General features: G+C 44.8%; 6 protein-coding genes across 22 annotated transcripts in view; 2 read left to right on the forward strand and 4 right to left on the reverse strand.

Moving 5' to 3' along the window:
- Positions 1–3,330: 3,330 nt before the first annotated feature.
- LOC125699834 (testis-specific serine/threonine-protein kinase 6-like) lies at positions 3,331–4,270 on the reverse strand. Its single transcript, XM_048959803.1, has one exon. It carries the CDS (start codon positions 4,268–4,270, stop codon positions 3,449–3,451), a length of 822 nt encoding a protein of 273 aa, XP_048815760.1. The 3' UTR covers positions 3,331–3,448.
- A 3,353-nt stretch (positions 4,271–7,623) lies between these two features.
- On the forward strand, positions 7,624–22,025 carry LOC125699827 (A-kinase anchor protein 17B-like). Of its 10 annotated transcripts, XM_048959786.1 has the most exons (5): positions 7,677–7,749; positions 8,771–8,856; positions 11,370–13,333; positions 15,072–16,581; positions 17,179–22,025. In XM_048959786.1, the coding sequence occupies exons 3-5, from the start codon at positions 12,977–12,979 to the stop codon at positions 17,313–17,315; spliced, it is 2,004 nt and encodes a 667-aa protein (XP_048815743.1). In that variant the 5' UTR covers positions 7,677–7,749; positions 8,771–8,856; positions 11,370–12,976; the 3' UTR covers positions 17,316–22,025. The 10 variants fall into 10 exon arrangements, with proteins under 10 accessions (XP_048815749.1, XP_048815743.1, XP_048815752.1 ...); XM_048959795.1 differs by lacking the exon at positions 11,370–13,333; XM_048959785.1 differs by having other exon boundaries at positions 7,681–7,749; positions 8,767–13,333.
- A 100-nt stretch (positions 22,026–22,125) lies between these two features.
- On the reverse strand, positions 22,126–27,475 carry PGRMC1 (progesterone receptor membrane component 1). The gene is made up of 3 exons (XM_048959806.1): positions 27,104–27,475; positions 25,843–25,998; positions 22,126–24,050 (listed from the first exon to the last, which is right to left on the reverse strand). The coding sequence occupies exons 1-3, from the start codon at positions 27,423–27,425 to the stop codon at positions 23,950–23,952; spliced, it is 579 nt and encodes a 192-aa protein (XP_048815763.1). The 5' UTR covers positions 27,426–27,475; the 3' UTR covers positions 22,126–23,949.
- Positions 27,476–31,865: 4,390 nt separating this feature from the next.
- On the forward strand, positions 31,866–87,307 carry KIAA1210 (KIAA1210 ortholog). Of its 5 annotated transcripts, XM_048959783.1 has the most exons (13): positions 45,035–45,216; positions 57,931–58,007; positions 62,706–62,874; positions 65,595–65,724; positions 68,198–68,356; positions 69,956–70,021; positions 73,303–73,512; positions 74,634–74,736; positions 76,219–76,476; positions 76,582–77,796; positions 78,549–78,700; positions 79,133–79,235; positions 82,857–87,307. In XM_048959783.1, exons 1-13 carry the CDS (start codon positions 45,182–45,184, stop codon positions 83,027–83,029), a joined length of 2,850 nt encoding a protein of 949 aa, XP_048815740.1. In that variant the 5' UTR covers positions 45,035–45,181; the 3' UTR covers positions 83,030–87,307. The 5 variants fall into 5 exon arrangements, with proteins under 5 accessions (XP_048815738.1, XP_048815740.1, XP_048815736.1 ...); XM_048959781.1 differs by lacking the exon at positions 45,035–45,216 and adding an exon at positions 31,866–31,999 and having other exon boundaries at positions 76,219–77,796; positions 82,857–87,306; XM_048959779.1 differs by having other exon boundaries at positions 76,219–77,796.
- Positions 87,308–100,510: 13,203 nt separating this feature from the next.
- Positions 100,511–118,725, reverse strand: LONRF3 (LON peptidase N-terminal domain and ring finger 3). Of its 3 annotated transcripts, none has more exons than XM_048959517.1 (12): positions 118,137–118,725; positions 117,290–117,408; positions 116,602–116,724; positions 114,414–114,569; positions 112,905–113,148; positions 112,169–112,253; positions 109,152–109,266; positions 108,619–108,740; positions 107,938–108,096; positions 106,754–106,916; positions 106,114–106,263; positions 100,511–105,439 (listed from the first exon to the last, which is right to left on the reverse strand). In XM_048959517.1, the coding sequence occupies exons 1-12, from the start codon at positions 118,708–118,710 to the stop codon at positions 105,281–105,283; spliced, it is 2,169 nt and encodes a 722-aa protein (XP_048815474.1). In that variant the 5' UTR covers positions 118,711–118,725; the 3' UTR covers positions 100,511–105,280. The 3 variants fall into 3 exon arrangements, with proteins under 3 accessions (XP_048815474.1, XP_048815473.1, XP_048815475.1); XM_048959516.1 differs by having other exon boundaries at positions 112,169–112,259; XM_048959518.1 differs by lacking the exon at positions 114,414–114,569 and having other exon boundaries at positions 112,169–112,259.
- Positions 118,726–121,479: 2,754 nt separating this feature from the next.
- COMMD5 (COMM domain containing 5) overlaps positions 121,480–141,216 on the reverse strand; it is a 19,993-nt gene continuing 256 nt past the window's right edge. Inside the window, exons 2-7 of one of the 2 annotated variants that reach the window (XM_048959249.1) lie at positions 138,089–138,249; positions 136,971–136,999; positions 133,190–133,240; positions 129,065–129,160; positions 128,117–128,192; positions 121,480–123,916 (exon numbers count right to left, since the gene is read on the reverse strand). In XM_048959249.1, the coding sequence (XP_048815206.1) occupies positions 123,815–123,916; positions 128,117–128,192; positions 129,065–129,160; positions 133,190–133,240; positions 136,971–136,999; positions 138,089–138,249 (515 nt within the window). In that variant the 3' untranslated portion in view covers positions 121,480–123,814. Of the gene's footprint in view, positions 123,917–128,116; positions 128,193–129,064; positions 129,161–133,189; positions 133,241–136,961; positions 137,000–138,088; positions 138,250–141,216 lie in introns of both variants that reach the window. The other variant, XM_048959248.1, reaches the window with a different exon arrangement.

Consider the following 141,216-nt stretch of genomic DNA (forward strand, 5'->3'; position numbering starts at 1 on the left):
TGGAAGGCAACACACGGAAGAGCCCAAAGTAACTCGGCCTTTCTCCTTGCCTTCTCTTGCAGGCAAACGATGCGGAAGGCAATGAGACGCTGTCCTGCGGAAGCGTCTTGCAGGGAGACACGGCCAGCGTGCCCACCTTGCCACCTCCGCCAGAGCAGGCAGTGGCTCAGGCAGCCGCAGCACAGCACGTGCCCGCAGCTGAGGCACCAACATCTGCCAGCGGCACCCGTGAGCTGCCTGATCTGCCAGCAGCAGCCTCTGTCTCTAGCTGCAGCGGAAGGGAAAAGGCCTTTGTACCTGAAGCCCCTGGCCATCAGGAGCTTTGCGCAACTGCTCTGGACAGCCTCGGCAAAGAGGATGAAGCAGCAGGATCGGGCAAACAGAAGAGTGCTCCACCGAGCCCAGCCGTCCCTGACGCAGCAGTGGAGAACACTGTGCAATCCCCTGTGCCACAAGTCCCAACAGAAACTGTGGCTGTATGCATCACACAGCAGGACCTGACACAAGCTCAGCAAGCAGAGGGAGCAGCAAAAGCAGACGAGGCCCAGAAGGCCGCACACAGATTTGGGCCTGATCCCCAAGAGCTTACAGCAGCAATAGCTGCCCACAGAGAAGCTGCGCGTGCTTTCTCACGCTGGGGCTACAAGTCAGGGCACCATGGAGGGCCACGGGCCTATCGGTACCCAGCCGCCATGAAGCCGTGCATCCGGTGCCAAGAGATGGGCGCTAGGCTGTGGCTGCACCATGAGACTCGAAAGCCATGTCGAAAGATCCTGTCAGAGAACACAAAGCTTCTGACAAAGATGGCTAAAAGTTGTGCGGCCTGTACCGGGCACAGCCTAGACGAATACTGGGAAATAAAAAGGCAGGTGAGGAACACCAGGAAGCAGAGAGCAGGGCAGAAACTCCCGTGTGTTCCAGAGCACGTGCCACGGGGCACGGCAAAGGAGGATGAGCTGGAAGAAGCTGATGATGAAGAGCCAAAGATCATAAGCCACTGGGTCAACCCCAGGATCGCAGCCTTCATCCGGGACCCGCAGGCTTCTCCTCAGCAAACGCCCGGCTCTTCCAGCATCACGGACACAGAGGTTTCCGGAGAGTCAGATGGCCAGGCACAGAGCACGGCTCTTCCTGCCTCAAGGCACGCAGATGCCAAGGCTGGAGGTGATACGCACGATGGCCATGGGATGCCAGCATCCACACCAACAGCAGAAGAGGAGGATGCTCCAGCTTCATCTCTCCTGAGCGAACAGAGCCCAGCGGCGACAGATGAGAGCCAGAGGCCTTGTCTGCATGAGCCAACAGCCTGTGCCATTCCTCTGCAGGACACAGCCCAGGCCATGGTGAGTCCAGGCGTCGGGAAGTGCTGGAGGAGACAGGTGGGCCGACCCCGTCAGACTGAGCCGCACCGAGCGTGGTCAGCTGTCGGGGCATGGCGGGGGCTGCTGCAGGGAGCCCCTAGGCCCAGCAGGTGCCACATGAGGAGCTGCTCTCTTCCCAGCCAGCTCTGTGGAGCAGGGTGGCAGCGGCCCATGCGGCTGCGCCACCAGGACAGGTTGCAGGAGCATTTGCAGCAGAGCCATGGAGGACAACACAGGGAAATGTCCCAACTCACTTCTTTCTTCTTGCCTTCTCTTGCAGGAGAACAAGCTGGAAGAGAATGAGACACTGCCCGGCAATGGGGTCCCGCAGGGAGACACGGCCAGCGTGCCCACCTTGCCACCAGAGCAGGCAGTGGCTCAGGCAGCCGCAGCACAGCACGTGCCCGCAGCTGAGGCACCAACATCTGCCAGCGGCACCTGCGAGCTGCCTGATCTGCCAGCAGCAGCCTCTGTCTCTAGCGGCAGAGGAACGGAAGAGGTCTTGGTGCCTGAAGCCCCTGGCCAACAAGAAACTCTCCCGTCTTCTGGTGCGAGTCGCGGTGAGCGCCGGCCACGGCGCAATCTGCTCAGGAGGGCGCTTGGGCGTCTGTTCAGGGTTTGCTGCTGCTGCTGCATCACAAGGCAGGAAGAGTAGCGGTGTCGGGCCACCAGTACCAGGCGACTTCTCAGAGCTGATCTCGCCCAGGCATGCCGAGACTGCGACGCTGGCTCCAAGATGAGACCAAGACCTTGGCCTGAGACAACAGCCCATCTTGCTAGAGGACACAATCCTCTCCATCGATGGCAGGTCGATTTAATTGGGCCCCTCCCTCCACCTGAGGGGGTGAGATATGCCCTCATCTGCGTCAGTCAGGTCCCTTCCAACCCAAGCCATTCTGTAATCCTACCTGATTCTACAACTGTGCTTTACAACTTCTCTGGTTTTCAGACCTTCAATCAGATTGTAGCTCTTGCTTGATAATAAATCCACCAACATTTAACACCCCAGAAAGACGTTTGAATTCTCTCGCCAACTCCTTATCTCACGAATTCACAAGACCTGGGCATAAGAACTCATAGGAACATAAAAAAGCAGAAGGCTCTCTCCCAGCTCTGAATAAGGGATCCAAATTGCCTAACTACATTCAACACAGACCAGAGGGCACTCACACCCCATGTCGTGGTTGCCCCCATCAGCTGTGCTAGCTCCACTCCTGGAGATTTCCAGCTTTCCTCCAGCCAAAATCCCAAGCAAGCCCCAAGTGCCACGGCTGCTCCCACAGCTGGCTCTGCCTGGACAAGGAACCTTGGGCTCCCAAGACGACAGCCGTTTTTACTCTTGCAGACACACAGACTTTGCAGTGAGTTAGAATTTGCAAGGGTAAGCATAGACCCGTGAAAACATGGGACAGCAAGCAATGCATACATCTGGCAATTACATTTTGGCTACTGCTGACTTCTGTTCTTCACAACAGAAGCACCTGAAAAGACAGAGCCGTGGGGGTGACTGTGATTGCTAGGCTGATTGCCTCTGTGGCCAGGATGTTTCTTTCTCATCCGGTACCTCTGGGCAGAGACTTTGAATGCTGTCATTATTCCATGCCTGCAAGACGTGGTTGAAGTTAAGGCATGGATCTGAAAGCTACCCCAGAACTTCTGGGTCGGTAATGCTGTTGGATTGCTTGTAAACATTCTGCTGTGAGGGTTTTTGTTTGTTTGTTTGTTTTTGAGTATTGCGGTGTGATCTAAAGCTCAATACAGGCCGGTGGCTACCAAAGCTGGATCAGTGGGAGAGCTTGGGCCTGGCCCCCCTATTTGCTCAGACAGCCACTGCTATGCAAGCAGCTCCATGGTGTGCTCTAACCCCTCACTCAATACAGCGACCAGAGCCTGAAGCCTAACCGATGGCAGGTTTATTCATTTGCTTTGTGAAGGGGTTTGACCAAGTTCTTGACCAAGTCTTGCCAGCACTTGAAGTTTAATCCCACCCACATCCTGCTAGTCAAACTACTCAAGAGCTTTTCTTCAACAGCGTTTATTGCACCAAAAGCTGGCTGTCCTGACACATTCTCTGGGGAGGATTCCCCTTAGTTGTCCCCCTTCAGCCAGCTGTTGCTGGCCACCTGCTCCACGCTGGGCCGGGAGGATGGTAAGAACTGCAGCAGCTGGACAAGGAGGGCCTGGCAGGGCTCCGGCAGCGCGGACACCCCCCTCAGGTGCTGGACCCCATCCTTCTGATGCTGGATCGTGTTGCAGAGGCAGCCGTGGAAGGGCAAGCTGCCAGTCACCATGGCAAGAAGGACCACCCTCAGGCTCCAGATGTCCAACTTCTTGGCACCGTGGGGGTAATGCAGCCACATCTCCGGGGCCATGTAGGCTTCTGTTCCGCAGAAGGTGCTGCTCACTTCTGGGTAGCTGCTCATTTCCTTGCTGAGGCTAAAGTCAATCTTGGCCTGGCGGCCATCAGCACTGAGCAGTATGTTCTCACACTTGAGGTCACGATGCACGATGTTGTGGTTGTGGAGGCAGTGCACGGCCCCCACCACCTGCACAAAGATGTCCCGGGCGTCGGGGACGCAGGGCAGCTTGCCCAGCTGCTGCAGCCGCTGCTGCAGGTCGAAGGCTGCCGACTCCATCACGATGTAGACCATACCGTCGGTCAGCTCAAAGATCTCAAAGATGAGCACGATGTTGGGATGATCCAGCTCACCGAGCATGGGCGGCCTTGAGAGAGCTGTGCCCAGTCTCGGGTGCCCAGCACATGGGGGTGTCGGAGGTACGGGAGAGCCCACAGAGGAGCACGGGGCTGAGCAAAGGGAGGCATGGCAGAAGAACACAGGGGACCCTGCTGACCCGGTCATAGGCTCCTTCCTCTGTTGGCATCTTTCGTAATACTCAAGAACAGCCATGCCTGCTTTATGCTGCTTGACGAGCTTCGCCTCCCTGTGAAGCACACATTTCCTTTCTAACTAAAAAGGAGCTTAGGGCCACAAAATAGCCATGAAAAGCCAAAATCCCTTTTTGGATGGACCTTCAAGATCATTTAGCTCCAAAGGTCCTGCTATAGGCAAGGACTCCTCCCACTAAAGCAGGCTGCTCACAGTCCTCCAGCCTGACCTTAAATGCTTCTGGGGAGGGGGCATCCACAGCAATTCTGGGCAACTTGTTCCAGTGTTTCACCACCCTCACAGTAAAGAATTTCTTCCTAATATCTATTCTGAATATACCAGTTTAAAACCATTTCCTCTTGTCCTGTCGCTGCATACCTGTATGAAAGTCCATCGCCAGCTTTCCTGCAGGTCCCCTTCAAGTATGGACAAGCTGCCTAAGATCCCCCTGAAACTTTCCTTCAGTTGAGGGGCACCAAGTCTTGCAGCCTGTCCTCATACAAAAGGTGCTCCTGAGAGCCTTCTCATTAGTTCAGCTCATGAAGTGCTTTGAAAGTCTCCTGAAAGAAGGAAATTAACTGAATCGTGCATCCATAGCTACGCACGTGCAATGGGGGGTCTTCGCTCTGCTCTGGCTCCTACGGGCAAGTAATCACTGCATTGAGTCTCATGTGCTGTCCAAGCTGGGTTCAGAAGCACACAGTTTTCTCCCTGCGGATGCCATTTGTACAGGCAAGCTGCGAGGGCCTGAATGCTGATGGCGTTCCTCTGCAGGACCTGCCCTGAGAGTCACCAAAGAGGACCCTCGGTCCCTGCTTATTGCCCATCTGATAGCAGGGAAGGAGGCTGTGGGAAGGACACCCTGCATGCACACCAAGGTGTTCCGAGTGCTGGCAAAAGGCGGGCGCTCCTCGGGGACCAGACAGCTATTTATTTTTATCATGCACATAACACTGCCCCAGGCACTGTGCCGCAAGAAACCAATGTCAGCTTCCCAAACCGATGTCAGCTTCCCAAACCGATGTCAGCTTCCCAAACCGATGACAGCTTTCTAAACTATCGCTTGTTTCGGAGCTGCCTCGCTCTCAGCTGCCGGCAGCCCGAGGCAGGTGCCGCTGGGAGGCGAGCAGCCGGCCGCAAGGAGCACTTCCACGCTCCGCGCCCCGCGGCGCTACAGGAAACACCCGCCCGGCCCCGCCTCTTCCGGTTTCGCTTGGTTCTGTTTCCGGGTCCTTTTCCAGTTTTCTTTCAGGTCTCCTTCCGGTTGCGTGCCGGAAGCTCTGCGCGGCCGTGTTGGTTTTTGGTGCGGGGTCCGTTTCGGAGCGGTGCGCAGACTGTGCGGTCAGGCGCACCCCCAGCAGGATCGCTGATGACACTGAGTGGTGCAGGTGGGACAACACAAGGAAGGGATGCCATCCAGATGGACCTGGACAAGCTTGAATGTGGTGCCATGCAAATCTAACCATGTTCGACAGGGCTCAGTGCATTGTGTTGAACTTGCAGTGGGGCAATCCCCGATATGTGCACAGATGGGTGAAGAACCAGAGAGCAGCACTGTGGAGAAGGACCTGGGGGTCCTGGTGTGTGTAAAGCTAAACGTGAGCCAGCAGCATGTGCTCAAAGCCTAGAAGGCCAGCAGTGACCTGGGCTGCATCAGCAGAGGGCGGGCAGCAGGGGGGGGACTGTCTGCATCTGCTCTGCCCTCATGAGGCCCCATCTGCAGTACTGTGAGCAGGCCTGGTGCCCCCAGCACAAGGAGGATGTGGGGCTGTTGGAGCAAGTCCAAGAGGAGGCCATGAAGATGTTCAGAGAGCTGGAGCACCTCTCCTCTAAAGAAGGGCTGAGAGAGCTGGGCTTGTTCAGCCTGGAGAAGAAGAGGCTCCTGGGAGACCACACTGGCATTCCAGAACTTGAGGGGAGTTTATAAGCAGAAGGGGGACTGTTTACGTTGTCTGATAGTGATAGGACAAGGGGAAAAGTTTAAAAGAGGGGAAATACAGGTAAGGAGGAAATTCTTTATTCAGATGGCAATGAGGCCCTGGCAGAGGGTGTGTGCACCCATCCCTGGAGGTGCCCAAGGCTGGGCTGGGTGGACCCTGGGCAGTCTGAGCTGGTGGGGGTGACCTGCTCATGGCAGGAAACTGTCAATGAGTGATCTTTAGCATCCCCTCCAGCCCAAGTTGTTCTGCGATGCTATGATCCCTCAGGTGACCTATGCAGCCACAGCTTTCAGGGCCCACTACAGCCCCAAATTTTGCGAGTCGCTCCCCAGCATCACACAGGAAATCATAGTCGTAGAATCACAGAATCTCCAAGGTTGGAAAAGACCCACAGGATCACCCAGTCCAACCACCCACCCATCACCAATAGTTCTCACCACACCACGTCCCTCAACACAAAATCCAAACATACCTTGAACACCTCCAAGGTCGGTGACTCCACCACCTCCCTGGGCAGCCCATTCCAGTGCCTGATCTCTCTTTCAGAGAAGTAGTATTTTCTGACATCCAGCCTGAATCTCCCCTGATGCAGCTTGAAGCCATTCCCTCTAGTTCTATCACCAGTTACACGAGGGAAGAGGCCCACCCCCAGCTCACTGCAACCTCCCTTCAGGTAGTTACAGAGGGCAGAAAGGTCTCTCCTGAGCCTCCTCTTCTCCAAACTGAACAATCCCAGCTCCTTCAGCCGCTCCTCATCAGCCCTGTGCTCCAGACCCCTCACTAGCTTTGTCATCCTTCTTTGAACTCGTGACAGGGCCTCAATGTCTTGCTTGCAGTGAGGGGCCCAAAACTGGACACTATTCGAGGTGCGGCCTCACCAGAGCTGAGTACAGCGGGACAATCACTGCCCTGTTCCTGCTGGTAACACTGTTCCTGATACAAGCTAGGATGCCATTGGCCTTCTTGGCCACCCAGGCACACTGTTTCAGCCGAGCATCAATCAACGCCTGCAGGTCCATTTCCTCTATGCAGTCTTCCAGCCACTCCTCCCCAAGCCTGTAGCATTGCTGGGGTTGTTGTGGCCAAAGTGCAGGACCCGGCATCTGGCCTTGTTGAAGCTCATCCCATTGGCCTCAGCCCAGCTCTCCAGCCTGTCCAGATCACTCTGTAGGGCCTTGCTGTCCCCAGGCAGATCCACACTTCCAACCAACTTGGTATCATCTGCAAACTTACTGAGGGTGCACTCAACGCCCTCATCCAGGTCATCAATAAAGATACTGAAGAGGACAGGCCCCAAAAATCCCGGACGACCGCTCAGCACCGCCGCCCCAGTCCCCTGCTATAAGACCGCACACGGCGCCCACCGGCGGGGAGAGCGGCGGGGTGCGCTCCGCGCCTCCTGTCTGCTCAGGGCGGCGGCCACGGGGCGAACGGATGGCTGGGACCGGGTCCGGTCCCCCCTCCCAGCCGCGTCGCTGCCCGGTGTGCGCCGCGCTCCGCCCCGGGGGTGGTGGCGGCAAGGGCGCCGGGAAGCGCGCGGAGCCGGCGGCGGCCGGAGCGGTAAGGGGAGCCCGCCCGGCACGGCCCGCTCGGCGCGGGGCGCTGCGGGAGCGCACCGGGGCGGGGCAGCGCCGGGAGGGGCCGTGCTCGGCGGCTCCGCTCCCTCGGGGGCGCCGGCGGCGCCGGGGAGTCCCGTGGGGCGGCCGCGGCGCGGTTCGCGCGGAGGGACTCGGCGGCCGCGGGGCCGCGGCTCCCCTCCGGGCCCGATCTCGGCCGGGGCCGGCGCGGTGCGGGGGGCCGGGCGGGGCGCAGCGGATCGCCGCGCTGCCTCCCGGGCTCGGCGGGGCCGCGGGGCCGGGCGCGTTCCCCGAGCTCGCCGTCGGGGCGCCCCGCCGGCCGGGCCGAGCGTGCCTCGGTGCGACGGGGTGGCCGCTCCGCGCTAAGGGGCGACGCCGCCGGGCCGCGGCACGGGCCGGGCTCGCCCCGCTCCGGCCCCGCGGAACGGCGGAGCGGGCGGAGAGGTGGGTGCGGAGCGGGCGGCCTCGGCGCTGGGGCCGGCGCTGCCTGCCGGCCCGCTGGGACGTACAGCGCGTCCTGCCGGGCGGGGCTGCGGCCTTACCGCCGTTCGTGGCGGGGGCGGTTCGGGTTCGTCTCGTCCCGGCCTTACAGCTCCCGGCATCGAGCGCGCCAGGCGCGTTTAAAGCGCTCCTTCTGCAGGGAGTGCGTGCGGTACCGCAGCGGCAAGCGGTGCTTCTGGTCAGCCCTGCGCCTCGCTTGGTCTTGTGCGGGGCGAGCGGGTAAACCGGCTGTGCCTATTGAAAAGCCGTCTGCGTTTCAGTCTCTTGTTGAAACTTCACCAAGTGACCGGTAAATGCGTTTCCGTGCTGCTGCTACAGATCAGCACGTCCTCTTGCCACGTTGCTGGTAGGATTTGTTTTTATCTGCCTTTGCAGAATTAAGGTATTTCCCCTGCCTCACGCTCTCCTTCAGCTGGACTGCTCATGAAGTGGTGCTGTAACAAGAGCAGGAGCTGTCTGAAAAGCGACCTGCCAAACACCCTTTTCTCTTTCCCCCAAGCTAGATCCCTTGCCCAGCTGATGGCGTTGTCGCAAAAACAGTTGTGATGGCCCAGGGCCCGGAGCAAGCAGCCGGCTGGGAGACGGGCTGGTAAGAGCTGCTGAGGATAGCAGTCCTCTGAGCACATCTCAGGGCTGTCTTCAACTGAAATCATTCTTATGATTTGTACTTCACTCATACCGACTAAGAGTGTTTCAAATTAAATATTGCCAGGCTGTTAATGTTTCCCTAAAGGCTGATTCTGTTTGGAGGATGAACTGACGTGACACATTTTAGGGTGTTCAAAGGTAGTTAAGTTAATGTGAAAAGAACAGTGTAGATACCTAATCAGTTTTAGTGTTGCTGATGTATCCTTGTGGTTTTCTTTGAGGGTGCGAAAGGGTTATTATAATACATCAGCAATACCTGGGGTCTCCATTGCAGTATCGTGGGGAGTGAATTAGAGTGGTGATAGCAGGTATGCGTAAAGGACTGGCATTGTTCTGGGTGTATGGCACTGACCAAATCAATATTGTGTGCAGGCTGGGAAGTCATAAAGTTTAAGTTGGAGACTGGTGGAACAGTACAGTGAGTTGCTCAGAGGCTGGAAAAATTGCCCCATGGTGAGAGGTGTGAGATCTTAGAGAGCTCTAAGTATTTTTTATAGAAGATTATTGACAGACCCCTGAATTATACCATGTAAGGGGAAAAGAAAACAAAAAATGAAAAAGACCCTGATGCTGATACTTTGGAGAGAAAGGCTTACAAAAACTCAGTAGCTGCAAATGGCTTCCATCTCTGTGGTGGATGAGTAAGAAATGGAACAAATGTCCCTTGGAAAGTGGCAGATTTTTGTAGCTGGTGTTTTCAAATCAAGACTAAGTCTCTTCCTGGAAGAGTCCACAATGATGGCCAGGTTTTGTGCTTGTCAACTAAAATGGAATGCAGTGAACTGGTGGTCTATTACAATCCCAGTTGGAATTTGTACTACAATGTTGTATTATTTTAAGGTCCTGAGTGATAGGAATGTATTGGGTTTCACAGGAATTTGTCAGCAGAGTTGGCCACAGACCCTCAGAGTCCCAGGTCATTATCTCTGTTGCTTTTAATACATTTAAGTAACATTTTTTTTTTTTCCAAGTATTACATTATCAGAACATATGATCACAGAAGAAAGGCATGCAGGTAGCAAGGGGCACTTGAGTTTGCAGTTATCGTAATAAACAACAGTGCAAGAGCAAAGGTGTTCCTGATGTTACGAGCATAGCAGAGTTGTTAAAAGGAAATACTGATTTGGTAATGACATTGAATGTCAGATTCCTTGTGAACCTGGAAGAATCAAAGCCTAAAGATAGCAGCATGTTGGTGTGTTAGGGCTGATTCCAAAAGGCCGCACTGCAGAGCAGCAAAACCTCGGTAGCTAACAGTGTGCTTCACACACAATTACACGATGGGAAATACATTTCTGGGGCTTAACTCAATTTTGGTTTGCTAACTTTTGTGCTTTTGCTTTAAGGCTAGGACTGAGAGATCTTTGCAAACCGGTTGAAAACTCTTTATAAACTTTGGGGGCACTTAAGCGTGTGAAGGGAAAAACTTGGAATTGGTCTATTTGCAGCAGATATATGAACTTAACACATCTGAACTGAAGTCCTTTAAAATTGGTACCTCAATTCTCTGAAAAATAGTTGTGGGCAGGCTAAAGGTTGTAAATAGTGACGGTGTGGGTGTCACTAAAACTGGGAGATGAGCTCAGGAGCTGGAGAGATGCTCTGAAAGATGCTTGGGGTCTCAGTGTTTAGCACGAAGCAACAGCTGCCTTAGCCTGGGTGCTTGGATCAAGACTAGTAAAGGCTGCCAGCCTTTCTCTTCTTAGTACCTTTTTGCTTAAGTGTTTTGAGGGATAAATCTACTTAAGTGCTATGCTTAGGGTGACATTATAGGAGAGTTTGCAGTCTGCAGGCTTCATTTCAGCAGCCCAGTAACTTATGTCCATCATGACTAATCACAGTTAGGCCTGTTTTGGTGTTTTTTCCAGCAGAAAATTTAAACTTGAACCCCAAACTTTGTCCCTATGCTGGAAATAATACCTCACATCACTTACTTTGCTAGAATAGGTACACCTTGATGCAGCATGCTTGAATATTTTCTTTTAAAGTGCTCACATTTGGGCATTTGAAGCTGATAAAATGCAGTGCACATTAGTAGGATTCATACTTTCTTACTGGGTAAACAAGCATTTGATCCCAGAGATGTTGCTCAGAGTGTAAGTGAAGTGATTCTGTCAGAACTGCATGAACTGTACAGTTTGGAGCTTCTCACTGAACATGCTGAACTTTGAGTCTCCAGAACAGCTTGCAAAAACAGGTTTGGCCAGAGCTTGTCAGCTTGTGAACTCCTGGTGTCACAGCAGGGGACATTTAGGATTAGATGTTTGAGCTTGGCTGACATCTTATGGTGTTGACTTCAGAAGGCATTCCAGTATTTCCAGAGTAGAGGAAGTAATTCTCAAGTGCAGCAGCATTTAGTATTACCTAGGATGTATCCCTTACATAGTAGGTTGTCAGTGTTTGTACCGATGGCAAACTGGACTGGTAAGTCTGCTTCTGTTTCTTCTGTGACAGGTGACTTCTGATACAACCAGACACTTAAGGGAAGGATTCATAAAGAGAAGCCTGGAAAGACTAAAGCTGCAAGAACAGGAGTTGAAAAAAAGGAAAGAGAAAAAAAAAAAGGGGGAGGGAAAAAGAGAAGAGGGTTGAAAGGTGAGGCTGTACTTTAGAGAATGTCCATCAGCTGTCTCTTCAGATTTGTTACACTATTGCATACCAAGTGGCATCCAAGAAGGGAGTTGTCAACTGTAAAAACCCAGGCTTTGAGGAAACAGGAATCCAAGAACTCGAACCAATGCCTTATAGTTTTTAATTTGTGTTACTGTGGGAAAGAGAAGCAACCTATCTCAGTGTGTAGGGCATCAGATGGAGTCTGTTACGATTGGACTAGAGACATTCTGAGGTCCTTTCAGACTTGACCATTCTATGCTTCTGTGGACCTGCGGTGAAATCTGAGAGCTGTTGCCCTCAGATTGCACCAAAGCTTAAGATTCTGCATGAGGTTGTTTTCTTGTATTGTTTATATATTTACTTCTATTATTCTATGCTGCAGCATCACAAATCAATGTCTTTGTGGTTTGAAGTAGAGTTAATGTGACAGACACTTCTAGGTGCCTCCCACTTGACTGTAAGGTTCAAAGCTAGGAATGAGCCTTGTTTTTCTGCCTTTCCTTCCACCCTTTTTTACTTGTTGGTTTTTTTTTCATTGTTATCTTTAGGGCAGTGGTTTTGAATTTTGTATATGAGTAACAGTAGTATATAAAAGCTTAGATGCTATGGCTAGTCTGCTTGTATTACATCCTACATTGTCACTGGTAATTAACCATGTTACACACCTCCATGTCTAAAGAAAAGCAAAGAAAAGAAAACCAACAAAAACAAAAGGACACCCTGAATGTTAGAATGCTGTGGCAGTTCTGTGGCACAAATAGAACTTGGTCAGGTTGGATGGGGCTCTGAGCACCTGGTGAAGCTGTAGGTGTCCCCGTTCACTGCAGAGGGGTTGGACCAGATGCCTTTGAAGGTCCCTTCTAACTGACATGATTCTGTGATTCTAACATAGTGTATAAAATGTTGGATCTCTGAAAATGTTGCTACGCTTCTATTTTTAATTGAATATCTTCTTACTCAAATGCTTTAAAGATAGGAATTTTAAATACTTGTGTGAGCACTTTGTTCCTTGAGTTTTCTGGAGTTTTCTTATCATATCGTGTTGGTTGTTTAGTAGATCTGCTTTCTACAGGACAAGGTTTCAAAAAAGCAGTGGCAGCTTCATCTTGAGTTTTGATTGATCATTGAATCATTGCATTTTTGTAACAATGGAAGTGGTCTTGTAACTCTTAATGTCACCCTCATGCTAATCTGTAGGGGAGCTTTGTTAAGGTAAGAATTAGATCCATATGCTCTGTCTCTGATTGTGTCCTTGGAGACAAAAGATAATGTGAGTCTGTCTTCATGGCAGTGTGCATAAAGAAAACCCTAGAATACAAACGATCAGAAGATGTAAATGCAGAACCACTGTGTTCTAAATGTGTGCATCGGTTGGACGCATGTCATCAACATGTGTTGTTTCTTTAAACATGTTATTATTGTAACAACCATCATTTCTTATTAGTCAAATGTGGGTTCTTGGTGACAGGTTGCTTATTATTAGCAGTTCAAAGTCTGACATCCAATTTCCCAGGACTCCAAGTGTAAAACAAGCGTCATCTAAATTGTCCCATATTGATAATTACCTAGAAAAAAACGTGATGATGAACAAAAAGTTCAAGAGAGAAAAAAGAAAGCTAAGCTCAAGAAGAGAGGAGAGGCAGATAGATGGAGATGAAAAGCATCCCCAAAAGCAGCACAAAGTACCAGCTGAAGAACAGCAGTGGCCAGAGAATGTGCCTGAATGGGAAGAAAGGAAATCCCTGCTAGCTCAGAGAAGAGCGGAGTCTGTCAGACTGCTTACAGTGCTGTTAAACCATGTGAAAGTAAGAATACTTTAAAACGTATTTTACAATTTGAAGGATGTTTGTTAGAGCTTGAATAATTTGGTAGACGTTTGGTGTCTTATTGCTGTTTGAAAGAATGTCTTAGAAGTGACTGAACACTGAGAAGGCCTGAGGTCTAAATCTTGTGACAGTTTGTCCTTGGAGCAAAGGTGGTGTGATTCTACTCAGAAACTTGGATACTTGTTTGAAGCCTTGTCATTATTCTATCAAGATAGGGCTGGAAAGACTGCATCAACTCTTATTAGACTTGATACAACACCGCAAACAGGGAAATTAAGGGTGGGAATGTAAAATTGATGTTTGGTCTCATGTCTGCAAGTGAAAGAATTAAGTCCATATGGATTACGCTGATTTCATTTCCAATAGCTTCTGTGTTGTGGCCAACACTAAGCTGTAAGTTTTATTTGATTGACTTAGATAATATCTTGAGAAAGTCAGCAGAGGAGTGGTACAAATTGCAGTGTTATAGACAGAAATTCATGTTTGGAGGCTTATTTTAGTGCTTTGGGGTGAAAAAGTTTGAAATCTTCGGGGTGCAAACGTGACATTTTCTTCATCATTTGCTACATAAAAATTAGCTCGCAGCTTTGAACAAGTTGATTTTTCAACATTTAAGATTGTTAAAGGTCCACCATTCACTAAGAGTTAATTGCCATTCTGTGTGAATTTTAGGGCTCCACAACACCTGATGTTGGCATTAATTACATAGGTTGCTCAGAAAGTAATGCCTCCCGTTTATTTCCATGAAAGCTATGACAGACAGAAAGAGCACAATGACACTATTTTATGGAGCAGATTTTCAGCTGTATCACTGATTTTCAACATGAACTGATTCATGCAGATGAGCTGATCAAGATGTTCTTTATTTCGTGGTGTGACAGCTGTGCATGGCCATCCAGAACATGGTTTGTCTTTCATTTCGCTGTCACCACTGCTGAAATGCACCACCCAGCCCTCACTGCACTGACATCCACTGTTTGGTCTCCACCAGTGTTCACCAAGCCTTGATGAATGTCAGTGGGTCCCATTTTTTTCTGCGTGGAGGAATTCAGTTCCACCCCATTGCTTTATCCACACTGCCGTGTCAGAAACTATTCTGTCTCTGCTGCCATCTGTCACACGGCCACACACTGTAACAGAACATTGGTGGGAAGGTTCAGCCTCTACTGCCATACCACCAGAATCCTCCTCTGATGTTGTGGGCCAACAGGATAACATAGGAGGCATTACTTTTGGAGCAGCCCTTACGTGAATTTGATGAGTTACATGTTTATTTTCTTGGTTTCAACACATGGGAAGCATTAGGTTGGTTGTATTTGGACCCATTCAAACTGTGTACAGCAAAATAATTAGTCTAAATATAATATTCTTACCTACAAAAATCTAGCAATTTTTCTATTGTAAACAACACTGGTTGTGATGCAGTAATCAAACAATAAATGTTGTCTGAAGCAATTGTAGGGAGGTAGAGGAATTAGTTGGAAGGACAACTGTCTTAGTTACTTGAGAATGCCCTGTTCTGAGACAAAGAAGCAGCTTTAGTTCTGGGCTAGGAGTAGTGAGACTGTGTGATCAAGCTCTGAATTAAGCTAAATTTATCTCCTTTGTAATTCTTCTGAATGTAGAACTGCATATTGATGAGTTTGCAACTTGCAGTCTTTATAGTTCTCTGTGCTCAATAAACGTACATAATCGTTTTCCCAATTTTCATTTGAAGGATGTTGTGCAGTTGGCAAGTCAGAAAGTGGATCCTTCACCAGGCGTAAGGAAGAATGATTCCTTTTCTGAAGCAGCATTAAAAGCCATACATCAGAAACAGATTAACTCCTGTTATCTTATGCACAAAGATTTGGAACACAAGGAAGAGCTTAAGTGTCAGTTAACCCAAAAAAGTAGCAGCTTATGTTGTGAGGAAGGAGATTTGACTGCCTTCTGTGCATCTACTTCTCATATAGTCAAGACAATTTTAAATGACCCCGCTGCAGCTCTGAGTTCTGGCAGATGGACTGGCAGAGATGCATACAGCTCCTTTGGCTGTGGATCTTTACTGATCACAGTGACTCAAGACTGCAAGGTCATTGAATCTCTAGATGGAAGGGACTGCCAAACACTGAACGTGGTTCACCCACAGACGGGGTCTGAAGATGGTTACAGAAAGCAAAAGGTTTACGAGACCGATGAATTCATTCATTATTTACTAAACTACTATCAGACACCAAGCTATGAACGTGTTTCCCTAGGGACAAAAAACTCTGCAAACAAGTCCTGGTGGAAGAGGGTGGTGTGTGATGATGACAGTGGTTTTCACATCAGCTTGTGTAACAGGCAGGGTCGGCACTTCAGAGAAGTGAGTCTTGTACAAAATCTCAACAGCAGAAATTGCGTTGGTGATGATAACTGTAGACTAGTGATCACTGCTGGGGAATTGGAATCAACAGGCGCAGTGTTGAAAAATAAGACCTGTGCAGATAGGCTTGCAAGGAAGCTGCAAATACAGAGGAATGACACACTCACTGTTGATTACTTATCACATGCTGAACCAAATCATTCTTTGGATTGCACTGCTGCCGCTCGTGATGAGGAATTTGAACAAGAAGATGGTAGAAATGAAGTTACCAAACAGTACAAATCTTGTAGATCTTACCAGTTACAGGACTTGTTGGAAGAGATCAGTGATTCTGAGTACTTCAGTGAGGCATGCAGTGGTGCAATGAAGAGTGCAGAAAGGAGTGAACAAATTGACAGCAATTGTAACAGAGGGTGCTTGCCTGCAAGAGAGAAAGAGAGAAAATTACTGGTTTATTTCAAGAATGTTACTCTGGAAGGTCAAACAAAGGAAAGCAGCAAATGCAACTTCTGTTCTAGTTCTGCCCATGAGGGCTTGGCTAGGCAGTGTGATCATAACCTTGAAAAGTCATGCAAGAGGTCTAGCAGTGAATTAAGACATAAAGGACAGAAAAGTGAGAGACATTTCAGGGAAGAGGAGAGAAACACTTACAAAATGAAGAAAAAGAGGAAAAAGCTTTCTTCTGATGTTTTACCTGATGAATGTGGCTTTTCAGAGACCGAGAGTTGCATACAGCTGGAGTCACTCAGAAAGATAGAAAGAAGATATAATAAAGCATTCCACAACAAAGTGAAATTCAAGACACTTCACGCAGGCACAGCAGCACCAGGCATTACTGCTTCTGACTGCTTTCCACTTCAGGAGACACTCCGGCGCACAGGTGAGAGAGAGGTACATCAGAGCTGAGGTGAATGCAGTTGATAGTCATAGTTCTCTGGCAGGTGAGATTAATTGCCACAGTTGTCACAGTGACGGACGGTAAGTGTTTGTAAAAGCTTAACAGAGTGTGCAAAGGGTACAAAAAGACTGCGATTGCACTGCTGCTAAAGGTTTTGTCAGTTCAGCTCAGAAACACTTTGAGCAGCTGCAGTTGGAGTCTCTTAACTGGGTTAAATGTTGGTAGGTAGGTGGTTATTCTGTTAATAAATGTTGGTAGATAGGTGGTTATTCTGTTGATAACAACATGCATGCTGATGACTCCACGTGCTCTCGAACAGTACAGAGTTGTGAGGTGGCTCAGTATGCAGTGCATCTGTGTGGGAGGTGCTGCCTCAAGTCAGTGGATTTCAGTTCAGGTGGCCATCTGATTTCCATACGCAGTTGCTGCATCTCTGAATATTGTTATTCACAGCCTTTTCTCAATGTACGATGCTTACAGGTTGGCTGGCAGCTACCTAACAGCCACCTCCTCATATCTTCCCCTCCTTCCCCCTTCACAAACTAATTTCAAGTAACTTTCTCATATACTTATCTACAGGAGATGAGAGGAAATTAATATTGAGAAGAGAGATGGATGCAGATGAAAGAGGATGCCCTCTCTTTCCTCTTGAGATAATTCAGACAAACCCCTGCTCAGATACTTTCTGTGGAGCAGAGCCCAGAAGAGGATGCTGAACAGCTACTATATAATAGCTCTTAAGCTCCTTTTAGAAGTGGAAGAAGAAAGCCCTTTAGCCGTTAAAAGGTATTGGAAGTACTTGGGCTTTTTTTCCTTAGGTAATTCCTTCAGTTAGAATGGTCTAACTGATGTAGCAAGCCACAGAAACAGAATCTCTATTTACCTTTTGGATGCAAGGACCAAAATTTTCTCCAGGGCCAGACAAGCTTTTGTGGACCAGTTGCTCAGAATTTGAAGATTTATGGATTCAGATCTCAGAGATAAACTCTGATTGATATTTACACAATTCCCTACGTTTACAGATACAGTATTTAGTAATATCAAGTCCCTAGAAAAACAAAAACAACAACAACAACCACATAAATATATAAATCATAGAGCAAGGATATGAAGTGCCTTCTCGATCAGATTGTTAAAATGATGGAATTGGAAGCTGTGGGGGACATTTATATGTAATGGTGGAGAATAATAGATTTCTAAATAAGAAAAAAATATATACTGTAATGTTCACAGTGGAAAAATACTTGTTTATTATTCACAGTTCTGAAAGTGTTTCTGAAAACCTGCTGGTCTTTGGAAGGAAGGATTTCACAATAACTGCTAGATGTAGCGCTTCTGAGAAACTGATTTTCTAAGCACAGCTCTGAATGTTGGACAGTGAAAGAGCAACGTCTGTCAGCATGTTGACAGCTCATACTTAGCAGGTTGAAAATACCATAGAATCATAAAGTCGAAGCGTGGCTTGGGTTGGAAGAGGCCTTAAAGCCCCCCCCAGCCCCAGCCATGTGGTGGGCTGCCTGCCCACCCAGCTCAGCCTGCCTAGGGCCACCCAGCCCAGCCTTGGGCACCTCCAGGGTTGGGTGCACACAGCTCTGGGCAGCGCCAGGGCCTCACCGCCTACTGCATAAAGAATTTCAGCCTAACATCTAATCTAAGTCCCCCTTGTTTTAGTTTAAAAACATTCTCCCTTGCCTCCTTACACAGTCGCTATCAGACCATGTAAAAAGCTGGTCCCACTCCTGCTTATAAACTCCCCTCAAGTTCTGGGAGGCCGCAGTGCAATCTCCCTGGAGATCTCTCCAGGCTGAACAAGCCCAGCTCCCTCAGCCCTTCTTACAGGAGAGGTGCTGCAGCCCTGTGAGCATCTTCACAGCCTCCTCTGGACCCACTCCAACAGCCCCACATCCTGCTTGTGCTGGGGGCACCAGGCCTGCTCACAGTACTGCAGATGGGGCCTCATGAGGGCAGAGCAGATGCAGACAGTCCCCCCCCTGCTGCCTGCCCTCTGCTGATGCAGCCCAGGTCACTGCTGGCCTTCTAGGCTGCGAGCACACACTGCTGGCTCATGCCTAGTTTTTCAGCCTCCAGGACCCCAAGGTCCTTCTCTGCAGGGCTGTTCTCAAGGAGTTTTTCTCCCACTCTGTGCACATATCTGGGATTGCCCCACTGCAAGTTCAACACCTTGCACTTGGCCTTGTTGAACATGGTTAGGTTTCCATGGATCCACTTTTCAAGCCTGTCCAGGTCTGTCTGGATGGCATCCCTTCCCTCCAGTATGTCACCCTGCTCTGCTCAGCTTGGTGTCATCACCAAACTTGCTGAGGGTGCATTGATCTGTCTGTGCCACTGATAGAAATGTTGAAGAGCACGGGTTCCAAGATGGACTGCTGTGGAGCACCACTTGTCACTGGCCCGCGCCTGGACCTGGGAGCCATTAACCACAACCCTCTGGCTGTGGCCATCCAACAAATTCCTTATTCTTAGTAATCCACCCTTCAAATCCATTTCCCTCCAACTTAGAGGCAAGAATGCGATAAGTTCACGAGATTTCAAGAAGCTGTCCTTTGGAAGGCACATGCAGTGAGATAGCTATTTAGTACAATTAAGCTTACTTAAAATTTCTAGAAGAATTGTCAAATGCTGTTCAATTCCTGCTGCATGGAAGTAAAAATGTGAAAACTCAGTCTGGGAGCTTGAGTTATATCCGCATTTACTCAGATGACTGTATTTAGCAGACAGTCACAGTTGCTCTGGGCCAAAGTCCCACAGAGAGACAGAGAGGACCAGTTCTACTCACAACACACTAATTATTTCAACTTTCATTTTAGTATGCTTAATTTATTACGTGTCAGTATGTAAATGTGATGATGTTGCCTTCCTTATATAACATATTACCCACATTTGTAACTTCTGCTCTAATAAATCATCATTTTGTAAAAAATTGTAGTTGTTTGTGGTAGATTGGTTTTCTCCCATTGCTCAGTATTGGTGATTCATGCAGGCATCTGAGCCACACTGCCAGGTTCTGCCTGTTGCCTCTGTTCACACGTTCAGATGCTGAGTGCCTTCTGAGGATCACAAATGACTGCTCAGAGTTGTGTTACCCAATTGCTTTTACCTAAAAAGCAACCACCCCCTCCCCCAAACACCTTATTTTCTTGACAAAAGTATTTTCTATTGTGGAAAACATTCATGCCTCTTTTAAGTTTCCTTTTTACTGTTTTATGCAGTTACAATGAAGACCAGCTCATATATTTGTGAAATGTTTCAGTTGCACCAACAGGACCAAGGCTGTGTTTTCTTCTCTATGCACTAGTTGCATATAAAGGAAAAGATGACAGAATTTCCCCTTGTCAGTCAGTTCTGCACTGTAAGTGCCCTTTTCCCATACGTCAGACCCTTCAATTAGGGATGAGAAGGTATTTGGGTTTGTTAATCTATGGGAGGAACTATGGATTTCCTTCAGTGTAAATGCCTAGGATGTTATCAATGTGTTTTCCCACTAGTCAGTATAAACAAATAAATGCACCAGTTCTGTAGTTGCTTCTGGTGTTCACCTGTATTGATTGGAATTGATAAAGCAGATCTTTGTCTCCAAGTCCTCATTCAGTGTAAAACACTGTTAGTGAATAAAACATGCTTACTTAAAACAGACACCATTGTATCATCTGTAGCAAAATGTAATTTGTGTTTCTTTTTTCTTTGTCAGTTGGGATTACTTAGAACCTGTTCCTAGGACATTTAGTACCAATCCCTCACTTTTCCTTCCTGTGCACTTAACTCAGGCCCCATCTTCCCACACACTGAACTGTTCTGTAGAATTGTGTTGGTTATCTTGAAGGCTAATCTTTAAGCATACATAAAACTCCTTCAAATTCTAGCTTAGTAAATTAAATTTCAGTTGCTTTCAGGAATAAATGTTTTACCTAGCAGGAAAGTTAAGGGATGTGTATATAATTTGAGCATTTAATAGGCAAAAAGCATTCAAATAGTTGAGCATGTAACATTCCTAGTATAATTTCGTATCTTGGAGCTTGGTTTATGCTGTTACAGTGAGGTGGTGTTTCAAGAGGTGATGGGGTTTAACTTGTGCGGGTTATTGCTTTTCTGGTATGTATATATTTTGTGGAAGAGCTGCTTACTGTTCTTATGACACCTGTAAGCCCTGTGAAATAGGGCCCTGTGACTGCAGGCCTTGCCATCAGCTCTAACTTCACGTACAGAACTAAGGTGCCCCCAGCAGAGCTAGCGCCATCAGCCATGGGGAGCTGCCTGGTCTGGAGCTTTGTTATCTGAGCTGTGTGGGCAGTTGTACTTCATGCTGAATTCCAAAGTCAAAATCCCAGTCGCGGTCCTACAGACGGTTTCTGAAGCAGAAATACATTACTCCTATTATTGTACCAGTCCACCTGCTGGATGTGTAATAAGAATACATTTATAGTATATGGCCTTTTCCATATGCTGGGCATAGAACACTGTGTAGGAATGCCTCCCCATTTATTTCACCTTCTGTAAAACCATGTAACTCCCAGCAAAAGCATTCGTTACTAACCTGTGTGTACATACAACTTGAAGTAAGAGCTAGCAGAGGGCATTCAGAGTAAGCAGCATCCAGGTGAAGGAAATTCTGAATTTTACAATGCAGGTGACAGTTTGCCACCACTGGTTGGATATGAGATGCTGCTCGATTGCTCTGATTTGTGCCAGGGCTCAAGTATGCTGTCATGACATCTGAATAACTGGTATTTCAACACTTCACAAGGCAGATTCATGACAGTCTCTGCACTTAGCTTTTCATTGTGCTCTCCTTGGTTAATATACAAACTGTTCAGCTACTGGCACGGTTCTTTTTGCTTAGTCACTGCAGCCAGTCATTGCTGAAGGGATCAAGTTGCAACAAACAGTAGAAAACATGAGCAGATACCCATTTTCTCCAGCACTTCAGCAGAAAAGATGTGCCTGCCTGTTTGTGGAATCTCTGCTCTTATGACACATGCCTTCCCTTTCACAATGAGTATTCTGGTTTTCTCTGAAAAGGTCTTACCCTGAAGGGTGCAACTTCACGCACCTGTGTTTAACATTAAGCTTTGTCCTGTGTTACTGCCAGTTTTGTTTGTTCTTTAGGATGCATCAAATTGTACTGTACAGATATGCTCTCAAAATGGTGTTCAGTTCCTCGGGGTATGTTGTTGACTAACATAAGAGCTGGTGTTGGACCCTCTGAAGGGTAGGCTGTAGCCCTGCCTCACTCCACTACAGGTGGTCTTCCAGAGCAGCTTTTGCCCAGTGTCAGCAGTTACTCAGGCTTTTTTCATGCTTAACTCTGTTTTTGCAACAGTAAAATATATGTGAATGTGTTCTGTTAGAAAAATAATATGCCATAGAGCTGCATTTAGAGGCATTCAGCTTGAACAGTCCAGTCATGGAATAATAGAAGAAAGACACTGGAGAAAGACTATAAAACTTGTAACGCTGGGGGCGATTAACCATCAATTTCAATTGCAGTAAATAAAAAGAAACACCACCCTTAAGCAAGACTTTTATTTTCTGCCTTAAACAGATAAAAGCACATTTCTGATTTGAGGTAAACCATTAGAAGTAGTTTGCAGAGAGTATAAATGTTTCTAAAAATAAAACAGCAACACAAAGGTCATGACAAGACTTTCATTTGTCTCTAGACCTTCATTAGGTAGTTCACACAGTAACTCTATACAAGCAATCTGGCTCAAACAACTGCACTGCTCGTTTGAAAGCCCAGTGTAAGTGACAGGGAAAAAGCCCATGGCTGTGTTAGGACTGATGGAGAGTCATTGGTTGTCACTGCAGTTGGTGTCAGGCACTTGAACATGTAGTGTCACCTTGTTTATGAAAGCTCCTGCTGCACAATACACTCCACTTCTGAACAATGTTGCCTACTTTGTAGCGTCCCACTCAGGACTGTGCTCACCATTTTGGTCAGGTTCCCAATTGGAAACAACTCAGCAGAAGAGTGAAACCAGAACAACCAAATAATGGGAACTGCAGCCCTCGGCACCCACGCAGAACCACCTGGACAAGGCAGCACATTTCTAAGAGATCAGCAAATCATCAGTTACCTCCTTAAAATTTCTATTAAATTTTGAAGATATATTTTGGATGATGAAGGAGCACATTCCCATTTTTCCTTAGTCAAATCCACGCATCCAGCCCATTTTGGTAGGAGACTGGATGACATGGATGGAGCAAACCCAGTAATTGTGGACAGATTAAGAGAGCGAACAAGATAAAAGCCATCAATGGTCAGGTCTATTGCTGGTTGTGCATGAGATTCTGCCATTTCTTTTAGCAGCAACATTCCAAAGCAAAGCCTTGACATGGAAATGGCTTACACCACATTATTTATTTTGTACAGGGAACTTGCATGAGTTACCTTGACCACAATCGTTTTTCTGCTAGTTAAATTGCTTGTACAGAGCACTTGTTAATCATGACACACCAGCAAGTCTTCCTTTAGGCCTAAAAATCATCACTAGCTGCTTTTCCTGGTTTAATTTCATTTTATTACAATTCTTTGAAGAGCTTTTCTAAGAAGAGAAGTGAACAAATGATAGTCCTGCCAAGTCATGCTTCACAGTGAACCTAGTTTTTAAGGATGTTCAGTTACAGTCAGTATCTAAGTAACACTTAAGAGGTGCTTCAGAAGTAAACAAAGAATATTAATGCTTCTGTGTGACTGAATACATCAAGTATTCTTCAGTCCTTATTTATTTTCTAAGTATCTAAAAGTGATTTAACTTCTCAAAAACTCTTGGCTTTTTTAAAGCAGTTGTTTCATCTGTAAGGCCCCGTTTAGCTCCTAAAAAGCCAAATTATTTGACATAATGCTGAATTATATTGCACCACAAATGAGTATGTGGACAAAGAGTCCCTTTTCTAAAGGGATTGCAGTGCAAGGCCCAGATCCTGCAGAAGCCAACACTAATCAAATTCAGTGGAATCTGTTACACACAGATTCTGTGACTTAACTCTCATGCTTGTGCCTACAGTGTTAGGTTGTTAGTGAAAAGGTCTGGATTTCAACCCTAATAGTGAAAGAATAAAAAGAGTAATAGTCCTTTATTGCCAAAGTTGCAGTCTACTTTTGCACAGACATTTTTGGTGCATACTTCCTATTATGCACTTTCAGAGGAAGACAGATATTAGACCTGTACTAGTTTACTGCTGAATTTGAAGAGGAAGCTTAGGAGAAACATAATTCATTGTAATTCTGGACCTTTTGTATGCATTGTTGCTGCTGCAACTTGTGAAACAGAAGTGGAATGTTACAAATGATCCTTTAAGATACAAAAATAGACTGTTCCTCACTGCATTCTACTTTTTCTTTGCATCTTGGGTATCTTTTTCTTCTTCATCAGAGTATACAGTGGGTTCCTCCCCGTCCTTCAGCAGCTTACCAACGTGGTGATACTTAACTGAAAATTGGAAACAAATGAAAGTAAAAATCGAGTCATTATTCTGCCATGAAAATGTACTTTTTGTAACTCATATTGGTTTCCTAATTTAACAAAATGTGCCTAATTGTAAAGAAACACATCTGAACTCTGTGTTGCAAACAGGGGAGAGAAGAAAAAGAAAAAAGCCTAAATAAAGTACCTGAACTGCTGTTAATGTTCTAACAAGTGAAAGAAACGCCAAAGTTTATGAGATACAGCTGTCCTGTTGGCTGAGCCAGAAGATGGTGAATGTAGATGTGTAAAAGGAGGGAACTCATCCAGGTAAAGAAGCAGAATCGTGGATTGCATTATTTCTCTCGCCATGCCAAAGCTAGTTTTTGAACTAATGGTGTTGGTGGAATATTTTAGTTACACAAATACAGGTAACTTAAACTTCTTGTGATGTATGCTGCCTGTACCCAACAGGGCTGCAAAGAGATCCTTTCTCCTGAGATAAAGACAGACCTACTGACTGGTTACGCAGCTAATAAGCTTCTGCTTTGTGCCCTTTTTTGAACAGGTAAAAAAATATCTAAGAACTGAGAACAATATGTTGCCCACCTGTCAATTTCAAAGCAGAAGATACCTCTTATAGTCGGCATTTCGTACTGGCATTGTTATTATAATAGGAATTTAAAGCAACTAATTGTCACATTTACTAGAAGCACAGCAAACAGGGCACAGTTTACTGACGGTCCTACTGTTTGACTCTTGGAATGGTAGATTTGAACACTGGGTTAGGTTAGAAATTTGGTGGCATAGTTCTATTTTCTGGAACACAGCTGTTGGCATCGTAAAACAACCTTTAACAGACTTGATTAAGACAGAGTCAAAATAGTAGGGGGTGTGCCAGGTCAAGACTGAGACTAATGGCATTACGTGAAGGGAAGTCCCTGCCAGCACAGTACGAGGTCAGCACAGCAATCTCCTTAAAACTCTGGCTGGAAGTTCTTTTTGAGTAACAAGTTGGAACACGTTGGAATTGCACCTTAAGAACCAACACTACCAAAGCACAGAGAACACAGGGCAACTACGATAATGACTTCCTTCTGTTAATTTTACAACAAATACACCAAGAGTGCAAGTTGCCTTTTCCTTTGCTGCTCTGACTATCGCTGGCAAGGTAATGGCCAGAGATAGCATTTGTCTGATCATCAGAAGTTAGCTGGACAGTTCTGCACAGATCTGAGAAAGTCACCATCAAGGCAATGCAGAATAATTTACTTAGCGTTCAGAGCTGTACCAAGAGCTCAGAAGGGCGAAGGCTTGGTTCAAACAGCCTTCAAAACTCAAAACTCAAAATAAAAAATGCCAAGAAGCAATAATTCAAATGTTACTTCTGAGAAGCTGAATGGGACTTCATTTTTCAAAGCTTCAAAGCTAATTAATTGCCTTTATAGATGGTATCTTTATTGTATCAGAGGCATGTTCCTTACTCCTAATTCCTGATAACTTTTTAGATGGTCTTACACATTTGTCCTATGACATGAGTGTTTCCATCCAGTTCACTGTTCTGTAAGACGGAGGGAGGGAGGGAAAGAGGGAGAACACAGGGAAAACCTGACATCTCTCATCGTTTTTTGAATAACAGAAATTCTAATTGATAAACTTAAGTTTATCAGTTAGAATTATAAACTTAAACTATAAACTCAAGCTAACTCAAAGTAAGCTTCCGGACTGGTGCTTCAAATTGGCAACAGCCCTTTCACTGCTGCTTCCCTGATTACACGCTGGTTAGCCACTTATTTGTCAATAGTTTACAATTACTTACAAGTGAATTGTGACTCCCAGTCCCTCAAGGTCTCTTGCTGTGTAGCGTTGAGATCAGAGAGGTCGTCATAGTCATCCTTCAGAGCCTCCTTATCCAGGCAGAAAGTGGCAAGACCTCGGGATGCATCTCTCCCAGCAAAAATCCCATACGGGCCATCTTCAAAATAAAAACGTAAGCACTGTTACTACAGCAGTAACTGATGCTGTGGGATCTTCGAAGATTACAGCCCCCAATTGAAATAGATTACGAGTTCCTGCCCTGTTCTGAGGAACTCAAATTCCTGGAATGTTTTCAGACTTTATTCTGCTTGCCAATAAAGAAAAACGGAGGAAGAGAACAAGAAATAAGACAATAAGACGTGGAGAAATACTGAGTCTGTTGGAACTTCAGTCAACCAGGCAACAGTGTGTGGAGCACAGCAAGAGGGAGGGAATCAGCACACAAAGTGCCCTCAGAAAGTGGAACAAAGGGCAGGTTTGCAAGTCTGAGGCGAAACAGAGTGTTTGTAAGAGATGCTCTGGACTTCAAGGGCTGGAAGGATAAAAACTTGACTGAAAATGTGCAGCAAATGCTGGACATTACTAATGTGGAAGAGATACCTGTTAAAATACAAGATGACCAAAGCGTGCAGTTCGCAGCAGATCGGGGATTCCTTATCAAACAGGCTCTTGCTACACGCCCTTACTGATTAACTCGCATGACAAACATGTTGCAACTGGACACTGCGAGTTCGTAGTGCAGATTGCAGGAGCGCTGTGAACTCTAACCTGCCTGCCGCCTTGCACGCCTGTTTGCTGCGCTCCTCAAGAAGGATCTCACCTTTCCTCACAAAAGAAAACCAGCTGGCCGCACCCTGCGACGAGCCGCTCACATTTCACACTGTCCAGAAAGGGCACATCTAAGGCACGGCCATGAACCTCGCGGCGTTCAGCTCGCGCAGACACAGAAGTGCAGGTTGAACCCCGCTAGCTAGGCGGAACAGCGCGGTTTCTCCCTCGGAGCCCTCTGCTAGAAGCCCGGCGCGATCAATCTCTGCCCCCTGACAGAGATAGCTCAACCCGTCTCGCTACGTATTTCTTTAAGACAAACATTATGCAACAGAGCAGCGCACAACCAGCTCCGAGGATGCCACGTCCGCCCCGGGAGCGCGGGGCCGGCAGTGCGGCTCGGCGCAACGCGGGGTGCGGAGGAGCTCCCAGGGGCAGCGCGTTGCGACATCTCCGACTCAGCCCCGAGCCCAGCCCCGCCGCCCGCCCCTTACCCGGCCCGTAGAACTTGCTGGCGCGGGTCACGTCGAACACCTTCCCGTTGACGGCCATGAGGATGCGCGGGTCGCGCACACCGTCGTAGGGCCGCAGCTGCTCCAGCGTGAAGTCGCGGCGCTTCATCTTGGGCAGCGGAGCCGGACCCGCCTCGCCCGGCTGCGCCTCGGGCCGCTCGCCCCGCAGGATCTGGTAGAGCAGGAAGAGGCAGAGGCCCAGCAGACTCAGGTTGAGCGGCGAGCCCACGATCTCCAGCAGCAGGCCGCCCCCCTCGCTCGCCGCCGCCTCTTCGCCCGCCATCGCCGGCTCCTCGGCGGCCATCGGTTCGGCTGCGCTCCGGCACGGCGAGCTGCGGGGCGGGGCGGGCCGGGGCGGGGCGGGGCGGGAGGCGGCCGAGGGGCGGGAGGCGGGAGGAGGCGGCGCTCCGGCCGGCAGGGGGCGCTGTGAGCGCGGCGATGGCACGAGGGGAGCGCCGCCATGCTGCGCCCCGCGCGGCGGGCTGAGGGGGGGGGCAGGTTCGGGCTCCTCCGCAACAAAACCGCAGAGCAGCGGCTGCGATGTTATGATGTTATAATTTTATAACGTGCCATTTGTCGGCTGCTCTGTTCAGTCTTTTTGTCACTGGAGATAATAGCCGAATAAAGTGAAAGATAAGTACTGATAAGTACTGACGTCTTCATCTGATTAATTCTGGGCTCACGCACGGCAGAGCTATCACCTGCCCCTCCGTGGGCTGTTTTGGGTCTGAGCATTTGTGTAAACGGTGTCCTCACCACCAGTCCAGAAGAACATAAATTCCTGCCCGGTCAGTGTCCTTTTGCCCTCAGCGCAGGTGGGAGCCGGTCCGTGGGGCACTGGGTGCAGAGCCAGTCAACGCACTGCCTATTTCTCACTGTCAGAAGCAACTGCAGCTCTGTGACCCACCGGGGCTGTTCTTTACACAGAATGGCCGGGGTCGGAAGGGACCTCTGGAGATCATCGAGTCCAAGCCCCCGCTAAAGCAGCAGGTAGCACAGGTGGGCATCCGGATGGGTCTGGAATATCTCTATAGAAGGAGGCTGCACCACCTTTCCAGCAGATCACGCCCTGCCTTATGCTGATGTGTGCAGCGATTCCTCCCCAAGTACAAGACTCTACACTTGCTCCTGTTGAACCTCGTCAGGTTCCTCTCTGCCCAGCTCTCCAGCCTGTCCAGGTCTCGCTGAATGGCAGCACAGCCCTCAGGTGTGTCAGCCACTCCTCCCAGCTTTGTATCATCAGCAAAACTGCTGAGGGGGGACTCTATCCCTTCCTCCAGGTCACTGATGGAGATGCTGAACAAGACTGGACCCCACACCAACCCCTGCAGAACACCACTAAAAACAGGCCTCCAACCAGACTTTGTGCTGCTGATCACAACTCTCTGAGCTCTGCCAGTCAGCAAGTTCTCAACCCATCTCACTGTCTGCTCCTCTATCCCGCACTTCATGAGCTTCGTTACAAGGTTGCTGTGGGAGACAGTGTCAAATACCTTGCTGAAGTCAAGGTATGCAGCATCCACTGCTCTGCCTCCATCTTCCCAGCCAGTGATGACATCATAGAAGGCTACCAGGGTGTTCAAATATGATTCCCCCTAGGTCAATCCATGTTGACTACTCCTGATAACCTGCTCTTCCAGCTGCTTGGAGATGTTTGGGAGTTCTGTCTCTGAGCTCTGAGGTGTTCAGCACTTGGCTCTGCCCCTCAAGGTGTGGGGTTTGGTTCCACCTGCTGCCTGGCTTGGGAAATTCCATGCTCTATCGATCAGCACATGGAGTTGATCTTCATCGGTGGGTGCTGGCTTTTGTTCCCATCTGCTGTGGAGCTGGGAGAAGAAAATGTGTTGTTTCATCGATCCAATACTGAGATCTGTGGTTGGTAATGAGGCAGGTTTGGGTTTCGATCCTGTTTGGGACACTGGATAAATCTTCTGAGCTTTGGAATTATTGAAATGAGGGGCTGTATTGCCTTGATGGTGCTCAGTTCTGCTCAATGCAGGTATTGAGATGCTATTAGATTTTGTTGTGCTGATATTACATGTTAGAGAACTAGATGGAAGAAGAGAAAACTATTGGGATATCTTTCTTTCCTTGCTTCCATTTTGTTCAAGAGAAACCCAAACACCAAAATAACCCAGCCTGGAATTTGACCATGAGCTAAGACACTGGAGGGAGGAAAAATAAGCTCTGTTTGTGCCCAGTATCCCAGAGAAACCATGCAAGGGCAGTTCATTCTTAGATAAAGGAGGGCCAAGATTGATAAAATCTCAAGTTATCTCCCACATAAACACTGGCACCACAAGTTAAGTGACTTAACTTTACGCTCCTCTTTTTTTCTTAACTTTCTGTCATATCCAAATGTATTGAGATGTGTCTTCTCTGGGGAAAAATGAGAACAGATACTTAGAAATAAATGCACATTTAAAAAGATGATGATACATCACTTGGAATTACCTACATTCATGAGTCCCTTGTTACACATTTGCCAGTAGCACCCTTGTTTGGCAGTGCATTTAAATGGAACTGAGGTTCTGGGCAGAACTGAGTCGGCACCAGCTAATTTAGCTGTGCTCCCACAGTCACTTCTTGCCATTCTATAGACAACAATCTTTTCCTCCTCGAAGCCATGCTTAACAGCAGAATCCACGAGAAGGGCTGATGAAGGAGTTCTCCTTGTTGAAGAAGAGAATGAATTGAAGAAAATGGCATTGGAACTCAGATAGATTTCATATCCTTACAAATCAAAGCGGGTCAAACTGTTTCTAAGTATTCCTGCTTTCTTCTTTTTTTTTTAAATACCCAGTATAAATCTTTATAAAACTTTCTGACGAGGAAAAAGAAAAGAATGTCAAGGAGCTGTAATCTCACTCTTCTCTTACTGACTGGTACCAACCTGTGCCAAGGAAACAGAATCCCTCCCTCATCTCAGAGCTCCAGTTGGCCAAACATGCCCTCCGTGTTGGCTGCAGACTTTAGATTAAGCTGTCTCTAGAGCAGGTCTGTTCCAGGTGCAGAGAGCTGGCACCTGGCCTAGGAATGCCCCGAGTTGTGTCTAGCCCTCAGATCAGAAGCACACACCATCTTTCTGATGGACATTTTAAAAAGCTCCATCACGTTACAGTTTATTTTTCTAACTGTCATCCAGCTCCGTGCTGCAAGGAAGAACTCTGCTCCGTGAACTTGGCAGCAGGCTGAAAGCTCTCAAGGTCCCATCATTCCTGGACATACATGCCTAAATACCTGCAGCACAAAACAGCTCCAGATGGGATTTATTTATTCACTTATTGTAACCAAATTTTAGAAAACGTGTCAGGAAGGGGCATTGGACAGACAGACCGCTCAGAAGGAAAAGCCTGCTGGAGCTTGCCACTCCAACCTCCCCCTGGTAGCATCGCCTCTGCGTTTGCTGCCAGGATGCTGGCTTTCCATTCCTTTGTGCCAAACAGGGCTGGTGGTGACTGGGAGGGGAGGAAGGGCGTCTGCGGTGACTGTGCGAGGGTTTGGAGACGTCTCGTTGTCTTTGAACCATAGGAAAAGTTCTAGGTGTGAATTCTCAATCTGGGCTCCTCGTTTTGAAAGGCAGCCAGTGTCAAAAACAAGCTGGGCAGCCTGACAAGCTGTGTGCGCTTTGGAAGAGGGAGGAGAAAGGAAAATGCGGGACGGTGCGATTCTTGCAACGTAACAGTCTTGGTATCCCTAGAAAGCACAGTGCAGGACAGTGACGGAGTAAATACAATCCCTGACTTCCTGAAAGTAACTCCTTGGATTTGCTTAGAGCTCAGATGAGCCAGGAAGAATTTCTGTATAGAAAACAGCTGGATGACACGAAAGAAACAGCCCATTCACAGACTGAGGCAAATCAATCTTGCTGTTATTTCTCAGGGGGAGCAGGAAATACTCCCTCTGCTGGTTAGAGAAGTGCTGTGTGCACACGGCCTTTACGAGGACCAACTTTCACTCCCTCTGGAGATGGTCGCTTGGCCCTTCTGGGGCATGAGCTGCCTGTTCCCAGCACTGTATCACTGACATCAGACCAGTTCTCTCAGCTCTGCTGGAGTGCCAAGTTTACCACACAGCAGGGCAGACTCCATCACTGTACACTGACAATCAGCTCCAGCATTAGTAGGGTCAACTTCAGAAGAAGGGATGCAGCAGTGAAGCAGGATGGCAGAGCTTTGATGTAGTGTGTTACTTACAGGAACACAAGATAGGAACAGATTCTCATCTCAGCATGAGTGACATTTCTGCTTCAAACAGTGCTCATTGCTTTCATATAACAGAGCTTTCATTGCCTTTCGTTCAGTGGCACAGGTGAGGGGAGGGTGGCTGAAAAAGAAAGCAGCAGTAGGAAGACGGACCTGTGGAAGCAGTCCCACTTGCTTGTTCCCCAAATCACCTAGGTGCTCAGTTTCATTCGGTACCCTTCCAAACACGAGCCACATTTCTACCTGTTGCAGAGCTTACTTACATCTTCGCTCGCTTTGACCGCAGCTCGGGCAGCCGAGCAGCACCCGGCGGCACCCGAACCCGGCACACGTGCGGGAAGCGTTGCGGGAGGAGCGGGGGCCGCGGGGCATCCAGAAGCACGACGCCGCACCGCACCGGGGGCGTCACCCCGTCCCGTCCCCGAGGAGCGCACTCGGAGCCCGGCGCCGCGGGGAGGGGCCGCCGCGGGGCTGCGGAGCGGCGGGTGAGTGCGGCGGCGGGGCGGCGGGGCGGGTGCTCGTGGCGGGGCCGGGCGCGTTCCCGAGGAGGGCTGTGTACGCGTCGCTGCCGCCGCGCCGCCTTTGGAGCGCGGGGTCCGGCGTCCGCGTGAACCCGCAGCCCTTCGGGATCGGACCTCTGTTCCCGATGCCTCCGAGCAGCCGTCTGACTTAGGTGGGTTCGCCGGACTCGTCGCACTGATCGGTGCGAACGGGGCTTGGTTTTTGCCCCCTGCGTCGCTCCGGCACTGCCGGCCGTGTCCCGCACGAGTGCCGCCCCGGGACCGGGGGAGCGGGAGCCGCGAGGTGCGGGAGCCGGGCCGCGGCGGGGACGCGGTGAGAGCGGCGAAGGGAGCAGCCGAAAGATGCGCGGGCAGCCGCCGGGTCCCTGATGGTCCTTTTGCTGTTAGGAGCACGAACTCACAGACAGCCGCGTGTCGGGAGCAAAAGCGCAATCGCGCGTCTTTAGCGAATTGTGTGTGATACAGCTCTTGTGCCGGTAGGAGGGGCTCGAGTCGGGGCTCCGGTCGAGCTACCGAGCCGCGGGCGGTGCGAGCGGAGCGTCGCCGACCCCATCGAACCGCTTGCGGGCTCTCCGCTCTGCTCCAGCTCCTGCCTGGGCAGCGCCTCCCAGAGCCTTGCCTGCCCGCGTCCTCCGGCCACGTCCTGCGGGATGCCGAGCCTGGGCAGCCCTCCCGCAAACCCCGGCACCCGTCAGAGCCCTCCGGTGCAGGCCGAGAGACTTCAGCCCTGCAGTCGGGGTTTGGAAAGGGCGCGCGTGTTCCCATTCCTTGCGGTTACTGTTTCTGCCGCTCTTTTCTGCTTTGCCTCGTCCTTTTGATACTTTGGAGGATTTGATGGAGGTGGCTTAAAGAATACTGCTGGGAGCACTTAAAACAGCCCTCGAAAGCCAAGTATAAGAGCACTCTGTTCTTAACAGCTTCACGAATGTGAGTTTTCTATTTGTTTTGCTCTCACACAACATATTTAATGACAATTAGGATTCCAGCACCTTTGTGGATTTGTGATGAGAAATACAAATACGTGTCTTGCTGCTATAAAACATTCAGCTATGTACCTGTACTGTGTGCTTTCACTACTATGCAAAGCCAACTTATGTGAGCCAAAATCAAATTTCTGAGTTTCCTAAAAAGCACTGGAATTAGAATACTTGTTTCACTTACGTTCCTTGCTTGCGATTTGATGGGAGCTTTCTGAAACCAGAATGTCTCGGATTGCTGTGACCAACAGCATGGAGATATGCCCAGTGCAGATCTGATGACTCGAAACTGTCCCTCGGAACCCACAGCACAGGTTTTGGCTGTATCTGGACATTTGGGAAGCAGTTACTTCTGTAGACTTTTCTTCAGTCTTTCCTGCTGCCGCTAAGCACAAACTCAACCAAAAAGTTAAGTTTGATGTCTTACGAAGTGTCCTGTTTCAGAATTAATGTTTGCCTCCGCTGGCAGTGTGGTTTAATTTACCAGTCCCAGTGCTGCAGGCAGCAGCGCAGCTACATTTTATTTTCACAGGAGAAGCTGGATGGTGGTCAGAGAAGAAGTGAGAAGTTCAGCTCGGTCCAAGCACCGCTTCGTACAGGGCTATTTAGTTAAAATCCAAATAAATGTGTGTAGAGTCCACTGGTTATTTAGAATGTTTCACAAGGAAGCCCTATCTGTGCATGCAGGTACTGGGATCGTGTGTAAGTGCTGAGGAAGGGTTGAGGTGTCCCTTGTTTTTTAACAGCTGGGAAAATGAGCACTCGGCGAACAACACTTTGTGTACATGGGAGAGAGTCTAAAACATTTAATGCCAGCAAACATGTCTTTAATCCGTACTGCCTGATCTCTGCTAAAATCCACTACGACTTTGACCAGAAAGCTTATTGCATTCGATACTGCTGAAGAGATCTGTTCCTATGTATGTATTTATTTCTATGAAAACTGTATAAATGAAAAGAAAGCACACGTTGGTGTGGCCAACTAGGGAGTTGAATTATTTTTCCCCCCTGAGGATTTGCAGTAATCCTCATGTTTGTACTGCGGACAGTGGATGTGGTGTGGTTGTTCTCAATATCTTTAGTTACGTAACGTAAGCACCCAGCTGTGTCATAAGTCAGGCAGAGGACAGAGCCCTGTGACTGCCGTCCCTGCTGCAGTCTGCAACGACAGGTGATGATTTGGGGAGCTGCTCTCGGTGCAGGGACTCTCACTGTTTTTAGTGAGCTCTGGATGTGGCCCGGTCTCGAGCTGCAGTGGCTTGACTTTATTGGAATGCCACCAGAATCATGTTGAGTCATGCGTACGCAGATGCACACACATCCTATGAAAGTCTAAAATAGCTTTCAAAAGCCATGCCAACGCCATAGATGCCATCTGAATTTCATCAGTTTCTTCTAAATTAATTCAGTAACATCATGAGACTTTGTTACTTTGATGTTGGTTTTAGTGGAAATGCAGTCCTGTCCCTGTCATTCCCTCAGATAAGTTTCAAGAGGGCTGCCTATTCTTCAGCCCATTTAAGCTCAGTCTGTTGCTTAAGCATAAAGCTGTGTGCATTTCTCTCCATCTGGAGGGCCTTATCTCCATATCTTCGGTTGACATCTTGTATGTGCAATGGAAGGAGTACTGCAGGTCAGAACTTGAAACCACCTCTTTGGCAAGCAGCAAATGCTAAGATTTGCAGCTGATGGTGTTAACAAGGATCATTTCAACTTATATTCCTCCATCATTGTTGCCAACTACTGCGGTTTCCCCATAATCTCATGCGATCTCTTCATCATAGCTCACACAGAGAAATGGTCATGCAAGATGCTAAATCTTCTGACCAACTAACAAAGCAAAGCCAGGCAAAAAAGCCCAAATACACAGCTCCAAATCTTGAAACAGGACCTGCAGTGGTTCAGAAACTGAACACGAAGGGAGTGCCAAATGTTATTTCCAAAATACCCACTTGTTGCATAGTTTTGCTGACTCAGGGGGGTTGAATTTGGGGTGACTGCACTCCTCAAAGCACTTAAGACTGTAGGAAGTAATGAGGATCTGATTTCACAGCTCCTCTGTAAATTGTTCCTTAAACATCTGTAAGGTGAAACAGAGGTTAGAGCTCATGATTTTACTTTGCTTTGCTTAGAAGTCGAGCTAACCTCAGCCAAATGGTAGGCCAGGAGTTGCACAGCTTCTCGCGCTTTCGCTGCTGTGCGTTGGATTGTCACCTGCTGTTCCAGCCCCTTCCCCTTCCTGCCCAACAAGCAGCTTTTAATTCCACTGACATGAAGAAGCTGTCACCATTAAATATGAAAATTTGTTAAATAGAATTGCTATGATTTGTCAGAAAACTTCACAGCAGTTTGCAGTTGACCTTGTCATAGGCTTTCTCCCAGTCTACGCTTGGTAAGACCATTTTTGTATTCCATGGGGTGGCATGGGAGGGATTGCACACATGGGTCAGGCTGCTGCGCATTGAATCTTTGCTGAATCTTTGCTCTTTTGAGAGCCAATGCTCTTTTTAAAAATAATCATTCATAATCATTTCTAGCTTAAGAGACTTGGAGTTGCAGCCCGTCCCACGCCATCTGCGGACATTTCCTCACCCTGGCCTGCAGTACAAGGCAAAGCAGCACTGTTCTCAGGTTCCTTGCTGACTTGCTGCACATGACTGCAGCCAGGTAACAGGGACCTGAGGCTCTTCTTCACATCTCAGGATAAATCTTGTCTCTGTGACTCAAAAAGCCATTCATATCTTCTGGTGTACTGGAAGTGCTGGGCAGGGGAAGGCTTAGAAAAGATGCATTCTCTCAACCTGTTTTCTGTCAAAGTGGTGCCAGGATTTCTGAGCTCTGAATTTACCTTCTGTTTTCTGTGATAGATTTCACTGCTCAGCTGGGAGAAGCAAAAGGGTGAGGGAGAGAAAGAGAGGCAGCCCGGCTGTGTGGTTTATGTGGTATTTGAGAAATGGGCCAAGAGCTTCTATGTAAATTTAAACTGCAGTCCCATATATACAGTATATTTATCCAGGAATATGCTAAAGCTGGGAATATGTATTAGCATGCTTTCTTGACTTTGTTGCTGTTTCAAGCAATGCGTTTCATTTAAGTCTGCCAGGAAATGATTTAGCACCTCAGAGGCAGCTCGTGGGTTTATATAACTGACTCTTTAAATCTTGATTAAAAAAAAGGGAGATGGGAAGATGATGTTATTGAGAATGGGGCATAGAAAACCTCCCGTGCACTGGGAAAGTAAAGTCACCTGCAGCTGCTATTTCAGAACAGCTGTGTGGAAGTTCCTTTCAGAATTCTTTGTTCTTTCTTTGCAGATACACGAGGGAAGATGGTATTTCCAGGTGTGTAGAGCTGTACAGTTTCAAAGTTGTCAGTCCTTTGGAAGAGGCATAGCTTGCAGCCGTTCCCCTTCAGAGTGTGTTTCAAAACCACAGGGTGGTGGATTTGCTTACTCTTAAGAGTTCAGGAGCAGTAATGATAGAGTGAGCAGAAGCACAGTGAACAGCCTACACGTATAATGTTAACTACCAACATGGACTTCTTTAAGCACTGATTTTTTAAAGTCCTTTCCTTTTGGGGGGATGCAGCCTTTGCGCATTATCGCTTTGTTGCCACAGTGATGTCTGAAGATTTGATGAATGTTAAACTCCTAATGCTGTGATATTTTATTGTGGAAGAAAATATATTAAAATGTTAAGGTTCTTAAAATAAATCAGCTTAAAGCAAGAAATCAGAGTCAAGGAAAGGCTATCATTTATCACTGAAGTTCTTACTTTAGTTGATTTGTTGAGCTCACAGACTATGCTAAGGGTTATGTGCTGTGGTTTTAATGAGAAGCAGTGTGAAATTGTGTTAAGAGGAAAGAGAAAAAGGGGAGCAAAGCAGCACCCAAAGAGTGGTGAAAGTCCCTTTCCCTGTGCAGGGGATTTTGCATGCGAAACGTATGTGGGACTCTCCAGAGATGACGTACCTGCTGGTTTTGTAGCAGCCTCTGAGCAGAGGAAAAGCTTCATCATGTCAACAGCTTTACTGATGACTAGTAGTCACTCTGCAGTGCTCAGTGATATTCCCTTGGGATTTGTTATGGTTATTTTACTCATATCTCATTATTTTTAGCAATTACATATGAATTTATGGTGGAAAAACTTTATGTAACCTAGGGGAAATATCCAGAATCTCAGCAGTATTTGTACTTGGTTACAGTTGCCTTAGTGAAAGAGTAAAACTCATCCACTGTGAGAAAATAATGCAGTCTTGGTGTTCTGCAATCAAGAAAGCAACTCAAATCCATCCTGTAACTTCTCTTAGCAACCTTTCATTGCTTTTAAAGGCAATCTAGTCTGTAATTCACATCATATATAAATATTCCTTAATAAATGGAGATCTTGCTTAGCATTTGTGTCCAAAGGTAGCTGAGCGCAGAGCAAGCATGCCTTGTCCTTAGGCTGCACACTGGCTTATGTCCAGGCAGTGCCTCAGTTTGTCCCCTTGCAGGCAGTATTGGTGCATTAGCCTCTGTGCTGTACTCACAGGAGCTGTTTCATGGCCTGATCTGTGTTTGCCTTCTCACGTAGGTGCTGCTAAAACCAGCAGAAGAAATGGGTGACTTTTCAGCTCATGGCACAGGGTGACAAGTGCTCCTTGTCCCAGTGGGATTTGTGTTCGCTGGTATTTCACTGGATGGAAGCTGCCAAAATGGAAGCAAGAAGTCGGTACCCAAAGCCAACACTGTTGGATCTCAAGTGTGTTGTGTCTGGGCCAGTGAGGTGAACCAGAGTGGTGGGGCTGGATAGTGGCATTTGTCCTGGGAGAGCTGTACATATCTCCTAAACCACTTCGTAGAGCAGAAGGAGGATGATGGACTTCAATTTGTCATGACTCAAGTAGCTTTTTCAGATACTGCTCTTCCCGTGGCAGTAGGTGGACCCGTCAGCTCAGCACTTGCTTAAGCTCTGTAGTTGTACCCTTTGAAATGGGATGGACCAAGCTGAGATCCAGTTCAAGCATGTGTTTAAGTGACTTGGTGACTCAGAACTGTAATTCATTCAACAGTTTTAGGTAAAATTCTTCTGCAATTAGCATATTTCCTGCTTGTAGATATCTAATCATTTGGTATTTTTCCCTTCCCATTACGATGGGAACAGTTCCAGCATATGTAAGAGACAGTTGGGAACAAACTGGATATTTAAAGATTCCCAGAACTTGAATCTGAGAAATATGTGAGGCTGCTGTGTCAGGACTCTGCTGGGGTATGGAACTGTTCTGGCAACATTGTCTCAATATGGGATATGTTTTATTATGTGATGATTTTCAAACTCTGGGCAGGCTGGGCCAAGTTGTGAGGTGGAGCAATTGATTTCTAGTTTAACTCAGCCTTTTGATGCCAGTGATTCTGTAGGAGTTCCCACAGCTGAAGCCTAGCTAGTGAACTTAAAGTTATCTTAGATATTTATAGGGTGCCTATTCTTGTAGGGTCTTTCTAACCATCGTTACAGAGAGAGGGAGGATGGGAAAAGGCTCCAAAACACAGTTCCAGGCACCAGGAGCTTTGGGTTCAGTCTCGGTTTGTGGTTTCTGGAAGAGTCACTGGATTGCTCTGCCTCAGTTCCCCATCTGTATCCGCAGTAAGACTGCATTCTGTGCAGAGGGACACAGGTCTGGCGCTTGTGATTAATCTTGCAGATACCAAGTGGTGGGAGTAAATTTATTATTACTCAGTGCCTTCGACTTGTTTTGCAGTTTGTGAAATGAAACAGATACTGTATGCCTGCCTTTAAGCAGAGGAAAGCTAACAAAGGAAAAGAGACGTTACCATTGCCTACTGAGTTAAATGTCAGCAGTATGCAGTTCTAACTCGTATTTTTCTGTTCATTTCCCTTTGGAGCAATAAAGCCTGCAGGCAGGACGTTCAGGGACCTCACTGCCCTTCTCTGAACGTTAACGGTCACTTTATCTTTAGCCTTGTGTTTGCAGGCACTGGAGTCAGACAGCCTTTTCCTCAGAGCTGTGCTTCTGTCATTTCCCGTATTGTTACTTCAGCCCGTGAGATGGCATCTGAGATGACCTTCTCTTTTGAATCTTTATTTCAGTGGCGGTAGAAATTCAGGATGCTGATGGCCTTCAGAACATTCTTCCAGATGTGCGAGTCCCTAATTATACCTGTGCAAACAAATGAGGAGTAATTCCGTCAAAGAGGTGGGCCTACATCAGCGCGAAGCCAATATCCAGGGAAGTCATTAAACTTGATTGCTTATTCACAGCACAGGCGTTGCTGGCAGCGTAGGTCTGATCCGTCTCCAAGGGTGCACGGTGTGTTGCAAGAACACTGACTGCATCTCTCCCTAGAGGGGAATTTGGGAAGGATGGGGTGTAGAGAACTCCAATCATTATTCAAGGCGTCTCGGGATATTTGTTTAGACTCGGTAGCTGTTACCTCTGATGTTCGACACGCAGACTAGGCAGTGATCCATGCGCCTGAAGCTACGTACCGTGTTCTCACATTTCTTTCCAGATGGTCGTGCATATTGGTGCCTGCCTGGACTCCAAGGAGGAAAAGCCGTGTTGTTGGAACGTCGTGTTTTTTAACAGAGTATTTTCCTAAGTCAGAACGTGTAGAAATAGAGCTCCTTTGTTCAGCTTCCACACTACCCAAACTTAGACAAAAGAACCACAGTTTTCCAGTATAGAAAATGTTGACCATGCTGGTATTTTCGCAGGAAATACCAAGATCTTCCTCTGTGTCAAAAAATAAAAGTAACAAAAATCTGCTTTTCATTCAAACTCATTATAATGTTAAATTTTAGATTTATGGTCTTGGATGGAAAAAAAGCAGAGACATGAGAGGCAGCACTTCCTGCTATATTGTCTATGTACACAGGGGCCTCCTTAATTTCTCTATAAATAATGCATTTTTACATGCAAATCAATTGCAAATTAGTAAAATGTCCCTCAAACACCCCTCCCTCCATCTGTAATTGTTTGTTTGGCAATTGATATTTTCTGACACTGAAGTGTGAGCACACGTCTGTGATACTGCTGCAAATCTGGGGGAAATTACCTTTTAAAGGACACGTGGTCCGACCTTCATCTCCAGATAATCCAGGAAGGGACTGTTTGACTGTGCAGACACAAAAGAGGCACAGACTAGGCAAGAGAGGTGCAGTGTACTGGTATCTTTTTTGCCATATTTTAAATTCAGTAATACACTGGATATACCATACTGAGGTTAATCTTTGCTCCTTGCTCAGAATTGAAGATGTTGGTGAGAAACTGTGAAGCAATTCATAATTGGAACTGCCAAACACTAGAACCAGAGACTAAATGTATTGCTGCAGTCTTTGCAATATTCTTTTTATTGAAGGATCTTGCAGCAAGTCCTCCAGCAGGAAATAACAACCACTAAAATCCCCCAAATCCCAGACACTGCACACAAAATGTAAAAACAGACACAATTAGATCCACATACAGTAATCAGACTCCAAAGCAAGTATCGTGGCAAATTCTTCAGGCTCAGATGCGTTAATAAGAAGCTGGTATAATGCACAGTTAGAGGCTCCTGGCTGCACTCTACTTTCGGAGATAGGCTTTGACCCTCATTTTCCTTCTAATATTAATCACAGATGAATGTCTGAACTCTGAAAGGCAGAAATCCTCTTATCTTCACTTCTTTGTTTTCTGCAGAATGCTGTGGGTGATTCCAACCCAGTTGCTTAAAGCTCTGATAGTGCAGCTTTTAACAGTGATGTGTGGACAGTTGTTTCTTGAGTATTGCAGCATTTTCACTGAAAATTCCCAAGCCAGGCCCATTTGCCAGCCCAATAATCTCACTTGTAAGAAAAATGAACATGTTTCTATGTTGGAAAAGTGCTCCTGAGGGTCACATTTATGCTAGCACGTGGTTAAATGATCCATGTGCCAAATGCAAAGAGCACTGTGGTGTGGGGAGAGCAACCTGCAGTATTGCAGTTAGATTTCGGATTTGTTGCAGGTTATTGTGGATGGAAGGGCTCAACATGTTTGGTTCAGTTGGAATGGCACAGATTTCTAAGTACTGAGGCAAGATCAAATGCAGCATAAAAACTAGTCTGAAAGCTCTCAATCTCCAGTTGGATGTTGGGAAAAAATTCTTCTCTGAAAGAATGGGCTTCCTGGGAGGTGGTGGGGTCACCATCTCTGGAGGTGTTGAAGAAATGTGTAAATGTGGTACTAAGGGACATGGTTTAGTAGGGAAATAGTGGTGGTAGGTGGGTGGTTGGACTGGATGATCTTGGAGGTCTTTTCCAACCTTTATGGTTGTATGGCTCTATGATTCTTTTCTATGAACCTATGTTCCAGCGCTTGATGATAGCAGCTGGAGAGCTGGGAGCTAGACTCTGGCCTGTGGATTTGCCCCACACACCTTGTTTCATGTCCAGACATTGACTGTGTTACTTTTTCACTGAATTCTCACTTGACAGGTGCTGTGCTTTTCACAGCAGCAAAGCCTACCAGAGCAGCACAGCCAAAGCATGACCTTGTTAGGGACTGGGAGAAAGGGGAGTAGGCTGAGTTTTGGTACGGGCTGAGGGCTAGAAGTGAGAGACCAACGTGTGCCTTGTGAATAGGAAGTCAAGGCAGAGACACTGACATACACTGGGATTGTGCTATGGTCTGCCAGTTTACAATAGGATTTTTCTTCCTACCCTTACACTTGCATGCTGAAAAATTCACCGAAAACTTCTGTCTCCTGAAAATTGGTTAAGAAATGGTCTAACAGTGATGTTTAAAAACAGTTGGTGAATCATGAGGTGTTTAAACCCCGTGACATCTGGTCCTCCCTGCTGTGTTGCACTGTGCACGTGTCCTGATGCTGCTCAAGCCAGCTTTGAGTGGGCTTTTTGAGAAGCATGAAGTGTTTGCTGTCTCAGAGCCCAGAAGGTAAGGACACGGTTTGCCCTTGGAGATTTAGCTGCAAGAGGCTGTGAGAAAAGCAGTAGATCTGTTGGACATGAAACATATTTTGCATTGCTTGCTGTGTGTGTAGCTCCTAACACCTCTGCTGTCGGGCTGCTGGTGTGCACCCTGTGTACGTGTGTGTGTGTAGGAAGTGGCTGTGGAAACGGGCCAGTGTGTTCAGCTTATTTTGAGTTTCCTGTTTTGGATTACCAGTTGCTGTTGGTTACTTACTTTGAAGAGGTCTTTCTTGTTGAAATTGCCCATGAAACAGCTAAGTCTCTGATTTTGTGAATTATATCTTAGTGCAACCTTTCTCGATGATTGAGGCGCTGGCCTTGCTCAGACTTGCCTTCCTCCTTCCCTTTGGAGAAATTAAGAAACTTGGGAATCTTCACAGGCACTGCCGCTACCTCTGCATCACCCCGAGGAAGGGCACCTGGCCATCTGGAGCACTCATTCCACCTGCAGACAGACAGAGAGGATGAAGGCAGATTAGGATGTGCAGTGATCGAGGGAATAGTAAGGTTATTGGGCTGTGGGGGGAGCAGTGGCAGTGAGTAGGAAGAAGTCAAAGGGAATGCTTGTTTCAAACAGAAACGGGCTAGAATGTTTGTTTTTCAGTCAGGCTAAGCCACAGACTTTAGAGGAAATTCAGATCTGATTCAGCTTCCAGGTGTCTAAACTTGCTCTCTCCCCTATCTTTAAAGAACAATCTTTAGTTCGCCAAAGTCTGTATTCTGTGGTTATTCGGTGTTCATCTACTTACCAAGCTGAAAACAGCTTTTATTAATTAACTGGCAGCAGAGCAGCCCACTCATTTAGCACTTGACGAGGAACGAGCTAATGTCAGCCTGGCTCCTGTTTGACTGCATGACCTGTATAAGCATCACGTAACTGCTTACTTGCACTGTGGACTTGGAGCCATGATATTTATCAACATCACAGGTTTTGGATCTCTACCCAGAAAGCTCCACGTGTAGCTACTTGGAGCTGTGCAAGAGATGAAGAATCAGAGCCACGAATAAGAAACGGTGCCATGAAGTGGCTTGGAGACTGATATGGAGATAGAGAATAAAAAGGAGTAAATCCTGAGGTGGGGTAATTATTTTTAATGACTGTTTACCAGTCTGTGCTTCTTGGAAAGTAAAGGGTCTTTCTAAGTGGTGCAGTGCGTGTGGGTGAATCTGCCAGCTCCTGGGAACAAGACTACATTTGACCTACATGAGCACCAACAGATGAAGATTTGCACATTCAAGTAAGTAACTTCAAGACAAAAACCGAACACGTGCAAGACAAAAGAACAATGACAGGAAACATTCTGAGGGCAAACCATCTCAGGTAGTTAGCAGACAAGGAATCTGCTTTGTGTTATTAAAAAAATATGATCTTCTGAATCATGAGGGCCTTACTTTATGCTAGTTAAAACTGAAATTCTTCCAAAGCCATCAGGATTACGCCCTTCCACTGCCTGTTGGATTGAGCCTTCCCCCTAGAAAGCCATTTGATCTTTCTTGCTTTTAAATACAAATGTGAACTTCTGATGAGGTTTCCTTCATTTCTTGCTAGAAATGTTTCTTTTGGCAGCGGTTTCTGAACCAAATGCTGGGCAGATTTCAAATGCAACCCCATGACTGAAGTTTTGTACCAGTGAGAATGTTTCCCCAGTAATCTCCCTGAACTCTTTCTCAGTGGTTGATAACCTACAACCAAAGTTTTGGGTTTGACTTTTTTTCTGTGGGCTTCTCAGTGGGTGGAGGCTAAGGCTCGTAGCTGGCTCATAATTAGGATGAAGAGTTTGGACTGGAATCATTGTGACAAAAACAGTAATTCAGGACAGCAGTAAAACTAAAATCAACTTGTGCTAGTGCATTTTTGCATCTTTTGCAAATAGGAAGCACATCTTCTTCAGGTCAGGTTGGATTTGCAGTTTTTCTGTGGATGGCATTGTGAAAGTTTTCTCTTGTGCTGGGAAGCTAGATGAGAATATGATTCAGTTTGTTAGTGATAGCTCTTGCACTTGATATCATTTATTGTTTGTGTCACAGCTTTCCTTTATGTATGGGATTTTATAGAAAATAAATGGTGTTCAAAGGTTCATAATTCATAGGTTACACAGTTCTGCACTGTTATGAAGCTGCTGCAGCAGTCCGTTCTGGGACTGTGCACCACGGGGACATTTCTCAAACTTTGTGTCTCTATTGCAGGAAAGGTGTTAAAATATTTCTCTTAATATTCTAGAAGAAATGATCCACGTTAGACACTGGTATCCACTGATGGTGCGTTTCAGCAGTGGTGACAGTGACAGTGAGGCATCTCCACTGGTGCAGGTTTTGACAAGCACAGCATCCAGGCTCTTGCTCATCACTGGCAAAAATGCAGAGCTAGTAGTGGTGACTTTATGAAAAACAGTGTTTTGTAGCTGAGAATTTGCTCTATGAAATGGTGTGATCGTGCTCTTTGCATCAGTTGTAGTTTCCATGGAAATAAATAGGGGGGCATTACTTTCAGAGAGACCTTTGTGTATGTGGCCCAAGGCAGTTTCTGTTCACTCAGTGCTGCCCAGGCGAACCAAAATGTTGGGCACCTGTTCTGCATGGACTTAATGCAGCATAATGCTGATGTGTGGGCAGCCCTGCTGACCCTGGGCTTGGGTCATTGTCTGAACAGAGCTGCTGTGGACATGTTCCCAGCATTAAACCAGAGCTGTTCTTCTTCTGCACCCACGAGGGTCTCCTAGTGGCAGTGAGGCACAGCTGCTGTGTGTGCCATCAGTGGGCATTGCCGGGCAGGATTTTTCTAATACAGACATGGTAGCTGTTTGAAATTCCAGAGCTTCTCGCCTGGCCTTGCGGTACTGCAGGGACGTCGTTTTGGCTGTTAATGTGTGGAGCAGCACATTAGAATCGCTTGTGATTTACAGTGAGTTGGGCTGACGCCTGTGCTGGAAGGTCCTGTGCACCCTTTGTGTGCTGGAGAATGGCTGCAGGTTTGTGTGGTGATGGTGTGAGTATTTTCTGTAGCCCGTTTAAAAAATAACAAAAATGATATCATCTCTTTGGGGCTTCTTTATATCCTAATTACAGTCAGTCCCCTCATTAGCCCCGCAGGGAGACGGAACCAAATGCCATATGGTATTTGACACTTAGGATGCCGTGCTCACCAAGAGCTGGAAGGAGGCAGGGAAAGGGGGAGTTAACAATTCATAACCATGTATGGAGCAGGCACAGCCCTCCTTGGACCCGGTTCAGCAGAGTCTGAGGGCCTCAGATCAGGAACTTTATCTGGCTAGTAATTGCATCGGCACGCTGCCTTCTTGTGCGTGCGTGTGGGCACTCGGTGAGCAGGGCACAGCGCTGCCGAGTCTTTGTGCTAGCATCTGTGTGTAAGGATGAATTAAATGCCTGCACACCTCTGCGAAGGACCATGGCTGGATTCTACAGCTGCCTGAGAAGTGAGAAGTAAGTGCCATGCGGAGCCCTCCCCTGCACCACGGTGGGTACGCTCACGCTCTGCTTCTCTGGTACTGCAGCAGCGCTGCACGCTGTGCTCCTGCCCTGGGACCGAAGTGCCCTTCTGAGCACCAAAGTGCAAAAAGTCAATATTGGAAAAGTCATGACTGAAATGCCAATTTGATGAGAAGTAGTTGTTTCTTTTTCCTTCACAGATATACATGTCCAGCAGCAAACACTGAACAGGGAATGAATTTTTTGTGGTCCAGGTGTAGTGATGGGAAAGTGTTCTTTATTAATTAGCTGCACTGTTCATGTATTAACAAATAACAAGAAATACAGAAATGCACGTTGGCTTTAAAAAATACTCAACTAGAAATCTGATATTAAATGTTTTTGTGTATCTAACCTGAGGTTTGTTCTGTAATTCCACCCTGCTGAGAGATTTGATTTGCAAGAAATTCTTTTGATTGCAGAGCGGGCTGCAGAGGGAGAAGTGGATGGGACAATGCACATCAGTGTTGGTGCTTTAAGTCACCACGAAGACAGCTTTTCTCTTTCCTCTGACATTCTCCCTGCTAAGGAGTGGAAGAAAATTTTCTGCTGCAAAAACTGAGGGTTGTTTTTGATGATTATTTGCACCAGCAGACTGTAGAGGGCTCTACTTTTGCATACAATATAGGATTACAGAAAGTGAAAATTAACAGTGAAAAGCAAGCAAAATTGTACCTTGAGGCTTAAGATATGAATGATGATAGTTAAAGGTAAGGATGAAGGCTTGGATAGCAGCTCAAAAGTAAAGCTTACAGCTTCCTCCTCCTCCTCTTCATACCTCTCCTAAAGGCTGCATCCCTTATGCCAGCTGTCTCACTTTACTCTGCTGAACTACGGATTTTCAAAGTCTCCCAGTTCTTTCTGGATTTCAGTTAGCATTCCCATCCTATGCTGACTCTTTTCCTCCTTTGAAACTTGTGACAGTGGGATGTAAGTATTTGGAAAGCAAGTCTACGTTAGGAATGAGGGGGCATGCAGTTGTGAAAGGCAAGGAGAGCCTATAAAAGATGGGCAGCAGATGAAGCTTCTTTCGTATGACATACGATCACTTCCTTCCTTGTGGAAATCTACCTGGTTCATAAAGGACAGCATTTTTTTTTCTCTTCTTCTTGCTTGTTATTCTTCAGTTTGGTTTTGACACTGGATATGTGTGTAGATTATGTTCCTCATCCTGTTGTCTCAGCCCTGTGATGTGTTCCCAAGTGGATTAGTGACTATTAATACTTTGTACTCGTTGCATATTTACATGCAGCTTTGGCAGTGGTTATTGGCTGTTAAAACGAATCTCAGACATTAATTTCAGCAACAATGATGTTTGGAGCCTGAGATTAATTGTGGATTAAGTTCCTTTTGAGTTTCACCCAAAGTATTTGTCCTTCTGGACAGCATCGAATGTGTCACAGGAGAAGCTTCCCAAATCCTCATGTGGTTGTTGGACCTGTGGGAGTTTCTTTGCTTTGTGAATGAAATGCATTTTATGTTTTAAGCAATTGGCTTATGCACAAGTAACGATTTAGCCAAAGCAGCCCAGAGCTCCAGCACTGAAACCCAGCACTGACACTGGGAAAGAGCTCCTCTGAGCTGCTGCACCCAGCAGGGGCTCGTGGGCTGTTCTAAGAGCTGCTTTGGGTCACTGTCTCCTGCGCTGCTGCCACATCAGCCTTCAGTGCCCCACGTTTCGCTTTTGTGCACAGCAGTGATGTGCGGCTGAGCCAGTTGTTCTGTGTTGAGTCCCACCCCTGTGCTTTGTTAATGCTCCTGGATGAGATGCCATCCTAAGAAAAAAAATTAAAAAATCCTAATGTAATGTTACAGCACCAATCTTAATCAGCTGAATAAAAAAACTGCAGATTGCTTTCTTGTTTCTCTTTAACCAGCATTGGCAACCCCAATGCTGATCTTAAACTGTTCCTGCAGTAAGTCTGTAGCTCTTGTGGCTCATCCTTGTTGCAGAGCTATGCTGTACTTGGTCCTGGTCTGCTACTGGAAAAGTCAATCAGCTTTAAGCAGATATGATGCAGTTTTCTAAGGTCTGCAGAAGAATCTGTTAATATCTGCCTTTCTGTTATTGGTACTAGCCAGATACATAATTATGAGCTGAAAAAATGCGTTTGCTTGAACAGTAAGATTCACTGATGGTCAATGCAAACTGCCAATTTCCGAAGACAAATATAGCATGTTAGAAGTTATATAAAGTGTTTGGCTGAAGGCTTTGCCTGCCAGCTCAGAGCCAGCTCCTATAACAGACTCCAAGGAAACATATTTAATTGGTCTGTAGTTAAGGTGGTCACTGGAGATTTCATGGTGCCTTTCACAAGCGCTCCTGGAATTATGGGCATGCTTCAGCTTGAGTGTGTTCTGCCACACCAAGCTCTGCACTTCCAGTGGAATAATTCATTTCTTTCTTTTGGTCCAAAACTGTCAAAAAGTGCTGAAAAATACATTCTGCAAAATGTGCACTCTTGTCCTGAAGACATGTTCAGCATTTGGGAAGAGCTCTTGATCAAGGGATGCATTGGGAAATTGTCAATATATTTGTAGTTTGAGGTGAAAGTCATTGTCAGCGTAGACTGATACGACCATTCCATCAAGTGAAGTTTATTTTCAGCTTAGGTGCTGCTGCATTGCTGCAAGTGAACTGGGTGTGCTTTAAAGCTCCACCAAGTGCTACTCAAGTAGCAGCTTGGCGCTGTGGGGAGTGGGGCAGTTCCAAACTGTCAGCAGCTCATTTGCTTCCTGCAGCATCTCGCTTTTGGGAGCCACATCACTGCAGAGGGGTTGTGGCAGGAGACTGCCCATCACACTCTGCTCTTTAGCACACGCTAAAGATGTGGAGCATTTCTCAAGCTGTTCATTTCCAGACAGAGGTGACAGTGCCTGGTTTCAGGAAATGCTGTGTGGAGGGTAGGGGAGGGAAAGAACTGGAGGAGGGATGTACTTTTTGGAAAGCAGGGAGCTCTCTTCACTGGGGCCAAGTCAGACAGGGTGGACTGAACAGAAGACTCCCCAGGCATTATAATCCCTTGGGAGTCTTTCAATGTGCAACCTATGAGCTTGCTCCTGTTCATGGCACTTTACCAGCATTTGGACACTGGTGAGCATTTTGTCTTCAGCTCACAAGGGTTGCTCAGCTCAGTGCTTAATACTGAAAGCATTCAGACTTAAACTCTGTTTTCTTACACAAGAATAATAGGGTGAACAAAAGCAGCCAGGAGGTGGCAGAGCCATGGCACCACAGCACAGTTAGTACAGTGGTGCTGTATTATTAACAGAAAGAACAACTATTTCTAATTGTTGATTCTTTCCTTCTGACTCATCCCTGTGCAAGAAGTTCAGTTGTGTCTTACTATGGCCAGTGAATCACTCCACTCTGCCAGTCCTCCTCCTGCTGCTCACACTTCTCTCTGCATGGTGTCTGGTGGCTAAGCATGCCATGGTGGCTAAGCAGCCAACATGATGTGGTGCATTTGCTGGCTGCAGGCTGAGGAATTCGAGGCAGCTGTGCCCCTATGGTTGGTTTCAGCACAGAAGCCCCCTCTCTATCACTGCAATACCAAGTGTCTGCTGAACGTGCACCCCTAATGCCTGTCCTGCTCCTATTCCACGGAAGCAGGAGCTTCTTGGCTTGGGAAAATCTGCTGAATGTGATTTTCACTCTTCTGCACCATTTGGCTGGAGTTTTTGTCTACCTTATTTTGCCAGATTGAGCCCTAAAAACATCTTGCCATACTTTTAGCTCATATTCTCTCCTTATGCCACTAAGAATGTCTGGCTTTGTACCCTTTCAGTAAAAGAGAGAGATTAATTTGTTGTTTCCTTCCTGTACAGAGGTCTGGAAAATTTAATAGCTGTGATGCAAAGGCCTGGAGTTGGCCTTAGAAGCTGAAATCTGGCTTTAGACAAAAAGGTACCAGCTTCAAGCTGTGCTTCCAGCAGATAACCTACTGAGCTATATAGGAGAGCAAGAGCTGATTGTCAACCAGACCTGGCAATGCCCAGATGGGGAGAAGGGTGAAAATCCAAGGGAATTCCAAGGTTAGGTTGTTATTGCTTTTCTCCTCTTACAGGTTGCTGCTGTAAGAATACAGTTGAGCACAAAATGCCTTGATTCTTTCCAAAAGCCCCACTCTAAAGTCATCGAAGCATGTATTTCTGAGTTAAGTTGTTGTGTCAACTGTTACCCATCAGGGAGTTTTAAGAAGCGTTTTGAATACAGGAAACATTTAACTGCAGGCTTTCTGATTCGTTCGTATGCTGTAGTAGCAGTAATAACAATTATTTGTACTGAGGTAGCAGGTGGCCCTCCAAGGTTTCATTGTGGGTGTCGCTGTTTATACAAATTAAAGCCAGTCAGTTCATATCCTGTCTGACTTTGAGTGCAGATGCTGTCGCTGCTCATCATGCTGTGAGCAGTCAGTGCTGTGCTAGCAGTGCAGTGCTTCCACTGCAAGGTACACGAAGAAGCAGAGACCTGGGCCACACGTCCTCACTCATCCTTTAACTGTGCTGCACTGGTGCGTGCTGCTGCACTCATATGGGTGCACAAGTGGTCTGACATGGGTGCTGGTGCTGGTGGTCTGACATGGCCTGTCACTGTGTCACAGCACCTTGGTGGCCGTGTCACGGCTGGAGGGACAGCAGCACACTCAGCTGGAGCAGGGGAACATTGCTGTGCAGACAAAGGTTCTACTTTCTGACCATTCAGCCAGAGCTAAGGCGGTGTTCCAGCTCCAATTTTTTGTTGTGGTTGTTTCTTTTGGCCTCACAGTTTCAAGGATCTGGTGCTAATTAGAGAACTGAATGTTTGACTTTTATTCGCAGTGAATTCATTTATGCTTATTCATTCTAAGAAATATGTAACTGTGTGCTTTTGCCAGGCTTTGTAAGTATCTCTCACCTAACAGCACAGCTCTGATCCCTGCAGAGGTTGAGGCATGAGGGGGATGCATGTGAGCGCTCTGGCTCAGCACCATACTGCAGCCATCATGTTAATCCTCAAGCTGTCCCTGCACCTGGGGAAAATACAGCCTGACTGAGGTGTAGAGGAGTAGTTTGCTGATTCATTCTAGGAAATTACTTTTCCTCCTCTCAGCTGAGTGAAAAGAATATTGCAGTAGTTGAAATTTCATTGTTTTCCTTCATAGAATGCAAATTGTCTCATTGCTTCCTCTCTTGCCACGCTTGGCCAGTTAGGATCTTACAGAATGCCTGTCCCCATCTGATCTTTCGCCAAAATATCCTCCTGTCAGTACCCTCTTGTTGTCCTTGCCCTCTTTGGTGTCACCCCCCTGAATTTCAGCCATTTTGGATACCCTCTCTACTCCCTGATGTCTCCAACTTCCTCAAGGTAAATGCAACTTGCTTCTCTATTGGTGCGAACCAGCATTGGCTCAGATGGTCTGATTTTAGTGGAGTGTGTGTGAATGCACTCTCAGAGCAGGTCCCCTTTGGATTGGCTGCTCTAAAGAAAACAGGCACTCAGTAACCTGGGGACAGAAATGACTTGGGGAACGTTCAAAGTCACGCCAGCATAGGTTCAGGCTGGATATTAGGAAAAACTTCTCAGAGTGGTGGGTATTGGAACAAGGTGCCCAGAGAGGTGGTGGAATCACTGTCCCTGGGGGTGTTCAGCAAAGGAGTGGATGCTGCATGGAGTGACATGGCCTAGAGCAGTCACACGTATGGACTGATGGTTGGACTAGATGATCTTAGTGGTCTTTCCAACCTGAATGATTCTGTGGTTCTATGAATCTATGAAGCACATGGGTGACCTCCCTTGGCTCTGGTAGCTCTCCTGTGCTGCACAGGAAGGAGCAGTGGGAGCTTCCCTGGAAACCCTCAGAGTCACACAGAGCTCCAGAATTTCTCCTCTCAACAGGTGTGGATGCTGTGCCAGGCCTTCCTTTGGCTCTGACTAAGGTCAGCAGCCAAAATGGGGTCTGAATTCCAGAAGCAGTGGAAGGCCATGGGATTCAGCCAGACAGTGCGTTTCAACACAAGGCGGAACTGGCGTTCTTTACTTTCACATGTGCACAGCCAATAGATGTTGCCCTGCTGGGTCTGGGACTTCACATGGAGCGATTTCCTGAGCTTCCTGCCAAAGCCAGTCTGAGTCCGCAGAGCCTGGTTTGATTTTCTCTCTTGTAGCCTAGAGCTGGCTGCCTGGTTTGGGTAATTGGATCCACAGAGTGAGTGTTATGACACAGTGACTCCGGGACATTTCTGTTAGTCGCTCCTTTTTTTGTTGTTGTTCTTTAACTTTAAATGTGCTTTAAATTCCTGGGCATGAAATGTCTTCATTGACTCATCCTGAAAGCAGTGTGTCCTGCACAGTGTGAGCTATCTGATGGTTTTTTTTCTATCCCTAAGCTGTTTTTCAACCCACAAAGTGAGGGATAAGGGACTGTTTTGGAAAAAAAAGTAGAGCTTCAGACACAGCCTGAAGTGCCGTGTTTCAGTTCTGGCCTTCTGTTTTTGTTTCAGCCCCTTTTTTCCTGGCTATTGTTTCAGCCCCTTTTTTCCTGCAACACTCAGACAACTTAATTTGTTAAAAACATGCCCAGCATCTTCCAGGCCTAGGATGTAATGATGCCTCACATTTTGTGAGAATAAGCAGGGATTCAAAGACAGGAGCATAGCACTCCTACAAAATGCTAAGGGTTTTGATAACCTAGAAAGCAGTGGCCAAAAATGCCCACCTCCGTGTGGATTTGGTTTGAATGCAGCAGTGCAGAGGTGCTTAGCCTGGCCTGTCCATGGAGCTGACTCCTGCACTGAGAGGCTGCAGGAATGGGGTGGTAGCGATATGGCTTCCTGCTGCTCTGTTCGGGGGACACTTCCAGAGGCAGTGGTTCTTACTGGAGCAGCTCCATAGCTACCTCTTGTTGCACCCTTGCTGGTGCAGGGCCACAAAAATGATCTGACAGATGGAACACCTCCCTGTGAGGACAGGCTGAGAGCTGGGGCTGTGCAGCATGGAGAAAGAAGGGCTGTGGGGAGAGCTGAGAGCGGCCTGTCAGTATCTAGAAGGGCTGTAAGAAGGAAGGGGACAGACTGTTGTGCAGGGTCTGTGCTGACAGGACAAGGGGAAGTGGTTTCAAACTAGAAGAGTGGAGATTTAGATTGGATATAAGGAAGTTTTTTCACAGTAAGGGTAATGAGGCACTGCACAGGTTGCCTGGAGAGGTGGTGGTGCCCCATCCCAGGAGACACGGCAGGTCAGACTGGACAGGCTCTGAGCGCCTGATGGAGCTGTCAGTGTCCGCGTTCAGTGCAGAGAGTTGGACTGGATGGCCTTTAAAGGTCCCTTCCAACTCAATTGATTGTATGATTCTATGTTCAATGCATGTCCCCCCCTTCCCAAGCTCATTGGCTGTACCCATGGCAGCAGATCTGAGGGAGCTCCTGCTGCCTGCAGCATGTGCATTCCTTTGGCCGTTGCTGGCTGCCTGCTGCCTCTGTTGCTTCTTGTTAGGAAGAGTGGAAGATCCTTGTTCCAGCTGTTCTGTACTGTAAAGAATTACTACATGGGAAAGGCACTGACTTACTGCTACGCTGATGCCAAATGGTGCAGTTCAGCTGGGGCAATTAATGCACGTTCCTCTTCTGGAGAGTCCACCTGGGCCCAAAGTATTGGCTGAGCCCTGTGTGTGCTTAGTGAGTAGCTGGGTGAGTGCCGGACTGGAGCGAATTTCTCTTGTGTTTCTTCTGATTTGTACAGACCAGAAAGTGCAGTGGAAAAATGGTGCTATAAATCACTGTGAGAGAAGCAGCTCTTGGCTTAACTCCTGGTAAGCAGGTGGATATCAGTGCTGATGCAAGCATGCAGTAGGGATCCCCGCACCGACAGCCGCAGCGCAGTGTCCTGCTAATGAGCACTTCAGAGTAATTAGGGGAATGAGGGCAGCAGCTTGACATGGCTGGTACAGATGCCAGCTGTCACAAAGCTGCAGTAGCTTGACATCAGTGGGACCTCTGAGCTAAGAGCAGATTGGTAGCTGCTCAGCTGCTGGTACCTGCTCAGGTTTAAGCTAACACGGGTCCACATGCGTACAGGGCAGCCATGTCCCTGTGTGCACAGAGGCCACGCTGCAGTGGTTTAGTGCTGAGAGTGGGGGCATCTTGGGGAGCGGGGCAGGGACAGAGCACTGAGCCCCTCGCTTTGAGGCTGCTGACAGCGCACTGCCGCTGTGTTTTCTCTCGTAGCTTATAAATAGTTTTTGTCATTTGCCCTTCCCCCTTCTTATCCTTTTGGCTTCTCACACAATTACAGGCTGAGCCCGTGTGACTGTATGAAAGGCATTTCCTCCTGCTACTTTCTTTCTTTTTTTTTTTTTTTTTAAGTCGGCTTCAGCCCACCAGCTGCTTTCCATTAGTGTTACACACACACTCGCCGGGAGGGCTGCACATATTGCTTCAGGCGCTGCTGAATAGCAGAAATCCTTCAGAGTCAGTCAGACAGAGGCTTCTCAAAGCAGACTATAGGCACTGAGAGTTCAGCCCACTGGGAGCTGCCTTCTAGCAAGCCTTCGCTGGAAAGCTGAGGTGTGAGGATGGGGCACGGGGAGCGGGTGTTGGCTGAGCGCAGGGTGAAAGCCGTGAATGCATCTCTTAATGTGAACGTTGTTTGCTCTGGATATCTCTTTGAGGGGAGCAGCTGACTGCTTTATGACGCTATGAAGAATGATGAACCTTGGGAAAGTGTTTTTATTGATGCTCTATTGATAAGCTACTTATCTAGACTTCCAAAAGACTACTATTATCGTATTACTTGTGATCCTTTGAAAAGGGCCTTAAACTTTGTTAAGCTCTTCTTCTCTCCGTAGAATTATGCAAGCAGTATTCATTAACTTTGTAAACTCCTACCTCTCACTATCATCAGTGGAGGCAGCAGCAAGAGTCCTTGAGTAAGCTTCTATTTGTGCCATTCTCTTATGCCTACATAAAGTAGCCACAGTCAGGCTGTGGTGATGCCAGCTGCGGCCTGGCAAAACCATCGTGTGGGTCAGAGATGGGCAATTTGTCTTAGAAACACCACGCTCTGGAAGAGTGCATCCAGTGGGATGAGCTGTGTGAGGTCAGTGCCCGCTTTTAACAAAGCTGTCTGCGGGGTCCCACGCTGCTCAGTGTGTACCTGGTGGGCCAGGTTCTGGCTCTGGGTACAGAGATCAACAAAACCTTGGTCTAGATAGGCTCAAGAGATGTGCACATGGAACAGAAATCTCCTAGGCTCTGATTCTGCTTTGTGATTGACTCTGAAATCCCCTTTATTGGGGCTACAGAGGTGAAACTGAAGACAGAATTTTGCTGCTTACTATCAGTGGGTTAAGTGAGTCCTTTGATGGCTTGGAGGGTTCCCAGGGAAGAAGCAATCAACCCCATTTTGTCAGAACAAAGTCCTCTAATGTGCTTTAATTAGAAGAGTAAAAGTTTAACCGGTCACCTTTCACTGAAGAGCATAACCTGAACGCATACCTGTCTTACATCCTGCTCTTTTGTGAGGCCCAGAGCTCAGGGGAGAGCCGTGCGCTGGGGGATGCTGGCCATGGCTGCTGCTTGGAGGCCTGTGTGGGTGCATGTGTCCCTCTGTGCTGAGCCATCTCGCTGCACAGCGTCCTTCTGTGGGGAGCAGAGATCTCCACTTTGCCTTGGGTCTTTGCTAAGCGCAGGAAACCTGGGTGCTGTACAGGGCTGATTTCCCAGGAGCCACTTAAGTACACAAACCAAGGAATGGAAGGGAGTTGTCTTTTCTTTTTGCATTTCCGCCCCCCCCCATTTGATACACATATTCAGGTGATGTACTTAGCTGAGAAAAGGGAAAGTTCAGAGAACTGGAGAAATGATTGCATTTCTTGTGCCCGGTCACTGTAGAGCATTCCAAGTATCTGCTGGTTGCCCCAGTTGGTGAAGGATAGGCAAGGCTGCTTCTCCTGTCTGTGGGCAGTGCTTTCCCTCCAAAGGGGCCATTCATTTCACCCAATACTTCTCTTGCTGAAAGTCAGTGAACATATGGTATTTGTTTAAAACTCTGTCTCGTGGTGTGCTGCTCTGGGGGAGCGTGCAGGGTGCATGTGTTTAGTGCAGCTGATTGAAATGGACGTGCGGTATCAATACGTCCTGGCCACATGCAGCACTGCGTCTGGCAGCTGTCATTAAGGGCTGGCAGTGGTCAATGTCTGAGGGTTCAACCAGTTAATGCCTGTGCACTCACATGGATCGGTATTGATGAGTTTTTGTCCTCTTTCTCTCCATTACATTAATCCCTAGGCTAGGATTCGTCGCCCAGAAATGTTGCTGGCTTTTCTCTTGTAAAATAAAACACACTGCCACCAGAATTTGACATCTAAATACCATCTAAATGCTAACTTTTCTTCAGCTGCATCATCAAGCTTTTAATGAAGGAACTTACACTTCCTCTGTAAATATTGTATTTTTTCTTGTCATCTGAGTGCTTGTTAAACTAACTGCATGGAAAAACCTGTGATGTTCCCCTCACCTCAAGTCACTGTTTGGTTCACTGAAATGATGATGCAGTGATCAGGTCTACAAAGGACCATTGGGTCCTAAGTGAGGGCACTTATGCAGACAGGCAGTGTGCCCTTGCAATTGACACTTGACCTCCATATGCCCCAGAGAACTCAGCTATAAAATTGAGTTAGTGCAGGAGCTGATTTGCCTGTGAAGAGATTGCCTCGGAGCTGAACTGCCCTGCAATTTTAATTCTACTGGTATAAAAGCTGCACCAAATGGAAACAAATGCTTGCACTTGTAGTAAGTGTGGCAGTCAAAGTGTCTTCAGGGACTGATGGAAGCAGCTGAGACGATGGAGTGATTTAAATAAATGTAGAGCCAGCAAAACCAAACCTGTATCTCAAACGTTTTCATTGTATTAAAGGTGGGCAAATCTGAAGTTAGGGTGCAAATGAGCCAAATGTCAGTGCCACTCACATTCTGTGAAAATAAGCTCAACTGTGGGGACTTGCCAGTTTGTCCTTGTACATTCATTGAGTGCTTCCTTGATGCTTTATTTCAAGTGCATTTTCCTTTCCCTAAAGAAAAATCAGAGCGTCGATCTGCATAGTGTGTAAATCAAGGGGAAAAAATGGATCAGAATTTCTTCTTAACACAGAGTCTGCATGAGAAGGTCTGCAGATGACTGAGTTGAAATGCGCAGGAGATGCAGACATTTCCAAGTATAGTTGATGAGACCTGAGGGTAGAACGGAGAAAAGCTGGGTGATTATTATTATCCGAAAGAAAAAAATGTTAGAAGTGTTACTTATGGTTGCTTCTGAATACTGTTTAATAGCTGTTTCAAAACTGTCCTCAGTGCATCTTATTTAGAAAAGGTGTAACCAGTCCTGGTCCCTGCAGTGACTTTCATGGTATTTTTGCAAGGTGAGATGAGATTGTTTGGACCGACAGTGCATTAATGCACTCCTGTGTCCACTGCTGAAGATGTACTGAAGCAGAAGAAAGCTGCAGCCCATCCCCACCCATCACCTCTGCACTCCTTGTTTTATCTGAGGTTTTCTGAGATGCTGGGCTGCCCATGGGCTGGGAGAAGCACTAGTGCTTTTCGGCATGGCAGATTGGAGGTGTGGCTGATTGAGAAAAAATCCAATAGTTTCCTAACTGGCCAAGCAGATACCTAAGCAATTTAAGTTGGCAGCAGTGTACCGCTTTGAAGAGGAAAACTGCCCGACCAGGCAGAAAAGTGGGCAGGATTTGTTTGTGGGTATTTTCATTTGTTTGTAAAGATTTCTCCCTCTTAACGTCCTGCCACAGCAGGTTGGAATTGCTTGCTGCGTAAGGGTATCACTCGGGGATCTTCCCCAACAAAGCACAGTATTTATGAGCTGCTGTGTGCACTGTCACGTTGCCATTGTTGCTTGACATTTGTGCTGTAACTCTTGCGGTCTGCTGCTTCGTTCCTTTGTTTCTGACAGACGCCCTTTTAGGAGCCTTGGAAAATACAAAGTGGAGCCAGTTAACATTGAATGATCTTAAAACTAGGCTGAACTTTTGTTTTCATCAGAGAGGAAGATGATGCCATCAGCTAATGTGGTTGATCAATAGCCCAGCTTGCGATAAGGTTTCAAAGCTTGTGGCTAAAAGCTGATTGCACTGGATCCAAAATAAATTTGATCTATTGGTTTCCACAAATGTAGCATAGCCCAGGATGATGGTTCAGTGCTGATGCTTAACTAATTTTAATAATGCTGACAGGCTGCCTGCGGTGAGGGCACTGTAATACGCCAACCCTGGCGGCAGAGCTCTTACTTGAGATGCTTTGTACGTGGAACTGTGCATGGAGCTGTCAGCCTGTAGCAAACAGCATGCATAAAGATTCTTGATTCAGGCACTGGGAAGAGTGACGGACCTTGCTGGTCACATTTTCTTTAGATGCAAACTTTGATCCTGGATTCTTAAAAAGAGAGAGGTGCTGGCACGAAGTGAGGCTGCTCTATCAGTTCTGACTGGAGAAATAAATGCTAATGAAAAAAAGGTTCTGTGGCTGAGAAACAAAATAAGTGTGTGAGCCCTGTTTGTGATGAGCATTTGCAGCTTTAGAAAGGATCCAGCCACACTCTTTCTTTAAGTCAGGTGGGATCACAGTCTGCAGGGAACGTGGACTAAAATTTAACTAATACTTTAATTTCCATTTCAGTGACTATATCATGGCTACGGGGCCAACAGATGTCATACAGTCACCTGAACCAGGGGAGACAGCCGAAGAGTACACAGGTAAGCAGGAGTTTTCTGGTTGTATAGCTGGCTTGGAAGCCAAGGTTTGTTTTCTTCAGGTTAGAGGGGACCTGGTTGGCGGTTCTGTTTTGACTTTTGTTCTGTTTGGCTTTGTCAGCTGGCAGTATTATAGGAAGGGCATTTGATGTGCCCTACTGGAGGCTTGTTTTCTGGTTATTTTCTGGTTCTGCCCTGGATTTTCAGAAAACAGGACACTGGAGCTTGAGGAGCTGGCTGTTGTGTCTGCTGTGACGACGGATGCTGTAAGCCAGCTCTGCTGTGTTGGGGCTGTCTGTGGGAGCTGTGAGTGCCCCGCTGCAGCCTTATGCACTGGTCTTGGCACAGACAGCCAATTGTTACTTATCATGTCAACTAGTGGCATGGGCTGATGCAGACAGCCATGAGGGAATGGAATAATCTGAAGGAAGAGGAAATACCTTGCACCAGAGTTGTCTTAATAAAAGCAAATCCCCTGTGCTAATGTTCAGTCTGGTGTTGGGAAGCTAAGCAAATACAAAGAACACCACAAAAACTGAGGCATTTCAGCAGTGACTGTCGTACCACTGATAGTTTTTTTTTTCCCCTTGGCTAACATTTCACAATCATCTTCAATGTTTCAGTGCTTCAGAAGTCATCTTGCTTCTTTCTTTAGAAATACATCTGCTGCCTGCAGAATATTGGTAGAAGAGAGAAGCAAATGGCAAAGGGACTCGTAGTTGAACCTTATAATGGATGGATGGATAAGGGTGAAGGTAGTGTGATGTTGGATGCTCAGTAGCAGCTGGTTTCCTAAATTTTGTAATCTAGTGTACCACATTGGCTGCTGTTGTTCATGATACACTGGTGACCTTGTGAGAAAACCCACATATGCAGATTTTGTGCTAGTTTGCTGGTGTTCAGGAAACAGATCAAATTCTGGCCCTGGTGACAAGGCAGGAAATGCCTTGTTGTCCTCAGTGTTGGCTCTAAGAAAAACAGTGACATTTCTGTCTCCAACTGAACCAAACCTCAAGAAAGTTAAAAGTTGCTGCACTATTGCAGAATGATTCAAGGGATTCTTGACTGGCCCTGAAAAATCCTACCTTGCCTTTTAAACATATCCTGTTTACATCCCGTGTAGAATTGTCTCACCTCTTCATAGCTTTCAGTGACCCAAAGGCTTTGGGGGCTGAAATTCCCAGCCTTCACAGTCAAGTCAATTGGATTAATTTCTTGGGCTTTCCCTGATTGTCTGACTGGTTTTACAGGGCTTTTAGCGCGCTGCAAGTAGAGACAGCATCACTGTCCACAAACTACCAGCATCCAATGCTAGCCTTGCTGAATTCCTTGATTTTATTGCCTGTCTAGCAATGCTGAGTGTTTGTAATGACACTAGACTAATGGCATCTTATGAGGGTCTTGTCTGTTTTGTTGGTTGGTTTCTTTGTTTTTAATCCTGTACTTTTATTGGTGAAAACATCTACTGGATTTGAAGGAAAAAAAAAAAAGCAAAGTGTGCCCTGACTACACCTTAGGAAGTCGGAGAGAACTGAGTATCTCTGAATAAACTGTTTCATTTAAAGATGATCAGTGAGACCCCAAATCAGATACTCCCTCTGCTTTTTACAGTCTCAATTTTGCACTGGAAAGAGCATCTTCTTATCTTCTGTGTCGTTATGGAAAAGAACTATGCAGTGAGCAGAGAGTGTTGATTCTGTCAGTGCACAGGAGAAGCAATGAAAGAGGCAATGGACAAACAGAAAAAAAAGCAACAACACAGAATAAACTTCATAGAGAAAGCAGATGCTTATCCGTGCTCCTTTTCTCTTATTATAAGCTAATGAGCTAAATCAGTTAGAATAAGCAATTCATTTTCAGGAAGGCTTTTGCTTGCTAGGACGGTAGCCTTTAAATATAGTATTTTATTTTTAATGCCTTAAAATGGAATTTTGGCAACTGCAAGCGTTTGGAAATGATGAGTCAATGTCTATCAGTGGGTGAGTGGGGAATAGGCAGCTGTCTGAGCTTGGGTTTTTCTCACCCTGTTTTGACTAGATGTTTGTCATGCAACAACTTTCTTCCACTTTAAGCAGTAAGATCTTTGTGCTTGAGTTGTCATAGAGCACTCTACCAATTTAATGACATATTGGCCTTATCACAGGGCAATTAAATGTAAATACCTATAAAGGAAATGTACCACTGCCATCAACAGTGTGCAGAACAAATACACAAGTGTTTGCAGCAGGGCATTGATATGAGCACCATCCTTCTGAAAGGTGTCGTCTTCATCAAATGCTCCAGTGCAGAGCAGTGCTATGGTTTTCATCTCTGCGCAGCATAAAGTGTTTAGCAGTCATCTTTCTCATGCCATAATATGGCAATTGCCCATCCTCTGGAGCTGAGAAAAACGTGGTGTTTCTCACTCTGAAGCAGCTGAAGATACGCTGCTGAGCAGAATGCAGCTGAAGAAGAATTATTGCTGGAGGAGTGTGCCCTGACATCAGTAATACATTGGCGTCTAGAGGAGGCTCTGAAGTAACCAGTGTGTCTGCACTGGAGAACTCCGTGTAGTGCACCAGTACCCAGGTATTTTCCCAAGCCAGCTGAGGTTTACTAATTGGCAGTGGTCTCAAATCCTTTCCGTAGTCTCTTCTAAAGCTAGCACCATTTCTGATCTAAACAAGTGTTTGGAGTAGTGCCCTGACAACATTCTCCTTTGTGGTAGGTCTTAATATCTGTTTCTCTTGTATCTTTCCCTTAGATGTTTTTAGGATCACTTCTTTTGTTGTTGGTAGTGGGTTTTTTTGTTTGTATTCCAAACATTCACCTGCTGCTTCTGGAAATACTAGCCTCTAATTGCACTCATTGGTAATATGCTGACCATACCACTCGTGGCTGCCTGGTGTAGGACAGCTTTATATGCAGCCAAGTTTGCTCTTCTGCTCTTTGAGGCTTCAGAATGCGCTTGCAGGCATTGCTGGACTGGTAATTTTGGAGCACTGCTTCATGAAAATGTTTAATCTTTTGTTTTGCTCGTCTGGTGTAAACCGATTCCCCTTTGTCAGATTTGCTGGGAGAATACCATGTAAGTTGTGTAACTGCTGATGTGAATGACAGCAATGATGGAGAGGTGTTTCTGAAGCCTCTAAAGCCTCGATCAACACAGTTGTGTTCTCTGTGGGCACGATGCTCTTTTGATTGCTGTGTGATCTGTCTTCTCTTACCATCTCTCTCATTGAGCTCCATGAGAGTCTTAAATCCAAAAGCTTTGTGCTCAGCTCTGGAGTCCGAGGGAGTCAATTTATCCTGTTTGTTTTCCATGACTACCTCGTTCACTTACTGTCTGAGAAGCAGCTGTTGAGATCTTCTGCTGATAAACCCTCCATGGGAGCTCCACATCTCGTCTTTAGGTGAGCAGGAATCCATTGGCAGTTTTACACTGTACTGTTTGAAAGATAGCTCAGAGCCAGAGGCAGCCCAAAGCAGTGGAAAAGTAAAGTGCAGGTCTTCCATGGCAGCTGCATTCTTGTATGTCACGATGCATGTTGCTGGCACTGGCCTGAGAGCCATGAGGAGATGGGGGAACAGATCTCAGCATCATTGTGTACTTCTCAGAGTGGCTACTGTGTGGTGTGTGATGCAGCTGTGTGGTGGCACAGTTTCAGCCCTGATAAGGCTTGCTGGCAGAAATCCCTACACGTACAGGGCACACGTTGAGACGGAGCATTGCTGACTAAATCTTCACTGGGAAAAGACAATAACTGTGGAAAGAATGCCTTGCTTATTCAGGAATCTTCCAGCTGTGAACATTCATTATGCCAACTGCTGTAAAGTATTAATTGAACAATGAATTTGGCTCTGATACGCAGTGATGTTATTGCTCTGCATATGCATTTATGTACAACACAAGGGTCTTAGTACAATAGCTTGGCCCAGACCACTCCAGACCAACCCTTCATTGTAAGAGTCAGTGACAAATAAAATGCAGCTCTTGTGCATTGAAAGAAAATATAAATAAAGATGATAAAATATCTTAGTTTATTCAAAATGAAAGACGTCAGTTATGTCCCTTACAGTCTGTGCTGTTCTTTTTGTATTTCTTTTCGCTTCAACAACAGTAGAAAATCTGAGATCAACAGTTTTGTAATTATGTTCTCAGAGCTGCTGTGTTTGGGGGTTTCACATCCTGCAGGTGAGCATCTTCATTTCAGCTTGCTCCATTGATCTCGGAGGAGCTGATTTTAATTTGGAGCAATACAGACATTTTTGCTTTAGGGTTTTTAATCTCTTTGTGTCCTTACAGCACTGAGTAAAGAAAAAGCAGAAATAAACAAAGCAAATTAAAGGCATTCAGAGTGAAAGATTTTAAAATATTGTTTTATCGAAACTATACTGAGTCTGATTTGTGTTATCACTGTTCAGCTGTAGATAGAAGTGTTCTCTACGTAAGGTGCATTTTTCATAAACTGGAACCTAAGTAGGCAGCACCATTGTCAGCTGAAGGCCAGCGTTTCCTTTATAGGCAGCCAGTCTAAGAACTGCAGCTTCACCTTTCACAGGACTCTGGCGCTGAATTATTTACAAAGCAGCTGGTTAGGACTGAATGGGCTGCTCCTGCTCGTGGCTCTCCACAGGCTTCCTCCAGGATTTAAGAAAAAATTTCTCCAAGCTAAGCAACACCTCCAACTTCCGTAAATTTTCATTTTTCTCATGTTGCAGGAAAGAAAAAATCCAGATTTCAGACTTTCAAGAACTTCTTTGCCAAGAAGAAAAGGAAAGAACCTCCACCTCCCAGAGGGGAGAGTAACTTAAAACCTAGCCAGTCCATCAGGGACGTCAGCATCTATGTGCTCGATGCTAACCCACTTCATTCACCGAAGGAGGCTGGGTAAGCTGGCGGGGAAGGAAAATAAATAAATAAAAGCAGACCTCTTGCTGCAATAGGATGAAAGCACAAGTTGGCCCCTTAGGAGCAGCCTCCGTCCAAGTCTGTGCAAAACAAGCCCTAATGCTGATGAAGGAATTCCAGGAATTTCCTCTTTCTTTGCTACTTGCTTCAAAAGCCAACATGGAGGAGAGGGGGAGGGCAGCCAGGGGCAGGGGTGATCCAACCTTGTAGACTGTAAAACTGAATACAGCCCAGACTGTTTTGATTTGTTTTAGTCTTTGAAATCTGTCCTGGAAGGTCTGATAATCATCAGCTTTACAAGAGGAGAATGACTGAATTCTGCAACGCAGGGAATACGTGCCAAGTTGAGTTGCTATTTTTTAGCATAAATTGTGGCCTCTGGTTGGGATAAGGGAAAAGAAAGAGTTATGTGTTCTTGGTATGAAAATGCTGCTTAGTTTAAATTTCTTGCACAGCCATTTAGGTACAGGGAGCAACAGAAGGCCTCTAGTTTTGTGTCAGCCACCGTGAAGTGCTGTGCATATGAGTGAAGTTTGTGCCCACAACAATTCTCTGGTCACATAGTGGAATCAGTTCAGAAAATTGTCCTTTTTTCGCTTAGTTAAGTAGAAAGTATTAACTTGCACTGGTAATAGTGCTTCACCTATGACCATAGACCATCTATGCTACAACATTTACATTGCTTGGCCCTGTTTCTGGAACAGGACGAACCTCTGAACATGGTTATGTCTCTCACCAGGGGTGTCACAGGTCAGTATCTTGCAGCCTGTAACTTGGTTGTTTTCCAGCTTTCCTCTCCTTCCACATGAACTATTCAGGCCTCTCTTTGAGTATCTCAGGCCTTGGATTGTGGAGTTACGGACTGGATGGACCAAGTGTGACAGTACTGATCACCTCCCAGGGTTTGCAGTATGTTGTTGGAGGGGACACTGGATGCATAAAACACTGGCAGAAGCCATGAGTGTGAGACTCATTAAGTCAGCATTGCTGCCAAATGCACTGTATCATTGAAAAAGGAATAACTTATGGATATTACTTTCTTACGGGTTCTTGTGCCTCCTTGTGCTACCATTCTCCACTCTGTTGTAATTATACAACTGCATCATAAAAACTATTTGGGTTTAAGGAAACGATTTATTTCTTTCATTTGTTAGTGTAATATTAACAGAGTAAGTAACTGGCTACACAACCCCTCCTTAGGGTAAAGGGAATTTTAGTGACTCAGCTAACCTGGTCCCAGAGGTTTAGGAATGGCTGAGCTTACCCCATCAGCCCTTAGGAGGGATCTGGCTTGAAGTCAACTGTCTGCTCCAGAAACTGTGTAAGTGAGAACACTTTTCTCTTGCCCTTCTCCAAGTCCAGTTGCTCTTTTCCTCAGCCCTTTTCTCCCTGCTCTCCAGTGATTTAAAACTGTTTCATAAGACCAGAGATCAAGAAGTGAGTAAAATCTCTCCATTTTTTTTCCTTTAGGCTTAGGATTGGTTGGACTATGCAAGAAAAAATAATAATAATAATAAAAAGTATGTTTGTGCTATTTGAAAGCCCTGTCCTGTGCAGACTCTACATGGCATGAGCACACTTTATAGATACCAAGATTGGACAAATCATTTGGAAGACCTGATCTTGAAAGCCAATGGAAGTACAGCTTTGAAGGGTCTGTAGTCAGGTCCTGAGCCTTGCAACTCCTGGCATGCTGAATACAAAAGCCAATCCTAAAACAGTTTTGCTGTTTATTGTTCTTAAGACAGAAGTATTGGTTTTGCTTCTTTTTCCTCCTTCTACTCTTCCCATTCCTCCTCCTTTTTGTTTTCATTTAACATGCAGTCTTCTTTGAATAACATCCAGAGACTGAACCCCAGATGTACCAAATGCCATGGTGCTGCAGGGAATCGATGAGGTTGGTCATCTGTGAAGGAGAAGTGGGCGTAATGTGCCACTACCTCGTAGTTTACTGAGAGGTGTGAGTTTTGAATGGAAATAGAAAAGCTTCCCTGATGGCAGTGTTAAGGCTGGGTTGAAAGCCCCATCATGTCCTTAGGCATAGCAGCTTCAGGGGTGTTGCACATGAATGAGTTGAGCTTTTGCACAGGAAAAGCAGTACTGGAAATAAAGTAGCTAAAACATCTAGGGATTTAACTAACAGTGTCTCTTTTACTTCAGTGCAAATAAAAATACACTGCCTGGAGTTGCACACCAATGTTTGCACATAAAAGACTCATCTGTATGAAATCTACAGTTAATTCTATGTATATTTCATCCGATGCTCTTTTTGCTGCTGCCAGACAAAAATACAGTAATTCTCTTGCAAATGCAAGCAGAGTCAATGAATCATCGAGGTTGGAAAAGGCGTTCAAGATCATCTAGTCCAATTGTTATGATATATATACAGAGAGAAAGAAGTGAATGTCGTCATCACCTGACATACCACCCTGGATTCCCTCTCTAGCCCATAAAGACCAGGTTGTGTGTTCAAGGCTGATGCTGCTCACATCCTAAAATAGACACTTCCATTCTATTAGCATCCTAAAAAGTTCTTCCTCTTCCCTCCGGGGTGTAGAAGGATCTAGCTATGACTACCTCAGTCAGTTAGCTTGCTGTTGAGTGAGATGCATCTCACCCCCTTTTCTTTAAGATCACCATGCAAGGAAAAGTATTGGAGAGCTGTACCTATGGCATTAACTGCTCTTCCTTCCTTCTAGGCCCAAAGGAAACATGGGAAACAAAGCCTTGTCTCATGACAGTGTCTTCATTTTTGAGTCTGTATCAGGAAGTGCAGCAGGTGACACGTCATCTCAGGAATGCATACCTGGAAGAGTGAAAACTTTGCAGGTGAGAACATCTTTTTCTCATTCATGGTGCTACCTTCCATTAGCTGTCTCCCAGGAAACTCTGTTGCTTGTTGCCTCTGCTGCGTGTTGTGTTGACTGAAGCATCCAAGGCAGAACTGCTTTGGATCTGTTCTGCTTGTTGGAAGCTGCGTCTTTGAATAGTTGTGGTGTTTTCAGCCTTGTCCAGGTCCCATACTGTGCAATAGATGTGTGTCCAAGAGTCTGTGAACTGAATCTTTCCTTAATGAGTAAGTCTTCTTCCAATGGAATTCCCATTCTTTACTTCATAGCTGCTGCTTTTGGGTTAAGGCCACTTATCTGTACTGTGTTTTTTGGAGTTGTTGGGTTTTTGTTGCCTTTTTTTTTTTCAATTCTGGCTGCGTTTTTTTTCCACACGTTAGCACCAGGGTCTGTGCAAGTGTGTGGGATGATGGATCTGTCAGGTCATTATTAACGACAGCTTTATTTATATCATTATTCTTCTGTTCTCTGCCAGCAGAGGATACTGTTTTCTGCTAGGTCATTTCCTTCTTCCAAAGCACATACCGATCCTTCCTTGACGGCTCTCTTATCAGCTGTTGGCTACGTTAACTGCGTTCAAATAGTTACCCAGCTCAGAGCACTGAGATAAAAGTTTAAGGTTTTTCCAGAGACCAAAACAAACTGTTGATAAGGCAGCCAAAGGCCATTGAAATTCTTCCTTGGCCCAATGTGAGCTTCATGTTGCAAAGCACCATTGCATCACATGTTAAGAAACAGAAGATGCACAGAGAGACTTGTTCCTCCATGAGACTGCAAAGTAAGCCAACCTTCAATTCAGGGTCTTTTTTGCACAACAATAGGAGCAGCAGGGGAGGTCGTGTTTGTGTATGATAGAACTTCACTGAGGAAAAAAACCTCTTTTCATGCTATTTCCAACTCCCTGTGCCCTCTCCTCATCTGTGTGTCATCCTGCATGGTAACTTAATACTGCCAGCACTGCCTTCTTAGCCATGAAAGACATGACAGCTTGGTTTTGTGTTTGACTGTTGTCAGATTAAAAGCCAAGCGCTAACAAAAGCAGATATTTTCTTAGGAGCATAGATTAACCTCTACTAGTAGAAGAAAAACTGCAAATTCAGATTTTCTCACCTACCACTTTACTGTCTGCATGCAGTAAATTTAGTAAGTCAGAGATGGGAAGTTGTGAAGAGAGAGGAGAATAAAATTGGCTGTGTTCTTCCCATTAAATGCATATATGTTGTATGTCATATTTTTTTGCCCTTATAATGCAGTCTTTGTGCAGTTTGTTGTCAGTCTTGATTGTGCAGACTGTATTGGTGGTACTTATTTGACTGATCAGGGTAAGAGGAAGGAAAGCCATTTAAATTGGGGGCCTGGAGGTTGAGGATGCCATTGTGCTACCATATGTAACTGCTTTAGCTATTGGATGAGCAACAAATGAATCCCACTGAATGACAGCTGCTTAAATCTGTTTTAAAGGGTACAAGTGAATGCATAGCTTTGAGAACAGCATAAAATTTAGACGTAGAATGTCCAAAGTTAGTTCAATAAGCAAAGAACCAGAAAAAAAGAGGTCTGCGTGTTTATCCTGGGGAAATGAGGTCTTTTTAGTTGAAGCACAAAAATGCTGCTCCAGACCTTGTCTATACTCCAGATTTGACACAGTCAAAATACTTAAGCCAAGAGTTCAGGTAATGGTGTTTCCTGAGTTTGGAGCTTTTTTAGTTGGAGGGAACATCTGGCTCCTTGTGAGGTTACAGGCTTTGTTTTCTTGCTGAGGGTCAGGGCCTGCTGGAGCACTTTTTTGTGCAGGCTTGGAAAAGAATCTCCATGCTCCTTTACAAACAAAGCTGTTCCTGACCATTGTTATCATTCTTGCTGTAGACAGAACCGGGACGTGATGCTGGGGCAAACAAACAAGCAGCTCCTTAGGGTGAACCAGAAATTGAATAAAGTTCTCTTTCTGTAAGAAGTGGGTCTTAGTGATTTGTGCAGCAGAGGATGGTGACAGGCTGGTGGGATTTGGAAGGGCTTTGGGAAGAAGAGTTGTCCTCATAAGCCTGGGTTGGGGACTGCTGGCTCACAGTACTTTGTGGGATTGTTTGGGTGTCCTGGCATGTGTAATCATGTAGAGAATTTTTAAGCCTAAGATAAAAGCTTAAATCTAAACTTAGTTATGCTGCTATGAATTTTCTTGCCTGGTAAAATTTGTCTTGGATAACTTACTGAGTAAAACTGATTTTTACGTTAGTTTTGCATGGAAGTCTGTTCTAACTATGGGTCCTTGATGGATACAATTAAATAAAATTTAATTAATGTTTCTTTATTTTTTCTTTTTTCTGTGTGTAGCTTGTTCCTTCAAATACTTTTGTTAAACAAAAGACTCCTCATGTCTAATAGAAGCAACTGGGGTAAAAGTTTCCAAATTATAGACAATGCCAGTGAAAGTCTAAATTGCTCTTTAACCACAGCTTCAGCTGCAGCAAAACATCAGGCTTGGATCTCCTCCACTTGTTATCACTGGAAAGAAAACGGAAGATGCCGGCACAGTTTCGGAGGACGATGGGTTGCCCAGAAGCCCTCCTGACATTTCAACCCTTCATGAAGTTCTGACCGATTCACCAAGCAAGGTACAGTTGTTACATCACTTCAGTGACCTGCACAGAAAAAATAATATCTGTTTGAGGAAGGGAAAGGCCTTTTTGTTCACTTGTGATAAAACCTCTGTACACACAAATATGTGTTTTGATGCCATTTTCTATTCTGTTTATGCAATCCTATGGTATTTAGACACGATAGTTGTGTAAAACACCACTGGAGTCATCCATTTCAGGCACACATTTGTGAATGAGGAACAAGCATAATTCTTTGGTTCATTAAAGTCTGATTGCATTAATGAACTGCCTGGTGGTTTAAAGCTCTTTCTACTGCCAGGCATGTTGTGATGGGCTGACAACAGCAGGACTAGGGGAAATGGATCCAAGTTGAAGGAGGGAAGATTTAGGTTGGATGTTAGGGGGAAGTTCTTTACAAGGAGAGTGGTTAGGCCCTGGAACGGGCTGCCCAGGGAGGTTGTGGATGCCCCGTCCTTGGACGTGTTTAAGGGCAGGTTGGACGGGGTCCTGGGCAACCTGATCTGAATGTGTATGTTTGGTGGCCCTGCTAGGCAGGGGGGTTTGAACTACATGATCCTTGGGGTCCCTTCCAACCCGGGTGATTCTGTGATTCTGTGATGGTACCCATCAGTCAGAACTAGAATGAGTTATCTATGAGTTTGGTGGACTCATCACTGTGAGGGCCGCAAGTACAGTTTTCTGGGCTTTATGTAGACTTCTTCTGGGGCAATTGCAACCTATATCATAAAGGAAGGAGGAGAGTAAGTCAGTTGATAGGACATTTCTGAATGCCTTTGGGAAAGGCAGTGTCTCCTGGCAGGTCCACAGGGCAGAAAGCATAGAAAGTGAAGTATTCACGGGTGAGTGTTGTGTTAGTGTGACTGTACCACTCCCAGCCTGAGAACAAGCTGAGGTACACACACTGCACAGACTTCCCATGTCTCTGAGCACCAAAGAGCTGGGCAGATTGGCAGTTTGCTGCGTATATGAAAGAGGAAGATATTTATGGTGCTTTAAAGCTAATAGGGGAAACAAAAGTAATGGGACTAAAGAAGAATCTTAAACAGTTACTGGTTTTAGAATGAAATAGTTCAGAATCAGGGCAATATTAACTGAATTGATAGGGAAGCTAGAATCTCATGAGTATGATGAGAATAGGTGTTGATAGGCTCTAAAGAGACTTGGAGTTATCTTTCTTATGAATAGCCTTTCTATAGCAGATGCATGATTTTGGATTTGAGTGAGTATGCAAGCATTTGTCAATTCAAAGTTCTTAAAACAACAAGCCAAAAACTAAAATAACTTTAAAAAATGTGTTGGTTCAATTCCTCATTAAAGTGCATGTTGTCCTGTTGCAAATACACCCAGCAGAGCACTTTGGTTCTTTGAGGTCAACCTTTAAGGCATATCTAGTAGCAGGATAAAGTTCCCCTACCTCATGTCTGGTCTCCAGTGAACAAATGAGAGGTGTTCTGTGAGGCAGGGAGTTTGCAGTCACCCTTCCTATAACTTTCCTCTTGTATTTTTTCATAATCTTAATGCTGCACATCCAGTCCCAGGTGATTCGTTGTGATCCTTCCCTTCACTTACCCTCTTCCTTATTTTATCCCACAGTCCTCCAACCCTGTTCAACGTCATAGCTCTTTGAGTTTAGGCGGGACAGACAGTGAAGATGAACAGGTAAATAGCTACTCTTCCTGCTAATAAACCAGCATGTGTGATGTCTGTATGGAGCCATTACAGTACTCACTTGTGTCCTGGGTTAGAGTATGTTGTACAAACTGCTCATGAACAGTCCAGAGTGGTGGCAACGGTATTGAAATCGTATCTCTCACAGAGTTTTCAATAAGAACCGAATAAACAAAGGCAGAAATCTACTGGTAAGAAGTTTGTGTGAACAGTGTTGTCAGCTCTGTAACACAGTAGAAGTCTTTAAAGTTACACAGCAGAAAAACAGACAAGATAGGAGGACTAGAAGCACTTCATCTCCTCTTCCATGACCCAGTGCCCAAATACCCAGCAGCACTTACAGCTTAATAACACCTGTCGACCAGTGGCTTGCAAGCAATGGCCTGCTTCTCATCACTGGCAGTAAGTGCAGGATCTGTCCTTTTTACACCACATTCCTCAGGAAAAGCTCCGCACTGATTTGGCATTTCCTCTGAATGACAAGTGACTATCACAAGCAGCAAGTTCTGCTGTCAGGACAACACATTCTGTTACTTGACCAGCCTGGCAAAATGTATAGAGGTTTTTGCAGAGTGCTTTGTTGGTTTTCTCCTTGACTGTCCCTGCTGGTTGGAGCTGAGTGGAGTTCCTGCCCACCCCACACTCTCAAACACTTCGTGCCAGCCCATGGCTGAGGAAACTCGCTTTCATTCTCTCCTCCAGCCTTTGAAAAAGGAGAGAGAAACCAGCTCAGCTTCCCTGTCTACGGTTGAGACCAGGTGCTTTCCTGCATGGTCATCCCTTTCCTTTAGGAATGGAAAGATAAAGTACTGATTCCCACTTCTGACTGACTTCTGCTCAGACACCTCTAGAGCCCAAACTGATCAAAGTAACTTAGATTGCCATTACTTTCTAATAGATTACCTATTTTGTTGTTACTTCCATATATCTTTTCATTAATGCAGTTCCTGTTTTACACTTTTACTAAAATACTTCGATTTGTAAGCTTCCATACTGTTTATTCCTTACAATGTAAAAATCCCTTCTCTTTCTGACACCACAGTTTCACAGCTTTTTCGGCTTTTCATCCTCATTCCCTATGAGAAAGAAAGGTGGGAACAGAACAAAACTTTTTTCCCCTCTTCCATATTTTACAGAATTCCCCAGCTGAAAGCTTCTTTCTTTTTCTCACCAGTTCCCTAGGAATCTGGCTAATTTCTACAGTGCAGCATCTGTTTCTTTACCTGGTATTTTTTTGGTGAGCAGTTTGGCTAAGCAGAAATCTTCCTAATATGTTTATTAAAACTAAAAGCCGTAATTCCAAAGCAATCATCAGGTGTTTTTTTCAGTAGCATTTGTAGGTCTTTGTGTAATGCCAGGATTTGAACTAGTAGAACAAGTTGCTACAGGGAGTGACCTCATCCCAAAGATGAAAGAAATGCTGAAGAGCACCGAGAACTCAGCAACATTTGTTCCATTTAATAACATGTTTGTATTTATTAAAGAGAATTCAATCCTAAGCAGTGTGAATCGACACACAGTGTGGTGGTTTACATTTTACTTGCTTTTGACGCAGAGGATGGCTACTGAACATCTCTGAACCCCCTCTGTTATGTTCCTGGGCTTTCCAAGACCTTCATGCTGTGTGAAAAACCCTGATACATCGCTGGTGTCAGTTCTTGGAGACTTCTGCATTTATAGATGCCAACTTCCTGGTTACCTGGGGATAAATCTGAGACTGTCAAAGCCAGCATCAGGTGACTTTGCAGAGACACTGACCAGCACTGACACTGCTTTGCCAGAGAGTCTGTATGGAAATCTAACTTCAGCCCAGGGCAAATAAAATCAAAGTAGGGCCTCCACTACTGTGGCTAGGAACAATTTTTTTGGCACAAACGCTCTGTAGGAAATGTGCCTCACAGCACTCTCTGCAGGATTCCATCACTGCATGAGAACCAGCACCAAATCTACCTTATGCTCCAATATTGGTGTGCAAAGCCTGTCTCTGCTCCGCTGTTGGTGAGAGAAGATACCAATCATCAGTCAGTGCTCACAGGAAAAAAATATCCTGAATATCCTCAGTGGAATAGGCTGTATACATTTGCCATTTATAAAAGCTGCTGCTCAAATGCTAGTTTCAGGTGGTTTGTATATTAAATAAGCAGAATTGTGATTCCATAATTGAAAGGCAGAAGAACTTGAATGTGATCCTTTTGAGCTTAGCATAACATTAATCTTACAGAATTATAGTAATAACAATTTACTGGATGTATTCTTTGTCTTTTCACAATGTATAAAACTTTTGTGAGCAGAATCTCAGACATTCTGTTGTAATTTGTTTCAGTCCGACAATGGCATAGGGAATAAGGAAATGAGCTTCAGTTGCTTTAAACACAAAACAGCATACTTAGTTTTTGTAGCTCAGTTGGTAAGATGCTCTCATTATCTTTAGAACCTTATCAGCATACATATGCTTTACATTCCATGCAGTATATCAGGCTTAAACCAAGCCAAATGCCAAGCCCATGGCTGTTTCACCTGCTTCTGTGTCCAGAGCCAAAGTAGTGAGTGTGTTAGACTGAATCAAACTTCTTGGGCATGTGTGCCATTTTGCAGGTCTGCATTTCAAATCAGTAACAGTACCAGTCCCACTGCATGTTTAGGGGTTTCTCTACAAGCATTCCTGTAAATGCTGTATTTTGATCATTTAATCTAAGGTTGCTGCTATTCAGTTCCCCAGAGCAGCACTGGTGCGGGGACGAGATCCACACCACTGTCTGGGAGATGGGTCTGGGAGATGTGTTGGAGAGAAGCATTGGTTTTTATCCTGGGAGGGTGATGTTAAGAGCTGAGTGGTTGTGGTAACTTCCTTAGAAGTAGAAGGAATGAGGAGAAAACACCCATGCTACTGTGGCTTTTTAATAATACATTCCTGCATTGTGTCTCATTATCTGGAAGAAAAGGCAGCTATAAAAACTGCACCAGTGTCTCCTGCTGGTGCATATATATATTGCAAATGGCTTCTCAGACAGTAAGTGGGAAGGGGCAGCTGAGGCACTTGCAGTGGGCATTTCTCACTTCTGTGTAATATACAGCTGCGAACATGCAGAGCTGAGGAATCTCTGTGCAGAAACAACATTAGACATGCATAGACATTAGACATGCATTAGACATTAAAGTAAGGATTTATGTCCGTTTCAGGCTTCTGAAACAGAGTAAGCTAGCAAAGGAATGATGTTTCAGAGCTGTGGGAGTGTGGGCAAAACATACAGTGACATGTCTGTGTTTTACAGATACCTTCTGGAGATTCCTCCAGGCCCATCAGTCCTTCAGCCTCTGCTGCTCCAGGGGCTGCAGGCTCACGGGGCAGCAGCTCCCTTCCCATTGACTTCACCATCCCTGCCAGCCCCCTGGGCTGCCTGGACACCTCTGCTGCTCGGCACCGCATTGCCATCAACCCCCGGAGACAGAAGGGCTTCACCAGCAAGAGCCAGCAAAGCCAGGTGAGTCTCCTCTGGAAAAGAATTCCTGTGCAGAAAGAACATGCTCACCTTCCTTTATACTTTTTCCCTTCTGGAAATAGGTGACAAACCACATGATTTTTTACCAACCCATTACTTCAGTGAAATAGGTGCTGAATAAAAATGCAACTTAATTTTTTTTCATTATTCACTCAAAAAAATTTCATGTTATAATTCATCTGTAAAAACATCCATATTGTTTGAAAAGCTTGTTTTCAGTTTTAAAGAAGCCCAGGCCTATTTCTACAAACAATTTCAGATTATCTTTGGTGTAATTTTTTTTATGCCAAAGGAAGGGTCTTAGGAAGGGTTGTGCCTTTGCTTGTGAGAATCTGTTGCTGAGGTGGATGAAAACAAAAAAATACAGAAAGTCTTGAGCTGTCTCTGTGGCCTGAGAAAGTATACTTGAGTGATAATGGGATGAGAGACCTCCTGGAAAAGAGAAATTAGGATGAGAGGCTTGTCTTCCTGCCGTCTAGGAAATGTGAAGGTGACGTTTGCCACAAGGAAAGGCAGCAGTGAAGCTGGAGGATGAAGGAAAAAGGAACAACCCTTCTGTACTGCATGTTGCCCCCTCCATCATAGACCCATGCATGGCAATCTGTCCTGGAGTTAGAAGTGCCCCACTCTGAGGAAGGGAGGGAGAGCTGGAAATTCTGGAAGACTGGAATATAGAATGAGGTTTGCTTGGAAACTTGGGCCCTGTAGCATCTTTGCTGGATGTTTTTGTGCTGCAGCTGGTGCAGCTGTAGTGCTGAAGGAGAAAAGCTAATTGGAATGGTGGTCAGAGGTACCAGAAGTGGTGGTGATGTCTCTGCCTTGCTCTGTTCTGTCATCAGGTTGCTTGGGTGACCTCTTCAAAACATGTTCATTCTCTCAGAGTACATGAATCTCAGAGTTTTCCAGAGACCTTTGATAGTTTACAACATGAATGATTTTGAGCTTCTTAACTGGGATAGCACGTTACCCACAGTGTTGGTAAATTACAGAAGACAGGTTTTGTTTCTAAATGTTTTGTGTATTCAAAAACATCCATGTGTATGTATAAAATACAATTTTTGTGCATTATTCCTTAATTAAAACATCTTTCTGCACTTCATTAGGTGGAACACATAGAAAAAGAAGCATGCCTTTGTGAAACTCCGGAAAAGAAGGGAAATCCAACAGAATTACTTGAAAGTGACCAGCATAAAAGCGATTGGGAAGGTAATGCAAACTTGTGACTTTCCAAAACAGTGGATTGAACTCTTCTATAATAAGCCTACATGACCTATTTTGGCTGAGAGTTCTTTCAAACCAGGCACCTTCTCAGTTTTATGCTTTAAAACCAGTCCTGGATGCTGACGTGTGATGGTGACGACATCATATTCTTCAGTCAAACTGTGGTGCTCTTTGAGGACAGTGTGAAAAATAAGTGAGGTGAATGTAGCAGGTTCAGAAGTTCTACACAGCTGGCTAGTTCACATTGGCTGGGGATGAGTTTCCTGAAACTCAGAAGAAAACAACCTCAGCATTGCTCCAACCCAAGCCATTCTGTGATCCTATGATTCTGTGATTCTGTAATTGTATGTTACATGTGTAAGGTGGTGTTAATTGGCTTGTTTACTAGACCTTCCTCTCCTGCCTCCCTCTTATCATTTGAATAACAGCTAATTACATGTGGTAAAACAGCTGTAATCTAACTTGCAAAAACAACTGAAATTTCTGCAGAATAATGCATACTTTTTTACTTAGCACTATATTAAAAGTGCACTGACTGATGGTAATGCTACAGTGTAGTGGGAATGTTGGCATCTTGTTTTCAGGGCAGACTCATGGCCTGACCCTGTGCTAAGTGTTGCTAGCTCAAGAAATTAGTGTCTGTCATTTGCATGAGAAGCACTGAGGATTCCTGCTGTTTCACAGGAGCGAGCACCAAATGGAGCACACAGATATCGCCTGCTTGCCAGCTGGGCATCTCTACTGCATTAATTTGAGTCTGCTGTACACAAATTGTGTTTTAGTCTTGCACATGGGGAGGAGTAATCGCACACATCAGTACAGGTTAGGGGCTGGAGAAGAGTCTGAGTCTGCACTTGAAGGTGTCAGCTGTGATGAGTCTTGCTGGTGTATTTCTATCCCAGATTTCCCAGATATCAGTGCAGGTTGGTGGGTCTCAGGTGCTCAGGGAGGATTGAATTTAATGTACACTCTGTAGTTGATAAAGGGTAACATCAACCCCAGGTGAGCTGCTTATCTCACTCGGGGTACATGCATTGCCTGTCCCTGCAGCCATCCCTTGAGCTGCTTCACAGAGACACATCAGAGTTACTCCATGTGCAGACATCTCTCTGCCATGCAGGCGCTCAGCAGCCCTGCTGCAGCTCCAGGAGGCTGTGCTACCTGATGCTGAGATCCTCTGTTCAAACACAAAAAAATCTTCCAAGTCAATCTAGACAACTGTTTTAGGTATATGCATGAGGAAATATCTAGGGAAATCCAGATATCCAGAAATCTGTTTGTTAGCTTTACAAACAGGGATGCACATGGGAAAGAACTAAACAGCCAGTGATAAGGTACACCTTAAGCAGACAACACTCATTTAGCTTTATTGTAAAATATGCTTTAACAGCCATTTTTCTGGTATGAATTACTAACATAGATGGTGCCTGAACCTTGAAATGCACGCTCTTCTCTTGTTTAATATAGGCTTATCAGCCCATGTGGAGCATGGTGAAAAGGGAGGCGGTTCTAAGGAGACACCAAGTGTAAAATGTCCTGCTGATGCTGACCCTGACTCCTACAGTTCCACACTTATGGCAGAAGACTCTTGTACTCTGCTGCAAGAAGATGCATGCCTTCCAGATGTGGACCATCACTGTAATGCAGCCACATCTCTTCTGAGACCTGAGTCTCCTCCAGTGAGCCTGGGGGAACAGCACAGTGCTGCAGTGCCGCAGTGTTCAGGTGAGACTTCTGGGGAACTGAATTTACATCAGCAAAATACCAATATGGAAGCATCTGCACTTCCAAAATCTCAACAAATTGAAGCAGGAGCTGTTGTGCTTCCAGGTGTACTAGCAGCTAACTTGTTTAGCAGTGGCACTGAAATGGAGAGTATAACTGCATTGGCATATGTTGCACAAAACTCCCCAGCAAAATCTGTGGACCAAAATGTCAAAGACCAGGAAAAGGTGGGTACACTATTGATTGGCAAAGTAGAAGCTTCTCTGGGTATTAATGAGAGCTGCTCCAACCAGTCTGTCTTAAATACCGCTCTGAGCACTTCACAGGTTGCTGTAGCTGATTCAGAGTGTTCTGACGTCAAGACAGTGGATGTTTTGAAGTCTGACAACAGCTCAGTAACAAGAAATGACAGTGAAACTTGTGAAAAAACAGAATTTCAGCCATCCAAAGGCAGTGCAGGAAAAAAAACAGACACTGCCGCGTCTGTGTTAGAAGCAGGTTGCATGCTACCTCCCAGCAAATTGGAACTATGCCTTAAAGCAGCAAAACCTTGTCCTGTTTCAAAGGATAACCATGTCAGTCAGCAAACCTGCACATCACATGCTTCTGAAAAGCTTTCCATTGAAAGTCTGGCCTCTTCAAGTTTGGCTGGACTGACATGTAATGTCTCTTCTAATGATGACTGTAAGTACCAAGTAAGCAGTGCAGCTTCTCACAGGAAACCAGAGAAAGACAGTCAGTCCTCAGAAGAAAATATACAAAGTCTGCTAAGGACTGCTGCTGCAAAGCCAGTTAGGTTTACCATTGCACCTGCATGGCAAAGATCTCTCTCGGGGGGGTCAAATTCAAAGGAAGATTCCTATATGAGAAGTTCCCCAACCTCTCCTGTAAGACCAGAGTTATTTGAAGGAATAACAAAACAACATGCAGTCATCCAGGACTCCATGAAAAATAACTCCAACAGGTTTGATCGAGATTGTAGGGATGGTGATTTGCATTTGAATTCTTCTCTGGAGTGGGCTGACCATGAAGCAAAAAGTGTTGAAAATCCTTTTGGGGTCAAATTAAGGAGGACATCTTCTTTACTGAAGTACCAGAGTGAAAGCCGTGCTGAGTCTCCAAAGCTGCTCCCCTCAGCTGCTCCCACTGCTTCTGCTGCAGTCAAGGAGGATCAGAAGCCAGCGAGCATTGGGAAGCCATCTCCAAGCCTTCCTGTCAGCACAACATCATTTTTAAAACAAGCTGATTTGGAAGACAAAAGTCCTGCCAAGACAAGATCAGAAGAAGGGACAAAGAAGCAAAATGGTACTAAACCTTCAGGTATTTATGCTGTACTTTTACTCAAACATTGTAGGAAGTGGTGACCTTTGAAAAAATGGCAAACAAAAGATAAAATCCTCTCGAAGAGGACCAAACTCAGCCTTGAGCTGAGTTTGATGATGGTTATTACCATCATTTCATAGCTTGATGATTGAGCCAGTCAAGAGAATTCTTGGCTTATCTTAATGAGGGGTGTGTTCCAGCAAGAATAATGTCAGAATAACAGCTTAAGGCATCTGGAACATTTCTGGTGCAACCTATTTCTGCATGTAGTTGGAGTTTTAACACAGCTTTGTAAAAGTTGCTGCTGTTCTGTAGTTAATTTTCCAGACTGCAGTAGTTCAGACCTTAACTAGGAGTTGCACTGGGCATGGTTTTTTTCCTCTGGTCACTTAATTTAAAATACTCAAAAGGCAAAATGGTAGCCTGTGTTTTACAGCCGACATGAAAAAATAATGGTTATCTTACTGCAGTCTGCGATGTAAGGATGTTGTTTCAAAGGCAAAATCCGGTTCACAATGGTCCCAGTAGGAGTTCTGCCATTGACTTAAATGGAAGCAGAGTTGAGTAAAAAACCGTAGAATAAGCAGAGAAGTGGTTAATGCCAAGGACAGGATCATCAGGGAAGGTAATTTTATCTCCCTGGTGTTCAAAGGGTATTAAGAAGCAGAAGGATTTAAAACAGAAAACACGCTAGCTTTTGGCTGATTTGACCTAATCCCTTCTTTATTTCAAAAATATTTCTTCTATAGAAAAAGTATTCTCTCTCCATTTGGAAACTGCTTCCTCCGAGCCAGCTTGGATCTCCGTGGCAAAACTAAAACAAAAGGGTTTCCAGGACCACCCTCTTGCCAAAGAACAGAAGGCTGAAGAGCAAACCTCGAGCAAAGTTGATCAAGAGGAGGTAGAGTGCCAAGTAAAGTTACCTGGGGGTAAATCCTTCACCAAGAGCTGCTGTGCAGTGCAGCAGCTTTCTCACCATTGGTGTCCTACAGACAGCATTCACAGATCTGCTCCAGTGCTTCTGCTTCACTGCAGAAGATGTACTGAAGGTCTGGCTTCTCCACTGACTCTTGCATATATTTCCTCTGCAAGCCTTAAATTCCTGCTCAGTGAGAAGGAGAGGATAACTTGCTTGCATGTGCAGTGACCCTGTATTTGTAACAACTATCTTACTTCTTGTCCTCTCCCTCCCTAACTATTCCTGTCTGGCCTTTTCTGCATTTCCATAGTTAGATTTGGAGATGCTACCAGAGTTCTAATGGCAAGCTTTAGGAACACAGCTGTCTGGCAGGTTTCTTATTTGCCTTTTCTTTTTCTCTTCCTCCTTTTCTAGCAAATCATCTGTGGTAGTGAGAACATACAGAAGAACATGCCTTCTAGCTTGAGGACTCAGGAGAAGAAACCACAAATGAAGACCAGTGTGTGTGCTGCAGCAGGTATTCTCTTTCAGCCACATCTTTACATAATGGGTATAATTTACACCAGTGAGTGGTAAGAGTGGTAGGGAATGGAGAGTGGTGATGCACTGGAACAGGCTGTGCAAGGAGGTGGTTGAGTCACCATCCCTGGAGGTGTTCAAAAACTGTGTAGATGTGCTTCTAAGGAACATGGTTTAGTGGGCAATATTGATAGTAGGTGGATGATTGGGCTATGTGATTGTAGAGATCTTTTCCAACCTTAATGATTCCATGATTCTATTCTTTTGAATAATCAGCATACTTTGTATGAGGCCTGTTCAGATTGTAGTTTGCATATAAGTCGTATATGTGTTAGGTCATGTGTTTAATTTCTATATGCACTGGTTTTTCAGCAGAGAAAGCAAGTGATGTGCTTTCATCTCCACGGCCTGTTCATGGAATGGCATTTAAACAGAATGGTGATTTATTACTGGCAAAGATCAATAATAAAAAATATCTTCCAGGAAGCAGTTGAAGTTGGATAGTGTCCAGAACAGCACAGCAAAAAGGTCGGGTCTTCTAGACCTCCAGTCAGCCAGGAAATACTGATGGGAGTGGAGTTGTTTAGTCTACAGAAGGACTTAATTTGCTGCAGAGAGGAAGCTCATGCCCTGCATGAGCTTAGAATGCACTGGGGAGGCTGAAAAACTTCCTAACAATAAAGAGTACTGATACACAGGAAAGGATAAGGTCTTCTAGATAGTTTGCAGTTTCCATTGCTGGATATGTTCAAGAAGAGGTTAGATAATCACTCATCAGGAATAATACAGGTAAGAGTCATTTCCGCCCCTGGGAGAGCAGAGGTTGAAAGGCCCCCCTCCTGCCCTATTAACTCTGATTCTCTGTATGAGAAATGCAAGGGAAGAGTGTGACTCAGACGCTGTGACTCACATGCCTTTTTCAGGGCTACTGCTGGGCTGCAGCTTATACCTCCCTGCTCACTCAGTGTGGTGCCAAGCACGCTCCAGCGAGGTACAGATAAGCCAGTTCTTCCGCTGTGCAAGCATCTTATGTGAGCTGAAAACTATTGATTTCAGATGCTGCCTAAGAAGATAAGAAATGCCTCAGTGTGTCAGAGGAGTGGCTCTGATCCAGATTCCTGTTGCTGACACTTTCACTACAAGGCCACTTTCCCCTTACAATCCACAGCACCCAGAAGTCTTGTTATTAGAGATACTAAGGGGTTACCATCCCTGCCTCTTCCCCATGGTAGCTTTTATAGGCCATTTATCCCTTTCTGAGTTTACAAGTGCTACAGAATGAGCTTTCTCTCTTACTCCAGGCAGCTGACCAGCTGAGGATGTGCACCTGCAGGGAGACTCTATGTCTGTTGCTAGTTGAACTATGGGTAGGGGATGAAAATACCATCTTTTTTAGAAAGCATTCTGTTACAGGCCAACTTCATCTCACGGTTTTAGTTGCAAAGTGAGAATTTTGCTCAGATAAAATGGCAGTCTTCCTTTGAAAGGCTGTCCCAAACAGGCTGGATTTCTGCATTGAATTATCCGTGTCTTGGAAGCCATGCACCCTTCAGCAGAAGCCCAGAACTACACAAAGCGTGCTGCTACTCATCTAGAAGAACTCATCCCGCCTGTGGGGCCTTGCAGCAGAATTTTTCTGCACCACCTCTTCCCAAGAACTGACCTAGTTTCCTGATAACCAAGGACTATTTCTCTCCTCCAGGGACAGCATTTTTGGGGTAGTCTTCCACTCCTGGAATGTCAAAGAGAACTCTAATCAGTCTGATGTTGAAGGGAAACATCACTCCTTAACTACTCAGAAAACCACACTTTGGAAACACTCAGCACAATCAGCACGTGAGCAGGAAGTTAGGAATCCCAAATGTAAACTCTCCTCTTCCTATTCAGTTCCCATTAGCACAGCCAGCAGTTCACCCAGTTGAAGGTGCTGTTGGTGGAGGGGATTTAGATTCAGTATCCAGAGGAGATACTTATTTGGATTTTGTTTTTTGGCTTACGTTAACTTGAGCAGTTTTCTTCTCCCATAATACATGGCTGAGGCCTTGTGTACAATTCTGCACATTCTGTACGCAGCAGCAAAAGCCAGGACAGCTCAGTGTCAGCTAAGTTTGGAAACAAATTCCAAGAAATCAGATACTTATGCAACTGAGTGCGTTTGGTTTGTTTTGCTGTGTGACAGCCCGTGCCCACATGTTCCATAACCATGGGAAGGCTACCCAGCTTGCCTCTTCTCTCTTTCACTTTGCTTAAGCATGGTGAGGTTTGTCTCCCGAAAAGTGAAAACCCATTTTCAAGATTTCAGTACACTTAAATTCCTATCTCCTCCTAGATGCTTTCAAAAAAATGTACTGTGCATGAAGAGCTGCAGCCTGGTTTTAGTGGATAGCACAATTCCTCCATTATTCCTAAGTATAGCTTGCCTCCTGCAAGGATAGCACTGAGTCAGGGCTGTGAAAGGAGACGTCCTGCATAGAGACATGGAGCTTCCTTGGCTTTGATCTGGAGTGTGGCTGGTGAAGCTGATTGACATTTTTCATTGATTTAAGTGTGTGCAAGATCAAGCTTCCTGTACTTAGAGTTGCACAAGTCCCTATGTGGCCTCTGTTCTTGTGCTGGAGCACAGCAGCCTCATCTTGCCAGCCACATGCCACACACAGGCTAATGGGGTACTGAGGAAATGTTTGAGTTTTCCCAGCTTGACTTGGACATGAAAATAATGTCCTGTATGGGTTGAAAGGGATGGGGAGAGCACAATGTTGAAAGACTTGTGAATCATATCTTGAGAAATGTGAGCCGTACCTGTGATGCCCCATGCCAGGCTGTCTGAAGTGATCAATCTTGAAAATTCTCTAAGATGGAGGGAGGATGCCTTCTATAAACAGTAACTCAAAGCCATACAAGGAGCCCTATCTACAGTCTTTTGCCCTTTGTGAGGATGACAGGCTTGTGTTAGGCTGCAATTAAAAGGAGCACCTAACTCTTCCAGAATCCCACCTTCCTGCATTTGACCTCTATCTAGTATTTAACAATATTGCTGAAGCAGAATTGAAGACCATCTACCAGTTTCTTATAAGCCTTCAGTGAGCCTGGGGTGATCCTTGCCCTGCAAGTATTTTGCTTCCATTTTCCTTCATACTCAGTAGTCTTATTCCCAGATATTCTTGCCAGTCACAGAGCAGAAGAAGCCAGTGGAGCTCCTTGCTTGGCACTGTCATGGCAATTAAGAGTTTGAAAAGATTAAGAAATGAGTTAGCCCTGATGATGTGTTGTAAAAATGCCTGGGACTGCAGTCTTCAGGTCTGAAGAATTTTGAAGAGCATCCTCATACATCAGGGGCTAGGCACTTGCTGCTAGTGCTGAGGAGAAGATTCTTTTGCAGACAGCTTTGTCAACTAAAAGCTTGATACAATTTTTTCCATGGCAATAGCTAGTCCTAGCCTTCATTGTAGCTGGACCAGATCGTGCCAGTGTAGTAATTTCTTTGACTTCTATTCTTGAGTCACAGACATTGTGGGCTGTAAAATGATTTTCTTTCCAGAGAACAAAAATATTATTGGCAGAAAGTGAGTTTTTAACTCTCTAGCCTTCTGATGAGTGATGGCTATCTTCTTGTTGGCAGGTAAAGTTGGACCTATTGCTCAGGAAGCATCTGTGATTCCTGCTGTTGAAAAGGAAACAAGACACTCTTCTAACCTGCCAATGACACCATGCAGTCCTGCTGAACCACCCTGGCTATCCCTGGCCAAGAAGAAAGCCAAAGCATGGAGTGAAATGCCCCAGATTGTACAATAGCAAATGACGTGGACATCCTTCTTTGCACCGTCAGTAGCTGCATTAACTCCATTTAAATCCTTCTTCACTGTGATCATTTTTCCAAGAAATTAGAGCCTTAGAACTTTTGTTCAGACTGCTGTATGTGAACATACAGTGAAGAAATGCCACCCGGGGCTCAATTTTGAAGTATTAGCAAGCAGAGCATTTTGTACTACCAACTACTAGGAAAACTTGATCTTTATGTCATACACTTACGTATTTGACTAAAAGACACTGGTGTTCTAAGAAGATGTGCTTCAGGCTTTTGAAATGTTCCCCTTGCTAAATATGTTTTTAAAGTTTCCATGAACGATGTAGTGTTCTGTGCAATGTGTTTTTGGCTAAGGAATTAATGTATGCTACAAAATAGGTATGATGCTGTATACTGATGCATCACTGTGACTCATGGGCATTGATGTCATCACACTTGTGTGTAATGGCCCGCTTTTGCTTCTGATTGTTAATGGACCTATTTTGTGATAGCTGCGGGATGCAAACAGCAGCACTGTGAGTTGGAGTCATTTTGCCTTTTGGATGATTTGAAATCACAATGCTGCAGGTCTTGTGCTTTGCTCAGTGATGCCAGGTGGAATGACCAAAGGCACATGCCTCCTTTTCTCTCCCACATCCTAGAAAACCATCATGCTCTAGCATCCACTCTGTTTTTGGTTGTCTGTTTGGAAATCTGGAATAATCTACCAAAAAAACCCACAAACCAAACCCTCAAAAAACTTCTTCCTTTAATTATGGCAAAGAGTGGTTTCTTTTTTGTAAGATTCATCAGCAAACCCTCTCTCTTAAAGAGTGGCAGCGGATGGAAACTTGTTGCTACCTGGAAATTCACAGCATGTGTTCAACAAAGGCCACTCCATTTTCCATGTTCTTGTGTGATAAAGGAGCTGCTTTCCCCAGTGAGTCATCCACCCTTAATTGGTAACCCAACATCAGACTAAAAATGCCATCATTGAAGGGAGCAGGCTATTGAAAGAAAAGCTTTATAAAATGATGTTAGTGGCTTAAAAGCCAATGGCACCCAGTGGTCCTTTTTGTGTTTTCTTGCAGGATTGCACATTTAAATTCTTGTTTACAGTCAGTGCAAACTTTGAAGGCTGACTTGGCTGATGGGCAGTTTTTAGTTGGAAAGGTGGTAGGTATTTTTGAGGAAAAAAGTTAGGACTAATTGCAAAACAAAAAAGAGGTATCACATAGGAAGACTTCAATCTTCCAGTCTTGGCCCAAATTTAAATATATAGATCACAATAATCGCAAACAGTATTAATTAAGAGCTAGATTGTGGACTCTTCTATATAGGTGAAAACTTACTCAAGTAGGCACACTGAAGCTATAGATTCTGTTTGTTTCGTACTGACACAAAAAAGACGAAGAGTTTCACTGCTGGTTTGTTAATCCAGGCCTATTTTATTACTTGTTTTCTTTCTTTTAACAGCAATTTCTTCTTTTGCAAAAAGAAGTATCTGAAGTATCTGTATTCCTCTGAAGCCTTTGAGTGTGACATAAATGGACATACTCAGCTTTGATTTCTGAGGTTCTGTCCAGCTGCCACCCCATCAGACCCTTACTGACCCCATGTAAAATACATGTATTGCCTTATTCAGCAAACTCTTCTCTTTCAGTTAGTGGGACTTGTGGTCCTTTCCCTAAAGTACCGCAAATGTTACTAGAATCCCTGCCCTGTTTTTGCTTTTGATCTTGTTTCCATTATGTTTGGTATGTACAGATGCTTTTGTAATCCTTGTCTTGAAGGAACCCCTTTTGTATTCCATTCTCATTTTTATTTTACTATTAAATGTGGTTGTCAGTGGTGATGATGCAATTCCTTGGAAACAGTGAGCAATAGATGGCCCTCGTTTGGAAAGGAAGGAAAGGAAACTATAAGGAAAAATTTAAAAGAGGTACTTGCCTAATATGTACTCTCTGTATGGATATAGTGCATAGATCTTGTCTTGGATGACTTTGTGTGGTCTGGCACTGATCAGCACAGCTGGTCATACTAATAAGGTTTCCTAAATCTATTTAGGAATGTAAAACATCATCAGAGGGCCAACGGCTCCTTTTGTTCTGGGGCTGCTGCAGCTCCATAGGTCATGGCCAGCTTGCGCTGCTGTGATGACAAGAAACTTTGTGAATACTCATTCGAAGGGATTTCAGAGTTACTCACCAGCCACTTGGGGTTGCTTTCAGAAAGAAGAAAGGAACATGAGAATCATGTGATGCTGCATTTAGTATTTACTTGCCTTCTGGGTTTCTGAAGTTATTTTATTCCAGTTTCTTTCTACAGCCAGGAGGACAAAAAGCTTGGAGAGGAAGAAATCAGAACTAGACTCATGTAACCACAAGGTGAGGTTTTAAAATCAACATTGAATCACTGGTGATTTACTGATACATTTATAAAAGCTGACTGTTGCATTTGTGAGGCTCCGACTTCCCATTGCCCACTTGTAGATTGTAGGTGATGGATGAGTGCAGATAACTACCATAGTGAGCTCATTCTGCATGGTTTAAGAAAACGAAAAAGCAAAAAAACACCAAAGCAACATGATCACTTACAAATACAATCACTGCTTTTGGAAATTAGCTGCCTCAAAGTCACTGCAAAGTCACGTTGCCAAGAGTGTAACTGTGAGGTTCTGTGGCTCAGGGCCTTCAGCAAGGGATCTTGAGGGCTGTCCCTGAGATGCCCTGCACTCAGGGCTGGCACTGGGCTTCAGCTGGCTTTGGTGCTCCTGTACAACAGCAGAGGGTGCTAGTGCCATCCCCAAGGAGAACAGGGCTTCTGGGTGTTGCAGAAAGCAGATTCCCACATGCAGCTCGCTATACAGTATCACAGCTGGGAGACTGGAAGCTTTGGTGAAAGTGGAGGAGACAGAGTGAGGTGTGTTGCTGTTTGTGATATGATGGAGGTTTTGGAGCTATGAAGTGTGGGAAAAAAAATGCTTTATCACAAGGAGTCACTGAAAACTGGTGCCACTGATAGGAAAAGGTAGCGAGTTCAGTTGTGTGAGGAGGCCATGCAGGAAGATACAGGACTGTGTCCAGCAGGGAATCGCAGCTTAGAATTTTAGTTCTACTGCTCAGAATGCCTGCTGCCTGGCTAAAGGTAGATCTTCATCCAGATACAGGATCTGATGTTTTTATGGGAGAGATCACAGATACAAACAGCAGCTTGGCATGCACCTCACTGGAGATTATGGAAGTTCCTCTTACTGTAACAGTGACCTACAATGAATCGGGCTAAAAGAGACTGCTATGTTATCATCCAGCTGTGAATCAGCTTACAATTAACTGGGCTTGCAGGCAAGTAGGAATTAATCCATTTAAACAAAGAAATAAGAAAATAATTCAAAAGACCTCCAAAGCTACGCACTACTATCAGTACTCCAAAACATTTTCATTACCAGAACGTGGCTTAGCATCTCCTTAAATATACCCAAAGAATCAAAAACCCCTGGATATCACGATGGAGCCAGTCCTCATTTCAATGACCATGGTTTAGAAGGTCTTGGAATAGTGAGGAATGACTGACCATTCTGAAAACTCTGCTGTCCTGTTTCCTGCTGGGACAGAGAAAGTCCCCTAAGCAGCAATAGACTCTTTTTAATTGCTTGAATTTATATACCTATAGATTTAATATTACAGTAGAACTTCTCAGCTTAGAAAGGTTGAGCTTGTCCCATTTGCTCAGTTAAGTGCTTTGCAGATCAATACAGAAAAGGCATTAGGCATACTTTGTCCTTCAGAACTGTTACTGGAAGGATTCTAGTAACCACAGAGGCAATTAGCTGCCTACAGAGTCAGACACTTGTCCCTCTTTGTCTTTTCCTCTAGTGCATGCTTCCCTACCTGCATTTACATTGAGCTTCCCCAGTTTGACAAACATCTCATCATTTTCCACTGAAATGTTGGCAATTAAGGTGTGGAACCCCTCACATTTAGGTAATGCTGACATCTGTTTAGGATTTTGGCCTTGGTTTGTTGCTTGGTACACTTGCATTCTATGCGCATTTTGGCTTGTACTCAAAGAGTCATTATTCATTATGGGGTGTTGCTGTTCTTACAGCCCGTCAGTTCTTGCTACAAAGGTTGGGTGCAACCTTTTTTTTAAAACAAACAAACAAACACACACATTTTATAGAAATAAGCAGGTGGGATAAACTGCAAATTCCAAACTTGGAACACAAAACCATGCGTCTTCACAGATCAGAAAAGCTGCTCAGGTATTTCCAGCTGGATGAATGAAGGGGCATGGCAGGATGAAGGTGAATCTGTGGAAGAATGATGGTACAACTCAAGAAACAAAAGGCTCACAGTGGGATGCTGCAGTGCAGCGCTTGCAATAGCAGAGCTGTGCAACATAGCTCCTAAGAAAGGAACAGAGCCAAAGTTCTACAACTTCTCCCAACTTGAGGGGCAGATTATTGGTTATGGAAATAGTGAGATGCTGTTATTGTTCCTATTGTGTGAGGAGGGATTTAAAAATAAATTCTTTTAATAGCTGTTTTCTTTAGAGGCAGTTCAGAAAAACCTACAGGCTGTTGATGTAACAGGATTATTGTCCACCAATTCCTACACTGATCTATGAGCCAACCTAGTTCCAAAACTACAAGTAGGTATGAAAGCCACTGAAGTCATGGAGTATTTCATTAATATAATTTTGTCTGAAATAGAAATGAAAAAGCAGAAAGAAGGGACTGGTACAAGATTGCATACCTGTCAGTGTTAGCAGCGCTGCTCTGCTTAGAAATCTCCTTAACCTATTTTGTTAAGCAGTTACAGTTGATACTCCATTATATTTTCCCTACTGTCTTATTCCGGCCTCCAAATTAGTTTTAACTTACAGGTATTTTTCCAACATAGCAGGGTGAGGTTGAGCGTTCCCAAATTAGAAGCTTGCCACACTTCTCTGGAATATGTTTCTGTGGCACTGAGGTAACTTTTTCCCAAATTACACAATAAGGCCGTTGTAGCAATGGCAGCAATGTATGGGAAGGGGTCAAAGTCCTGGGGCTGTGTTGTGTTTCCATAGAGCTGCTCGCAGCAGCCTTCCTTAACGGTGCCATTGGCACTGGCAGAGCGAGCAAGCAGGAGATGTTGCTGGCTGCCTTCTATAAATGCGTCACTCCTGCTGGCCTAAGTACTGGCTGTACATCGCTACTGACATGGGCAAGTGAAGAAAAGCAACAGTCACTGAGAAGCAAACAGAGGGGAGATGTGCCCCCCAGAGGGTCAGCTTGTTATCAGTTGTGCATGCAGGAAGAAACAATTTCCACGGGCTTCGTGAGCTGTGAAAGTGCGTTTTATTCACATGGGAGTAAATAAAATGACTTCTCTGTCATGAGTAGATGCACAAGTTAGGATATATCTACATAAAACCAGAGCTGCATTTTAAACAAAACAGGCACTCACTCAGCTTGGAGCCTGAATCACACATATTGCGAAGGAGGGGAAAACACATAATTTGTAACATGATGGAAAGCAGAGCAGCAAGGTCCTAGGCTGGAGCAAGTGAGAATTCACCCAAATGAACAGCTATGGGCACACAAATAAAGGAAAGAAGCTGCTTACCTTCAGAAGGCCTCAGGTATGCAGAGAACTCCAGAAGGACCCCCCTCATATCTACTGCCAGCCCTTAAATGAGGCCTGGGAAGGGGTGGATCCTGGCTCCACACATTCTGGTCACTCATCTGCATTGCATGCACCTGAGCTCCCCTGGGTTGGCCCTGCCTTCCCACCAGGTGCTCCATCACTGCTTCAGGGTGTGACTTAGCATTTTCACTACAGCATTTCATAGGCCAACAGAGCTCTGCTCAAAAATCAGTGACCTGATCTGTATTTGCATGGAAGGAAACCAGAGGTGCTTGAAAACAGAGCTTCATTTTCTGTGTTTCCATTTTGTGTTTTCCATCTGTGTTTGACAGAACAATTTATTACATAAGCACTCTTAGTGTTATGATCTTTTATGAAAACAAGTGTCTCCTTGCTTCACTTTGTTTATAAAAAAAGAGCTCTGACTGTGAAGATGTGCTACATATGGAGAGAGAACAATCAACAGGAATATTTGCATTGCATATTAAGTGCTAGGCATATTGACATCATTTCTCACTTGCTACTTGCCCAATAGTTTCAGAGCATAACTTATTGCCAAAGCCCAGCACACAGCAAAGCACTCTGGCAAGGATCAGAAAAGTGTGTTTTTTGATTATCATATTAAAACCACTGCTGGGAATGATGCATTAAAGAGGAATTACTTAATGACAACTTTATATGAGACTGTAGTAGAGCAAGACATTGGTACATTCCTTCATAAAAATGAAGATATGTTTCTAGTCTCTCCTTCCACTTGCATATTCTAACTGCTGACCTGACTAGAAAATGTCCTTTAATTCCTACATATATCATCTGGAAGCAAAGCTTTGTGGCCCTGCTTGTTGACTATCCTTCAGAGTAGCAGTCGGCAAACTTCCTGCCATCTCCTCCAAGCCTCTGGGTTAAATGTGGTCCTGTAGCATAGAGCTTTGTTCCATATCATTCCCAGGGACCTCAGGAAGGGCATGTCCACGTGCTACACATGGCCCTTCCCACGTCGTGCAGACTGCAGCAATGCATCTCGGGGTGTAAAGTGACAGGGGCTGCTGTGACAAAGGATGGTGTTGCCATCTTGAGCCCAGCAATGCTGGATGGTGGGAAGATGGGTGTTACCGCCTGGGAATCCAGGGCTGGAAACCAGGTCAGCATGACTCTGGGGCTGTGATCAGCCTCAGACATCTTGGAGACGGCTTTGGCTCTTACAGCAGGGCCTGGAGGCTCAATAGGCAATGTAACACCACCAAACAGCGTGATCTGAAGGATCTTATGGTGTCAGTCAGAAGCTCCAAGAAAACGCACTTTCCCTAAACCCAGGTTTGGTAAGTTGCTTCTGGGAGCCTTTACAACCCAAACAAGGAGTAGCTGCTCCATGCGGCGCGCTTGCCTCTGCTCCAGCAGTCACTCGGCTCTGCAGGACCTTTTGCTTTTCTTCCAGACAGAAGCTCCCTGCTGCAGTGCTGCAAGAGAAGTGTTTGTGCAGCTTCAGCACAAACATCTGAGTGAGCTGCTGCCAGGAATTGTCCAAAGGTGATCTCTGGTGTCCTTCATGGTACGTTCAATTACATGGGGTGGTGGTTTTCCTACAGCAGAGGTGGCCACATGACTGCATGCACTGATTTGGCCTTGTACCTACATGGAGTACATGTAACACTAGTCTTGTTTGCAACACTACTGGAGTCACTGAAGCAGACAGTGGAAATGACATTCGTAATACTGCTTTGTATTTTTTTCCGCCCTTTTTCATTTGGATTTCTCCTCTTTCTCCTTTGAAAATGAGATAATACAGCCATACTGCCAGGACCAGTTCATTTTTAGAGTCTGCCACTCCTCTGCAAAGACAGCTTGTGTCCCTGGAATGCTGACAGGGCAGCATGGCAGACAGCAGGGTGGATCGCTCTGCAGGGAACTCAGGCTGCCTTGAGCCCACAGCTCTCCCACCCAAAGTCAGTGGCTCTGCTCCTGCCCTGCCACTGCCTTGCAGGCACAGAGCCTCAGCTTTTAGTTCACTTTCCCCCAGTGCTTTCCTTGCTGCGCTGATGCAACCAAGGCCATTGCATAATAGCCTGGTCCTTAAAATGAGTTTTTCATGGCTTCTGCCATGTGAAAGGTGTTGAGCCAGCAATGCTGGCAGCGTGCGGAGCCAGGGCTGCTGGAACATCCCATTTCTGTGCCTTGTGCAGTGTCACTCAGTCTGAGAATGGGAATTTTAGAAGCACAGACTCACAGGCTCCTTTGTGTTGACTGAGTGGATGAACCCAACAATTTTCCTAGACAGAACTGATATTCTTGCTATACTCTTGCATTTGTTTTTATTAACAGTATGGGTCTGCAGCCAAAGTTCCACAGCAAAGTGGTTTTCTTTCTGGGACTGACTTAAGCAAGGACAGACTTGATGCAATTTTCCAAGGAAATGTAATGTAACAAGAAGGATTTCAATGCTAAGTGGCACTCCGGGCTTTCTTTCAAATCTCGGGAACAACTCTGCCAGTCAGGAGCAAACCTACTAAAGCCAATGGAATTATCTGGTCTAAATAAGATTATAACTGGGCTTTTTTGTGTGTTTCATTTTTTGTTTCTGTATTGTTCAAATATAAATCTCAGCATAGAACTTAGGGTCAAATCTTCTGTGTATGCCAGAATTATTCTGAATTTGAGAGGAATTGTCCCAGATTCACACTGTCCGGCACTCTACAGTGAAATAATGTTTAAAACAAATATACCCGTGTTTCCTAGGCAGCTCCTCCGAAACTCAACAGGTAACCAATAGCTGTTCCTTTCTAAAATAATCTCTATTGGCTTCTTGGGGTTCCTTGATACCATTTTTTCTACTGACCTCTCAGCAGATGAGACCAAAATCAATGCTTTGTTTCTGAAGGTTGTGGAGCTGTGAATCAGATGCAATGTTCTGGTCCAGCTCTGGATCTGAGATTCCTCAAAGCTTGGGAACGTTTGGAGGGGTTTCTATTTTTGTCCTTAACCCCCTACCAGTCTCTAGCTCTTACGAACCATGTTAAGCTGTTAAGCCATAGCCCAGGAGCATCGTGGCTGTTACTATCAACATGCAGTCATCATTACTGCTACCATTAGCTTGAGCCTGACGTTCTTGCTTTAGTTAATACAATTATGTTTAATAATAATTGTAGTAACCCCTTCACCATATTTTTAACCAGTGAAGCTGCTGTTATTTTTGCAGGTCAGTTCTGCAGGCATTCAATGAGAAAGGGATTTACCCTGGAGGCAGCATTAATCCCCGCCTAAAAAGATGACTGTATTTCTGGGATCATCAAACTAATCTGACTTTTTTATTATTATTCATAGTGTGCTGAAGTAAACTGTTACTGGTTCAAAAGGAATTGATTTCTCAGAAATGGTTCATCTCCCACATGGCCTATGGGTTTCAGGTAGGCCTGCTGTTCTTTTGGTTCTCTTTGAATTGCTCGACAGACAGCTGTATACCTAAAGCACAGAAATGGTAGCTACACTGAGGAGTTTGCAGTATGCGCTGTAAGAACATGCTTACATAACCCCTACTTCTATTCATAAAGGTTTATGTGGGTCTGTATTGAATTATGCATTTAGAATTAATCCACCAAGGCAGCCCACTGAGATGCCACTTCTCATTTAGTAACTAGCATTAAGGACTCTGTGCTTCATTTAGAGGCTGTGAGAGGCTGTGTGTGGGGAGGAACTGGCCTGCCAGATTCCAATTGGTCTTAGAGGGGTTCCAACAACCACGTCTCAGTCTGTCTCTCTACATTACCAGGAGTACTCTGCTCCTGACTCGTATCACCCAAATTGGCTGAACCTGACAAACCCAACCAGCTTGTGTCAGTTCTTAGAGAAGATGAATGAAGATTCTCTTCAGGGGTTGGGAACATCTGACCCTGCCCTTACAAGGCTGTGGGGATGTGGGATGAACAGACATACATGTTGGGTTTTTCTACTAGCAGCTGTAACTCACATTGATCAGGTGTCCTGTTTGTGCTGTTTGCCAGATCTTGCAGAAGGGTCAACAGCACTTTGAGATGTTGGCATGGGTTTTGCTCTAAGAAATCTGAGGCTCTTAGCTCTTCTTATCTGCATTCTCCTAAGAGCAATTCTGCTTCTAAAATGACTGGGGAGGGACTTTTTACAAGGGCACGTAGTGACAGGATGAGGGGAAATTAGTTTTAAACTGGCAGAGGGTAGATTTAAACTAGATATTAGGAAGAAATTCTTTGCTGTGAGGGTGGTGAGACACTGGAACAGGTTGCCCAGAGGCTGTGGATGCCCCATCCCTGGAAGCATTCAAGGCCAGGCTGGATGGGGCTGTGAGCAGCCTGCTGTCGTGGGAGCTGTCCCTGCCTATAGCAGGGGGTTGGAACGAGATATTCTTAAAGGTCCCTTCCAACCCAAATCATTCTATGATTCTATGACTGCCAGATGACATTGTGAGGCCCTGGGCTGTGTCTGAGTTAAACTTCTTTAGCTTCAAAACCAAAGCGTATCGGTTCTGCGGATTCACACCGTGATGGAAAACACAGATTGAGCTCTGCACATGGCCTGTCTCATTCATCACTAGTATGGGGAATGGCTGCTTTTGGTGACTCTGGCAAACTGGTTGTCTTCTTATTCTGTAGTTACTATTGCTTTTATTGTAAAGATAACAGGTTTTGACTTTAACTAAAAAAAGGTTAAATCCTTAACAAGCCTTTCTGTTTTTATTTCTCATTCAGTGAACTGTGCTACTATTGCCAAAGTGTTCAAGTGTCTCCGGAAGATGTTAGAAGTCAAATCTGCAAATGCAAGTTTGCTGTCATATAGAGGGGGTAGTAGAAATCTCTGCAAAATTGGTTGAAACCAGCCCCAGCTCCAAACTTACTGGAGATGGTGGACAGGCAGTGCAGTTTTGTACATGAAGCCTCCCTGCACGTACGAAACAAAGCATCAGTGGTTGTAAGAGGAAATTCTCATTTATGCATTTACATTCAGCAAACGTTCTGCTGGTTTGCTTCTTTGTTTCTGCATGAGAGAATTAATGTGTGATTTACTAGAGGGAAGCTAAGTTGAAGAAAAGGATTTTTATATTAGTACCGAATGTGCTTAGTTCTCTGCTGGCTTTTATCTGCAAAGGGATTAAATCCCATCATCTTCATCATGTGCTTCTCTGGCACACCTGGTGCGCTGTGTTGGGTGAGAGGTGCATGGAGGGCTCTGGCTCTTGGGGTAGGTGCTCAGAATGAGATTCATTAGGTAAGGGGAACTGCATTTAAAAGTAATCTTGCCTTGACCAGGTCTGCAACACGATTAGAGCTTACATCTTGGCATTGTGGAGGTGCCTCGGAGGTTTGATGGAGAGCTGGCTGGCTGAGTACTGGGGGATCTGACGTTAAATTACAAAACAGTGAAGATCTTGAGGAAAAGTAATTAGCAATGATTAAAATAGGACCATTTTTCTTTAAATCTCACCATTTTAAAGACAGTTCACAGGTTGTTGGTTTGGGTTTTTTTTTTTGTATGTGTGTTTAGATTAAAGGCAAATAAGAGCATAAAATTAAATGTTTGTTTTAATATGTGAAAAGCAACTGGTTGCATAACTGTCAAGTTATGAAACCTATATTTTTGTCCTCAGCATCCTGAACATCTGTGGCCTATATTTAATTGCGGTTTTCATCTTCAATTTGAAGGAACAATGTTTAGCCTGAAGACAAAAGTGATCTGTATGGTGAGATCTGCTAAACTGCGCAGTTGAGCTTCACTTGGTGACAAAAAAAGGCATTTTTGTGTGCGTTCTAATTTAGAAATTGTATTCATTTGATCGTTTAAATACAGCTAAGAATACACTGGTGTTCTGAGCAATCTGAGGAATGGAAGTATGAAAGGCAGAGGGAGTGTAGCTTAAGAGGAACAGGTGCACAGCAACAGAAATGCGGGGCCATGTTGTGCTATCAATTTTTAAGCAGCAATCCATTCTGATTCCAACCGGGAGTCGTTCTGCTGAAATATTGATGGAAGGATATGATACGGCCCATGGGCAGGAAAGAACAAAATGAGGAAAGTAAAGCAAGACAGTACAGCAGGGAAACTCGTCTGAAGTGTGGAAGCAAAGGGAATGAGTAACTTTGGGAGCAACATTCCTGCAACGCCCAGAGAATGATGCGGAAAGAAGGTTATGCATAGACTGGCAAGGAGATACATCTCATCACCTTTCCTACAGCACTGCAACAGCCAGATTGCTTCAGCCCAGATTTGCAGCTGCAATCTGTATTTTGCAGTTGGTCCATAGGATTGACTCGATGAGGTTTCTCTTTCAGCCAACCTCCAGTTTTCAAGACTTGTAATTCAGATCCAAATGCTAATCTGCATTTGTGACTCAGAAATCTCTAACTGGCAACATTATTATAGAGGAGAAAGATGCTGCCTTCATGTAGAAATAAGAAGGTGAAGTTTAAAGGGTGTGAGTTAGCGTCTCTTAAAAGGTCAGGAGTCAAAAACTTCCACAATATTTGCATCCACTTCATTGTAGCTGTTAAAACATATTCCTGTTCATATAACATCCACCATTCTGAGTAGGAAATCGAGATGTCTGCAAACATACCCTGATGAAATCAAGGCAAGTTACACAGTTCCGCTTTTAAAACAGATCTGCTGTTTGAAGTAAATCTTAGCTGCGGTTCCCAGGTACGACCTTGGTGAGATGCCTTGTGGCATGATCACATTTTGCTCCTGATACAGTATGATTTATTGCCACGGCGATACGGAATTCTGCATCTCCACTTTCTGCCTGCACGTAATGAAATAAGAGGTGGTCTGCCTTTCTTTGGATCGGCCGGTTGGCACTGACCAGTTGTTCTCCCCATGGCATCGACCAAGCTGGTGTCCAGGCTCACCGAACTGAAGAGGGAACTATTTATTTCCATCTACTATTAAGACAGAGCTTCTACAACGTTTCTGCCAGAGATACGGCGAGTATGTGTGCCAGAGTTCTCTAACGGGCTCCCATTCATTTCCTCGTGGTTAAAAAGGGTACAAAGGAGAAACTACTGAAACAAAAAATGTCAATTATAAAGATATGCTCATGGCAGCCAGCAATTCCCCCGTTTAAAAGGAATGTTCCAAGATGTAAATTTCATCATTCTCTGAATTAAGGAAGACATTTAAAGAGCATCTGTGGATGAGTTTGAGTAAGTTTGTTCTGTGAGTTGCTAGAAGAGAAAAGAGACTCTCCTGATGTGCTGCAACAAATCGTTCCCAGCACTTCAGCTTCATACACTAACTGAAAATGAAGAGGAAGCAACACAATATTGGATGAACCTGTTTCAGAATGTTGGCTTGGACCACAAAGCAAGTAATTAACAAGCTGAATGAAGCATTTAAGCCCACGCCTTATCATTTATGTAACTAACCTTTGAGTTTTGGATGCACTGGCATGCTGCAGTGAAGCCTACACAGTGTTTCTTTTATGTGTGTGTATTAAGCAAATGGGAAATGCATACCCTGCCGTTTGTTTTTCACATTTTCAGCGCTTATCGGAGTTCTCTGCCTGAGTGATCTTATATTGCAAAAATGTATGCCTCTCTGTCCTTTTTGCTGCAGTGCAGCATCAACCCAGATGAGTTTTGGCCTTGTTATGTGTGTGGGGGGATGTAGTCTACTTTTCAGGGTGCTTGTGAGCTCGTTTAACGCATGATTATTAGCACCAGAAAAGAATTAATCGAATGCTGCTTTTCTCCAAAGAACAAAAAGGATGGCAGGGGATGCTGCAAGCCCCTCGTTTCTGGGGGCAGCCTTCACCAACAGCTTTGGAAACAGAACAAGGAACGCTGTAAGCCGAGGCCACTGGTTGAGAGGTCTGAAAAGAAGGCGCTTCCGTTCTTCTAACACATCTGTTTTTCCCATCCTGAGAAATGCTGGGCACATGTGGAGCACTGAGACTGCTTATGACAACATCAGCTTCCTACAGAGCAACTAATATTTAACAGTGCAGTGTAGCATCGCCTCTGCTCTCGGGGAATGAGTCATTTTGCTTACTGATTCCTCCACTTTCGTCTCTTCCTCTTGTTCTTTCCCCCATTGCTTTATAACCAGACTTATTTGGAACCCTTGTAAGACAAACACCGGTTCTCCTTAGCGGGAGGGAAATAAAACAGCACACTTAACATGGTTATATAAGACACTGCTACTCATGCCTAAAATGAGGTCATTTTGATTAATATATTTATCTGCTGTGCAGCTGTAACAGGAGATGTAACTGTGGTTAAAAGCACCGTTTTGTTTAGTCTCTTTGCAGTGCAGGATTCACTTTTAGTAACTGATATCCCCAGACTGGATGGGAGCTAGTCGTTAGTTAATGTGCTAATTGGTGCCCTCAGGCCATATCCTAGCCATCCAAACTTTGGAAAATCTTCATGGTGCAGAAAGACAACTTCCTTTCTTTCTTCTGTTTTAAGAAACAGTGCAAGAATTCCTCACTCGTTACATTTTTTAAGAAATAATCCAGTGAAGTACATAAAAGCAGGAAAGAAAATGTGGGAGAAGTGAAGGTGCTGCGAGCTGTCAGGGACAAAGAGGAGTTGAGCTCAGTGTGATAGAAATGGTGCACACAAAATGTGATTCCCCAAGGGCGATGGCGTTGCTGGATGATGGATACAGTAAAAAGAGCAGGGGGAGTGATGAAGGTAGTGACATGGGCTGGGAGAAAAGCTGAGCAGCATGCTGCCAGTGGCTCTAGCATCATCGATGGGAATCGCAGAGCTGGTAGGATTTGCTTTTGGAATACCAGCAGATGTATTTTTCTTTGGGGATGTGAATTGCCATTCTTCAAAGTTGTGACGCATTCGGTTCTATTTCAGTTTGATGACTCCTAACCAGACACATTAGGAGCTGCTGCTCAGAAGCCAGCATTAAAAACACTGTGTTTTTCTCTTCCCTTCTTTCTGGCAAAAAGCTCATTATTCAACTGCTTTCTCTAACCTCTAGTTACCCTGGTTGCATAACTGGAAAGCAGCATCCCACCATGCACTTCTGCGACCCAGTTGTGCCTTTCCAGGAGTGACTTTATGAGTTATGAAAGGTGTGTCTGCCAAATTGCTACAGAAACATTTACTCTACTGACCCTGATTTCCCAAATATTAAATAGCCGGCGTTCGCTCAGGAGTGAAAAACAGCGTCAAGCATAAAGAAAATGAATTCGGCTCTGTTGAAAATGCTTCTGTATGTTCTTCAGCCGTGGTGGAGCTTGGGCTTCTCATTGATTAAAAGAATATATACTGGTAGAAACCGTTTTTAAATCGTGAATGCTTCACTAAACCTTCAAAACAAATTTCAGCTGGTACGTTCAGTGCTAACAGTGACAGCGCAAATCATTGAGTCATCCATGGAAGAGACTGAATGCTAATTGCTCTGTTGAACGAGCTTACAGTCTAAATGCTGGTGTTCTGAATTCAGAGCTTCTAGATTGTCTGCAGACCTGCTAAAATCCTTTCACACTGTGGTGCCACCTATTACTACATTTCCTCTGCATGCCAAAGCCTCCATGCAGATGAAGCTGAACTTCTCATCAAACGCATAGAGAAAACCATTTATTACTAGTGTTACTTTTACAAAATCTTCCTGCAGCTCGTAGAAAAGACAAAAAAAAGCCACTTTTTTTCCTCCTTTTTCATCATATAATACAGCATAAGTCAGTTATATAAATAAAGCCACTTACATAAATAGCTTAATTCTCCTTTCGCTTATAGCATTACAAGAGCAGATCTACTGTGAGAGAAGATGCCATGCTGGCACAAGGCTGCCAGCAACAGCACGCTCTGGCTGTCAGTTCTGCTTTAACTACCTGAAAGCTGTCCATGAGAAGAGGTAAACTGTGCAGTGTGCGGCAGCTGAGGGCTGTGCATGCAAACCCTGCTCTTTGCTGGTGCTCTGGTTCTCAGGTAGCCTCCATCAATGTAGAGCTTCACAGAGCGGCTAGTTGTAATACAGCTAGGGAAGAAGGCCAGGTGACATTACCACCCTCTAGGAAGAACCATTTCATCTGTTCTGTTGTGGGATTTCCGGAGTTCTAAGTGGCTGCTGATAGAAAACGTGCTCAGTTTGAAAGCAACACAGATTTGAGAACAACAGTGACAACAAAGCCCAGCCACGCGGTCCTTTGCACCCTAAGTTTCTATTTTCCCATTGCGCACGTGGCCAAGATGGCGGCAGGCAGCGCCTCACGTTTAGAGACAGAAACATGGCAGTGCTTTAACTCAGCTCTACAGAGAACTGCAGCACATTGGGAGACGTCCCAGCACTTCGTGACACTTCACTAAGAGAACCAACAGCACGTCACAGCTCACTGCCCGCACTGAGCGATGGCAGAACAGCCAGGCACTGCTGTGGGCCGAGCCCTGATCACAGCCCAGCCCTCCTGGCTGCAGCATTAGGAACCACACGGGGCACGGAAATGCTTTGCCAGGAACTGCTTTACGCTGCTTCTGCTTTTTGGTGATCGCTTTAAAGTGAGACATTAAGTAATTAACTTCAGAATTACTTCACGAGTCCCTTGAATAAATCTCTTCTAAAGCGTGCTGAACAAATAGAGTTGGGAATTACATTTGCTACCCCAGATTCGTTTTATTTATTTTCTGCTTTAAACTACAACTAAAAGCCATTCTTAATTAAGGCTTTCAGAATTAAAACTGAGAACTGACAGGAATCATTTATCTGCTGTGTTCCCAAGCAAAGCTTCAGCTTTGGCTGTTTCTTGATGTAAAAGCACTTCAACCAAAATAGTTCCCTGCTCAGATTCAGATTTTTGTTATAGGAAACCGCAGCCCTGACATAATTAGCTGTTGGCTTACTAAATTCAGCCTTCAGGCTGTGCCCCGGATTCTAAAATAAATGCAGGACCTGAGCAAGCTTACATAAGAGAGCAGCGAGGTGATCTCTGGTGCCACAGGTGACAGGATTGGAGCAGCAGAGCGCAGCCACAGCACTCAGCTTGTCTGGTGATGAGGTGAAGGAGCAGCCCTTACATATCTCTAAAAGCTAAACTTTGGTGACTCTTCCATGTTTTAAGCAGGATAAAATGTGGAGCTGTTCTCTCAATCTGGGGTTTATGAATAAAAGTCCTCTTTTTCAGCTTTTTTCTGTAAGCTGGGGACTTCAAAAGTGCTACAGAGCTTTTAAGCTGAACGTCACGCTTTCATGGGTTCACAGGCACAGCTTAACAAGAAGCTGGGGCTCACTTTTCCTGGCCAAGGCTACGCATGGAAGGCAGCCTGGCTCGTTTCTAATCACAGAAACAGGGGCAACTCACTAAGGCAAACAGCACAGGAGGCACAGAAGCACACCTTCTGGAAGCCAGGCTCTCAGCTCTTCCCATTGCCCCTTCTACAGCAAAGATCGAAAGTGCTCTGCAGGTCCCTTACAAAGGCAGAGTTCTGGGCAACCGCCTGCCTTCCTGTGGGTTCCTCCCTTCCCATCAGATTCTGCTGTGTGGCTGCAGGGCCTAGGATTTGTTCTTCGTCCCTTTTTCTCTAACACCTAAAAAAAAAGCAGCTCCTGTGTCAACAGTGGTTCACACCTGACGTACTTGGTTATGCAAGCCAAAGAGTAAAGAACACAAAAATTTTAATTAGCAAACAACGCTTCACACAGACTTTGTTGGTACAACATAATTGTAAGTACATCTACAAACAAATACAGGATCTTTGGACTATGATTTTTTTGTTTTAAATATTTTATATGACAATGTGAACAAATCTGGAAAAAAAAAAAAACAAAGTACTTCAACCTTACGTTGAGGTAGCTGAACAGTGCCCTGTTCAGTGGCATGAGTTTCATTTCAAGTTCGTTACAGTGCACAAAAATGATGTTTTACAAACAAATGGAATATACAGGTCAACAAAGAGCTTTTTATTTAGAATGGCTTGAGAGATATATATTTCTGGCACTCTTATAACCACGTAGCTTGATGGAACTAAATTGGACGAGTATATGGTGCCAAATTAAGACATCTTATACAGATAGTCTGTTCCTCCCCATTTTTGTACTTCTCCATCCCCCACCAGGGAATTACAGAAGCTAGTACATTGGTTTTGCTACACTTCTGCTCTGTAAACCTTTGATCTGCAAATTTAAAGATTGAAAGGTGCATATGCTCATATTTATAAAATATATGGCTGTGACTCTCTTAAAAAGCTCAAGAATGGCAATAACAGAATACAGGCACTTCTATGTGAGGGTTACTTTAGACCTTAGGAAATTCCACTCTTTGTAAGCAATTCACATGACACCTGGATGAGTAAGTCAACATAATAGCTCCATTTTTTTTAAACTGTTATTATTTTTGAAGTATCACCCATCATTTTAATCCTGACAAAGCAGATTCATTCTTGTACCCAGACCACATATATTTAACAGAGCATCTCACAACAGCGACTTGACTGAGCTACCACCTTGCTGTAGCTTTCAAAGATTTTCCACAGCTGCTTTGGACTGAGTCCCAGACCACCACATCTTGAGGACATGCTGCACCACTTACAAGTCAGGCTGCAAAGCTGACAATACAAGCTCAGCCCGTTTTGCTTTCACCTAACGTAGGGCTCAGGGGACAGGAAAGCACTGCCCTCAGTGCATACAGTTCCAGTGGGGCTGGTATGCGTGAGAAAAACTGTAATTAATTTACATGTATTTTTTAAAAGTAAGCTTCTGAATGTGTCCTCCATTCCTAAGCACTGCATTTCACTACAACTGCTGTCTGTCACTAATTTAAACACCAGCAAAACTTCAGCACCAAGCAGGATTCACCAAAAGACTGTCTAAATTATTTCATAAAGCTCTTTCTTCACAGTGCAGGTGAAACCAGACCTGCTGCATCCAAATCTCAATGACTTTATTTTCATTAAAGTTTGGGTGAGGAGACCTGTGGCTCAGGTGTTCTGCTCACAAGCAGCAGCACAGGAGAGCAGCTCTGCTCAGCCATGCAGTGTGACAGCTTGCCTCTTATTGCTACCACTCATGGAAGAGATCAGCACTTAAAGATGAAAAAAAGAGGACTACGTAACTAAAACTGTTTTAGCATCAACTGGAACTAAAACCATCAATTAGATTTTATTGCATCAACTTATGATTTAATTATTAATACTAATAAACTGCATTCTACAGCTGTGTCTGAGCTCAGTCAGGTTGTACAATTTAACCTGAAAATGCAGCTGTGCCCCAGGTTTACTGTCAAAGCTCTCCATGCCCAGCTAACAGCTGTTCTCACAGAAACTGCTCCTGTGCAAGGCAACGTAAGTCAACGTTACTATAGAACTCTGTAAGTGGGAAAATTAATGTAATTTCCTTCAGAAAACCCATCTGTTTAATTAGAAGGTAAATACGTGCAGAAAAAAGTTAGAAAGGTGATAAGCCAGCCTTTGCTATTTGATGTATTTTGTTAAATCTTTCATTTACAGAAGCGTGAAGAGATTTCAAATGAATGAAGTACATCTCACAAATGCAAGCTGTCACTTTCAGGAGGTCTCCAGCTGCCTGGATGGCTCACCACCATATCCTACAGGAGACCAGCACTTGCTTGGATCATTCTATTATTGGCTTTACTCTCCATCACAGTGAAAAAAACAACTGATCACATTTCTATGAAAATGGAATAACTTCTGATTTTAGCAATCCTAACACAGTCACTTAGGGTCTAAGGAAATGCCTTTCCTTGAAGGCAATAGTAGGAAGCCTACGGATTACTTATGGCTTCACTACAAAAGAATAATCACTACTTCTAGCCACAAAGGAAATGTAAATCCAATAAGTGCTTTTTTTTTTCTCTCCTTTTTTTTTCTTTTTAGATAAATAAAAGCAAGAGCGGTTGAAATAAAACAAGTGCCTAGAATGCAGTGAATAAAATACCAGCCCCAGTTAGATGTAATCAATGCAGTTTCTATAATTCAAATTAAGGTGTCTGAGTCTGCTCAGTTGTTTATTTATGCCTGTAATAAATACTGCATTTACAACTTTGTGCCAATTAGTACAACTGAAATCACCCGTAGCATGGCACAACTAGAAGCTGTGTTTGTAAAGCTCATTACTGAAACCACCATGTCAGTTCACTGAGGGCTAAAGCTACTCCTTGTCCAGCTTTTACTGGCAGGCTTGTGTTCTCAGAAACTTGTTTTGGGATCTTTTTCCTCTGAAGGAATGCATGAACTACCCATTAACCTAGGATGTGTGGCCACACAGCAGTCCCAGATTGAATTTCTTGATGGAGTCAATTTGCAGTGCATGCACAGGTCACCTGCATGCAGTGTAGGCAGCAGTTCGTGTTTCCAAGTCACACCAAATAGACTGGGGGCTCACAACACAGTGCATGTATACGCAGATTTCTGCTGAGGAAATTCTGGCAGCTTTACTCAAGTCTAATAAAGAAAGACAATGTTCACTTGTAGAATCGAGGATTCTTTGCATGGCAATTTCTGAATTAACAAAATAATGAGCACGCAGAAGACATGCAGGAAAAGAACAGCAAGACCAATGAGAAACCAGTATGAAATACGTATCTGAGGTCCTTTTCTCACAGATACAAGGAACTAAGTGCTAACTTCCTACAGGAGCAACGCAGACTCCTTACATTATGCATAATACAGAACGGTTTACGGAAGAATTGCATTTAATGCTGTTTCACTTCCAAACAAGTAGGAACTGCTTTTGACTTATGAAGACCAATGTCATAGCAGGTCTCAGCCACCATACAGTTGTTGTTCAGAGCATGTATTCTATACACTGTTCAAAGAGAAGCATGGAAAGCACCACCTACAGAAGATGCCAGGAGTGCAGCAATCTAGCAGTATGGAAACGAGCTGTAGCATTTCTAGAGCAGCTAAATGCCAACACAGGATACATATTCCATTTGCATAACGAAGCTGAAATGTGTCTGTCTTCCATTCTTTGGTACCCTTATGGGAAAGTGCTATAAAATTTAACAAGAGGGGGAATAAAAGATATTACAGAAACCTGACAGTACAGAAATTACTCTCAATGTATATTTCTGATGAAAGAATGATGGTGAGAAATAAATCACACATGGAAAACTGACATTAATTTCTACTGCACTGTTCCATAAAGGCATGGAATGGGCAATAGTGCTGTCCTGGGTAAAAACATCAAGAAAAATTGTAGCATTCCACAACAGTTTGTTTGTTTTTCCTTCCCCCCCCACTGAAATTAATGAAAGTCAATGTTGGCCCCATGGAAGACGAGCTCCAGAAGCTGGTAGACAGAAAGCAGTAAAAAGTGCAAACAGCTTGTTGATTTAAAGCAAAAAGCAATTGATGCTATTCTCATTTTTGCCTTGTTTTTACCTGCCTCATTAGCTAGAAGCGATCATCCAAAAAATTCACTTGTTTTCCTTAGGAATTAACTACTATTAGCAACACTACCCCATCTCTGCCTATAGAAATGAGGTGGCTGGGCAGAGACTTGAAGCTAACAGAAAGCTGACCATTGGGGTGACATAAATAGCATTTATTACAACATATTCCTTCTCACATGGTACAAGCTGCCCTGTTAGTCCTACAGTTGAAAATAACCCTCCCTCCACCCACATACAAACACTCCAAAACCAAATCCCAGACACTCCAGAAGTGAAGCTAATCTCAACAGCAACCGGAGTTGATATAAAAAATAATTAAAAAAAAAAATCTGTCCATCTACAACGAAACACCAATACTTCCAGTTTTGTTTTTAGAAGGGCGAGCCTTCTGTCAGCAAATCCCCACTGCCATCAACTGATCCATGCCTTGGCTTAGCCAAGCACTCTGACACCTGCACTCACGGTTAAGGATGCGCTCGGCTGCACTGCGCTATCAGAGCCATAGTTACAAGCAGAGAGTCAGGATCCAACAACTGTGCATGAGCTCTCAGTCTGTGTATTCAAAGACATCACAGCAGGCTGCTTTGGGAGGAAAAAAGCCTTCTTAGGCTACAGTAGGACTGGGGACAAATAGAAAAACATTCGAAGTATTTGAACAGAAATAGCTGAAAAATGATCAAAGCAGTTTTTTGTGCACTGCTAGAATCATCATTCCCCCCTTCCCCCGTTGTACATACAGGATAAAAACACTATAAATAGAGCAGCTCACTTTCCTATAGAGGATGAACACATAAATAACACATTTTGAAACAAAAAATCATAGTGCAAAAATAAATTATCAAACGGAAGTCGTGAACATTGTTATACACAATGCTATATAAAACCTGATCCATTTGGAAAAGACCACGCAGTTCATTGAAATAATGCATAAACATTATTAATTCTGCTTCACATTAAACTGCACAGTTCACCCTTTACCCACTACAAAAAAAAAATAAATTAAAAAAACCTCTTAAGCTTTTTAAAAGGTTTATGGCAAACAAGATCACTTTTTGTTTTATCACATTTGTTATTAATTTAGCAGTGCAGTAATTGAATAATCATCTCAGAAACCGAGTTCCAAATGGAAACTATTAAAGTAACCATAAACATCCCTTGCTCCTTTTAACTTATTTTCTCTGAAATTCAGGCTGGAAACATTCGGACACAAATCTGTAAGACATTACTGCAGTCAGATGAAGTTACAAGAAACACTCTACAGCCGAGCACTGCGGGAGACTCCACAGCTCTCCTCACCATCACCGCGATCTTGTACGAGACATGAATGTAAGGACACGTCTGATGCCATTCAAGCGGTCTTTGAGGGATTTCATGGCAAGGAAAGGGAGCTGGGCTCTGTTCTCAAGTGGAAGGACAGCTAGGACCCACCAGCACCAGGCTGGCCCGTTAGGGTTAGCCTGCAGTAAGGGGAAAGAAGCAGAAGTTGGAATACAAGTACATGGTTAGGGCTCAGCTTTGCAGGTTTGCTTTGAAAACACACCATCTCGATAGCAGACTAGCAAGGAGGGATCTTATTGCTAGCCTGAGTACAGCTTGACCTGAAACAAAAACTGCAGCCAAGCTGTACTTTTTTTTCTTTTTTTTAAAGCAAAAAGTCTGTAGGTTGGCTTTCTACATTTTTTCCCCTAATTCATTATCTGATTCAGTTGTTTGGGATACCTATGTCCCTTCTTCGTACTTCATACTTGTTTCATATTTAATTTCTGTTGTTACATTCTGTTCTTTCAGGACCCCTGTAATTTGCAGTCCTTGAGCCAGAGCAATGAGTTTCCTTCCCCATTTTCTCTTACTCATTTAATTGGGGAAGTAGAGTAGGCAAAAAGGCATTCACATCTCCCGGGATTCATTGTGTGGGTGAAGTACTCTCAGGAAGTTACCAACATTACGTATGAGCTTTCTGTTCACAATAGTGCTGCTACTGGTGCATGGCAACATAACCCAGATGCTCTGCTTACGCAGGGTAAGTGATGAACATTCTTATTTTTCCTCACTGAAGATGATGCTTCCCAGCTTATCAGCTATCCTTGCTACCCGTGTCTCTGAAGTTACATAAGCCACTGATTCTGGATACCTGTGGGTCAGGATCCTTAGCTGGCATTGGACCAAAGTGACTGAGAATTCTACTCTTCAGTGCTTGCTTGAGTGAATTAAACCACATATATGCCTGATCGTAGACAGAATCGTGGAGAACAAGCAGTGCAGCGTAGTCTTGTCCTTGCACCTGAAATGAGATGGGGGAGGTTACTGTTACTGTGATCTGCCTGCTGGGGAGGGCACAGTGTTCATTTTCAGGGCTTCTTGGGGGGGGGAGGGACAAAGGAAACAAGCAAAAAGTACCAAGGGAGTTCTAAAACAAATCAGGAATGCTAGCTTTTCTTTTTCTTCCCTAAAAACAAACTCATTTATCCATTACTTCCCTTTTTATCTCATGTTCCAAAGCAAAGGCACACATTTGCAGGACAAGCACCTCTGGAATGCTATGTGAAACATTTTTTTCATAAACATCACACAACACAGAACAAAAGATTATGAAAATAGCTGAAGTTCATTTAGCACCTTCTCTATTACAGAGCTATGACATCTCCCAGCTTTAACCACAAGTTAGGAAATACCACGGATTGGTTTACCAGAACCTGTTCCACAAAAAAGTTCACCAAATACATGGGCTCGGAATTTCAAACGTCACACAGCTTAAATATTTCTGCATTCACCTTTTGATCCTCGATGTACTCAATATCTGCTGTGTTGTAGCCATCACGCTGGCTGTGCTGTATCACCTTAAATCTCCTCTTGCCAATGCTGTCTACAACAGAGCGACCATCAGCAAAGAATTCAACATTTCTTATCTCCAGAATGCAGCCATAATCTGCAAACCTATTTAAATCAGAACAAAAGCAAGTAAACAACTCTTACTCTCCCCACCCTTAGTTCCAAAGAACTGCCATACAGCCACTGCCTACCACAAAGGTATTTACTGGTGTCAGCTCATTTCTATTGTTCATAGTACTGAGCTGCAGTAGCTCAAATTATTCAACGATTGTTTTTAAAACTACCAGGAATATTCAGGCTGTCAGATCTGATTAACATTAACTACATGCTTTGGAGTACAGATCACTTCTTACGAAAGTTATACAGCTTGGAAACATACTTTGTCCATAACTCCAGCAAGTTCACACATTTTGTACAGAACAAGTGCAATTCACAATATTGGAACTACAGAAGGACTATAAATGTTATAAATAAAAAGCTTCCCCACATTCTCAACTGATGTTACTTCATAGGTAGGGATTTTGAGCATGTCATTCTTCTTTTTATGGCACATATACCTCGTGGGTACACTCACTAAAGACGTGAAGAAAGCTAAATGTGGACATTAAGGCCCTGGCTTTTAAGACTGCCTGTAAATGGCACGATGCAAATGCTCAGCTAACTCTTAGGAAGATACCGTTCTACCTCTGCAGCATCCAACATGCTCAGAGCAGTGAAGACAGAAGTGCATCCCAATAGTTTAACTATTTTCCAATTTTAAAAACACACACCACCATACTTTACTGCTGTTTGAACTTGATGGCTTGTGACAAAGCATTACAGAGATTTCAAGAGTGGAAAACACACTTCCTTTCCATGTATTTTAAGAGGTCTGAGGCTCAACTTTGTGCAAGAACCCACAAGCTCCATATGCTTCAAGAATAACAGGCAGCTGTATTAGGCAGAATCCAACTGCTCAGAGGAGTAACTCCAGCCTTCTCCATGTCTTTAACTGGCAGCGAAACCTCCTCTACTGGAGAACTACGAGAGATGGCCACAGCACAAGCTCATCTGCACCTCTCTCCAAAAAGCCTTGCTCCAGATTAAGTGGGGTAGACCAGATGGTCCAAACGTGCTGCTCACTCACCCCTTCACAGGGTCACTAATGCACATCCCAAATTGCTTGGTGCCAGTCTCCATGCACCTTCGAATCATCAGGCGATAACAGGGCTCAAAGATGTGCAAAGGACATGGGACTGTAGGGTAAGCCATTGTGCAGACAAATATGGGAACATTCTTATTGAGGCTGTAAGAAAACACAAAAAACACAACCAGATGACGTTTTACCAAAATACTGACAAGCTATAAACCACATGCATTTCATGCAAGAATGTTCTTTAGAATTTTCCCTACTCAGTAATTTCCAACCCCCAGCCAGTGAAACTGCTTTCACCCAGTGTCTTGCTCTGTGGCTTTCATGGAGGGCTACCAAGAGCAAACATTACATTTACAGCTTGTCTAAAAGCAACATCCCAGATTTCTTCTTGTGTTTGTTGCTTAACACAGTGTGCTCTGAGTAAGCATAAAAACCAGATGATTTCACCAGGACCCCATTCTCTTTAAATCACTGATATCAAAGATGAAGCTCTGGTGTCAGCATCTATTGAGTGGCAACCAGCCCACAGGGCTGCGATGGGATCTGGATCCTATCAGCTCCCTTCCAGCCCAAGCCATCCTGTGGTCTGAGCGCATCCTGCAGCAGCAGGAGCCATTTGTTAGCTAACAGCAATCGGATCAGAAGAGGATTTTAAGGAAATGGATTACATACTTGGAAAGCTCTGCTATTTCCTCTTCATAAATCTTTCTTCTTTCAGTGAGTTCCTCTGGAAGATATCTAGCTATTAACTCCTCCATTAGTACTGTTTTGCAGTATTTCCTCATAGCCAAGCACTGCAGAAGGAAGCAAACAAAAATCACAGGCAGTTACACATAGTGCCTAACATTTCAAAGTACACACACAGCACTCATCTGTTAGCTCCATTTTCTTATGCCTACAGCACAAACTTATTTTCTAAGCTTGCACCACCACTGAAGTTATTGAACTATTCCTGATGCTGGGGGCATTGTCTCAGGTAACCTGTAGACAATCTGCCCTCTCTTCTCAGACGTCCCAAATACAGGAAAGGTCTGACCAGACGAGACCATCCAAGCTCTGTGAGTCACAGGAATCACAAAGACATTTGCAACCACCTTTTTCTTAACTTACACAAAGCTTAATTTGAGTTTGGAGGGTTTCTAAAGGTGCTGCTTGATCTTAATTCTGTGCTCTTGAATATATGCTGAGAACATGAGCTTCATTACCTCTGAGAGCCCTTCTTTGCACAGGGGACATTTGGGGTTGTGATCCAGGCATCTCTCAAGACATTTGAGACAGAAGGTGTGTCCACAAGGCGTGGTGACAGGTTCATAGAAGAGCCTGGATTGGGAAATCCAAAAACAAGACGACAACAATATCGTGTACCAAAGTAACAGAAAGAGATGTTACCAAAAAAAAAGCTGCATTTATCCACTAATTTAGCTACTGACTGCTCTACAGGTAAAGTTGTTCCTTGTTTTTCAATTCTTCATCCAACTCTTGTCTTTATTCAGCTTACACTGTTTGTTATTGCTGTCTAATGTGAAAGGCAGCCTCTGAGCTCAGATTGCAGTGCATGTGATGTGTACAGCTTCAGGTCCAAGCTTCATTTTATTCAACACAAGTGATGAACAGAAAATGAAGCCTAATCATCCAACTTTTTCTAATGAAATTGAGCAACACTTACACAACCAGTAGTATGGAACTCATGTGGGTACTTGGATGTGCAGAGCAAAGCACAAAACAGTCATTTTGCAGCAACAGGCCAGACAAGTGACTACAAAAAAAATGGATTATTACCAACTCTAACCTGCACTGGGAAAGCAGTTCTGTTGGAACAGATTGTTTTTAACCTTCAACCTGCTTGTCTGGAAAAGCAATTATATTAAGTTCATGTTTCAGCTAGGAAAATATTTCAGTCCATAGGGCCAAGATTTTAAAATAGCTCAGGGTCTAACCTGCTCATCCCAGGTACCTCTGTGACACTTATTTCTACATACAGATTTTTGGCTTATTACAATTATGTGATATTGCAAAGTGAGGTTTCCTTGACAGTAAGTACATCTGACAGATGTAAATTATTTAAGTTCTTTTTTTCTTTTTAAATACAAAACATTCCAAACTAGAAAGGAAACTCTGGCATATATTCCACAGCATACTGTCTAAGCACTTCAGGGTCTCAATTACTAATTCTCCTAATTTATCAAGCTTATGAAAGCAGCAAACTAAGTTCCATTATACGCATGGACGTTATAAACCCATATTTATTAGTACCTTTAACAAGATGACTACTTGTACACTGGCTCCTTACAAAACTGCCACAGCCACCTTATTAAATGTCATTAGTAACTGCAAATATTGACATTTAAAACAACAGAACACAAAGAGGCATCCAAAAAGCCACACCTATTACTGCAATGGGACTGTATGGTTGAAAATCCTCGTTAGCTGCTTTACAAACAGAAACCTCACTGCACTATGCTATTGTTTGAACTACAGCAAATGTCAGACTGCATTGTTTCAGGGAGCACTGGTTTGTAAATGTTATTATTTGGTAGCTGTTAGTGTATCTGAAGACAAGAAATTCCAGTTGAGATGAGTGATCCTGCTCTGCCTCCACTGAAGCCACCAGCAGCTTTCTGCTAAGCAGCAGAAAATGAGCATCCGTTGCTGTGAGCACTGCTTCCTCCCTTCTCCCTGTACTGCTCCAAGCATTGCTTATTCTCTGCTTGCTGCTGGAGCTGCTGTGGATCGATAATGTTTGGGCCACTTCACCAGACAAGTAGGCTAATAGCAGCTCCCTGTGAGCAGGTCAGTGGGTTACTGGGTAATCAGTCCAAAGCGTCTCCGCATCCAAATCCCTAAAATACTCTTGAAGAACGTGGCAGGAAATAATTATGACCTATCTGCATTAATAGCATGATGAAAGTCTAGTGACAGACTGCCCTCACTGTTACAGTGCTGCAGAGCTGCTGCCCTGCAGACGTCAGGTGCTGAGTGCACCCACAGCCACAGAGCCAGCAGTCCTCAAGCTCAACGCCTTCAGGAACGCGTGCTAGTCTGCCTGTTTCTGATTTAACAGGGGATGAGGAAGTAGGGCTAATTAAATTCATTAAAAGCATCTGAAAAGCATTTTGTGGACATGATTCTAAACATGCAGTCATTAAAAGCAGCTCGGACCCATTGTGTGGCTTTCTGCAAGAAGAAAGTTCTGCTCTTAGCAGTACCAGTGTTTTGACAGCTGTGTACACTTCTGGAGCACGTTTCAGCTGCAGGCAGACAGAGAGAGAGGGGGCACATCTGACTTATCCCAGGCAGAAGCAAGCTTTTGCAGATTTTTCCCTCAAAGATGTTAGTGTTTCAAATAAAAGCAGGCAACCCCCTTCACCAGCATACAGCAAAGCACAGCAGAGCCATGTTTGCCCAGTCACAGCCCTTCAGAAAAAAATCCACAAAGCCACCTGCTATTCAAGTAATATGGTGCAAGATGAACCAAAACATATTGTATAGATAAAACTGAGCCAAACATGAGTGGCACAAAGCAGAAATCAAGACCCTTGTAAAATATCTTCTCTATTTTCTACAAGAAATTTGTAACAAAACCCCTTTTTTAACTTTTTTTTTATATAAAACATAGCCATCAGTAAAATAGATGACAACTCAAGAGTTTTGTTTGTTTTTAAATAAAGTTATTGCTGTCCTTACGGCTAGATCTGTTATTTAACTGAAGGAAGAGATCGCAAGACTCAGTAACAAAGGAATTCAGCACATCTGTTGAGCAACACAGGAAAAACATGCTCCTAAGATCCACCTTGTTGTAACAGCAAGAACACTATTTTATATGCAATCTTGGTGTGCTCATAATATTCATTAGCTATTTCATGCACTATGATGTCATACACAGCTCTATAAACTCCAAAGGAGACACCTTTGGCTGTGTGCACTGCACCAGTGGTGGGTGCATGTAACTGATGGGAAGAGGAAGTGTGACAGCTCCACTAACGTGCTCAGCTCTCACTGTGACCTCATGTCCTTCCCATTGCCAACATGGGGCAGCCCAACCTTTCACCACGGTGCTGAGAACCAAAGGTTGAGAAATACATCAATGGAAAAACAATTCTAATAAAGACCAGTTTCAGGTTAGTGGGAAAACTACATACCAGCTGAGCTAGAAGTTACCTAGATTGTAAAAGAGGAGGCGTTTTCTACAAGCTCAAGACATCCATGAGAAAATAACGGATACCTCATGCACAGGGAGCAATCCAGATCTGATGGATCCACAGATTCAAATGGAGTATGTTGCCCAGTGCTACTTCCCTTGGTATCGACTGTATCTAGCAACAAGAAGAAAACACATTACCATATGACTGCACACTGCTGGGAAAGCACATCCAGCCTCTGCAACTACAACCAACTACTGATGTTTAAACTTTGACGTGCAAGCTGCTGAACCACTGAGCATCACTGCAGTATCTCCTACACACAGCATCACATCCAGCTCTGGCACAAGTAAGCCACCAGTCCTTAACTGCAGTGACACTACATTGACGTGCAGAGCACTGAATTTAGTGCTGCATTAACAGCACCAAAACACCCTGTGCCAGAAGTATGACAGGGGACAGGTTTTTCTGTCACACCACTGTAAATATATCCCACACTATGAAAAAAGGCTGCACATCAGGTGTTCATGCAAACAGAACTCATGCTTTTAAACTTTTTTTTTTTTTAAACTGATTCAGAAGGTGGCAGAAGCATGCATGGCATTAATGTTGCTCACAAAATCCAGTGCCCTGCCAACAAACAAGCAATCATCTCAGCTCCCCTAGCTGCCTTTTTAGACTAGCACTTCTACAAGAAGTGTTCCACATTGTGCCCTGATTAAACTAATGAGAAAATATTAAAAAATGAAGTGCAATTTGGGTCCTTCTAGGCTTTTATGCAAGCAAAGATTCCACTGATGGTACCTCAGTTCCACATACCTTTCTTCAGGAGCTTGCAGGGCACCTCTGCAGCCCTCGCCTCCTCCAAGCAGCCTTTCCTTTTCAGGAGGCCACGCTTCTCAGACACGAGGAAGGCAGGCTCTGGCACGGAGGTGGGCTTGTTCTCCTCCTCTGAGCAGTCCTTTCTACTCTCTGTGGTTTGCATGGACTTCCTTAAACTGCCAGAATTAGTTATGTTTGGTTCCTCTTGAACAGGAAAGCCCTTTTTCTGTTCCACATTTACCTGTTCAAAGAGAGAGCTGACATTAGAACATCCACCCTCATCCACAAGGTAAGGAAAAACACCCAAACCTGTCAAGCCCTTCATGCTGTGGCTCACCAGGATGGACTTTGTAGCTCAAGAAGAACAGTTTGAGGATTGCTCTGTAGGGGCATGGCTTTAATGTCAGATGTATGCAGACAATACCCACCCCCCAGCACCACTCAGTACTTCCAGCCCTCATGTGTGGCTTTACTGCTTGCTCCTGGAACTCAATTTAGGCAGAGAACCATCTAAATCTCAGGTTTAATATGCCGCTGTCACTTAATCTATACCTTAATAATCTAATCTCACTAATATGTACTGTTTATACCATGAGGATAAGGTACCAACCATCAAAATGACCAGAACTACATGAGGAAGCAGTATCAACACCAAATTGACTGCAGGAAAGAAGAGGCACAGAGCTCCTTTCTATGTGATAGACTTCCTTCACAAAAGATCAAACAACCATTGCTGCTCCTGTTGCAGCACAGAGCCACGGGACATCACTGTCTGCCTGTCACATCCACATCACAGATGAACCCAAAAGCAGATCCTGCAGTAATGTTTAACACGTAGAAAGATGAGAGAGCTGTCCCTCAAATGACTGACATCATGACCGGGTCCTGTGGGAGGATTTCCTTTCAGAACAGTCCTTCCAGTAGGCACTGCTTATCCTCAGCAAGGCTGAGCAAACACCCACCACTTCCGTTTCCTAGGATCAGTAAAGTTCTCCCCTACAGATACAGTATAGGGCAGATCATATCCTCACAGTTCAGGTTTTAATGAAGTCCTTACCCAACCCTGCTAACTTAAACCTTCCCAGCAGTTCTCAGTACTCTGGCTGTGAGAACAAACTCATAGAGCAGTGTAAAACACTGCTAGCCCACAATGATCTCTCAGCGTACAGAACCTGAACACAGGATGATTTTTTTCTGACATAGGGTCAGTTACAGCTAAAACCCCAAATTTGGGCACTGAGGCCTTGGAGGACATCCCAATCCACGCGGCAGAGGCTCTGTTTTCCTGCCAGTTGCTTGGATGGGCTACAGACAGCTCAATGCCTGCATGCATTTGGTGGAGAAGTCAGCTCAAGAGGCTTCAGCAGATCTGCATTGCTTTCTGTAAGGCAGTACATCAGAGAAAACACACCATCCCATCTCCCAGAGATGAAAAGGAAAGGCTTCCCCACGTGAACACAGAACACACAGCAAAATGAAGAACCACACAGCAGACTCATTCATTACCTTGAGCAACCTCTGCAGGGCATGGCTGGTGCCTCCAGATCCCACTGAACTTAGGAGGTTCCCCTTTAATCTAGAGTGATGTGACAACAGCTGCAGGATATCGGGTAAGTGTTCCTGAGCATTTCCCGGGATGAGTGAAAACAAACTAAGTAGAAGCTGTGATATAAAACAGAATACTTCACTGCTTAGTTCTTTCCTCGCAACCTCCACACGACAAAGCAAGTAAGGGAGTGGCTGACAGAAATACCATTCATTTGAAAAAACAAAAACCCTTTTAAAGAGCCCTTCTGACAGGGATGAGAGGAAAATGGCAAAGTTGGTGCAGTGCGGGCCCCACAGACAGATTTTGGGAGCTGAATAAGACCATGAATCACAGACCACCCTCCAGTTACACGCACACCCTTGTCCTGTGGCTCAGAGCTCACCAGAAGTCCCAACACCTTGTTTTTGTTTTTCATTTCTTTTTTCTGCACATCAGAAACTTTCAGCAGCTTTTATGGAGCACAGGCTCCATAAAATCCACTCATCTCACAGGCTTCACCCACATGCACTTATGCAGTTCCAATGCACTAAGTTGCAACTATTTCTAATTCATTTATATGAGAATACCAAAAAAAACAAGGGCAGCAGAAAAATGCCATTCCTTCGTTTGCTATCAGAAAATGGGTGAACTTGCATGAGCAGCAGCTTGCTGCCACTTGCAGGCACATTTCCAGTGATCATAAAAGAAACAGACTACGGGAAATTCATTCAAGAAATGGATTTCAAAATAGTGCTGAAGTGATCCTGCCGCAGTTTGAGGAAGCTGCATGACAGCTCTGATCCCACACCATGGACAGGCAGCTAGCAAGGGCAGAACACCACAGCTGTATCCAAAGGATCTGGTAAAAAGCAGTATGTCATTGTTATGCAAACAGCCTTGGAAACAGCCCAGGAAGACATTGCATCATGGATGAACTCTGTGTCACACAAGTCATTCTGTCGGCCGTAATCAGCCGTGTTTTCCTCAGATCCCCACTGCTTGAAATTGGGCGTCTCAGACAAAGCTGCTTGGGGTCTGAATTCAGAAATGTATCTGAACATACACTCTTCCTGCTCTAGTGCACTGCAACTCTCCCAGCATGACTATGAAAACAAATTATGATACAATGACAGCAAAACTCTGCACGGAACACTGCAGGGAAAAAAAAAGTCCTACCAAATCCCAAAACCAAAACATGACCAAAAAATAAATCAGGAACTAGAACCCTATGCAAAGTGAGATAAAAGACCTGACTGCACTACGGCCACCCAGGTTATAAACCCGGTTACTTTCATGAGCAGTGCTTCACTGCAGGAGTGCCACAGTGCTCTCAGAGCATTCCAAGTCACAGCTCTCCAACCCCAAAGCCGGGTGCGGTGCTGTGAAGGAGTGTGCAGTGCAATGAAACCAGAACGACTCTGTTTTTATTACCTCGAGGTGTCACTGCTGTGGTGCAAAGCCTTTCGGCTGCAACAAGAGAGATCAATTGTCAAAACCCCCATTCACAGTAATTGTGGTATTACTTAGGAGGTGGACAACACAGCACAGCACATTGTACAGAATCCCTTTAAGAACACACACAACAGCCTTGGCCGTGACTGAAAGAAAAAAACAGCTTGCTGATCTGCTTTGCTGGTTTTAGCATTAATTATTAGCAGCAACCCTTATAAACTGTTTTAAAGCAGCTCTTCACTGAATGCTTCACTCCCCACCTTTGTCATAGCACAGCCGTGGTGGAGGAAAGCAGCTGCTCCCAGCAGAGCATGACAAGTGCTGCATGTTGGCTCAGCATGCCAGCCCCATGCAACACACCATACCAGCTCCCTCTTGCTCACTGGCAAGGTGGTGCCAAGCCATGAAACATGAGAAGCTTGCCAACAGGGAATCACAGAGGTCTGTGGGTGGTGATTATTAGCAATTCACTTTTACTTCAAGTTTTCTGGTCTTAACACTGTTTCCACACAGCACCTATCTGCTTAGTGCCTGCACTCTTGCTACCTCCCTACCTTCAAAGAAGGGGCAGACATCAGCCCAAAAGTGAGCAGCAGTCAGGACAACCCTCCCCCCAGGACTCTCTGCAGTAATGAGGGGGGAGGAAGGAGAAACACTCTTACCCTATGATAGGTCACTGAAAACAATGCAGTTTGGATGATTTGGGGACCATACCTTCTGAGCCTCAGACTTGGCCGTCTTGTTCCCCATGTCCAGAGCAAGGCAGAACAGAAACTCTCTTAAAGCTTCTTCTGTTTTCCCTAGATTAGCCAATGCCTGGCCTTTCCTTAAGTGACCCTGCAATGAAACACAGCCATCATTACAGCCTTTGTTTCTTCTGTTGTGGGACCTTGCACTAAGAACAAGGTGAAGCGACAGATCCTCCAAAGAGTTGGGCAGGGAGAGCTCACTGACATGGCTCCTCAGCCTGTGACACAAGCAGTGCCCAAGTTTCACAGCACAATGATGAGAGCCCATACACCTGAGAGCCCTAGCAGTAGAGCTGAGATGTTCTCTGGGCAAAACAATTCCCACAGTGTCCCTGAGCCCAGCTGCTCTTGGACAAATCTGCTCCCTCCACACTAAGGTTCTAACAAGTGAACGCTTTCTTCTGTCAAGACAGAAGCACAGCACTCAGTTTTTAGAGACAGTTCACAGGTTCAACATCCCCGGTGGGTCACAGACAGCAACACCAACTCCTCCTGTAGGATGACTGCTCTTCCTTAACCCCACTGAGCCCCAAGACAAAATGGCTCAGTGCCCGTGAGTCACAGGAGCCTCCCCAGCTCTGAGCAAGGAACAGTTTTCCACCCAGAGCAGCACCCAGGTCTGCAAGCACAGCGTGCTGGGGCTCAGGACTCACTTTAAGCCAGTAGGGTTGCAGCCTGCATGCTGCCTCGGCATCGTGCAGCGCATCCTCACAAGCTTTCAGAGTCGAGTTAATCTGGGACCGGTTGCTGTATAGCAAGTGGTCATTGGGAGCTGCAGGAAACAAAAGTTGGTCGATTAACCCAGTTTAGAAGCAGTTATGTAAGCTTTACTCCTTAGAATTTTATTTTTAAACATGCTTCGCGCCTCCCAAATTGCACCGAAACCCAAAATAAGCAGCCCTGAAATAACTCCGTAGTAAATGAAATACGGAAACCTCCTTTGTGCAACTCCAGCGAAACGGCGGCGGTGTATTACATAACTCCGGGCAAATTGCATAAACGGGCACCGGGCGGGGAGCGACCCGTGTGGGGAGACCGGGCGGGCGCCGGCAGCAGGCGGGGACGCCACGACGGCTGCGGATCGCAGGGACAAAAGCCTTCGCTAACCGGGTTTGCGCACGTTCAGCAGCCGCACGAGGAGCAGCGGCACGGAGCAGCGAGACGGGGCTGCGCTCGAAGCTCCGCGCTGCGCTTCGGCCGCCCGCGCTCACTGCGGAGCAACACGCCGCGAGCCCTCCTGTCCCGTCCCTCCCCTCCGCTCCGCAGGCGGCCCGCGGCCCGGCCCCTCTGAGGAGCGCAGCGCGGTGCCGGGGAGCCCCGGGGGCGGCGGCCCCGCTCCCGCCCCGCGGTTACACAACGGCGCCGGGGGGGCGGGGGGCGGCCGGGCCGCGGGCTGCCACCTTACGCAACCGCCGCTCTCCTGACCCAGTTCCGCTTCGGAGCTCCCCCCGCCGCCCGCCCCGGGACCCGACTCCGGCCGCCCGGGGACGCGGGCGTTACCTAAGCTGAGCGCCTCGTCGTACTTCTGCAGGGCGGCGTGCAGCTTCTTCTCCCGGTACAGCAGGTTCCCCTCGTGGCGGAGCTGCGAGGCCCGCACCTGCCGCGGGAACCACTTGCCCAGCAGGTTGCTGAGGATGACGTTGACCCGCGGCAGCCGCCCGCCGCCCTCCTGGCGGCACAGCACGCAACGCGCGGCGGTCGCGCGGTCCTCCCTCTCCAGGCACTTTTTGCAGAAGGTGTGTCCGCAGGGCAGCGACACGGGCTCGAAGAGGAACCCCTGGCACTTGCGGCAGCGGCAGCCGTCCCAGTCCCGGGGCTGCGGGGCGCCGCTCCCGGCCGGCAGCCCCTCCTTCAGCCGCACGCCCTGCGCCAGGCACTCCACCAGCTTCTCCAGCTGCTCGGCGCGCAGCTGCCGCTGCCGGGACGCCAGCTGGTACAGCGGCAGCGCCTCGTGCAGCCGCCCGCCGAAGGCCAGCGCGTCGGCCCGCCCGAGCAGCGTCCGCCACTCGGGGCCGCGGCCGCCGCTCGCCGCCTCCGAGTTCTGCGCCTGCAGCGGCTCCGGGCGGGAGCCCATGGCGGGCGGCGTCTCTCAGCACGAGCGGGAACGTGAACCGGGCGGGCGGCCGGGGGCGCCGAGGCGCGTGGGCTGTGGCGCCGCGGGCGCGGCGCGGCCCCGCCGGCCCATGCTGCTGCCGCCCCGCGCCGGGAGCGCCCTGGCCCGCCGCCGCTTATATAAAGGGGGGCACGTGACGCGGCGCGGCCGCGCTCATTGGGCGGCTCCCGCAGGTTGTTACAAAACCGCCTGGTTTTGTAACCGCTGCCGACGGCCCGGCCCGCCGAGAGGGGCGGCCCGCTTCACCCGCGGCCCGTCTGCGCTGGAGGCAGCCGGCGCCGTCCTGCGGCGGGCGTCCCGTCTGCGCTGTGCCATCCTCAGGCACCGCTCTGCGCCGCGCCCCGGATCCGCCCGCGCTCCGGATCCGCCCGCGCTCCGCAGGTGCCCCGCGGCGCTCCTGCAGCGCTCCTGCAGCCGCGGTTCGTCGCTCTCTTAACGACGCTGAAGCTTTCTCACTGTCGGCTCGTGGCGGCTTTCGGACGGCGGAGCGGGGAGTTCGGCGGGAAGGGGCCACAGCCGTGTGGCCGCGCTGCAGGGGTGCACCTGTCTGATCCCGCCTGCTGACATCCCTGTTCTGAGGCTTTCTGCACCTGCCAAAAACTTGGCTTCCCTCCCTAAGGCTTTCGGATATATACACCTATATCACCTACACAAAGTTCCCAAGCGAGTCCTTTAAGTAAACGAATAAAAGGGTTTATTGAATAGCCGTTGGCGTTAGACATTCTTCCCGCTACTGGCTCTGTCTGGCCTATTGGCACAGCACAGCACAGCCCGGCACGGGCTGATTCCAGGAAAGGAGCGCTGAACGACTCGAAGTCCGAGTGGAGCGATGTGCGGGACCGCGAGCAGGAGCCGGCACGCAGGGGCGGGCATTTTCCTGAGCGAGCCGATGCTAGAAGCGCACAGACAGCTCGTCTTACAACTTCCATGCGAGAAAGCCTCCTGTTATGAAAGAACAACAGCCTTAACAAAAAGAAAAACGTTTTCTCGAAGTCGACAGTTGTCTCTATTGCAAAACGACCGTCTCGGCAGCCTTTCTGTGTGTTATTTTATAACCATTGTCCTGAAAACCACTATGAGTCAAAGCCTATTCAAGCGAGGGAAAGTGACATAACCGCTGGTTACCAGTAGCGATGCGATGACAATCCCTCTATCGGGGATACGCCAGCAGTATTTGCACAGTTACATAGCAGTTAAAGAGATAAGAGCCGTGGTAGAAGGGGAGGTTTGCTAACAGCGCATGAATTCAGGATAGGGAATGGAAATAGATTATCATAGAAAATGTAATCAGATTTGTGTTCTGAAAGGAAGTTCCACAGCTTCTGTTTACAGCACATGAGAAGACAGGCAGGGCAGATTGCACAGCACAGGACGGGCTCAGAGGAAAGGGCAGCAGTGGTGCCTGCAAACTGCTAGTGGTGGGAGCTGTCTGCTTCTGGAGGGGCATAGAGCCACAGCTCTTTATCCAAAGCCCAAGATCTCGTGGACGGCCTGTGGGCAACAGGACTTCTCAGGAGAAACCAGCAAGCTCTGCCTCTGCTAGCTCCTGGTGCGTGTTGTTTGGTGAATGTGAGCATTGCGTGGGGCGTGCCAGGTGCACAGTGAACATCACAGCCACTAACTCAACAGCACTTTAAAGCCAAGGCGCTGCTCTACTTCTCAGCTGCACACCACTGTAGAACACCTTGCTCCAACAGCCAGCTCAGCTCCACAGATGCTGCCCTAGTGAAGACAGCTGCATATGCTGCTTTCGTTTTGTTGTATGTCATATTCTGAAAGCATGGAGTTTTCCTATACTCACATACATAGATATCTGTGGATTTGGAATAGCAGTGGGGCTGCAAACCCCTACCTACCTGCATTGCTTGGGAGATTGGGAGCTGATTAATCTTTCACTTAAACAGAAGTTACAGCTAGGAGGTGACTCACTCCGCAGAAGCACATCTCCTTTCTATGATTTTTCTACAAAGGGAGGTTTAATTTCTTCCTTTTAATGACAATGAGCACAATACTGGTTTTATTCCAGCAGTTAATGGCTGGCAGAACAGTGTAAGAGCACGACTGCATTCTTCAGCCCTCTTCTGGAGCTATAATCCGCATCACACTCTGAGACCACAAAGCCAGCAAGCAATCCTGTTCCTTTCCCTTCCCACACACAACTACCCTAAATGTGACATTCTGACCCACCATCCTTCCTGACAGAGCTCCCCCTCTGCTGGCAGCAGGGATGTTAAAAGCCATGTAACAAATAAAGGTGTTTTATACACAAGTGCTCTCACACTCTGCAGTAGTCCGTAGGTGAGAACAGTTTTGGACTGGTGGCTGAGCCAGTTGAAAAGAGGAGGCCTAACATTCCCCATGCAATAAAGCTGTAAAGGGGGAATTTACTATGGTCCACTTGCCATGGTTAGAAAAATCACTAGAATTAAGATATTAAATACATCCACCAGTTTAAAGAAATGGATGGCACCAGCAAATAAAAAGACAAACAGAACAACCCACCAACCCCAGGGGTTTATTTTATTCAGGGAAAACTACGGATATGAGCCAGGAAAGGTCCTTGTCACCAAGCGATCAGCTTGACAAGACCTTGGGATGCACATAACAAGTATCCCATTCAAACTGGATCTTTCCCTGTGTGATAAAGAACGAGGGATTCACACCGTGTCCCTGGAGTGTAACCAAACATAAAACCAGCTGGGTGAAATCAGTTCTGCTCAGACATGCCCAGACTTTTAGAAGGTTATTTTTATTCTGTAATGAAATGACAATGCTCCCATGTGAAGTTCAGTGGAATTCAATTTCCAGAGCATTTTTATACCAAATTAAAATGTTTCAATGCTGAACAAATACTTCACCAATTGGAAGGCTTATTTTATCAAAAGTGAGGGCCTATCTGCCAGCCATTCTCACCAGCCATTTTGGTGAAAAGATCATCTGTCAAAAGCCAACGCTTGAATTAGCTCCTTTTGTACATAAGAAAAGCCCAAATGTTTAAGTACCTGTCAGTGTGCACAGTAAACGACCAGTAACAGCAAACTCCTGCATAATGTGCAGCAAGACAAAGGAGACTGTAAGGTCCATCATCCCTTCCAGAGAAAGCGAGCATGCAGCCAGGAAGCAGGTCCATTTCTGGTGCACACATATCACTGCTGTCACAGGAGAACCACCAATCAAATACATTGTATCTAGAACGTGAAAGTACGTATTGATTCTTCTATGCTGCCCAATAAAAATGTACTGTGCAGATGTCTTGAGCAGTAGGATGCATTGTACACTCACACAGTGTTCCATTTGTCTTGAAAGACTTCACTGACAGCCTCAGTGGAGGTACATTCTCCAGCTCAAAAACACATAAATGTAATCATTTAAAAGGGCAAAGTTACAAGAAAATGTTTTGTTTCACTCTTTGTGATAATGTGATTCCAGTAAAAAGTAGAACAAACTTCCGAAAGCAAAACCAAAAAGCAAACACCACATTAATGCAATCTGCAGTCCTCTTGAAGTTGTAGGGGCTAATTTGTTTTTATTTGCTTTGGTGTGAGCTACACAGAGCAGTTAAGGTACGTTGGTATGCACTGCCATCAGAGAAGACTCAACTTAAAAAGCAGGACAATAATATCTTGTGGCTGCTGTGGTTTGTAAAATCCAAGAGCCAAGTTATCCTTTCCTACAAAAACACCTGTGGAAGTGTGAAAGTCCTCCTGAATCCATGTCATATTCAGTAGCTTTTTTTTCTTTTCTTTCCCTCCAGGAATGAGGGCAATAAAAGCAAGTTCTACACAAGACGAACAAGAGAAGCATGGGTGGCACTACTACTGCCTCAGCAAGCAGCTAGAAAATCCAATGCTTGACAATGGCAGTGGTATATGTGTTCTCAACTGCCTGCGACAGGTGGGGAAACCCTGTGCCAAGGCCCATGAGCTGTGCTGTTTAGCTGTTCAATCTCCATGTCCTTACTCTTGGGGGAAAACTCTTCGAGGCACAGACTCAGGAATGCATCCCTTCTTAGCAACACCCTCAGGGACATATTTGTGGTCCCATTGAGTTTAAATGAGACTTAAAACATATGCTTCCAGTTAGGGGAGCTCTTTCAAGCTTTACAAATGGAGCAATGGAGCCTTCAGCCCATTCTGGACTATTTTATTGACCTGGGTATTGTTTGGATATGATTATGGATATTTCACCTCTGACTTTCATCCCAGGGACTGCATACAGCCTCCTCATCCTGGGGTCTGGCTTGTGCTGCTAAGAAGTATATTAGCTGTAGTGATCTACAAGGCTCCTGTCTTCTGCTGCTGGATATCATCACCGTGCCAGAGGTTTCTGCCCTGTAATAAGGCTCAGACAATTCAGCTGACAAACATGGGAAATACGTGAAACAAAGCAGGCATTCCCACTTAGAAATCTACAAGATTAGTCCTGTTTAGTGCATAGTGATCATCCAGGTAAAGACTCAGATTACACATTTCCTCTTTTGCAATACCGCTCAATTAGCTCAATCCATACTTCTTTCTCAGACTCCCACTTTTCTTCAAAATTAGTTTTTAAATATATGTACCTACACTTGAGTCACTTATCAAGAAGTCAGACAGCAATTTTACTTACACCAAACTCAAATGCAAATTCACATTTGTCATACTACAACACAACAGTAGTTGTATGTTTTATTTGACACGTTGCAGGGCTTTCTTCTGATACACACTGATGGTGCTTCCGGTAGCAGGCTTTCAAAAATAATTAGAGTGATGAATCATAATTGGGAAGAAATGGTTCTTACATTTAAGACAGTTATTTAAAAAATGTTTTGATGAATCATGCAAAAAATGCTTGCAAATAGGATTATGCTTTTTTATCAATATATTTTTTTGTTTTTTTTTTCTAAGTCTTAAGAAAAAAGCTTGTGCTTTTAATACTTGAATTGAAAAAATATTTACAGCAGACATAATAAATGCTACATGGCAGTTACAAGACAGGCAAAGTGGTGATGGTCCCACGCTTTACCCTTCACCAAATTCACTGAAGGTTTCACATCTGTTCTGCTAACATCCCAGCTCAGAAGCGTTCAGTCCTGGATTTTCAGTATGCTTCTTTTCTCCAAATCATTCATTTCCTTCAGGATAAGGGCTACGTTGTATCTCAGCTCCTGAAACTTTGCAACTGGTACCTGAAACACAAGGTTCAGTTTAACAAGCATGATACACCTTAGAAACTTCGGGCAGGGCACGCCTATGGAGTGTCAGTCCAATCTCTCTTTAATATTAACAAATTAACTAAATAAACAAATATATATTAGAGTTAAGACAAAGTGTTGTAGGTTAATAAATCTCACCGAGGCTGTTTGTCTTTGTAATGTATGAATGAAAGGGAAGCTTCTGCTGCCAAAAACCAGCAGGTATGTCTTGTACATACCAGGAGCTGGATCTCAATAACACTAAGCTCCTGCAGAGTCCAAGGCTCCACACAAAAATGTTAAGTCTAAGAAGGTATTGTGAAACATGAAACTAGGTGCTCTTCTCTGTTACTGAAAGAATGAGGGTTTTTTCTGATATTTCTATATGTTTTAGAACACTCAAATAAACATCCAGCCAGATCTACAAGCTAGTCCACAGTTCCCAAAGCAATTCTTTCCCACTGTTTATTTTCCATTAAGAAAAAGAAGGGGGGTTCAGTAGATTCAGCCAGGGTTTGTGATGTGTGGACCTTTTAATTTGGACCCAGTTCTGTTACTAACTTCTGTCAAACCATCAGCTGCCTTTGTCTTTAAAGCACCTGAATGCTACAGCTGAAGACAGGCCACACAAGAGGTTGTTATTTTCGCTTTGACATGAGAGGACAGAAATCAACCTGGAAAGCAGCCACAAGACATTCTAATTTTAAACAAGAAGAGAAAACAGATGTAATCACAACACTAGAAAAAAATTATGGCAACTTAAGGATGGCCAAAATTAGCTAAAGCCAACGACAGAAGAGCTCCTGCTAGCTGACTAGAAATCACAATTTAATTAACAGAAATTGCAGTGGTGACTTCAAGATAGTGCAAGTCTCCACAAAGGAAACCTCCAGTTCTCAGTCATACAGTGCTTGTAACCAAGATGGGAATATCAGACAGACAAATGTATCCAGACATCACAAGCACCAGATGAAGGTCTGAGCAAGCAGTCTGAGCCAGACTGGTGCAGTAAAAGTGCACAGAAAACCAAGTCCTGAAAGCACTGGCTTAGCTAGCTCAGGTCTGCCCTAACTCTCCACTACTATTTAACCCAGATGGGAACGTCAGACCATCCACTTTTTCTAGGCTAAAGAAATGTGGCAATGAAACAACTGCTGCCATCAAATCCCTCTTACAATGTGAGGTCAAAATTTTCAAATCAGCAAATCCAAAATATCTAACCTATATAAACACGTGATACCCTGCCACATTCTCTGCAAAGTTATATTTATAGCATGGTCAGAACCGTAAAAATTCTGATTATTTGGGTGAATCCCCTTTTGAAATGCTGTAAGAAGTAAGGGAGACAATGCTCTGGGTATAAAAATCCAGTCCCAGATTGTATACTAGTCACTTTTTCAGATTTGTTACATCTCAAAATCGAGCTTCCCTGTTACCCTGGGGTGCCAGAATGCTGAGGTTTTGTGGATGCTAACTAGAAGAGATTAGATTCAATTTTTGAAGAAGTGTATAAACATGACATATAAAGACACTTACATGTCTCAAATATGAATTCTTTGAGCCAGCACACTCCTGTAGGCCTCAATGTATATTCCATTTGCAAATGGTGCACCCAAAGCAAGAGGCTTTCAGTTTAGAAAACCTATTTAATTAACTTACTTAAAAACTGTTGAATTCAACTAAACACTTGTGTCAGGTGATACGTACATGTCAGTGGAGACAAGCATAAAGAATTAAATTGCTGTTTAGAAGAGAATATTACCACAAAAAACTATTTAACTAATGAACACAGCAGCTTTCCATTCAAACTGAATACAACATGTTTCCCTATCTCACCACCTATCCTGGTTAAAACCTGGTTTTACAAGGGATTAATGGTGAGTAACTTATGGCTTATGGCACTGTGCACTGACTTATGGCTGTGTGCACTGACTGTAAGTTCACAGTTAGTTTCATAAATTAGACTATCGATTAAGAAGCTAACAAGATAATATCTTCAAAGAGATGACAGCCTGAGAGCAAAAAACAACGTGCTGCAATTCAGCATTGCAAATGCTACAAAAGTAACTGGACGAACTGATAGCAGGCATTTGTTTAAGCACAAGCTTCAGAGCTAAGGAGATCAGCTTTTCAAAGGCTAAGAGGTCAAATCAGGTTATGGAAGTATAATGCCTGCTCCCTGTGGATCATGCAAATATGGCACCCATGAGATATGATTTGATGTGGATGAGACTCACTGCGAGGGTCAAGAGGAGGAGAGAAAACTCACAGATATTCCTGTACCATTTCAAGCTTGAGAAGCCAAATGGAAGGAAGTACATTGAGCACTGTTAAGGCCCTTCAGAGAACACATCTGAGCAATGGCTTAGATGGAGGGGCAGAGGTTCACAGCAGCACAGTGCACAATTGCCTGCGTCTGCATTGGCCCAGACCGCTCTGCAGAGCACTGGCTAATTTACTCTGCTTCTTTGTCTACATTGATGTCGCACAGTTCTTTGACAGAGTCCCTTAGCACGCTGCCACTGCAGCTGATATCAATCATATGAGAGGAATCCAGCACCTGATTTGCAATTTCCAGATGCAGGGGAAGACGTATGAGGAACGGATGAGACCCCTGGTTCAGCTGGGCCCAAAGCAGAGGGGGTCGTGGGGAGGCTTTGTGGCAGCCACAGCTCCTTATAGGGAGTGGAGGGCAGCGCTGAGCTTTCTCTCTGGGGCCAGCCACAGCCATACCACAAAACTCAAAATGCTTCAGTTTATTATTTGCTTTCTGAAAAACATTCATTGTCAGAAAACTCACTGTGCTTAGAATAAGAAAACAAAACCTAGGAGACCAAGCAGGACAACTTGTTTCTGTGACATACACTTTAAAAACTGTTCATAATGGGATTATCTTCTGTTTTATCATTTTACATAATCCCTGTAGGTTAACAGGACATCCAGTACTTGTTGGAATGAAAGAAAACTGAAGAGACGAGGACTATGTTTACCTGCATTTGGTTTTGGATCAAAGAGCTACTATCTGCAGGAAGATCACTCATCATTAAAAAATCCTGTTTACAGCCAGATCTTTGGTATTCAGATCTTGGCAGCAAAAAGCTGACTTGAAAAGCGAGGCATTCAATTTGCTATCAGATATCTGCACTTCTGCACGCAGCAGCCAGGCACAGCAACACATCTCCACAGCAGACTGGAAGCAAAGCCCCAAATCATAACAGTTAAGAGCATGTGCTAACTTCTATCAAGTGAAACTCATCATGCTGAGAAGAGTCAGCCTGAAGACCAAGGTATCACTTAAGTTCCATGAAGATCTCAGAGGGTGCTAACAGGCTGCTATGAGGACTTCCCACGTTGGGGTGAATCTGATCTTCTGTGAACTGAAACCCCCAACACCTGGCAATGTAGCACAGAGTTTATACCTTCCTCAACAGCTGTACTGTGAAACATTACACTCAAGTCAGCCCAACTCTCTGAGCCTAGAGTGCTTTGGTGCTTCTTCCAGACTACTACTAATATGTGTACTGAAGCCAAAATCTTTTAGGAGTTCAAATGTGACAACAACTGTTCAGTTATGCACTGAACTCCTGTATGTGCTACCATGTTATTTATAGAACAAACAGCATTCCTTTTCAAAGGTTAAAATATGAAAGAATGTATGCTTTTTTTTTTTTTGCAAGCCATTACATACAGTATCAGAAATACTGCTGCTGACTGATCCTGAGGTAAAGAAACAAATAAGCTTTTTACTTTCTTTCTAGCAGCGAGATCTGTGCTAAAGAAAACAAAACTATCTCTGCCACAGAAAAGAATGTTTTACCAGGCAGGAAGTCTAGTAGTGCATCATATCTTATATATACTACCCTAGTAATTTTCCTTCTCTAAAAAGCCATCATGAAGTCTGGAGGTAAGAGCTGATATCAAAACTATCATTTTAAAACAAACTAGGTGTTATGCAACAGTACTCTATAACTAATATTCGTATAACAAACGAGCTCTCAGCCAAATGTGCATAGGAATGAGGTATGAAATGATTTTGGTTGGCAGTCAGTTATATATTGCATGTGGTTGCAGCAGACGGGAGGAACGCAAACCGATAATGCACTGTTTACAAAAGCTTTAATGTTTTAAATAGTAGTTCAACTTCCTGAAAAGAACTGTAAGTGCTTTCTTATTTGTTATGGCAATCAGACTTACTTCAAAGCGATGAGCTGTCCCATCTGAAAGCTTCATCAGCATTAAAATGGATGGTTGAAGAGCACGGGCCAGTGAACTGAAATTATTTACAATATTAGTATTACAACAATAAACATCAGCAGTGTGACAGGTACACCACTGTACACTGTACAACTTCAAATGTTCCTACTGGTTTTACCTGAGTAGTTTTTATTTCAGAGCCACGAAGATGGGAGTCCTGTCAAACTTACCTCACAATTTAGACTAAAAAGTTTGAATATCTCAATAACAGCAAGAAAATGCTAACCAGAGGATTTTCATTTTACACAAACTATGACAGGCGTAAGAGCTGACCAAGTCTGGCTAGCAATAATGGCTTTTATTCCTGTTTTGTGAAAGAAATTAGGAGGCAGGTCAATGACCATTACATAATTATGGCAGTGTGAAGGTGCCCTTCTGAAGCCTTTCTGCCAAATCTACAGCCATAGATATGTAAATAGGGTATGAAATTTTATTTAACACACACTAAACATAAATGATAGCCTACTTGAGAAACTGAATAGACAATTTCCCTCCCCTTCTCTTGGCTGGCTGCTTGTAGCTCAATCCATCTAATTGCTTCCAGCATTAGGGAGGACTGTGAAGTTGCATCGGATCTATCAGGTTTTAAAATAATGAGAGACCAAAACTTGGAGTTAAATGATTCTAGCACAAGGGTTTTAGACAGTAAACAAATAAGAAGCATGAAAAAAAATATATAACTAGCAGAAGATGAAGACAGCAGCCTGTTGGTAAGTGCACGTAACCTTCTGCATATCATCTGACATACAGTGTTAAAAGAAATCCCCCTTATCTTACCATTTAACGCAGTAAGATACACTTCAACACTTAATATTTTAGGCAGCATAGGAAGTCAGTTTAACCTGGGACAAAATCTCTGCTGTGGTCATGCAGAATTCTCTTTTTTACCTTGTGGATATAGCCACATCTACTCTCCACTTGAAGTCCTGGACATTTGGCAGCCTACTTGCTTGTGTCAGACCTGTGCCTTCAGAAACAGGACGCCTGTAGAGCAAATCAGAAACAAGAGGCTGAAATGCAAATTCACAAAAGCAACAACAATCTAAAGGGAGAATAAGATTCCTCAAAACAAATCTGTCTGGAACTTGTTTCTTGTTGTAAATCTATCATCACTTAGAGAGATTTCATGGAATGGTTGAGATTGGAAGGCTATGTGGTCCACCCCCTGCTCAAGCAGGACTACCCAGAGCAGGTTGCCCAGGAACACATCCAGGTGTGTTCTGAACACCTCCAAGGAGGGAGACTCCACAACCTCTCTGGGCAACCTGTGCCAGAGCTCAGTCACCCACACACATGACCCAACGGGTCTGACTGAGTTGAAGGTATAAGATGGCTGTACTCAAATTACCCATTTTTCTTATGTTTAACTGCTATGGCAGCTGTCAAAACGAGAGACAAAGCTCGTCTGTGTAATTCCAGTAAACTCAGGTCATTATAGATTTTAGTCGTTGTGGTGGCTGGCCTATCTATTATTTCGATTCTCAAGCAACTGTAAGGCACAGAGAAAGGGACCTACAGACACATCTTCACACAAATACAGCAGGAACAAGCAAGCAGGAACAGAAGACAGATGACTCAAGCCACAAAGCTGAACTAAGCTCATTGTGCTCCTTCAACAGAAAGCACCTAGTATTAGCTCACAGCAGTGCTCTAAATGTAATGATATTAGAGTTTACTCTGAAGCACATTTTAAAATAAAATCCCACAGTGGCTCTTGCTAATCCAGCATACTTTATAAACTCCAAATTCCTTATGTCAACCCCAGCACAACCTTCATGACTTCTGTCTAGACGACTGTTTGAGAAGGCCCATACTTCCTTTATTACTTATATTACAGGAAGAATCAGGCTCATCAAGCCTAAGTTGCATTCTGTGAGCAAATATAGTCAACTTAGATTAAACTTCAGGTGGTTGACAGTCTTTAAAATTTTAATAGCATCTTAAACTCCAGGTAAATTAACAAGCCAAATCTAATACCAAGACATAACAACCACCCATTTTTTGATATACAAAGAGAATACCTTCAGAATGAGATCATTCAGCTGGTCCATTAGGAGGATGGACTGGACTTAAGTGTTACTTACATTATAATTATTTTTTTGCTAAGTATCCCATGTCTCTGGTAGTTATTTACGGTACATTTCAAAGCTACTCCAGCTAAGGGCAGGATAAGAAACATTACATCCTTTATCCATGGTGCTAGACATAATCTAATTACAGAGTTTACCTCAGAAAAGAATCCTCTCTGAACAAATCAGAGACCATAGGAACTCGGATTCTTTAGTGAGAAGTGAGCTGGTCCTTTTAGAAACTGCTGAGATTAAAGATTAAAGATTTGATAAGGTACCAAATACTGATAGCTAGGAGCTCCAATACTCTCGCATTTAGCGAAAGTAATATAAGAAAGAATGTATTCCTTTTTGGGGGGCAGTGCTGGTCAGAAGTGACATACATCCCAATGGTACAACAAAGTAATGAGCGGAGAAAATAGATCAGCTGGTTCCTACACACGGTACAGTACTGGATAGGAAGTAGGTCACACAGCTGGGTGCAACCATAAGGAGTAACAGACTGGAATGGACATTAGCAGGATTAAAGAATAAGAACAGGCCTTTCACTCAGAGTTGCTGCCAGAGCATTGCTTAATTTGGGAAATGCCTAAAAACAGCCACACTGCTGCTGCATCCTTAAGACACGCTAACTCCATTCAGTGGAGGACAATCCATTCAGCGTAGCAGCAGCACTGGGCACAGAATGAACAGAGATAACAGGAAGATGTTACAGTTAGCAGTGATGGGAAAGGTCAGCAGTGTCCAGAGGCTGTTAAGTTATAGCATTCCTGTGCCAAAATGGACTGCACCTCAACACCAGCTCCTCAGAGTCACAGTTTTTATATCTCAGGTTCGGTTTCTGTCAGCACTTTCTCAGGGTGGAGAAGATTACAACTGCAAGAATCCTGTAAGGCTGACAGTGTGCATAATGGCCAACATACACACAGATATTACAAAAACCCTTAATCAAACCATCAGCTTCCAAGAGGAATAGCAGAACGGAGCAGAAAAAGACTCAACGAACCTTGAATCCACAACCTATGCAATTTAACTACATTTCATAAACTCTCTGCGCCAACAGCTGCAATATACTGTCACCTCACATACAGTGCCTAAGGCAGAGGTTAGAATGAGTAAAGCAATATGGATCAGTGACAGAACATCCAAAATGGTATGCCTGCTGACAAGAACATCACCTGCCAAAGGATGCAACAAAGAACTGAAGATGGAAGAGTTGCGAATTTGGAGCAGTGACTGACATACCAGCATCAAAACTGGATCAAATTTGGAATGGGTTGTGATGCACATAATCATTATAGGCCAGCAGGCCACTGAACAGAGAAAATGTATAAATTAGTAGGTCAAATGGCACATGGAACGCTCACTCTTGGAAGAAGCTAAAGCTATGCTATCTAAAAAAACATGCAGTACATTTACTATAAACATTCAAAGTGGGGGAAGTTATGGCTATGCTGTCTCTTAAAAAAAAGTTTTAATTTCATACGCTCATTTTATGGTGTGAATATGCCAAGTTTTATTTCCCTTTCAGTCTATATAGTTTGATGGAACTATGGAGAAACAGAAATAAGAATGCTCAATTTTCAGCACTTCAGGGTTGGTGTTTAATGAACAAAATGTCAAAAATAGAATATGATGCCAGAAAAAGTATTAAAAACTCTGAAATTGGTTTTTCTGGGTTATCCAGCTCATAGTGAATTTTTTATCAGATGCCATTGCTTAATACTTCTCTTATCATCACAGTTACATATATTTACAATTCAATAAGCATATGCATGATTCACCACTACACTTAAAACTATTAAAGCAGATCTGTCTAGAAATCAAATCCGAGGTGCTTTTCTCTGATCTCAAAACACAGAGCAAGATTACTCTGGATAATCACAGCTTCTGAAATGAGAAAAAGCCATATTTTCCAGCATCGTGATTTCACAGTAGAAAACAGACAATCATGCATGCTTCAAATGACATCTATATTTAACTTCATTCTCCACTGCAAACAATATTTCCATTTTGCAACCATGAATTTTGCATTCTTTCACACCTATAATTCAAATAGAATAACAAAGAAAACACGAGAAGGCTGAATTTATTTTTTATCCCAAGAGGGATTCATTTTAAAGTAAGATTTTAATCAAGGAAATAAAAATATTTTAAATGCTGGTAACAGCATTCAGACCCTTTTGAGGGAAAGTGAGACACCACAACGATGATTGTCAGCATATCTGAAACAGCTCTGCGTTGGTGATGCCAAGTTCTGAGTGACCTCACGTCTCAAGGAGGAAAGCTCTACATATGCAAGAAGTTCAAGCAATTTCAACATGCAGAGGAACATAAATATAATTGAGTAGAGAACATAATTGAGTAGAAAAGGATAGGAAAAAAAGGGAATCAGCAGAGAGCCTTTCCAAGAAGTTTCTGACCGGTCACAGTCTGAAGGTAAGGAGGTATATTGCTTGGTGAGTGAGTAACAGCTAGCAGAGCAGATGATATCTCATATATATCATCAAGTCACTCAGTCTGAATTCAGCTGTACAGTAAGACATGATAAATGCTGTCTGAGAAAGTTTCTACAAATCACAGCATGTAGAAGGATGCTCGTTGCTTGTTTCTCAACAAAGCAAGCCTTTCACTTTTGCTCTAACTTGCAATGATGATGATAAGAACACTTAATTCTGCAATTTACTCTTCATCTGTAGGTAATGATTCATTTTACAGAGGATATAGAACATATAAACTGGTGATGATCATAGAAAAAAATGGAAAAATGACATGAAAGCTACTTACTGCACACATAGCCATGAATTATAGACATTTATACTGAATCCAAATAATGGGACAAATCTTCCTCTCGTGTGTTTAGAGAATTTTGCTGTTTCTTCAAGAGGCCTGCAATATGTGTACCTGCAGGGCTGCACAGTGCATAATACACAAAAACACTGACCTGTTACCAAAGACAATACTGGAAAAGTCTGTGATGAAATCTTCTGGTATCCTTAAAGAAAAGAGCAACAGAAAATAGATAAGTGTTTTGTAACCACAAATATATGGGCTTAGCTGCAAAAACCTATTGCAGAACACAAAAATAGTATCAACATTTTCCATTTTGCATTGCTTAAAATTGCCATCATCTCTTATGTAAGCACTTCAGTATTGACTCAGTCTATGCTCTCAGGAGGACAGGCTGTTTTCACAAGAACCCTAAAAGCTGTGCTACAACCTCCTGTGCTACCTAAAATGGCAACAGGGAGTTTCAGAAGAACCCTGTATTTGACTAATTTCTCTTAATAAAGAAGTTTTACTGATGTCTCTAACAAGCACAGAAGGCAGATGGACAACACATGCTTATAAACGTCCCAAGCCTATACATTTCATTTCACTTTCACCTTAAAAGAGCAATGAAAAGAAGACAGAATGACTTGCTCCCTTAACAGTAAGAACAGAAGCCCTTGTAGCTGAGAGTACTTACAAAGAGGAACCATATCCTTTTGTGGGGAGGGCAAGGATAAATTTGGTGAGCCCATTAAAACAAGCTGAACAGACTAACTCACTCCATCTGCCTTTTGCACTCCACTACTTTACCATTCCTCTGCTGCTGCTTTACAAATAAGCTCCTGCTAATTTCCAGTTCAATATATCAGGCTGTGAGCTGCAAACAGACTGCAGAGCAAACATTATCTGATCAGCTGCCTTTGCACAGAGACAGTAACCTCCTGCAGAGAGGCATGCTGGACAAGTGGAAGAAGTAACTGCTTCAGCTGCCACAGTTAAATCCAATCAGTGCCCTGAGACATTACTCACCACTGCCTTGAGATACACAGCAGTCTATCAAAGACAATCAAAGCAAACAAAGAAGTTACCTGTGTTAAAGGGCTTACAGTGTGGAAAAAAAAAAAAAACAGCTCATCAACTCACACAGTGGGAAAATGAAATGGCAGTTATTTGAGTTTGAACCCTTTTAAGAAAACGTGGGGTTTAAACAGGTTTTTAAATAGTTCTTGGATAGAACTGAATTCATACTAGTAAGCCAGTCAGCTGAGGCAAACCAGGAACTGAGGATGGGAGACTGGACTGATTTTTTAGTTGCATGTGTCTCTCCAAAGAGATGAGAGTTTCTGCAAGCATTACCTATGCTACCTGTACAAGCATATCATTTAATTCCACCAAATAACCTCTGAAAGAAGCAGAAAGTTGAAGAAAGGGGGTTATAAAACAATTACTGTGATAACTATCACAATGCTTGTCAAGTCTGCAGGTCACTAAAATAGTAGTAGCATTAATGCTACCTTTATGCTTCGTTATTTTTGCCCTGAAGTTAATGATTTTGCTGAAAATTCTGTTCCCAACTCAAGCAGCTCATCACATACAAAGCACTTTACACAGAACATGGTGCAGCTCAGGCCTGAGCTACAGGTGGTAATCAGTTTCTCAAAGGAACATTCCGAGAATAAGATCTACCGTAAGGATGCCTCAACCCCATGTTATTGTCCTGAGCCAAAAAGTTAGTAAAGGAAGGAAAAAAATAGCATCCAAAATTTAGTATTTCATTCTCACTGGTTGAGTTAGTCAGGACAAAAAAATATAGGCTACAGTATGACAACGCTATGAAACCAGTACTAACGATCTAACTCAGCACAAGTGAGCATGGTTCCCAGCCTCTCGCTTTCTAATAAAACTAGAAGCCAAAATCAGCTGCATCACCAGGAAACTGGGGATGACAAGACTTCGTATGGATGGAATTAGACAGGCTAATTCTCAGCTTCACTCAAAAGAACAAACTACAAATGAGAAATGAAAACAGGTAACCCAGCTCAGATCTCAATCCTCTTAAAAGACACCTTTGCAAAGAAAATTAAAATAAGAAATAAGCATTTTTCTGCCTTAAAATGCAAAATACCTGCCTAAACACTGGATGCCAATAATGCTAAGACACTGCTTCTCAGTTAATTGTGTGTGCTCTTCGTGCACATGATCACAGGATGACCCGCAGGAGTCATAGCATGAGGATAAAAGTCTGAATGTAATTAGTAGATGCAAACATTTCACGTTCAGGCCCAGCTGTATTGGGAAACAGAGAAGCTGACATTTCCCAGAAGAATCAAAGGTGCAGAAGGTGGTAGCATTTACTAAGTGCCATAACTCGAGAGCAGAATGAGCTGTTTACTCTTCTGCAAGCTCAGCCACAAGGTGAGGAGAGCTATCAAGAGAAAAAAAAAAGACTGTCAGAGTCCAAATAACCTCCAACAACCATGGGAGCATATAAGCCACAACGAGCAGCACATAAAACATGAGTGCAAGCAGCACAAATGCAGATACCTGACCTATTGCTGCTGTATCAGTCAGGTTAACCAAAACAACAAAACACAAAAGATTTAACACAATACAGCGGAGAGAAAAAAGATCATTCAGACTGAAACGCCTTTTTGTATTTCCATGAGTAATCCATGAACTTCAAAAAACTATACAAAAGTGTAAGGCATTAAAGCATGGTCAGATGACAGAGGATCAGGAATCTTCATTTCCAGATACAGGGTACAAAGCCAGCCCAGACAGTGATTTCTGACACTCCTGTATACCTACTTTCTCCACTGTTCAAGAGTGGAATATTCACCTATCTCCAGAAAGCTGCCACAGAGCTTTTCTTCATTATTCCATAATCACATTGAACACATTCTGTGCATGCCTCAAAAAACACCTACTTCCACTGGGCCAGAAGAATTTCATCAGTTTCTTCCTGACTGACTTTAACCTGGGTGTGAACGCTGCAGCGTGCTGGAGGAAGCAGCTTGTCTTTTAGCTCACAAGCCAAAAGGAAAGCCAAACTCCAGCTCTCTGCTTCAGACAAAATCAACAAGACACCGTTCAACACGGCCTTGATTCCAACTCACCACCTGCATCCATCTAAATCTGAGCTACCTGAAGTTGCTCACGAAGTAACTTATGCTTATGACTGATCTGAGAAAGAAGGCAATCTGTAGGTTAACGGATAAATAAGGATGAGAAGAGAAGGAAGTAGAAATCTCTATATCCTAGATAGCAATCATAATGCAAAGAACTGGAGGAAATTAATATTTTAAAATATTTGAACCTTGGTGCAGAAGTTTCTCTACAGATGAAAGCATCAACTGCTGTTATTCTCTTGTTCCAACCAACTATAGAAACAGGAATAACCTATAAAGATCATCACTACCTGACGTCTGGCTTTCAGAATACAAACTTTTATTCACAGATACCCTGAACAGACTGATGTAACAAACGTTACGTTTTGTTGGGTAACTGGCAGAAGAGATCACAGCTGAACAAGGTGGCAGCATTTCTTGAGTGTTGTATCATTGGCCTTTCAAAGAAGAAAAAAGTAGGGCAGTTTCTTAGCTTCTGAAATGTTATCACTGTCCTACCAAACATGTTAAAAAATACTGCAGGGCAAGGTGAGGATGGCAAAGAGAAGGTCGCTCACATTTGCATAGCCTACATTACAGACTAAATTAGACTGATCTCAGCATGCAAAATTTACTGCTCATGCTCAGTGCTAAATCAAGTCTTACACAACACCTGTTTTTTTCCTCTGGCTTTCTATGACATTTTGCAACAGATGCATTATGTGTTATTTACAGGTAATTTCCATACCAACTTAGTTGTGTAAAAAAGTTGACTTGGGAAGGCAGTTACATAAAAGTTATGAAAAGCAAACAGATGGGGAAAAAAACAGGCATTACCAGGCATACCTGAGCTCCTTCAGGTCTTCCTTAAAAACCTAGAAAGACAAAGAAGGTGAAATTTTAGAGGATACAGCAATGAAAGACAATTTCTTACCAAGTGAACTAACAGTAGCTACTTGCTTCCTATCTCTCACCCAAAAGTTTTAGTGTCAATGCCAGTAATTTTGAAATGATTGAAAAGAATTTCCAGAAGCGTTCAATTAATTTGTGAGAAATTAATTTTAAAGGCTAGCTCTCTCAGGAGGCTTGATGTTTTGAAAGCTGCACACCAGCCATTTCTTTCATGTAGTTACTCACAACACTACTTGTCTTCAGAGTAATGACATGACCTTATTCTCACATATGCTTTGCAGCAACTTGTTTAAACTACAACAACAGTAAAGGCAGTGGCAAAAGATGAGCACTGTCTCAATGTTTCCTGCAATGTGTGTTTTCCCAATATGCCTGGGTCAATAAGGACACAGTCTGTTAACTAGGGAGAGGTGTCAGAAGCTCAGAAGAGGTTTGCTCACATAAAAACAAAATTAGAAAAGCAGAAGAGAATATAACATAAAAAAAAAAAAAAAAGAAAATACCCATGAAAAGGGAATGAGAGTCAGGACCATGGCAGGTATGTTCACATTCACAGACAACATCTACAGCATAAACAGAAATAGCACTTTCTCCCAGTTCCCACTAGATTGTTCTGACCGTAACTCCTTCCTTCCCTTACAGTAGAGCTATGAAGACATAAAATTTCCCCTATTTCTTTATCTGTAAGAGTAAAAAAAAACGCACAATATATGTGAGCACATAGGGTAGGAAAGAGCGTTGATGCCAATGAAATGACACTTTGCAAAGGTTTCTTTAGGAGTTAATAAACATGCATTGTAAACAAGATGCTTAAGCAGAAAAAGATACAGTAATCTCTTTCCTATAGATTTAAGGAACACTCTTCTGAAAAGCTTACTGTAAATCTATACAAGCAAAAAAATCTCTGTGTTTCTAAGAGTTTCTTCTAATTACTCTAACTTGGAGCAACATTTTCACGTGGAGCTCCTCACTCTGGCAAACAGCAGCTCAATGGTAACTCACATGTGGCACAACTGTAACTGATTAAGGCTCTGGGTCCTCCCACAACTTACTTCCTGTTTGAAAGTCGATAAGGGGAGTCTCAGTGCTTCTCGAAGAAGGGTGTACATGCCAGAAATGAGGAAAGCAAGCTGCTCTTCAGAGAGATCGGTGCTTTCTGCAATCAGCTTGACTGATTCTTTGCAGTCTTTTCCTTCCAATGCATTCACAGTGACTGTGAATAAAACAGTAATGCAAGATCCCTTTAAAAAGTGGAAGACCTGGTGACAGTGAACACCTCCTATACCCACTATTTTACTTGTTCAATGTGCTGACATTTTTCCAGATATGAAACTATCACTTCAAGTTACTGTAAAGACTTCTATCTGATCATCTTCCACCAGTCAGTCACTTTATGAAGAGAACTTCAACATACTAAGCTTATGCATTTTCAAACTGAAGACACTTTAACTGTGGAATATGTTCCAGAGGGACAATGGAATAAAGATTAATAAAAATTCATTGCTCACAAGCTCAGGTCTGACTGGAGCTTCTATCGTTAAAGTTGTTCACATCTGAAGTCTGCTTACAACTTAATAATCTTATACACAGGTTTGAAAGCGACAAGAGAGTAAACAACATCGTTTTCCAGCTTTTCACATAATTTATCTTTCAGTAGCAGTAGAGACTAATGATTAAACAGCAAGGAGGCAAAACTAAACCTTCAAGTCTTGTAGTCTGCACAACAATAGTGCTCTGAGGGAAATGACTGTTAGTCCATGCAGCAATACTACATACTACTAAATGGTGTGGCGCGTCAAATTCAGTGATGAGCCCTGAACCACTCACATGGCTGACTCAGTTTGCCCAGTGCCATTACAGTGCACATTTTGCACAGATGAGCTAGGAAGGGCAGGGAGCTACTAACACCAAGCTTCCCCCATTGCCTGAAAAAGGCTTTGCTCTAAGACAAAGAAGGTTCCTTTCAGAAGAGGAAGAAAATCCAATTTTCTGCAAAAGCCAAGTGCATATCAGCACTGAAGCCTCCTTACGGCATGAGGTGCAGAGCAGGACAGGTTGCTGACTACTACTCACCTATTTAAATATAGCTCCAGTTTGTCTAGACAGCTTTTATGACAATGTCTTCTTCCTACAGACCAATCTTAACAACTGGTTAAAATCCACTGTCTTCTTTTAAAAGCTACTCACTTTGCCCTAGAATACAAGACTTTTTTTTACTCAGAATTGTTCGAGGAACGCAGAAATATCAGCTGACCCAGCATTTCTAACAGTCAAATGCAGGGAGAACAACCCAAAAAGCATCCCAAAGAAGTCTCTCTGCTAAGCCACTTGCTCCCAGTAGATGATACACGAGGTCACAAACTTCTATTTTAGCAGAGCCTACAATACTGGGTAACCATGAGATAATGGTGTATACAGTTCTTATGTCTTTAACCAAGCAGGCACATGAAGCACCATCTAATTGTTTTATTAATTATTATTTAGCGATAAATTGACAGCAACAGCCTCAAAAAGACAACTTGGTGCAAGCACCGGAGCAATTTCGACACAGCCTGTTGAAATCTAAGACCTGCAGCGTTCTGCGAGCTGCTAATCACAGACCATCACCAACAAAAGACACGCGGGTGCCTCCGCCAGTCCTACAGGAACAGGCAATCCCACCCTCCCGGCAGTGGCGAACACGGGCGCTATAATGACCCAATTCGGCATTGTTTACTTGCTCTACCCTGAGATCCGAAGGACTGCTTGCTCCCCCTAGGGTAGCAAGCAGGCATGGCACACCAAAACGTGGCTGCTAATCTCAGCCATCCCGCATAGGACCGTTTAGGGGACGGTCAGGCTTCCCAGCACCGATAGAAGTTTTTACTCTCCATTGCCCCAGCAGTAGGCAGCAAATACAGTTCCACGTCTGCAGAAACTTTTGTCCCCAGTGCCCCTATGTATAGCTTTATCGCGTTCAGATGCCATAAGGAAATCCTGGCTACACTGCCTCATTACTGACAATATGCAGTAATGCTTTTAAAGACTTAAAAAAACAAAAAACAGCAACAACAAAAAACATACCAGCTACCACATACTTTGAGTTCATATTGACTAAAATGAGGAAAAAAGCCTGGGAGGCAGTTAGTAAAAAGGATGAGCACAGCAGGGTCACAGCCCTACCAGCATAGGTTAGGGGCTGATGTACTGGAAATGAGCTCTGAGGACTTTGGGTTTCTGGTGGAAAACAGATTGGTCAGGAGCCAGCAGCATGCTCTTGTGGCCAAAAGAAGGCCAATGGGACCCCGGGGTACATTACAAAGTGAGTGGCCAGCATGTCAAGGAATGCGATCCTTGCCCTCTGCTGTGCCATGATGAGGCCACATTTGGAGCTGCATCACAGAATCACAGAATGGCCCGGGTTGGAAAAGACCTCAAGAATCATGAATCTCCAACCCCCATGGTGGCCACAGGCAATGCCACCAACCTCCACATTTCATAGCAGCCCAGGCTGCCCAGGGCCCCATCCAACCTGGCCTTGAACACCTTCAGGGATGGATGGGGCATCCACAGCCTCTCTGGGCAGCTGTTCCAGCACCTCACCACTCTCATAGCAAAGAACTTCCCCCTGACATCCAACCTCAATCTTCCCTCCCTCAACTTAAAACCATGTCCTGTTCTGGACTCCTCAGTCCGAAAAGGTAACTTTTAGAGAGAATCCAGGGAAGGGCCACAAAGATGACGAGGGGCCTGGAGCATCTTCCTTCTGGGGAAAGGCTGAGAGCCTCCAGTTTAGCTGGGAGGAGACTGTGAAATCCCCTTGCTGTTTATAAATCCCATAAATACATAAAAAATGCAGGAGTCAAGTTGACGGGCTCAGGCTTTTTTCAGTAATGTGAAACAACAGAACAAGGGGTGACAAGCAGAAACTGGAACACATTTAGTTCCATACAAACATGAGCAATAACTCTTTTTTACTTTGAGCGTGGCACAGCTGCCCACAGACATGTGGGGTTCTCCTTCCCTGGAGATGCTCAAACCCATCTGTGTGGGTTGCTGTACCACTGCTGTAGGGAACCGCATCGGGGGGTTGGAGTGGGGGAGCTCTTGAGGACACTGCTATCCCCTATGGCTCTGTGACTCTGATTCTGTGGGAGAATCTCGTGGAATATAGAGAACCGCGGAATACGTGGCACCGAAA

Source organism: Lagopus muta, chromosome 13 (genome assembly GCF_023343835.1).
Source record: "Lagopus muta isolate bLagMut1 chromosome 13, bLagMut1 primary, whole genome shotgun sequence".
Lineage (NCBI taxonomy): Eukaryota > Metazoa > Chordata > Aves > Galliformes > Phasianidae > Lagopus > Lagopus muta.

What these genes read in the sequence shown, in the direction of transcription:
- LOC125699834 (XM_048959803.1), bottom strand. Translation starts at nt 4,270, where the DNA reads ATGGCTGTTCTTGAGTATTACGAAAGATGCCAACAGAGGAAGGAGCCT.
- LOC125699827 (XM_048959786.1), top strand. Translation starts at nt 12,977, where the DNA reads ATGTGGGTTCTTGGTGACAGGTTGCTTATTATTAGCAGTTCAAAGTCT. An exon ending in TGCTGTTAAACCATGTGAAA is followed by an intron (nt 13,334 to 15,071) that starts GTAAGAATACTT and finishes TTTCATTTGAAG; the next exon opens with GATGTTGTGCAGTTGGCAAG. An exon ending in GGAGACACTCCGGCGCACAG is followed by an intron (nt 16,582 to 17,178) that starts GTGAGAGAGAGG and finishes ACTTATCTACAG; the next exon opens with GAGATGAGAGGAAATTAATA.
- PGRMC1 (XM_048959806.1), bottom strand. Translation starts at nt 27,425, where the DNA reads ATGGCCGCCGAGGAGCCGGCGATGGCGGGCGAAGAGGCGGCGGCGAGC. An exon ending in CAGCAAGTTCTACGGGCCGG is followed by an intron (nt 25,999 to 27,103) that starts GTAAGGGGCGGG and finishes TTTATTTTGAAG; the next exon opens with ATGGCCCGTATGGGATTTTT. An exon ending in CTGGGAGTCACAATTCACTT is followed by an intron (nt 24,051 to 25,842) that starts GTAAGTAATTGT and finishes TCCAATTTTCAG; the next exon opens with TTAAGTATCACCACGTTGGT.
- KIAA1210 (XM_048959779.1), top strand. Translation starts at nt 45,182, where the DNA reads ATGGCTGGATTCTACAGCTGCCTGAGAAGTGAGAA. An exon ending in GACAGCCGAAGAGTACACAG is followed by an intron (nt 58,008 to 62,705) that starts GTAAGCAGGAGT and finishes CTCATGTTGCAG; the next exon opens with GAAAGAAAAAATCCAGATTT. An exon ending in GCATAAAAGCGATTGGGAAG is followed by an intron (nt 74,737 to 76,218) that starts GTAATGCAAACT and finishes TGTTTAATATAG; the next exon opens with GCTTATCAGCCCATGTGGAG.
- LONRF3 (XM_048959516.1), bottom strand. Translation starts at nt 118,710, where the DNA reads ATGGGCTCCCGCCCGGAGCCGCTGCAGGCGCAGAACTCGGAGGCGGCG. An exon ending in CTGCAAGCTCCTGAAGAAAG is followed by an intron (nt 112,260 to 112,904) that starts GTATGTGGAACT and finishes TCTTGTTGCTAG; the next exon opens with ATACAGTCGATACCAAGGGA. An exon ending in AGTACATCGAGGATCAAAAG is followed by an intron (nt 106,264 to 106,753) that starts GTGAATGCAGAA and finishes ATCTCATTTCAG; the next exon opens with GTGCAAGGACAAGACTACGC.